The sequence below is a fragment of the Martes martes genome, assembly GCF_963455335.1.
Source record: "Martes martes genome assembly, chromosome: 3".
Classification (NCBI taxonomy): domain Eukaryota; kingdom Metazoa; phylum Chordata; class Mammalia; order Carnivora; family Mustelidae; genus Martes; species Martes martes.
The window spans coordinates 156,173,071-156,315,352 of record NC_137890.1 but is presented as its reverse complement, the minus strand read 5'-3'; the positions used below and the strand labels follow the sequence as shown (position 1 = coordinate 156,315,352).

Sequence of the window (142,282 nt, the reverse complement as noted above, 5' to 3'; positions counted from 1 at the left end):
GTCATTTACTTAGCCCAGTACTGCTTCTTTCCTACTCATCTCCTTTGTACTGTTTTTGACAATCATATTAGATTTCTGTTACAAACCCAACTGTCTGTCCTATCTATTTATTTAGACACACACACCAATTTTATATTTATATACACATACACTCTACAAACACCACACATTTGTTTCTATGCATTTGCTTTGTATTTTTATTGGATTTGGATTACTTTCTGGGGTCACTTATTTTCAACCTGAAGAACGTCCCATTAATATTTCTTGTAAGGGAGGTCTGCTAGCAACAGATTCTCTGAATTTATCTGGGAATGTCTATATTTCACCTTTATTTTTGAAAGAGTTTTAGTGTATATAGAATTCCTTGTTGATAATTTCATTCTGTGAAGACTTTGGGTATCTTATCCCACTGCTCTCTGGCTTCCATTGTTCTGGATGAGAAGTCAGCTGTTAATTTTATGCTGATTCCCTTGTAAGTGACAATTTGTTTTTCTTCTTTCTGCTTTCAAGATTTTCTCTTTTTTGACTTTCAGCTTTTTTAAGATTTTTATTTATTTATTTGACAGACAGAGATCACAAGTAGGCAGAGAGGCAGGTGGTGGGGGGCGGCGGGGGGGCGGCGCGGGGGCGGCACGGGGTGGGCAGTGTCCTGGCTGAGCAAAGAGCCTGATGCAGGGCTTGATCCCAGAACCCTGGGATCATGACCTGAGCTGAAGGCAGAGGCTTTAACCCACTGAGCCACCCAGGTGCCCCGACTTTCAGCATTTTTATCATGATAATGTATGTTTTGGATCTCTGTGTTTATCATGTCATAGGCTTCCTGGATGTGTAGATTAATGTTTTTAAGTAAATATCAACCATGGTTTCTTCATATATTTTTTCTGTTCCTTTCTCTCCTCCTGGTATTTGCATTGTACACCTACTGGCACACTCAGTGGTATTTCTCTTCATTATTTCTCTCTGTTTCTTAGATTGTGTAATTTGTGTTGATAATGCGAGTTTCACTAATTTCTTTCTTTGGCCAGTTCAGATATACTTTGAGCTCCTCTAGTGATTTTTCGTCTTAGTTATTGGGCTTTTAAACTCCAGGATTTCCTTCTGGTCTAAAAATAATCTCTATTTCTTTATTGATATTCTTCATTTGATGTGACATTGTCATCATGCCTTCCTTTACTTCTACTTCCTTTAGTAATCATGGTTGTATTTAGTTCTCTGAACATATTTATAATCTTAGACATTTTGTTAAATCTGACACCTGGTCACTCTCATAGGTGGTTGCCAGCTTTTTTCCTGGTGTATAATCCATTCTTTGTTGTTACTTTACATGTCTCCTAATATTTTGTTGGAAACTAGAATTTTTTGATAACACATGGTAGTTACTGGTCATGCATGCCCCATCGTTATTTGTCTTGTGACTGATTGGATTAGTTTAGGAAAGTCCCAGTGTCTCCCTACCTCCCTTACAGGGAGCCCTCTGCCACTGCTTGCTGCTTGGCTGCAAGGCGCATCATTGGGTTTGCCCACAATCACTCTCAGATCACTGTTTTTGGCAGGACTGTCTTTGATCATCTTTTTTTACGTGTTGCTATTAACTTCCACTAGTTGCTATCTGAATTGCTCTACTGTTCTCAGAAGTGCCCTGGAGCACAGATTGCTTCACAGACTGATCCAGTCAAATTCAGGCTTCTTTGAAGATATGATTCCTGAAGTCTGTTTTTGAGATTGGTTCTGACCCTAGAACTTCTTTCAGCTCTTTCCTTGGTTCTCTGAGACCAAGTAATCTCCTAATTGCTTTTCACCCAGGCTGCACTGCTTTTAAAAGTGCCCTTTGGCTTGGACTCCTCATTGTCCATATGCTGTCACAGATAAAGTCAGTTCCTTTAGGAACCATAGTCCAATCTGTTTCCCTCACCTCCACCCCAAGGCAAAAACCTCTGAGTCACAGCTCTGGCAATGGCAACAGTGTTGTGCTTTTCTCAGTGGCACTCCTGCTTAGAAATTGAGCCCTCGAGGGAGGAGCAGTAGCCTCAGATTTTCTTGGCTTGCCTCTCCTGGTGGCATGGTGACCTTTTAAGCTAGGGCAGTGACACCCAAGGCCCTAGTAGTCCCAGTAGTACAGTGCTCAGGGTAGTTTTCACCCCACAAGTTGGAGGCTAGGCATAAGAAGGGATCCCTCACTTCTCAGCAGTACTTGCCTGGAACTTAACCTTTGCAGCAGGTGGCTGTAGCCAGGATGGGAAATGCTGGTGTTGTGCTCTTTGCGGGAAGCCAGCCCACTGACTGGTAGCTGACAGGGAGAGGGAGGCCTCTGTTCTTAGCTACGCTCTTCTGGAGTGAAGTTTTGGTTTGGTTGAATTGGGAGTTGAGAGTAGATCTTGGTACAAGTACCACAGACTCTCAGTTCTTACAGAGTTTTAGCAGGTTTTCTTAAAGAAAATTTCTGCATTTGCTATATTCCCTTCTGTTCATTTCCAGAGGCTTTAAATAATTTTTTGAAAAATAATTTTCACCAGTTTCTCTGGGGAGAGGGACATACAGAGCACCTCGTGCTGTCATATTAGTATAACAGTTGTTTTTCAAAATAAAAAATAGTGCTGAAAAGTAAGGTAACAATATGACGGCAGAAAAAAATAGTAAATGTTCTTAAATCACTGAAGGATATTAGGCATTCAGGGGATACAGAATGTGCCAAACTCCCTATTTGTTTCTGACTTGGGAGTGAGTTGTTCTGAAAAGTATGATTGATAAACTGCAGTTCTCTGGGCAGTACAGGATGTTGGTTGAATTGGAAAATGTCCTGAGGCAGTATTTACGGAATGATGGGATATTATTTTCTATGTACAAATAAGACTTAAGGAAAATGATAGCTATCTGCAGACATTTGTCTGTCACGTGAGGAAAACAGATTTGTTCTGCATTATTCCAAAGAGCAGTCCTGTGAGTCATGAGCATAGAGTACAGTGAAGTATATTTTGGCATAGTAGTGGGAAAGATCTCTGAGGTGCCTGAAAGAGGAAGGAGTCATTTTCAGGGGAGAAAGGTGCATCTCTTCCTGCTGCTGACTGAGGTTCTGAAGAAGACTGGGGGTTGTTTCCTGGGGTAGTCTAAGGTAAGACATCTACTGAGTATTTAGACAACATTGGGAGCTCCTGGCTGAATGTCTGCCTCAGAATTAAAAAGTGTACAAATTCTCTGGCCTCACCTTTGGATCTTCTGATTCACTGAGCGAGGGGCCAACACACATATGTTTTTACAGGTCCTCCCAGGTGATGCTTCCAGGTTTGAGATCTGCTGCCTTATTTGATCTTGACAGTGCCTTCCAGTGTGTCATTTCCTGTGGATAATATGAATTCATTTATGCTCGACTTTGCCTACCTAGTCCCCAGTCTTTCTCTCTCAGCTTCCCTTCTCACCTCTCCCCCATTACAGCAGGGGTGCATTTTGAGAGAAATGCGCCTACTGCTTATTGTATTAGCCCCCAGGTGTTAAGGATTGATGATGTTCTGTAGTGCTGAAGATAATATCAGTAGTCATTTGGTAGTATCAGTGACAGTTTAAACTGTTTGTGCCCTTATCCAGTCCACTCTAGGTTTAGAGATTTCAGCTTTAGAGCCATTCTTCTTTGGGCTTCTTTGGCATTTTGTTCGATCCATGTTCGAACATGGATCCATGTTTGTTTTTTTTTTTATTAAACATATTTCAAGTTGTGTTAGATTTGGGTTTGTTATTTTTGTAAGGGCCACAGGATGCTTCAGAAATAAAGTGTATCTTTTTCTGGCCTGAAAGACTAAGAGATTCCATTAGACTAATCAGGCATTTGAGAACATAAAAGTATTCAGGACCCAAATATTTATACTTTATTTTAGTCAGTAATTTTAAAGGGTAGAAAAAAAATAGAATTTATTGATTAAAAACAGTTTAGTCCTCATGACTAGAAGCTACAGCCTGGTGAACTCTTTTTCATAAAAGACTGATTAAGAACTATGCCTGGCATCTTCCATTAACTCCCCACCTTGACTTTGCCTTCAGAAATCTTATCCTTCAACCTTTCACTAGAAAGAAGCATATCATGTCCTTTATTGCCTCCTTGGATTAAGAATTTAATGATTCTTCTGTTTACTTCTTTCTCTTTATGTCTGTATATTGCTGTATATGTCAGTGCTGGATGAAACAAATTTATAATTCCAAAATGGTAGATCAAATAAAAGTTAAAAGTGTATTGTGTATATATATATATATTTTTTAAAATATTTATTTGACAGAGAGAGAGAGATCACAAGTAGGCAGAGAGGCAGGCAGAGAGAGAGGGGGAAGCAGGATCCCTGCTGAGCAGAGAGCCCGATGCGGGGCTTGATCCCAGGACCCTGAGTTCATGACCTGAGCGGAAGACAGAGGCTTATTAACCCACTGAGCCACCCAGGTGCCCCATATTGTGTATATTTTAAGTTCTAAAATAGTCTTAGGTTTGGGAGAGTGACCAAAAAATCATTTATTTATTCATTTATTTTTTTTAAAAGATTTATTTATTTATTTGAGAGAGAGAGGTTGAACACAAGTGAGGGGAGGGGCAGAGGGAGAATGCAGACTCCCTGCTGGGCAGAGAGCCCAATGCGGGACTCTATCCCAGGACCCTGGGATTGTGACCTGAGCTGAAGGCAGGTGCTTAACCAACTGAGCCACCTAGGTGCCCTAAAAATTTTATTTTATTTAAGATTTTATTTATTTACTTGAGAGACAGTGAGAGCATGAGTGGGTAGGAGGAGCAGAGGGAGAGGGACAAGCAGGCTCCCTGTGAGCAGGGAGCCTGATACGGGGCTTGATCCCGGGACTCTGGGATCATGACCTGGGCCAAAGGCAGACGCTTAACCAACTGAGCCACCCAGGTGCCTCTAGTGACAAAAAAGTTTTAAAAACAAACTGGGAGAATTCTAAAATGCAAAGGATTGCAGGAGGAAATTTGAATGTTGTCAGCGGAGTTGAAGGAAACATGAATGTTCTGCCTGTACATAAATGTGCAGTATTACCTCTGTTTCCTGAGCACATTTCCTCACAAGCTCTTCTGCCTTCCTTTTTTGTTAGCTTCCCTCTTCTTCCACATGGGGCCAGCAGTCCAATACAACCGCATGTCAATCTCAGGCAACGCTGTCATTGGCTGAAATCCAAAAACTAGAAGAGGAACGAGAACGGCAGCTTCGAGAAGAGGTAAATTTTAAAAATAAAAGTGGTCTCGTTAAACAGTCTTCCAGAATGGTTGGTGTACATTATGGGTGTACACCATAAAGATCATGGTTATCGTCAGAATTGCTGTGTATCTGAATTGGATGTTCATTATTAAACTCTTTAGCGTATAATAGGAATAACATTAAGATAAGGTAACATGAATGTTCATTTACCTTAAACATTTTGTTGTAGCTCTTGAGGAAGTAGCTCATAAGTAAAAGTATTATGGGTTTTTCAGAATTTTGGTTTTTATGCAGATATCCTTCTTATAAATTTGATTTTTAGAATGCCAAATACATTTTTTTTCCTTTAAGGATATTGGGTTTTCTGACCAGCTTAAATATGACGGAAATAAAGTCTCTCTGCTTGTAAGTCTATATCCTGTAGCTTATCATTAGGGTAAGAAGGATATAAAAGAGTGGAATAAAGAGGGGAAAAGGAAGAATACAGTTCTTGACAGAAAAGAAATAAGTAAAATGGTTTGGTTCAGCATGCCAGTAAGGTATCATATTAATTCATCTGTCCATGTATCCATCACATACTTGCTGACACCTGCTCAATTACAGTCAGAGGATATGGCTGAGTCTAAGACAGATGAAGTTCTCTGCTTTTATAAAGTGTGCCCTCGGGTTGAGGGGAGATGGATAAAAATTGCTGGTAGTGATTGATTGTCTAGCTTTAGGTAGTGTGATCTGGGAAGGTCTCTTGAAAAGATTTCATGAGGTAGCAGAGTCTTGCAGAAAGTGTGTTATGTGGCTGTGAGTTGAGGCAGAGCAGTCAGTTTGTTAGAGAATGCAAGTTGTCATTTTTGGATCTGGGTGGTGTGGTTCACTGTAGGTCATGGTTACACAAACAGAAGGGGGAGTTGTCTGTACATATTCACCGTGTGGTATGCTGGACCTTACTGGTGGGTGATACTGTTTCTTCACCTTAATCACCTTATTTCCCACCCTCTAAAAAGATCGCTTTCTCTGAAATCATTTCTTTTCTAAAAGATTATCAACAAGTAGATGCAGAGCAGGGTATATCTGCTCTCTTCAAGACTAAAAATTGTTCCAATATTTCTGGTGTCCACTGTTTGAAAAACATACTAGTGGTCATGAGTTGGAATCCCAGGTCTTGTCTGGTTCATGTTTGTCAGAAGTGAATGATCACCTCAGGGTGCCTGGGTGGCTCAGTCAATTGTGTGCCTTTAGCTTAGGTCATGATCCCAGAGTACTGGGATAGAGCCCTGTGCAGGGCTTCCCTGCTCAGCGGGGAGTCTGCTTCTCCTTCTGCCTGCTGCTCCCCCTGCTGGTGCTCGCTCTTGAGCGTGTGCTCGCTCTCGAGCGTGCGCGCTCCCTCTCTCTCTCTCTCTAATAAATAAATAAAATCTTTTTTGAAAAGTGAATGATCACCTCATTTATATTTTCATTAGATTCTCTTTGAACTTTTAGGTTTTTCCTATACTCTTCAAAAGGTAGAAAATGCTACTCAGCAGATATTTCTCATGTAGGGAAACCTAAAATAATTGTGTTTCATTCTTTTCCTGGAAGTACCGTTTCCATGACTGCCTAACCTGTTCAAGTCTGGATGGTCTTAGTTTGCTGCACAGCTGTTCTGTTTTCTCAAATTACTGCCATATGCATGATGCTCTCCTGGATTGATTTTTATTTTTTTCATGCTTTCTCCTATTTTTAATCTCTGTCATTTTCCTTTTTTTTTCTTTTTACCTTTTTTGCTGGAAGCATTTCCTCAATCTTATGTTTTAATTTTTCTATTGAACTGTAATGTATGTGATCTTATTTGAAATTTCTCTGAGTCTTTAGTTTGTTAGTGTTTCTTTATTCACCTCTTTTTCATTGAATTCACATCTTACCTCTCTAAAATTACTAATTTTTTAAAAAAGATTTTATTTGTTTATTTGACAGAGATCACAGGTAGGCAGAGAGACAGGCAGAGAAAGGGGGAAGCAGGCTCCCCACTGAGCAGAGAGCCCGGTGCAGGGCTCAATCCCAGGACCCTGAGATCATGACCTGTGCCAAAGGCAGAGGCTTAACCCACTGAGCCACCCAGGCGCCCCTGCTTACTAATATTTTTTTTTGAAAGCTAGTCACCATTTTCCCTCCTCTTGTTTCTTTTTCCAGTGAATTTCATTTTTTAATTTGGTCTTTGGCTTTCATCTTAGAAGTTCAGGTCAAATGTTTGTTGATCCTGGGCTGTTTGTTCATATATAGGATTAGAGGTTCTGTATATACAACACCTTGGTGGGCTTCGCTATAATGGTCTCTGGCAGGGCTGTTGCCTTGGGGAGTCCTAGCATCTTCTCACATCTGTAGGTGTATTCTTCTGTGCTGGGGGGTCATCTTCCCCACAGAATGGGGAATTCTGAGCTCAGTCTCTCTAAAGAGGAATGTTTGAGTTTTCTGCTAGGGAGAGGTAGAGATAGCTGCCCAACTGCATCGGGTTGCAGAGGCAGTCTGGGGTCTTCCTGCTACTTTTAGACTTTCGGGCAGTTTGTCCTCTATTACCCATACTTCTAATTATGGAATTTTCTAGATGAATTGGCTTCTTTCTGAGCTTCCTTTACTTAGGTTTCAACTTACTGGTATCTGTTGGGAATCAATATTTGTCTGCTTTTCAGCTTTTAGGATCTTTTCTATTCCTTTTGTCCTTATGGGTGTATCCTTTTTAACAGTATATATATATATATATTTTTTTCCTGTCATTTTGGTAGGGCTTTAGGAAATTCATATGTATTTCATTTCTATGCCTAACCGAAAGTCCTACTTAATTTTTAAAAAGTAATTCTGTGTTTGATCTTTTTAGTTTCCTTTTAGTACCTCTGGCAGTTGACATCCTTATTTACAGCAAAGTGGCTAACCCTGCAGAGTGTTTTAATTTTGTGTAGCTCTTATGTATTTGCATTCCATTTACTATACCAGACAGGAGTAATTAATGCTTTTGAAAACCAGAATCTTAAGCTAGCTCCTGTTGTTGTGCAACAGCAAAGGCGCCAGCAGAGGGAACTGATGAAAGCTCTCCAGCAGCAGCAGCAGCAGCAACAGCAGAAGCTCTCTGGCTGGGGGAATGTCAGCAAACCTGCAGGTACTGCGAAGTCTCTCCTGGAGATCCAGCAGGAAGAAGCTAGGCAGATGCAGAAGCAGCAGCAGCAGCAGCACCAGCAACCAAACAGAGCCCGGAATAATACGGTGGGTCCATCTTCCTAAGCACTCACTATATGGATTGGTATAAGAAGTTCTCTTTTCTGACTTTGGTGGACTCTCTTTTTCTCTTTTCAGTATTGTTAACTGAGTCATTTGTCTCTTTAACAGCATTCCAACCTGCACACCAGCATTGGGAATTCTGTTTGGGGCTCTATAAATACTGGTCCCCCTAACCAGTGGGCATCTGACCTAGTCAGTAGTATCTGGAGTAATGCTGACACTAAAAATTCCAACATGGGATTCTGGGATGATGCAGTGAAAGAGGTGGGACCTAGGAATTCTACAAATAAAAATAAAAACAACGCCAGTCTCAGGTAGGGCTCAAATGATCAAACCTATGCTGCTTGGAGGGTTGGGGGACGGGGCATGTGGGGAGTGGGATATTGGGTGGGAGGAAAAGATAGTTATTTAGTTTTTGCTTATTTTCATCTGTGTCTAAGCATGGGAGGTTGTAGTTTGGTGATTGTTTTCTTCCCCATGGAAACATCTGTGCTATTACTAGGGGCTCTTTGTACTGCTGGGCACTTAGTCCATTGTCTGTCACATGGTAACCACTTAATAAATATTAGGAATAGTATATTTTTGTTGTTTTTGAACATTTCTCCAAGATACTCTCTAGATCTTAGCATTTTTCTTTATAAATTTATATTTTTAAGTTAGCTAGACTATAGTGAGTATTATAAACACCTCTCTAATGACCTTAAACCTATTTTTTAATGATAAATTAGTTACACTTCACCTTTGTCTTTTCTTTCTTCAGTATGCAGTGTTAATGAATGAACATGGGTTTTAATGATAAATATGTGAACTCAGTTCCCAGCACTGCCACTTATTAGCTGTGTGACCTGTGTGACCTTGGGCAAGAGGGAACCTCTTTGAGCCTCAGTTCCCTCATCTGTAAAATGAAGATAATGATGACTTCATGGGTGTAGTTGTACAGATTAAATGAATGTACACGAAATAGTTAGTGAAGTGCCTGGCACATAGTAACTACTTAATAAATGGTAGTGTTGTCAGATTGTTTCTTCTTGTTTGAGGGTCTAAAGTATTAAGAATAGGACTCAATAAACAACCGTCAGCTTACTGAGCATCTTTGCCAGGCACTGTGCTCTAGGCTTTTGCATACAGTATTTTTATTCCTTGCGATAACCCAAAGAAGTATTAGTACCATTTTACAGATGAGTAAACTGAGGCTTAGCAAAATTTAAAAACTCACCAAAGGGCACATAGGAAGAATTTAATCATTTCTCTGGCAAGAAGCCCTGTCTTCACAAATGAGAATGTATTAGCTGAGACTAGTAAGAGGGTATTGAGTTCCCCGTCCCCAATCCAAATATTTGAAGGTTTTATTTATTTATTTTTTAATTCGTTTTTGGACCCAAGCATTGGATAACTGGACAGCCATCCAGTGTTGCCAAGACGTTATCTGTTTATGGTGTTGTAGTATAATCATATAGTAACAGTTTCTGGGAATATAATATCGCCCTATTGTTTTGCTTTAGTAAATCTGTAGGTGTGTCTAACCGGCAGAATAAGAAAGTAGAAGAAGAAGAAAAGTTGCTGAAGCTCTTTCAGGGAGTAAATAAAGCCCAAGATGGATTTACCCAGTGGTGTGAACAGATGCTTCATGCCCTTAATACGGCAAATAACTTGGATGGTAAGAATTGGGGAGGGAAACCCAGCATGTGAAATGGCAGAGCAGGACCCACAAAGAGGTTGACAAATTGGAATGATGGGCCAAAACTCAGAAGGTGAAAGCTAATGGAGGTCAAATCCTATATCTACCATAAGAACTTGACCCTTCAGTAGTATTATAAGTACTACTTGTGAGAAAAGTCCTGTAATATTGTGTTCAAATAGGTTCTCAGTTGTTGCCAAAAAGTAAATGGTGTCTGGTGTCTCAGGCTATCTTAATAATGTTCAGGACAGAGGAGTTCATAGTTCCATACAGGTCATTTTATGGGGGACCTTGCCAGCCAGGCCAAGTCCAAAGAAAGGTAACTCATGGTGGAGACAGAGGTCATCCTGGACAAGAGAAGGCTGAGGTGATGTGAGATTGTTCCCATCCTGCCTTTGGGGGCGGGTGGGAATCATGTGCCAGAGCAAGTAGACTTATTTTATGCACAATGAAACTAGGACCAGTGAGTGGAAGTGAAAAGGTTTCAGCACAATTTGCAGAAAAACTTGCTAATTATTACTTGATCACAAAGAGAATTCTCTGCCTTAGATGGAAGTGAATCCCTGCCCTGACCCCAGATGTTTGAACTAGAGACCAGTAAGCTTAGTGTGGAAGATCCAGATTTCCTATAACTGATAGGCTAATTCAAATTCATCCACCTACAGTGTCTTAACTAAAACCAAGGATCTTTTCAAAATGGAATATAGTAAAGGAATAGAAGAGTTCCTTTGCAGCATTATAACAATATCATACGGTCTGAAAGAGCCAGGGGAAATATAATAAATAATAGTAAATAATGGCCAGCTACCATTCATTAAGCACCTATTGTGTGCTAGGCACTTGCCAGCAGTTAGCATATGTTACTCCAGTTCTTTAATTTTTGCGGTAACTTCATAAGATGCCTTTACAATGTAGGTGCTATTATCCCCATTTTATAAATTAGGAAACAGAGGCTCAGAATGGTTAAATAACTCATCAAGGTCACACAGCGAGCAAATTTCAGAGTCAGGATTTTAACCCATGTCTGTCTAATTCCGATACTTGTGCTTTTTCTGCTGCACCACACTGCTTGCACGTTCCACTTGATTCCTCTCTGAACATTAGCTCAGTGAAGTGAAAGTTCCCGGAGGGTGTGGCTGTATTGTTAGTATCTGTCATGGTGCCTGACACACATCATGGCACTTAATAAATATTGACTGAATTTAAGGAAAGAAAGAATGAATTTCCAGATAAGTCTTAGACAAGCAGTTGTTCTAGTCTCAATGTAACATACGGTTTTTACCAACGTAACATTTAGTGAAACTAAACATGCGTGATATATCTTTGTTTGACTCTGTGCTACTTGAGGTAATTTGGGGCATTACAATGACAGTGCTTCTCCGCACCCCCCCCCCGCCCCACAGAATAGATTAAAGAGTATTTAACACAGTAGCTGCGTACCTTCCCCATTTGCATCAGTACAGTCGGCAGTAGGTGTGACAATGTATTAAAAACTGACACTGATTCTTTGCATGTGATATTTCATTGTTACTTTTATGTCTTCTCCCCTCTCACATTGCAGTTCCTACTTTTGTTTCTTTCCTGAAAGAAGTAGAATCTCCTTATGAGGTCCATGATTATATTAGGGCCTATTTAGGAGATACCTCTGAGGCCAAGGAGTTTGCCAAGCAGTTCCTCGAGCGCCGTGCCAAACAGAAAGCCAGCCAGCGGCAGCAGCAGCAGCAGCAGCAGCAGCAGCAGCAGCAGGTACAAGGCAGTGGTTGGCGCTGTGCCCCTGTGAGTGCGTAGTAATACCTCGCAGTACTGAGCAGCCAAAGAAATGAAAATTAAAACAAAAGATACCATTTTTGTACATCAGATGACCGTAGCTTCTTAAAATGTGGGATATTTGATATTTTCAAATGGCAGGTCCAGAGACCTTTGTGAATTTCCCAGACAGCAAACATAATCATTCTCTGTTAGGCATACTAGTTGCATTTTCCTTGGTTCGTGTATGTGCCTCAGTCAGATTGCAAATTCCAACTTGTCACAGACCCATACATTTTTTTGAAAAGTTAACACCTACAAATGTTAAATCTCCAGGGCTCCGGATGCGCTGTACCCAGTATTGACCATACCATAGCATGCCAGACATGTCATATGTTGTTGATGGGCAGTGAACGGTACCATCAGGTCTCATTATTTGTGGTAGTTATGTTTTGTAAAGTCGTCGCTACAGCTGAATTAGCGAATGCTGAACTATTGGTCCAGGGAAAACACCCAGTTAGATTTCTGGAACCTGTGATGACAACATTTTTGTCAGCTGGTCAATATATTACTTTGTTTTATGCGTGTTTCTCTTTAAGATGCCTTATTTAATAATGTTGTTGATTCCTTAACATTGAACTCATGGCCGGCAGCACTAGAGCCGACCCCTGAGTGAAGCTTATCTACCACATGCATTTTCTCCCTAAGGCATGTTACAGCCTTTTTGGAACACCAGACAACACTTAATACTTGGGAACCATTTTATTTTTTAGATTTTGTTTATTTATTAGAGAGAGCTTACGCACAAGACAGAGAGAGAGCAGGGATGAGGCAGAGAGAGAAGCAGACTCCCCTCTGAGCAGGGAGCCCAACTCAGGGCTTGATCCCAGGACCCTGAGATCATGACCTGTGCCAAAAACAGATGCTTAACTGACTGAGCCACCCAGGTGCCCCTCTTGGGGGCCATTTTAAACAGTGACAACACCAACAAGCATAAAATGAACATCAGGACACTACGGAGGCTGAAAAATATGCTCGTTTACTGTATGAGAACTGAGACAAGAAGGCAGAATACTCCCCTGTTCCACCTCAGCTGAGAATGTGTTCCTTAGGCAACTCACATTTTTGCAGCTGGGTGTTGAGGAAAGCCATAAATGCATCACAAGTTTTGATTTTGGGGTTACATGTAAATTACAAACTAGTAAGTGAATTTGCATATATGGAATCTGCGAATAATGAGGATCAGTTGTACAAGTTTTCTGAAAGATGAAGTGGCAAGGCTCACAAAGAGCTTAAGATGATTTATATCCTTTAGTTCTATAATTCTGCTAGAGATAATTTTTGTTATATCAGTCATTTCTGGGGATATAAAAGATACAGCGAAGTACATGGCATTTAAAATCCATTTGGGAAGATGGACTAACAGGGATTAAGTGAAAGATGTCAATAGGTCTGTTTGTGATTATTTGCTGTATATCTAATTTCCTAGTGGATGGTATGGACTCTCTGTATACCAGAGAGGTTTTTTGTGTTTTTTTGTGTTTTTTTTTTAATTTTATTTATTTATTTGACAGATAGAGATCACAATCAGGCAGAGGCAGGCAGAGAGAGAGAGGAGGAAGCAGGCTCCCTGCCAAGCAGAGAGCCTGATGTGGGGCTCGGTCCCAGGATCCTGGAACCATGACCTGAGCCGAAGGCAAAGGCCTTAACCCACTGAGCCACCCAGGCGCCCCTACCAGAGAGGTTTTGACAGCTGTGTCACTGGGTTGAAAACCTGGAGCTACCAGGATGAGCCTTTTGGAGGCCCAGAGCTTAAATGTGATATCTGAATCTAAATGAAGGGAAAGGGTGGCTCAGGGGACTCTTCATGGTTTCATTATTACCAGAATCCATGGTGGGACTTCTGTTTTTAATCTCATACTTGGTAAGGTGAGGGCCAGTCAATCATTTTCTTAGAGTGGGCCACACTTGCATCCTCTGTGTAACCTCAGTTGTAACATCTTATCTCACAGGACTCTGTGTGGGGAATGAACCACAGTGCACTCCATTCAGTATTTCAGACCAATCAAAGCAACAACCAACAATCCAATTTTGAGGCTGTACAAAGTGGCAAGAAGAAGAAAAAACAGAAGATGGTCCGAGCAGATCCCAGTTTATTAGGTGAGCAAAGCCTAAATTCTCAGCTGGGTGTTAGAGGGGTGCCGGTTATAGCAGTATTATATGTGAGTCTCCTGGTGGAATGTTTTTGATAAAGGGAAATATTTCTTATACAAAATTAATTTTTAAAACCACTTAAATAAGTAATATTTACTGGGCACATCAGTGCAAGAGTGATGCTGCATATGCTATAGGGAACAAGAAAAGTAATGGCTTATATTGTGTGGTGCTTTAAACTTTGAAGAGTTGTTTCAGACATAATATGAATTTCCCTAGAAGGCCTTTCAGTTTAATTGGAAAATAATGCTAAAGGAGAAAAGGAAAAGTTGTAAAAAATTTAAATGCTGATTTGTATAGAAACTGACCATAAATCCAGTCAGGTATTCAAACAACTAATACTTGCTGATATCCATTATATATGTGTATATATACTTACGATTTTCAGAGTCACTCTACATTATGAGATCATGTTTCAGTTTACCAAAGAGTAAACCAAAGTCCTGAGGGTTTAGAACATTTTCCAAAGTTTCCAACACAGCGTTCAGCAGTGGGGCTGGGATTTCAGAGGAGGCCTGTTTTCTTTCCACTCTTCTGTTAGCCACAACTATTCTCGTCTAGCATTGAGAACCAGAGTCTTCACACAAGACAGCTTCATGGAAATGGTGACACCAGAATTGGGGCTTTGAAAGACTGGCGGGAAGGACAGACAGTGGTATTTCTGGAATAATAAACAGTCTAGGCAAAGCAGATGCAGGCTGTTTGTGTTTCTTCAAGGGCCTAACAGCCTCACAGACAATGATGAAATTAAAATGATTCTCTGTTTATGAATGTAAAGTAGAGTATTAAAAACCATGCTGTCCGGAGTAGAATGATTATATTGGCAAAGACGGCAGGTTGGGATGTTGGCCCAGGCAGGAGGCAGAGTGGTTAGGAGGCTGAAATATAGACCAGGTGAAAGATTCTGGTGGCCTGGAGAACAGGGATTTGGGCAGTAGAGATGGAGAGGAGTTAAATGGGATTCAGAAACTTAGGGGACTGAATTGGCAGGGCAAGAGGAATGGAACGGTTTGGACAGCAGGATGGGTGGTGTTTCCATTTGCTTAAAGGATGAGCCCTGGAAAATGGAACAGGCTTATGGGGTGATGATACAGAGTTGGGGTGTGTTGGGTGGGTCAGTGTGAAATGCCTATGAAACTTCAAGTGGAGATAACCTCGTGAAAGAGGAGAGAGCACAGCAAGAGGGGGATTGCCATCCTGCTCTGCCCTCAGGAGGGTCCCTGCTTTCCCTCCTGGGTTTCCTACTCTGGAGAAAACAAAATGTCAGTAATAGAAACCTAACTTTGGGGGCACCTGGATGGCTCAGTCATTAGGCATCTGCCTTCAGCTCAGGTCGTGTTCTCAGGGTCCTGGGATCAAGCCCCGCATCGGGCTCCCTGCTCGGCAGGGAGCCTGTTTCTGCCTCTCCCACTCCCCCAGCTTGTGTTCCCTCTCTCGCTGTCTGTCTGTCTGTCAAATAAATAAATCTTGAAAACAAACAAACAAAAACCTAACTTTGAAGATTGCCCTTTGGAACTGGGGCCTGGAAGCTGGCTTGGGAACAGAAAACAATCTGGTGAAATTCTGTTTTCTTCTGCCTCAGAATTGTATTTTATTTATTTGTTTGTTTGTTTATTTTGCCTGTCTCTGAAATTTATGTTAAGAGTAGATGAAACAGTCTAACATTTTATCCAGTTTTGATAGAAGTGGGTGAATATAGATTTACAAGTGTCCCTGAAATTCTGGGTGTGGGTTCTAGCCAAGAAGCCCTTGTTGCTCTTCAGCTGTGACACTGGAAGGGTAGGCTGTCACTGAAAGTGAGGTGTGAAGCTCTTTGAATTAAATATTCAGTCTGACTCCACCCCTGTTGCAGACACCAGAAAGAAAGGAACACTCTTCAGGGGGCATCTGGGTGGCTCAGTCCTTGGGCGTCTGCCTTAGGCTCAGATCATGATCCCAGCATCCTGGGATCGAGCCCCACATCGGGCTCCCTGCTCAGCTGGAAGCCTGCTTCTCCCTTTCCCACTCGCCCTGCTTGTGTTCCCTCTCTCGCTGTGTGTCTCTCTGTCAAATAAATAAATAAAATCTTAAAAAAAAAAGTAAAAAGAAAACTCTCTTCAGGGAAATGAGAGGTTATTTTAGGAATAGAGTTTAAGGAATTTATATATGTTGAAGGAGCAGAAAAAATGCATATATGGGAAAGGGCAATAAAAGTTCAGCAGTGTTGAGAAAGCTCTCTTGTGTAGGCGTGGACTTTTTTATGAAAATTTCTACTCAGCTAAATCTCTCTCTGAAAATTACTCTGATAATTACTAACTTCTTTTTTTTTTTCTTTTTAAAGATTTTATTAATTTATTTTGACAGAGATCACAAGTAGGCAGAGAGGCAGGCAAAGAGAGAGAGGGAAGCAGGCTCCCTGCTGAGCAGAAAGCCCGATGTGGGCCTCAATCCCAGGACCCTGAGATCATGACCTGAGCTGAAGGCAGAGGCTTTAACCCACTGAGCCACCCAGGTGCCCCTGATAATTACTAACTTCTGCCCCTTACCTACTCATTTCCACTTATTACTATTTTTAATTGATCTGCAGATTGAGAAAAATTAGTAAATGTCCATCAGTCACAGTTCACCGTGCACAGAATGGGACAGTTCTAATTTGATCCAAAAGCATCCATTGAGAAAGTAGTCACTGATCAAGGGAGAACTTTGCGTCTAGAACAGACCATCAGAGAGGCCCAGGCTCGTTTTAATGATCCATTGCCTCCATTGTGCTGTGTTTTCTGTAGTTTTTAGAACTATGAGGTGCCCTTGTGAACCAGTATCCGTTACTTGGATATGTTAATAGTCCACACACAATGGCATTTTCCCCAGTCATACTTTACAGTTTCTCAACCTTAAGAAATCATGCAAGTGAGTTGTAGTCAGTTCTGATTCTAACAGAATGTAGTCTTTAGAGCCAAGCAGAGTGGGCTTAAATCCTCCTTTGTATTGCTTTGGACTTTGTGGTATCCCAGAGGTTTCCCTTCTGTCAGATGTGGAGTAGATGTGCCTACCTTTCTGGGTTTTATGACAGGCCAGTGAGACTATGTCTGCTAAAAACTTAGCCCAGTAAGCAACATACTGTAGTCATGAACAAGTACCTTTTTTTCCCTTTTTTGGCCCCAGGCTGCTGGTTTTTTCCTGTCTTTCCATGATTAAAATTAAATGTGTGTGTGTGTGTGTGTGTGTGTGTGTGTGTTTAAGGTTTTATTTATTTGCAAGAGCATGAGCAGTGGGGGAGGAACAGAGGGCGAGGGAGAAGCAGATTCTGCTGAGCAGGGAGCCTGGGGCTCAGTCCCAGGATCCCGGGTTCATGACATGACCTGAGCAGAAGGCAGATTCTTAACCAATTGAGCCACCTAGGTGCCCCCTGTGTGTGTGTTTATTACATTTCTGCTTTTATCACATATAGCTCGTTTTTATCATAGCTCATCTATTCCTGAGGTACATGTGAAGTCAAAACCCTGCTTCAGAAGAGTAATAGTTAATTTCATAGGCTGTTTGGTCTTTAAGTTTTAATACTTACCTAATTAAATTGTTATTTACAAATAGGGACACTAAGCCTTTTGTTATTTTCAAGGGAAAAGGTCTTGTGGGTTGTGGCAGTGCTGTTGATGGGCAGAGCTGAGGCTGGGATTTGGAGCCCTGGCCTCTCCTCGTCTGAGGCCTTGTAAGCAGCTTGAACCACAGCTTCCTTGGTTAATAAATAGTCATGTTTATGTTTTCAAATCATGATATTTTGAGTCAAGAATATAATATAATTAAGCTATTTTTATTATGTAAGACTTTTTTTATTATTGGTACATTTAAAATGTGTCTTTGTTTGAAAACTTGAACATTAAAGAACAAAAAGGGGACAGAACACGGGTAATATTAACTGCTTTTAGATAGGAGAGCTTTGCCTGTTTACTTTTTTGATATTCAAATAGAAGTTGAAACAGTTTGAGATTTTGTTCAGCTCTTTTTCCTCATTCCAAGGAAGCCCTGTTAATACTTTTTATCAGTCTTTGATTATGGAGTTAATAGAAAAATTGCATACACGGGGCTGATGAGATTAGGTTTTCAGAACGTTAGTAGTGTTTGTGATTACTGCTCTTGCCTTCAGTGGGGATGCTAAACCTGCTTTCTCTAAACCAGATTCCATTTTGGTTTATCAGTATGGCTAACTGAAATCCTTTCCTTTTGCAAGCCTACTTACAATAGGTTGAGTTGGACAAAGTACTTTAATCTTTTTGTGCGGTCTACCCTGTGAGAAAACATCTGAGGGCTGTGAGGATCTTCCCTGAAGCCTTCTGCCCTCGAATAGCAAAAGCTTTTGGCTGAAACTTTGAAAAGGTTTTTAACCCCGGTGGGTGGGGTGGGGAGGTAGTCCCAATAGTGAGGGGGACTGAAGTAGTGTTACTCCCACTTAGATTTCACAGTCATCTGATCAGGTAGTTACAGAGTATTTGGTATGTGTTATTCCTGCCCTCGCCTGTCCCCATCTCTGTTAAGATTCACCTCCCGAATGAACTTTCCCCACTAGCCAGCCTCACTTGGCCTTAACATGCGCTCACAGCCCAGATTCTTCTCAGGAATCTCTAATGCACTAGTTTGGAATTCTTTTTTTCCCCTCTCTTCTTAAATTATACCTAACCCTAAGAAATAAATAAAAATGAAGAATCTCTCATTAAAAGAGCAGAATATTGCTCTCTGACCTTTATCCTTCCTTCCTTCTTCCTTTCTTTAGTGTATCTATGGTATGCTAAAACACAAGAGACTTCTCTTCCAGCCCAGTGTCTGGAATTGGAGCCCCATGGTTGTCTGGATGTGGTCACTCATTGCCAATTTTTCCCTGCAGGGTTTTCAGTCAATGCTTCATCGGAGCGACTCAATATGGGTGAAATCGAGACTTTGGATGACTACTGAGCACCTGCCAGTGGACTGGCCTTCCTTCTCCTCTCTGCTGACCATGGATTCTCCACCTTTGGACACAACACTTACTCACCATTTACTCTTTATCACTCTGCAACAAATCACAGAACCGATCATCTCAGGCTTTTTCTTCTAGCCCTTTGTGTCCAAGATTCTTTAAACTGTTTTTGTTGGTGAGCATCTCAGACTGTAGATAAGTGGACCGGACCCTGTGTCTTGGGGGTGGCAGTTGGGATTACTCCCCAACAAGGCTGATTTTGGGCAGCACCTGTTTACTGTGCCGTGATTTCATCTACTGTGTCCCAGAAAGTATGTTGGGATCTGCCAATAGCTATTTACTTTCTTATGTCACTTTTTCCCCCTTCTATGTTGTTCTTCTTTTTAACCCCCCATATGGGTAAGGGGTCTAACTGGTGCAATCATGAAGAGAGTTAATGGTAACAGACATTGGCCAGCAACACCATGCCATGGACTGTGACTTGAGTGTCCAACAAGACAGTCAGAGCGCCCCCAGTCTGACGGCTGCATTGCCACTGCTAACTTTGGGATTGCATCAAAGAGGCCCTGAGTGGGGTGGAGTTTAGATTGGATTGGTTTGATGTTGCACACCCCTCGCCTGTTCTTTCTGAGCATCCTTTCGGAGAAAGGATTAAGGATTCATTTTTTTTCTTCATTAGATAGTGACTTCCAAGCAAGCTGACTTCTCCCCTGGCATTCTCCAACCTGATTGGACAAAGGAAACCTATGGCCTGGGAGAAGGACTTACTCTTTAATTTTTCCTTTCTTACAAAAACTGATTTTTCCCATAAATATTTTTACTTCAGAGGACTAGGACCAGTTTGTTTTGGGCCTTTCTGCTGAAAATTTGTCTCGTTTAAGAGGCAGCTAGGGTCTTTACCATATGTATGAATTTGTATAATTTCATTTTGGATAGGGATAAACTTTTGCTTCTGATAAAAGCCCGGAATTTCATCTGGTTCCTCAGAGCGTTGCGTGTGTGTCTTGCTGTGGCCCCAAAAGGTTTTGTTTAAAGTTGGAATGGCAAGTTGCTTGCCTTTTCTGAAAAGAAAATATACAAAACCTAACCATCTTTAAGACCTTCATCCATGGAAACCACTACACAGGAGAATGCAGTGGGATGGAGGGGATGGGAGAGAATGGGAGAGAGAAGCCTGGTTCTGGCTTCTGATCATGGCCTCCTAATACCCCTTCACTTGAATTATAAATGTATTCAAGCCCTATTTATAAACCAGTACTCTTCCTGCCTCCCCCAACTCCCGCAGAACATCACCTGGAATTGCCAATCACACTTTGGTCTGGAGCCATTGGACCATCCGTCCCTGTGTGAGAAGTGCTGTGGTTCGGGTGGCTCCTGGTAGAGCACCTTTTCTTTCTGTCATCATTGCCTGAAGAAGGCTGCAGTTGCTCTGAGAGCATTTTGGTTTTGGCTGATTATATTTGGTTTCTATTTTTATTCCTTTGGATCTCCATTCTCCCTATCCCTTCTTGCCTCCCTCCCTCCCAAACATGTACAATAACTATACAGAGACTGCTACAAACTTGTATATAGTTTTTGGATCAAATAGCATGAGGAGATGGGGAACCATTAAAAGTTGGGACTCCTGCTCTCCTTTGCTTTGTAAATTCAAAAGTGGGGGGTGGGGAAAGAGGGATAGTTAAAATGTTTACAAAACTTTAAGCTCCCTCGGAACTTTTGCCAGTGTGGAGGAAAATAAAAAAGAACTTAAATAAAACATGGTGGTATTCTGTCTGAGCACCTCTTGTAGCTTTTGTCAAGGCTGAAGTCTTGCACTAAACCGTTCTCTTGGCACCTTGAAGACGCTCCCAATACGTGAGCACCCAAGACATGGAGGCAGCCATGGCTTTTCCTGCCAGGCTATGGAACACTGGCTGGCTCTGTATTTAGGACTGTAGAAGTCAAGATAAACACAGGTAAGTTTGACCAAATGTCTTTATTCCTTTCACAGTCCCTTTCTGCTGACTCGTGGATGGTCTTCTGCCCTCACACAGACACACCCTCTGAATGTGCCTGTCAGAGCCTGCCCACACCTTCCAAACTAGACTCCACTGTGTGCTTGTTCGGGGAAAATAAAAATAAATAAAAAATTAAAGGACAAACATTTGGGGTGGGGTAGGTGGATTTGGGGTAGCAAAGTCATTTTTATCACGGAACATTCCATTTACTTAACCAGGAACTTTGCTTCTACTTGAGGAATTTCCCACTTAGTGGAAAGAAACCACTGTTCCCTAGGAATGTTCCTCTGTCTCAGTTCTGCTCTTTTTTCACACTCCCCATCTGTTCACTGACTTCCAACTACCACGTTATATCCCTTTCTATAAACTTAACTTGCAAATTATCTTAACTTTTTCTGAGTTTATATATATGTGTATATATATATATATACACACACACATATATATATATAATTTTTTTTTAAGATTTTCTTTATTTTGAGAGAAAGAAAGCATGAGAGGGGAGAAGGTCAGAGGGAGAAGTAGACTCCCTATGGAGCTGGGAGCCTGACATGGGGCTCGATCCTCAGATTCTGGGATCCTGAACTGAGCCAAAGGCAGTCGCTTAACCAACTGAGTCACCTAGGCACCCTTTTTCTGAATTTCAAAGTATTTCTTTTGTACATAGTTTGTTTTTACTTACTTTAATTTGGAGGCTTAAAAAACATACCCAGATAAGATAGTTTTATTATGGAGACTTTCCCCTAGATAGTTGGTGTTCTGGTTACTGTTGCTGCCTAACAAATTACTCCATACTTACTTAAAACAACCCCTCCATTTTGTTGGTAGTTTTATGAGTCATGATTTTGGGGAAGGGCTCATCTGGACAGTTCTCCTGTGGGGCCGCCTCTGATTGTGGTCAGATGTCAGCTGGGCTTCAATCTTGGGAAGGTTCGATAAGGTTGGCTGGCCGAGATTGATCACTTGTGACTGGCAGCTGACTCTGGCTGATTCTGGCTGTTGGCTAGGAGCTCAGTTGGGTTCATGGTCATGGGTCCTCTTCACGATATTTTCAGAGTAGGTGGGCTGCTTAGGTGGCAGTTGGCTCCCCACCAGAGGAGAACCAAGCAGAGTTTGCATCACCATCTGTGACCTGAACTCAGAGGTTACATAGTGTCACTTCTGTGGTACTTTTATTCTGTCATAAGATGAGTCTATGCATATACATCAAGGAACTTTAACTCTTCATTGGCTCTAAATTGAGGGATTTTTTAAAATTTCAGGATAGTAGTACCTCTGGCTTTATCTTAGTTATTTCTCTCCTAGGCAATCATTTTATCAATATGTAATAAGTGTGTCCTTTCATAAATACTTTTTTTCAAATTGATCAGGTAAAGAATTTGAAATCTATTTTATACAAAATGCCCTCTGCATTATTAATAAAAATAAAAAGTCTGTAGGACTTACAGAAATGCCACTGTGAAATGAAGCTATTCCTCTCTTGTGCTTCCAGTCTGGGAAGTAGAATTTCCTCACAAGAGCATCAGGCATGCACATTCCAAACAGTTAAGTTATAACAGTTAAGTTATAACCAACATTCCAGATGGAAGTTGGGCTCCTAGTTGATAGGTTTCATGGAGCAAAAAGAAACAGCCTGGCTCTGGAGATGGATTTGGCCCTGCTTGAGTGCAGGCAATTCCTAATGAGGAAGCTGTGCTGCTTGCTGGGACAGTAGGGAGCCTGGGAACCTTGAGGCAATCAGATTGTTGCTCTGTAGCCTAAAATCTATCACTGCACCCATTTCGTTGCTGGGAAACTGATGACAGCATGAGGGTGAAATTCAGAATAGCTTCAATACTCAGTTCAGTCCACCTGGTCTTAAGCAGAGCCATTGTTTGTTTCCTAAAGATTGTTTACTTGTCCCCCCAAGTGTAGGAGTGGTGGACTAGTGTCCCTTGACCAGAAATTATTTTTCCCTTTGAATTTCTCTTTTAGCATGAGAAGTGGTCCTGAAAATTGTCAGTGGGTCAGTATTAGGTTTGGCTGCATATAAGACAAAAAGCAGAGTGACTTAAACAGACGGTTTATTTCTCAAGTAAAGTTCGGAGGCTGGCATGTTGTTCAGGGACGTGGGGTTTTTTTGTTTTTTGTTTTTTTTTTAAACCATCCTGATTGTGGCTTTCATACTCAAGGACATTCATGGTCCAAGCTGACTGCTAGATCACCAGTCATCAAGTCCTGTATTCCAGGCAGGAGGAAGGACTGGGGTTGGGCAAAAGGAGCGCTCCTTCCGGCTTACTCAAATCTCTATAAGGGGCTTTTTTGGGAGCCCCACCCAACATCTTAAGTCTTAATTGGAACATAAATACGTAATTATTGCAATAAAGACTGAAAATTTCAGGATTTTAGTTGACTGCTTTACCACCCCAAATACCACTGGGGTTCTGTTTGTAAGAACTGAGGAGAACTCTACTCTTCTGCTTTGAAGTTGCAAGGGTTTGGGATAGTTTGTGCATGCTGACCATGGGAAAAGAATCTTAGCAACTACCCCAATTTGGCCTGAGGACTGAGGATCTCAGCCTTTTCCAATGAGGAGGCTCAGAACAGGTTCTGTTTCCATTGTGCAGAGCTGGGAACCCAGAGCAGTTTCCAAAGGCCCAGCCTTGCTGTGTCTGGCATCTCCCAGTTTGTTTGTTTAAGGTGCTGTGTGGAGTGAACCTGCAAGTGGTTTTGTGAATGGAGTTCCTGGGGTCAAGCTGTCAGATTTGAATGCTGGTCCTACCACCTACCTTGGACAAGCATTTTTTTCCTCATCTGTGAAATGGAAACTGTCAAGTGTTGTGATCAATAACTTAAAACACAAGTGCAGACTTTAGTGCCCAGTGCATAAATGCTTGATAAACACAATTTGTAGGCCATTGTGCCAGGGAGAAGGGCGTTTTGGGGTTCATGTAGGTGCAATAGAGTGTTAATAGGGGTAAAGTTTCTGTTGGACACCTTGAAATTAGTGCAAAGAAGTAGCCCTTAGGCAGTGTGGGTTCTGGGAGGCTGTGTGTTAGTTAGCGCCAGCTAACTCCTGTGGAACTTGGAGTCAAAATCAGCCCTTGACCTCCATGACCCAGAATTTCTAATTTGGAGTGGGACCCAGCACTGGACATTATTTTGAAGTACTGAGTAGGCAGTCTGAGTGGGGAACATCGCCTGCCTGATGATCTGTGAGGTTTCATTCAGCTCTCACCCCCAGAGTGTGTGAATGAGACCTGCACATGCATCTGCACGTCCTTGCAGCACGCTGCTGACTGGGGTGTCTTCAGATTCAGCACTTGGGTTCCAGCGTGGCATCTGGATGATGCCTGATAATCATCCTTCGCAGTTTCACCAAAGCCGGCTGAAGCTGAAATACAAGTATGGTGAGCCACGGTCACTTACCTGACTCTTTGGTAACATGGAATTAAGCCGTAAGTGGGTCAGGGTTCCGGTCAACACTCAGTCAAATGAAAAAAAAAAAATTGGTGTTGAAGAGGTTGATAGCAAAATAGGGAAAGTTAAGGTTACTGAAGGATCAACCAGTAATTGCAGGGAAACCATATCCAGTGATCCCATCATTCTGTCCATTTCTAAGTGAACCTAATGTTTCTCCAGTTCACTTGAATCTCATCTGGATACTGTGTGTGTGTGTGTGTGTGTGTGTGTGTGTGTGTGTGTGAATACGAATATGGAAAAATAGAAAAACTGGTTTATATCTACAAATACATGTATATAAAAGAAACAAGGAGACGGGTCTCTGGCTGGCTCAGTTGAGGAGCATGCAACTCTTGATCTCGGGGTTGTGAATTTGAACTCCATGTCAGATGTAGAGAAAACGAATATAAAATCTTGAGAAGAGGGTAATACCACCTGAAATAAGCTGTGAATAGAATAGAATATACATAACTACAGTTCTTGTTCTGTACCACCTCCCAAGGCTATGGGTGATACTTGTACTTCTTTCCTTACTACTTGTTCCATGTTCTTTTGCCCCATACCAGCCCCTCAGGTGGTGGGGTCACCTGAACCATCATTCCTGAGGGGTCTGAGTCCTTAATAGTCCTGAGGTTATTGTAACTTTTGTCTTTAATTAGCTTTCCCCTGCCAAGTGCAGTTTTGTTTTTTTTTTAAATGAAAGTTTTCAAGCACACAGAGAAGTAGACTAGTATCTTAGAAGTGTCTGGGAAGTCTCTGGATCTAAGTGCCAGCAGATTCTGTGCCTAGTGAGGGCCCTCTTCCTGGTTTGGAGACAGCTGTCTTCTCGCTGTGTCCTTGGATGGCAGAGAGATCTCCTGTCTCTTTTTCTTTTTATCCACCTTTTGATTTTATTTACAAAGAATTTATTTTGGGGGCGCCTGGGTGGCTCAGTGAGTTAAAGCCTCTGCCTTCGGCTCAGGTCATGATCCCAGGGTCCTGGGATCGAGCCCCACATTGGGCTCTCTGCTCAGCAGGGAGCCTGCTTCCCCCTCTCTCTCTGCCTGCCTCTCTGCCTACTTGTGATCTCTGCCTGTCAAAATAAATGAAAAATTTTTAAAAGAAGAATTTATTTTTTATTAAGATTTTAATTTTAATTCCAGTATAGTTAACATGTAGTGTTATAGTAGTTTCAGGGGTACAATATAGTGATTCAACAGTTCTATACATTTAGTGTTCAGAGTGAGTGTACTCTTAATCTCCTTCACCTATTTCATCCATCCTCCCACCCACCTCCCCTCTGGTAACCATCAGTTTGTTCTTTAGTTAAGAGCCTGTTTCTTAGTTTGTCTCTCTTTTTTTCTTTTTCTCATTTGTTTTTTCTTTGTTTTGTTTCTTAAATTCTACTGTGAGTGAAATCATATAGTATTTGTCTTTCTCTGACTTCACTTAACATTATACTCTGGTTCCATCCACATTGTTGCAAATGGCAAGATTTCATTTTTCATGGCTGAATAATACTCCATTGTGTTTTTGTTTTTGTTTTTGTTTTTTTTAAGATTTTATGTATTTATTTGACAGATCACAAGTAGGCAGAGAGGCAGACAGGGGGCGGGGGGACAGGCTCCCTGCTGAGTAGAGATCTGGATGCAGGGCTCCATCCCAGGATCCTGAGATCATGACCTGAGCCGAAGGCTTAACCTACTGAGCCACCCAGGCACCCCCATTGTATATATATTTACCACATCTGTATCCATTCATGTATTGACGGATGCTTGGGTTGCTTTCATAATTTGACTATTGTAGATAATGCTACTGTAAACAGATGTGCACATATCCCTTTAAATTAGTGCTTTGTATTCTTTGGATAAATACCCAGCGATCACTGGGTCATAGGATAGTTCCAGTTTTAATTTTTGGAGGGCTCCATCCTGTTCTCTGCAGTGGCTGCACCAGTTTGCATCCCCACCAACAATGCAAGAGGGTTCCTTTTTCTAATTGCATCCTTACCAACACCTGTTGTTTCTTGTATTCTCATTCTAGTCCTTCTGACAGGTATGAGGTGGTGTATCATTGTGGTTTTGATTTGCAGTTCCTTGATGAGTGATTTTGAGTATCTTTTCATGTGTCTGTTGGCTCTCGTCTTGTTTGGAGAAATGTCCGTTCACGTCTTCTGCTCATTTGTTGAGTTGTATCAGTTCTTTATACATTTTGGATACTAATCCTTTATTATCTTTTGCTCTTTTAAAAATCATCTTTCTTTCCCTTTGTCAGGGCCCCACCCCCATTACCTAATCTAACCCTAATCACCTCCCAAAGGCCCCATTTCCAAGCACCATCATTAGAGGATGAGTGCTTCAACATATGAACTTTGGGGGACACAAATAGTTAAAGCAACTAGTGTAACAAACTTCTACCTAATATAACCTAGCTTCAACAGTTTACCAATTTTTATTTTATCTTTTTTTCTTAGACTTTTTTTTTTTTTTTTTTTTTTTTTTTTTTTAGGGAGGGTGGGGAAAGGGAGAGAGAGAATCTTAAGCCCAGTGTGGACCCTGATGTGGGGCTTGATCACACAACCCTGAGAACATGACCTGAGCAAAAATCAAGAGGGAAGACAAGTGGGGGGTGGATGGAGAGAAGGACCAGCTGAGCAGGGAGCCTGATGTGGGCCTCGATCCTAGGACCTTGGGATCATGACCTGAACTAAAGAGCACAAGCAGGGGGAGCAGCAGGCAGAAGGAGAGAGAGAAGCAGCAGCCTCCTTGCTGAGCAGAGAGCCCGATAATTCAGGGCTCAGTCCCAGGACCCCAGAATCATGAGCTGAGCCAAAGGCAGCTGCTTAACCAACTGAGCCACCCAGGCACTCCCCCACTTTCTTTAGACTATTTTAAGAGAAGTCCTAGATACGTCACTCACATATTTTAATGTGCATGGTAACAGATAAGGATGTCTTTTTTTTTTTTTTTTTAAATTTTATTTGGGTTAGCTTTACATCCAGCATGGGGCTCAAACTCAAAACTCCAAGATCAAGAGATGCATGCTCTTCTGACTAAGCCAGCCAGGCACCTTGATAAGGATGCCTTTTAGATGAAATCGTCACATTAACAGTGTTGATTAATAATATCTAAACCCAGTCCATACATGATTTTCTAAGATTATCTTAAAGGTGTCTTTTTACAAAAGTTTGAATCAAAATCCAAATGAGCTCATGGATTGCATTTGGTGCAATCTAGTTCCTCCTCAAAAACAAAGTTGAAAAAACTGGATTATTTATCCATGGATCATCCCGTATTTTGGATTCAGCAAGGAGCATCCTTTTTTTTTTTTTTTAAGATTTTATTTATTTATTTGACAGAGATCAGAAGTAGGCAGAGAGGCAGGCAGAGAGAGAGAGGAAGGGAAGCAGGCTCCCCGCCGAGCAGAGAGCCCGATGCGGGGCTCAATCCCAGGACCCCGGGACCATGACCTGAGCCGAAGGCAGAGGCCTTAACCCACTGAGCCACCCAGGTGCCCCAAAGAGCATCTTTATAGTGTCAGTTTGTTCATCTCTCTCACATTTTCCATAAATTAGGAGTCAGAGCTAGAGGCTTGACTACATTCAGATTCTCCCCTCCCCATCCAGGAAGACTTAACTATGGGCATGGTGTGCGTCCTGTCGCATCCCATCCGCAGGCAGGATTGGCTGGCTGGCCCGTTTTGACTCACCCATTAATACCGCTCTGTTGACCATTCATGTGGCAGTTTTAACATTCCTCGGTGGTCACTGTCTACGTCCTATTATTGCATTTGTCATTGAAAAGGAATGACTTTGGGGGGAAGAGGGGACTTTATTTTGAATAATTCAAGACTTAGAACTTGCAAGAATGGTAGAAAGAACTCCAACATGACTTTCACTCCTACCTGCTAACATCTTGCCATATCTGCTTTATCAATTTTTCTGGGTAATCAGTTTTTCTCAATAATGACTCTCCGTAACTGTATTTTTTTTTTAATGAACCAATTGGAAGCAAGCTGCAAACATTATATTCTTTACCCCTAAACATTTCAGGGTGTGTTTCCTTGAAATAAGGACATTTTCTTATATAACCACAGTGTAATTATTAAAATTAGGAAATAAATGATAGAATAATATCTAGGTTTCATTCATATTTCACCAGTTGTTCCGCTAATATCATTTATAAGAAGGAAACCAAAAGGTGCAGGATGCCATCAATGATCACTTTTTGTATTTGATTGTCATGTTCTTGATTCTCCTCTCACCTGGAACAGTTCCTCTGTCTGTCTTTGTCTTTCGTATCTTGACAATGGTGCAGGACGGTGGTTTTGTAGAATGCCCTCAATTTGGGGTGGTCTGGTGTTTTCTCAGGATTTGGTTGAGATTATGCAATTGGGCAGGTATAATACAGAAGTGATGTTCTGTCCTTGATGTATCATATCATTGATGATGTTGGTTTGAACCATTACTGGTGATGTTAATTTTAATCCCTTGGGAGCGCCTGGGTGGCTCAGTCATTAAGCGTCTGCCTTCGGCTCAGGTCATAATCCTAGGGTCCTGGGATCGAGCCCTGCATTGGGGTCCCTGCTTGGCGGGAAGCCTGCTTCTGCCTCTCCCACTCCCCCTGCTTGTGTTCCTTCTCTCACTGTGTGTGTGTGTGTCTCTCTCTGTCAAATAAATAAATAAAATCTTTAAAAAAAAAATTAATCCCTTGACTGAGGTTTGTCTGCCAGTGTCTCCACCGTAATGATTCTTTTTTTATGGGAGATCCTTTGAGACTTTGTAAACATCTAATTCCTTATCAAAATTTTTAAAAAGATTTTATTTATTTGTTTGAAAGAGAGAGGGCATGAGTAGGGAGGAGGGGTAGAGGGAGAGGGCGAGGTTAGAAGCAGGCTCCCAACTGAGCAGGGAGCCCAATATGGGGCTCAATCCCAGGACCCTGGGATAATGACCTGAGCTGAAGACAGATGCTCAACCGACGGAGGCCCCCCAGGCACCCCTCCTCACCAGACTTTTATCCACTAGTTGTAGCAGCAGTTGATTCTTGCTTGAACAATTAATGCTTGCTGAACTTTCTTTTTGTATTTATCCGCACTCTAAGGAAGCACTTTCCACATACACATGCATGTGCACACACTGTATGTTACAACCTGATAACATCTTTTGTGCGTGCGCATGTTGTTCATTTGGTGCCCTCCACGTTGGCTTTGTGTCCTTTTGCTATGCCCCCATCATTTTGTTAGCACTTCCTTACTTAGGCATGAGATGTTCTAGGCTCTTCCTCTACTTTTCCTTTCCCAGATTTGGAATTAGCCATTTCTCTAAGGAGTCTGCTGCTCTTGCAAGGGAGGCCGAAGGACTTGTGAGTGGAAGAGTCTCAGATTGTTTGAGCCTGTCTACCCAACTATCTCCGTTCCAAATCTCAGCATTTCACTCCTTTCCAGTCAGTGCCATAGGTTTCACCTAAGAGAATGGGCACAGCTGTGAATTCAAGCCTGTGTTTCTGCAACTCGCACAAACTTGAAGCCTGGTTTGCAGCCAGTTATGCCCTGTAGCCACAGGAAATAAGATATTTCTTTAAGACTGACACAGAACAGCTCTAGTTTTCTGATCCTGATGTGACTTTCAAAGTGAAAGCCTGAACTTGTTTTCTGCGAGCACCCAAATGCAGTAAAAAGTAGCCGGTCCATTGCACTGTCCTGTTGATCATCATCACCACTGTAAGCATCAAGTGCCTATCTACTTGCTCTTTTAAGCCTTGTCTTCAACAGACATTTCATGCAAAAACAACCCAATAGTCTTAACACACAGCATGCCATACGTTACCAGATCAGATTTTCTGCTCGCAGTGAGGTCTTCCCTGCAATTCAAACTCCAACATGGTAGTGAGCCAAAACTCAGAAACACATCTTCAAGGGCCTGTTTCTCAGGACCATCCCAGGTGCAAAGCTCTGTATGGGTCAGGGTTTGACTTGGAAACAGTTTGCTCGAGGTATTTCAGACAGAAGAGATTTAGTGCAAGGATCTGTTTTAGGATGTCTGAAGGACTGAAGGAACAAAGAAGGGAAGTTTGCACATAAATTGACAACCATACCTAGGCAATTGACGTCAGCCAGGGCTGGAGAAAGATTCCCCAGAGGCTGTAGCGCTGTCGACTGAGGCTCCTGGCAAGGACACAGAGTCTGGACTTTCAACTCGATGTGGCTGCACGTGAAGCCACCACCCCCTGACCCTGAGTCCCTGGTGCTCTTAGCTGTCAGAAAGGGTCACTTCTCCCCTTCCCCCTTGCATCTCACAAAAGTGCCTCCCATTGGCAGATACTAACAGGAAGTCAGCTAGGAAGGAAGTTTCAAGTGTCACGTGGGGATGCGACTATCTTCTGTTGCTACATTACGTTGCAGAGCACAGAAAGTTGAGGGTGGGAGACTGGGAACAAAAAACCAACACAAATGAATAAACACATGAGAAGATGCTCCCTGTTAACTCTATCCCAGAAACCCCAGGTGACTGAAACCAAATACTGCGTTCCTGTTGCGTGCTAGGCACAGTGGTGCTAGGTGCACTAGCACCTAGAAGTGCACTGGTGAACAAAACACAGCCATGCCGTCCTGGGATTTACAGTCACAGGGTGGGGAGAGAAAACCGATGAACGCTTCATTTAGTGGTACCATTACCCATATCTGACAAAGGATGTTTATCTTGGATACACACATCAAACAAAAATAAAGATAAAGAGATAGACCCCTCTAAAAAATGGGCAAAGAAAATTGAGCAGACCATTCAAAAAAGAGGATATTCCTTTGGTCACAAAACATGAAACGCTGCTCAACTGTGTTAGTCATGGAAATGCAACCACAGTAAGACACTGTTACAGACCTCTCAGGATGCACAGAAAACAAAAGACTAGCAATGACTGGTGTGGGAGAGGATGTAGGGCAACCGGAACACTCACACTGCTCTCAGAGTAGGAACTGGAACGAACCCTTGGGAAGACGGCTCAGCAGCATCTCCAGAAGCTACCATCTGCCTCCCCCCTGACCTCGCAATTCTGTCGTCGAATTTATAACCAAGAGAAGCTAGCGGGTCTGTTCACCAAACAACACACTCAAGAATATTCACAGGAGCTGGATTCATAGAAGTTCTAGAAATAACGCCAACAGACACAGATAAATGGCAAAATGGACAGCAGAATGGTTGAATGTGATGTATTCATGTCACAATATTATTCAGCAATAAAAACAAATGAGCTGCCACGTGCAGCAACATGGACGAAATCTCCTGGAATGTGGAACAGCAACAAAAGCCAGAAGCAGGAGTTCATATCCCATGATTCCGTTTCTTTGAAGTTCGGGAGTAGACCAAACTCCTCCACAGTGACGGAAGACAGAATCGTGCTTTGGAGGTACTGATGGGGGGTGGGGGACAGGAAGGATCCTGCTGGTGTGCTGGAAATGTCCCATATTGATTTGGGTGACGTTTACCCTGGTGTACACATGCATAAAATCTCCTCAAGCTATAAACCTAAGATTTGTGCTTTTCATGGTATAGATGTTATTCCTCAGAAAATTCACCTAAATAAATAAATAAATAAATGTGGACGAAATGAGAGTTTTATGTAAACGTAAGTGCTGAGAAGAAATTAAGTGATGTGTTGGATAGATGGGAGGCTGACTGATCAGAGCTGAGACCTGAATGGTGATAAGGAGATAGCCACATAATGAGCTGAGGGACTCCTTTCTGGGAGATGGGACAGCAAGTGCAAAGGCCCTGTGACAGGTCCCTGTCTGGTGTGTTGGAGAAACCTAGTCAAGACCAACGGACTGGAACACTGTGAGCAGGGCCAAGGCAAGCCTTTAAGGTGGCTTTTCTAAGAACAGGGGGAAAACACGAAGGGTGTGAGGTAAGGGATGCTGGCAGTACTTTCTGAGAGATTAGACAAGAGTAAGGGAGAGAGAAACTTTTGATGACATTTAATTATGTGGCCAGGACATCTAGAAGGTCGGCAGCTGGGGTTCCAATGACTGAGCAGGACTGGGGAGGCACTGGAGTCAAGGTCAGTTTGGACACATTAAAGTGGACATACTTTTTAGATACTCATGGTGCTGCTGGGGAGGCTGTGGGTGGTAGGGCTGAAGTTCTGCCCCAGACCCGGGCTGGACATAGAAGCCAGGAGCACACAGGTGGTGTTTCGAGTCTCAGGCACCCAGGAGAACAGACAGCAAGAAGAAACAGGGCGTCTAATGACATGAGATTTTCTGGAAAGAGACTAGAGCTGCCAAGGGTTTGGATGGAAACTGCTTTAGAAGAGCTTCTGTTGTTAAGAAGGTCTTGTCGAGTGCTGTCTCCCCACCAGGCATCAGGAGCCCAAAAGTGAGCGGACTGTGCAGTGTTGACCACCTGGGTTTCAGTCTCTCAAGCCAAAGCCATAGGCACTAAACTGCAGATCCCTGGACCCACCCGTGACCCTCTGGAACAGAGTGCTGGAGGTATCTGTCTTTTCCAAGTTCCCTGGGTGAATGTTTTTGCACACGGAAGTTTGAGAATCTTACTTCCAGTGGCTGAGGAGTGTGTGTGTGTGTGGGGGGGGGTGACAGAGAGAGAGAGAGGGAGAGAGAGGGAGGACTGGGGGGAGGGAAAGAGGGAAAGAGAGCAATTTCCTCTTTCTTTCCCTCTGGGAGGGTGGGGCTACTTGAGTTCAGGAAAGCAGTCCGTTCTGTAAGCTCTGCTGTGTGTGTGTGCATGTGTGTGTGTGTGTGCGTGCTTATGTGTGGGGGGCGGGCACGGTGTCCCAGGAGGACAGAGTTTGCATTGATGAAAACCCTTCCCAGCCCTTTGATACCTCTTTCTCGCCGCTGTGAAGTTAAGGAGCTCAGTCCTCGGTGTGTCCCGCTCTCCGGCCGCGCTCCCTCACAGGCCAGGATGGCATTCTGTCTGGTTCTGCGCATGGCCCTGCTGCTGCTCTCCGGGGTCCTGGCCCCAGCAGTGCTCACAGGTAAGGGTGCTCCCTTGACTCTGCTGCCACCAGCCGCCCAGGGCCAAGAAGCACTGTGGGCCAGATTCTCCATTGCCCACTGGGCAGAAGCCCTTCCCGAGAGATAGGCCGCCATTTGGGGTGATTCTACAGAAGGCTTCTGTGAGATCGGATTCCAGGAGCTGAGTCAATGTCCTGGGAATTGCTAGCCATGGACACGATGGCCCCGGAAGCAGGGGGGTGATTTAGGGAGCAAGGCCAGGGACTTCAGCAGACTGGGGGACATGGGGATTACCCCAGCATGCTAAAATCTGAAGGCTTCCAGATCTGGGAGTCAGGACAGGGCACCAGGCACAGGACAAGCAGCTGAGGGACTAGAGACCCTGGCTCCTAGGCAGAAAACCCCAGAACCCTGCTGGTTCACTTTTCAACCCTGCAAACCATTCTTCTGATGGCTTTCTGAAACATCCTTCCAGAGTGAGGACCCAAGTACTATTCCCAGCCCTGGGAAATTTTCAGAAAGAACATAGAGCCTGAGACTCCTTAGCAAAACCGTGCTGAGGACACTGGTCTTAGGCTCAGTACCGAGGTTGAAATGGCCGGGTCTGGGGTGTGGTGAGAAGGAAGGTCCCAGTAGACTCAGGGTGCTGGCTCCCTGGACCTCAGCCCCAGTCCTGGGCATGGCTTTAGGGCCCTCTGCTGGGAGGGGCTGGCCCAGGCCAGCTTCAAAGCCTGAGAGAGAAAAAGCACAGACAGGTCCTGGATGGTCTTTCTTCGGAAGAAAGCAGTCTCTGTTGACCGTGAGGTGGGCCAAAGGAGAAATATTTCAGGCCACTGTGTGTATGTGTGTGTGGGGGGGGTGGGGAGGGTTCTGGGCTGGAGAAAGGAGTGGGTGGGGAGAGCCCTGGAGACCTTCTCTGCGGCATGGGCTTTGGGGGAATGTCCATGCATCCACAGGGGTGGCACCTGGCTGCCGGCCACCTAAGTAAGCATGGCCCTGGGGAGAATTGCTGGGGGGTGAGAAGCCTGGGGGGACAGCCACACACTCAGACACACACACCAGCAAGAAATGATGGTGAGTAGTCTGTGGGTGCCCAGGCCTCTAGATGCCCTAGGAAGAAGCCCGGCTTTGCTTCCAGCTCTGTCTCCCAACCGTTCCTCGGCCTCTCGGTACCTCTCCTCATCTATAGCATGGGCATAACCGCAGGCAGCAGCTCTGCCTCCCGTGCGGGGGACGGTAGGCCTGCCCAGTTCAGACACTCAAGCTTTCAGGATGGGCCAGGCACCATGTAGCACTCAGGAAGTGTTGGGGAATGTGAATCAATGCCCCCAGCTCCCCCTGCTGGGTGCAGTGTGGCCTTGGGGCAGAACCGCCTCTTCGAATAGGCTGGGAAAGTGCCAGCCTCCCTTTATGTGGGAGATGTGCCGGCTGGGCAAGACAGGGGCCCGGTGTGACACCCCAGGAACTGGGAAAATGACCTGAGTATCAGGTGGCATCTTCCATGGACTAGATCTTAGGACTGCGGTCCTTGCAGATCTCCCACACCCCACCCCACACCCCACTCCACCCCTGCCTGGTGGTCAAACTGGGTAGAGGCGAAGATGTTGGCGCCGGCCTGTCCAGGTTCTGGGGCCACCAGGGGAGCTCCTGTCCAGTTTCTTGTTCCCTGAGTAGCCCAGCTCTTCCAGCCCAGGATGCTGGCCGGAGGCCCTGGATCAGACTGTGCATACACAGCCTGGGTGGGTGGGCTTTGTCCGCTGCCACAGGAATGTTTGGGGACGTGTTTGGCATCTGTAGGACCTCACCTGGCCTCACCTCCCTCCACGTGTCCTACCAGGAACAGGCGGGCCCGCTCCACCCCGCAGTCTTTGGGGTTTGGGCTGGCTGTCGTTCTTCCTGCCAGTCTGGGAGGGAGGATGTTTGGGAGGCTCTTAGCCACCCCACTCTGGGCTGGAAGCTCCGAGCAGGTGTGTACAAGGCCTAGCAGGCCCCTGCCTTTGCTCGGTGGGCAGGGGTCCTGTACAGGCGGGCAGGGAAGGACTGGCCCCGTGGCTGAGGTCCAGACCCAGCCTGCTGCCCTCCCTGGTGGCTGCCCGTACAGCTACTGGAGTAGGGGGAGCAGGCCAGGCTGAGCAGGCAGGAGGCCAGGGAAGGGATGAAAAGGCCCTTCATGGCGGGCACAAAGGCTGTCTGTGAGCACGGGTGCCTGGCCTCAGGGCCCTGCGGTCAGAGCGAGTGTTAAACAAACCTATTTACTGAAAGGCAGGGCGGCTGGAGGTGGTGGGGCTGGGGGAGAGTCCACCATGCCCGGGCCTGTGGCAGTGTCACGAGGCCCCCTACTTCTCTGGGTTCCCTTGGTCAGAGTCGCAGGACATTGCTAACTCTGGTCCTTGGCGTTTAGGTCTATCACAGGCCCCCCTCAGTCCTACCTGCCTCTCTGTCCTCACCTAACATCCCCCTCGGGGCTCCCAACTCAGCTTCCATGGCCGTGGGCTCCGTCCTCCATGACTTTGCTTGTGCCAGTCCCGCTGCCTGGCTTTCTCTCCCTCATCTTCATGCCTCTTCAGATGGGCCCTCCTGCTGGCAAGCCCCCTCCCAAGATGGATTTGGGGGGAAGGTGGATTATTGCCTTTAAACTTTGTTTTCCCCTTTTATTGCAGCAAATTGAGAAAATACAGAGACATGTAGATGAGGATGAGCACGTGTTTGGGCCTCTTCCTGGTCCCTGTGCCTCCTTCGCTGGAAGGGGGGCGGCTGACTCCAGGCTGCAGTTCTGGGCTGCAGAAGCTGCAGGGAGCTGGCAGGCCTTTGGGGCCCCGGCTTCTTGAGTGCCGATGAGCCTCTGGGGTCTCCCATGATGGCCAGTGATAGCAAATGCAGAGCACACAGACCCAGCCGGCCCGAGTCCAGCTGGGGAGGCCCTGGGGCCAAGGCAGCAGCTCAGGACAGCAGGACGGCATGGTTAGCTACTTGTGTGAGCTCAGAGAGACGCGATCCAATGCCCATTTCACAGGGTAGGAAGTGCAGTCCGGGAGGGGGGATTGAAGTCAGTCTGCTGGGGTCCCAGGGTGACAGCACGACAGAGCCAGGCTTGGGACCCAGCCTTTTTGATCTGGAGCCCTGTGGTTTCAGCCTCTCAAGCTTTAGGGCCTGGGTGAGTGTTGCAGGGGTAGGAGCAGGGATGAGGCAGCCTGAGCCAATGTGTCTGGCAGGGAAGATCCAGGCTTCTGTGGGGAGCAGCCAAGTAAGGCTGGCTCTTTGGGGGGTGGAAAGGAAGAAGACCTGGGTGTGCCCCCAACCACCCTGCTCAGAGGGAGGCCCCCTCTCCCCCAGAGCTGGCTCCTGAGCTCTGGCAAAGGACAGAGGTAGAGGCTTACCTGGGCGCTGCTAGCTCCAGGCCGCTGATTCCCCCGTGGCTGCGCGGGTCGCTGGGGCTGGTACCCCGCAGCCCTGTGGAGGCCTCCCTGCTGTGGGGGCCAGTGGTGTGTCCACTTAACTGGGAAGACAGGCAGTCTGTCAGACCTCAGGGCCTAGCCATGGACATACTCAGACTCTTTCTCTGGCCCAGCCCCTGGGAGCCTGAGGTGAGCGTGCCCGGGGCCTGGCACCTTCCATAGCAGCTACGAGGCTTGCAGACCCCTGCCCTCCCAGGCAGTGACGATGGAGGCCTGGCAGGGTTATCACCCCCCTCCTCACAGAGTGGTCTTCGCAGTTGGTGGGGGGCCAGGGAGGACCCAGACACCCGCATTTGGGTTCGGCCTCAGGCCCTGCGAGCAGGAAGCTTCCCTCACACCGTGTGTCAGGGGCCTTTTGTCCCTGGGAGAACTCCTTGGCAGGGCTGTTTTCTGAAAAGGGATGCCGGCTTGGGGAACCCTTGAGGACTAGGACAGCGGTTCCTGCCTGCAAGCTGAGCCTCAGAACTGATCCAGCCCAGGCCTGGGAGAGGCTGCCGCGGCAGGGCCTGGGGAGTCCTGTTCAGCTGGATTGGGAAGAGATTTTGAGTTTACCTCCAAGGGGCAAGAACAACCCAGGGAGCTCCAGCAGACTTAGAATAGCCTTTGCCACATTTGCTCTTCTTCCTGTCTCTGCCTACCCACTTGAGCTATCTGAATGCTGACCCCTGAAGAGTAAGCTGTAGACATCATGCCTTTTGTCCCCTCAATGCTTCTAAGAACAAGGATCTTTACATCACCAGTCAGTTATCTCGATGAGGACCTGGACGTTGATATGGTACTGTTATCCAAGCTGCAAATTCCTACTTCCCCACTAAACCCCATAGCCCCCCCTCCCCAGCCAGGAGTACATGCTGCATTCAACCTCCTGGGTCTCTAATCTGGAACAGTCCCTCAGCCTTCCTTTGTCTTTCTTGACCTGGATGTTTTTGAAAGCAGTTATTTTAAGACTGACCCTGAATTTGGGTTTCGCTGATGTTTCCTTGTGATTTGCCCCAGGTGGGCACTGTTAGCAGGAGAGACCCAAAAGTCCCTTTGTGTCCTCCCAGCACAGCCCCTCTCTGGAAGCTGGTGAGTTTGCAAGCAGCTTGACTCGGGCTTGTCTGTGCCAGAGGGAGCTCTCAGGGGTGAAGCCTGCGGAGAGAAAGGTGCCCCAGGGACCTGCAGGCAGGCTGGCTGGGGCTTCAGGAATCACACAACTTCCCTGGTGGTTTCTGGGGGAGTGTATCCTGCTACTTCATCGTCTAGGGACTTCCGAGTCCCAGCAGCGCTCCTCCTAGGGCCCCCCTAAGCCTTGGTTTTCTCAAAGAGAGTTCCTAGCAGCTGGAGTCAACGAGATGGTGTCGTGATGCCTGCGGAGCCCTTTCTAGGGATTGCGTGGAGGCTGAGCATCCTCGAATCACAATTCAGATTAGACGCTGGGGAGCTCTGACCCTGCTAAAGCCAATGGCCAGTACTAGGGGGTGGTGGGAGCCTGGAGACTGTCTGTCATTCTGGTCTTGAACTTTAACTGGGGTGCTGGGGCCTCCTCTCTGGGAAGGATGGATGGGTCTGGGGTTGGTGTAGTGCTGTGGAGCCCCTCAGACCAGGATCCTTGGTAGGGAAGGGAGTGAAACTGACATGGGCTGATATGGTAGAGGTGGGGATATGGGGCTGGGGTTTTCACACAGGCCTCTCAGTGTCAGCCTGTCCTGTTCCCTGAGGCCCCTGGATACTCCAAACCTTGCCAACTCCCAACCCATGAGCAGAGAGAGGCCTCTGCACAAAAGCTGCACCAGGACTGATGGGGTGATTGAGCCCTAGCCTCTGTGGGGGTGGGGGGGCATCGTCCCTTTCTTGGGGCTTCCCTTACACTGACCACACACCTCTGGCCGTCCCTCTGGCCCTGTCCTGTCTGGAGACAACAATATGCTGGCATCACAGTTTCTTAGGATACAGAGTCCCCTTGGGGTTTAAGCCTCCAAACATGGGGTACGTGTGGGCACTAGACCCCATGTCCTGTGGGCTGTGTGGCTCTGCCCAGGTCAGGGCAAAGGAGGGGAAGTAAAGGAGGGGTCTGCCTCTCCTCCCCACCTCCTGCAGCAGCAGCCCCCTCATGGGGCTCTGGGTAGGCAGGAACCCCAGTTCCTGAAGGGAGAGTTGCCTCACCCTCCTGGCCTCTTCTCCAGGATGAAGGCTGCCCTGCCCTGCCTTGCCGGGGCCTCTCTCAAGGGTCAGTCACCTCACCCAGGCCTACAGAGCCCAGCAGGTCAGATGAGGGTCCGCGGGCTGTGCTGGGAGGGGTGAGTGACCCGCTCAGGCCTTCGCTCGGGGCGGGTGCTCACCGCTGTTTACTAGGGGAACCTGTTGGGCCCCTCCCCCTCTCCCTTACTCGCCCCAAGCCCCCATCAGTCTGTCTTCACTGGGCTCAGAAGCAGCCTGGCCCCAGCAGAGGTCCTGGAGCCCCGGTGAAACGAAACGGTTGGTGCAGCGCTGACCCCAGAGTTCCGCGCACAGCGCCACCTCCGCAGTCTGTTCCCCGTGGGGGCCTCGTCCCTGTCGGCCCTGCCGCCTGCTCCCCAGCGCCTGTCCTTGGCCTTGCAGCCGAGGGTCCGCAGGAGCCCGCGCCCACCCTGTGGAACGAGCCCGCCGAGCTGCCGTCGGGAGAGGGCCCCGTGGAGAGCACCAGCCCCGCCCGGGAGCCCGCGGCCACCGGGCCCCCGGCCCCCACCGCCGCGCCGGGCCCCGAGGACAGCACGGCGCGGGAGCCGCTGGACCCAGGCAGCGGTAGGCGCGGCCGGCCGGGCTGGGGAGGGGGGCCGCGGGGCGGGCGCGGGCGGCGGGGGCTGACCGGTCCTCCGTCCTCCGCAGGCTCGCTGGGGCCCGGCGCCATCGCCGCCATCGTCATCGCCGCCCTGCTGGCCACCTGCGTGGTGCTGGCGCTCGTCGTCGTCGCGCTGAGAAAGTTTTCCGCCTCCTGAAGCGAATAAAGGGGCCGCGCCCCCGTCGCACGGCGCGACTAGGCTGCAACCCCGATGGCGCCCCCGTGTCTCGAGTGTGTCCGCGCGTGCGTGTGGGGGCGAGCGGGGCGGGCGACAACTCGCAACACGTGCGCGCGGGGACCCGGCTCGGCTGCCCGCGCCCCTGGCTCCCGCCGCCCCGGCCCCGCTCCTGTCCCCGAAGTGCCCCGCCAGCGCTCGGGCACAGACTGACGCGCGGCCCGGAGCTCAGGGCAGGTGGGCAGGGCAGGGATCCCAAGCATAGCCTGCGTTGTTGGGAGGGTGGGGGCGTCTTCTGACCTGGTCATCAGGTCATCTGCGGCTCTGAGCGCCAGACCTGTCCCTCCGGCGCCCCTGGGAGCCCCAGGAGCAACCGGACCACAGTCCCAGGCAGCCTCCCTCCAACTCCCTGTTTGGCCCTGGCTCTCCTTTCTTGGTCACATCCTTGGTTTTGCACACTTCCCGGGAAGCCTGGCTTTTGTGATTGAGAGAAGGGATTTAAAATAGTGGCTAAGCTGCCCAGGGCTTGGCAGGAAGGAAGCCTGAACTGGAAGAAAAGAAGATGGACCGGAGGCTTGAAGGAGGGACCGTCCGCACACTCCTTGATGGTTTGATACCTTGGGCCGAGGTGTAGGTGTTGGTGGAGGGAAGCTGTTCCTCCTCTACTTTCACTATTTCTAGCAACGCTTTTGGCCTCCTTCGCTTCCCTGAGCTCCTAACCACTCCTGCTCCAGCTAAGACCACTTTTTCCCTCCTGGATACTCCAGATGAGCGCTCGCCCAAAACACATGGGTGAAGTTTCCATTTGTGAAAGACTGTTCTAAAACTGACCGGTTCTCATCAAGCTGTTTAAATTACTTCATTCCACATAACCTCTGGTAACCAAAGCCCTAGTTAAAGCAGATGATCCAAATCAGAGCATGCTCTTTACCAGCCTCAAAAGATAAGCTAGACAAGGGCCAGGACCAATGGTCACCCTCTCCCCTTTGTCCCAGGTTTTCCCTGAGAGCAGCATAGGGCTCAAAACTGGCCCCTCTCCCCCTGCCCCCACTGCTGGGGGGGGGGCACGAACAACAGCCCCTCACTGTTAAACCAGAGTGTTGCACATGTATGCATGTTCCAGAAATCCATCCAATTCTCACAGGCTCTCAGTCTCAAGAATGCCAGGAACCATGTTGTGGCCTGTGGGAAGATGCTACAAAGTCCCACTTGACCCAAATCCTGGGCTTCTAAGGGAGGGCCTGTTCTGGCGTGGAGGAAGGAGTGTCCTGGCAGAAAGAGTGTGGCCCCAGGCATGCAGGGCTGGGCAGGGTCAGATTCCAGGCCCTCCACACTCCAGGACAGAATCAAGGATGGCGATGGACCACCTGTGAGGGTTACCTGGGCTGGGCGAGGAACCGCGGCCTTTGAGTAACTTGCTGGCACCAAAGTGGGACGAAGTGCCCAAAGTGGGAAGTGACTGGTCAGTGTTAGATCCCCTTTGGGTGTTAGATCCCCTTTGGGATCACCAGCCACTGGTACCTCAGCCACCCTGTGCTCTTCCAAACCTGCATTCTCACTTCCACTGCAGCAGAAGGGCACCCCCGACTCCCTCAAATAGCATCTTTGGTTTCTGAAATCCTTCCACAAATCGAGGCCCAAATCTTCCACCCTGAGGTCCTGACCCTGGTTGCTTCTTCCTGTCCTAGAAGCCACCTCAACCTCCTCCTTCAGGACATGCTAATCCATTGGCCTTGAAAGGAGTTCTTTCCCTGCCCAGAACCGAACACCTCATTCCTGTGTGCAGCAGAGCAATAAAGAACAGCGCGTCACCTCCATTATTTTATACATGATGCTTCTTTTAATGCAGCCAGAAATGATATTTGCTTTTCTCGGAACCAAAATCGATACAGGATGCAGTGACCAATTCATTCCTCACAACACCTGGGCTCCTGAAGGGGCCAGAAGACACAAGTTACATCAGCTTGTCAGGGAGCCAAAGGTTGCATGGGCCCTCGGCCAAGCTCTGGTAGGCCTGCCATGATGCGGGGCCTGGCCGTGCAGCCAGAGGCTGGCAGAGGCTTGGGGAGGGGAGGACAGAGGCATTTGGTCTCTCAGTCCTTTGGATCGGAGACCACGGGCTGCTCATCAAGCTCAGGCAAGGGTGGTCCGTCTGCTCCCCTGGTGGCTTCTAATGGCTTCCAGGGTCGAGAAGGACATGTGCAGGGGGTCATGACAATCCTTCCAGCCTGCCCTCGGCCAGGGACCCCCCGGGGTTGGGGGCCTCTCCCAGTGCCTGGGAAGGCCCCTGGAGCATGCCGGTCCACATCCACCCCCTCCAGGAGACAAGAGGGAGAGGTAGCAGAATACTGTTTAAAATACGCTTTCTCGTTTATAAATGCAGCAGAGGAAAGACGTGGCACCCTTTCTCCAGTTTGCAAGCGAGGGGGCCAAGACAGGCGAGCACTCAGCCCGCAGCAGCGAGAGTGGTGGGGGGGCTCCTGCATGAGGCACCTGCCTGCCCCCGGAGCCCCTCCGCCATCCGTCGGGATTTGCCTGCCCGGCGCTGCTCCGGCCCGCCTGCGTCCTCCTGCCAGGCTAGTGACCTGGCCGGGGGTCATTGCCGGTTTCGGCTACCCAGCTTCCTGCGATCCTTATTCTGGCTGCGCTGTGGGTCATCCATCTTGTGGACTCGGAAACATTCTTTGAGGTTCTGAGACCGGATCTTGGGATTCAAGATCTCCTCAGTCATGGAGCTGGGGAACCAGCCTCTCTCCTGGTCATGCAGACGCTCGCCAAAGATCCACCCTGTGCAGGGACGGGTCGGGGAGGGTCAGGCTGTGGGGGTGAGGGCTGAGTCTCCTTCCCGGCCGGGACTCCCTTCCGTTTGGGCAGCAGCAGCGAGGGAGATGCAGGAGCCCTTTCTGAGAGCAACTGCTCGACGGCTGCCGCTGGAGACCCTTGGATTGGGTTTTCTCCCCAGAAGCCGGGAAATCACTGCCCTGACCTCCTCCGGGGGAACGCGGTCCTGGGATGCCACGGTGTGTCTCAAATGTACTGACTCTGGATCCCATTCCTGAGCCCTCAGCAACTGTCTGCTGCTCAGCATGAAGCCAGGAGACCCCAAGGCCACCACCATCACCCTTGTCAGGCAGCCTATCTCTGAGCCTCAGCCCTGTGACTTCTGCTTCTGCACATGGGGCTCAGACTACCCCCCATCCCTCGGACTGGTGCAGAGTCTGGGGCACCAGTGGGGCGGGGAGGGGGTGCGTGTGAGGGAGGTGTGCGGGCACCAGGCCTCACCGTCTTCGGTCTTCTCCAGGATGTTCAGGATGTCGGCCAGCTCCAGTGTCAGTTCATCCGGCTGCTGGGCCACATACGGGTGCACGCACTGCACCTGGGGGCAGTCTGAAGGCAGGAGGGAGGGAGGCGGCTCGTTCCTGTAGCCATGCCCCCCGTCCCACTCCGTACCCAGCAGACCCTGGACACCCCCCTCCCCAGGTTAACAGGGCAGGCACGCCTAACAGAGCAGTGCAAACTCCCCCAGCAACTGGAGGGGGTCTGTCCGGGCGAGAGCAGGACTTGGCTCCAGAGAAAACACCATGAAATCGGCCAGGGGCTCTCAGTCTGTGGATAAAGAGAGGAAGAGGCCGGGAGGGGGGCTTATTCTGGACTTTGGAAGGAGCTTCTTGGCCCTGGGATGTGGTGCTGGGAGTGGCTGTGGGAGGGCTGGGACTTGGAGATCAGTCAGGGCTAGACGTTTCTCTGGGAGGCAGGTGGGCCGTCACTAAGGTTTCACAGAGCTGGCAACCCCAAATCACACTGGCGTTTGCTTTCTGGGCCCAGATTCCTCTTGGTTTCCCTGTGGGACCTGTCACCTAAGATCCGTGACTTATTGCATTATCAACCATCCACGTGTCTGTGAAGTCGGTTACACTGATGTCCTCCCTTGGGGTCGGTGCACAGGCCCCTCTGGCCATGGAAGCCACACTGGCGTCTGGAACGGTGGGCTCGCAGGCACTGGCCAGTCCCAGCAGTGCAGACAGCACCTGCCCTCACCTGCCGGGGCCTCCTCCTCCTTCAGGGCACTTACCCAGCAGCCGGGAAGTGAAGGAAACAAACTTGGTTCTCCGGTTGGGGGCCAGGGAGGTCATCCAGCGCTTCATCTCACTCCTGGGACATGGAGGAGGACACTGCTGAAACCACGGAGCAACACCCCCCCCACACCCGGCACCAGGCCAGGCCCCCCACGAGGCCACAGCAGGACGGCGGGGGGGGGTGCCCAGAATCCAGGGGAGAGGTGTGGGGAGCCCTACAGAATCTCCCTGACACGTGTGAAGGTCAGCAGGTGAGGGAGAGCCCCCCCCCAGACACCCCAGACATCCCTGACGCCACAGGCTCTTAGACACGGAACCAGGGAAGGCTGCGGTTGGTCTGGGTGGTAGGAACCGGGCCGAGATGGGGGGCCGTGCCCCGTGAGCTCCGTCCGGTGGGGACAAGTGCAGGGCAGCACACGGGGCTCACAGAACGATTTCCACCTGACCTTGGCTGTCCCTCCCAGAACCCTGGGGCTGCAGGGCAGGTGGTCCTGCTGCTCAGAGGGGTGAGAAGATGGCCCTGGGACCACCCAGTGACATGGGGTGCTGGTCAGTGAGGCCCCGAGGGTTCTACATCTCATTAGGAAAGAGAGGCCCTTCCAGAACCCGGGACCCAGAGGGAACACACGCACACACGCACACACATGCACGCACGCACGCACACCCGACGTACGGCAGCCGGGGCCACCAAGCACATGCCGAGCCCCAGAGTCTTGCTCCACCTGGAAGGAGACTCGGAGGCCCCTCCGGCGTCCGGGGCAGGGCTGGCGGCGCGGGGCACTCACTGAGAGGTTGCTTTCAGCATGTAGGTGGCCTCCCGGTCGTCCGCATTCTCCAGCAGCCGTAGGATGAACACATTGGCCAGCGTCTGGCCCTGGTCCTCCAGCTCTTCCACGCGGAGGAGGCCCCGCGGGGCCGAGTCAAACACTTGGTACTTGTCTCTGGGGACCCAGGATGACAGGGTGGGTGTGTTGGTCCCAAGGAGGCCCCAAGGTCCCGGGGAACACTCCATCCCTGGTCCTGCAGGCTCTACTGTTCTGACCACTCCTCACCTCATTCTGGAAGCCCCCCACCTGAACACTGGTCCCCCTCTCCCCAGACTGCGGCCTCCCACGGCGACCGAAGGGGTAGCACCTGTTGCTGTTGGCCCAAGCTGGAGCTGTCCCCGCCCCATCCATGGCCCCCCGGGATAAGGGGCCCCGCGGCTCACCCGGGTATCTGCCGGCAGATCACCAGCAGGTCATTGAAGAGGAAGAGGTAAATTTCCCGGAAGAGTTTCTTGGTCCGCAGGGTTCGGGATGTTTTGGGGCCTGACATCTGCTGCAGCTCACCCTGCTTCAGCAGCCAGCGGGAGTGGGAGATGATGGGCACCGACTGGGTGGGCAGGGGCATGGCATCAGGACGGCTGTGCCCCTCCAGCTGCCCCCCAGGCTCTCCCCGCCTCACTGGAGTGCTAACCCGAGGAACAGCACAGGGGTGCTGTACAGGGAGCGTGGAGGATGGAGCAGTCCTGGGCAAGTGCAGGAAGGGCAGTGTGTGTGTGTGTGTGCGCGCGCACGAGGGTGCACGCTCCCGTGTACACAGGCGTGTGTGCTGCTGTGCATTTGTCTGCTGTGTATGTGCTTGTGTCTAAGTGTGTCTATGTGCACTTGTGTCTCTACGTGTGTGTGTGTGTGTTTACATGTGGGCACCTGCAGAATCAAAGGGGGAGCCCGGTTCACAGGGGAGAAGAGAGAACTGCATGTCATGGCACAAGCAGGCCAGGTCTGGAGGCCCCCACGCCACAGCTGGGGGGAGGCTCCCAGCACCCAGTGGTCAGCCCAGCAGGTGGAGACATAGGGGGAATGCAGAAGGCTGTGTCTCCATCCTCAGCGGGTGCTCAGTTCCTAAACACAGGAGGAGCTCAGGGACCCTCAGTGGGCGTGGGGTGCTCATGTTCCCAGTCCCCAGGGACCCTTTGGGCTCACTGACGCCTGAAGCCTGACACAGAGGTGGGGGAGGTTGGTAACTGCAGTCAGATTTTCAGTGTCACCCCCACCCCGGCTCCCCAGTATAAGAATCCCTGGAATGGTCCCTGTGACATGCTTCATGTCAACTAACTGCTCAAGGTCACACAGCCAAGAAATGAGAACAGGCAGCTCCCGGGCCCTGGCACAGCGTCTCTCGGAAGATAACCACAGGCCAGTGTGATGGCACGGTCTAGGGGGGCAGGCAGGGGCAGCTGGGGGTGCCAAGGGAGATGTCCACGAAAGGTGCCACCGCACTGAGACGCAAGGGTGGCCTATCACTGAACCTGACTGAGGACACATGGCCCGGTGCAGGCTCACCTTGATCTTAAACTCCATCTTCTTCTGAATACTGATCATCTGCTCCGTGCGGCTCATTTTCCTGACACCCTCGTTGCATGCTTTCACCACCTGGCATAAGAAGGGGGACACGTGAGACCAGGGGCAGCCGGCTGTTCCCGGCCACCGCCTCTGTCCTCTCAGGCGCCGGAACGCACGCAGACACCACCTCCAGCTGAAACTGGCTGGTCCACGCCTCGTTATGGCGTTAATGATTAAAAACTGCAATAATTTTATATGCACTAAAATGGAGAGCAAAGCCAGTTTGGAAACCACAAGCCCCTTTAGCAAAGATTACAGCTGTACGAGCAGGTCTGCAAGGGCGGCGCCCCACGTCAGCAGCCACGGGTGGGATAACTGACCATCTTTACCCTCCTTCTACTTATGGGCACTCGCTCAGTATTTTTTTTTTTTTTTGGTACTGAATGTTAGTTACTTTTATAAATTAGAAAAAATCTACCTTTATTTTTATTTTATTTATTTTCTATGGATTTTACTTTAAAAAAATTTTTTTAAAGATTTCATTTATTTATTCAACAGAGAGAGACACAGCGAGAGAGGGAACACAGCAGAGGGAGTGGGAGAGGGAGAAAAAGGCCTCCCGCAGAGCAGGGAGCCCAATGTGGGGTTTGATCCCAGGACCCCGGGATCATGACCCGAGCCAAAGGCAGACACCCAACGAATGAGCCACCCGTGCCCCTGGATTTTATTTTTTAAATAGTCTCCACACCCAAACAGGGGCTCGAATCCACAACCCCGAGGTCAAGAATTGCATGCTCTACTGACTGAGCCAGCCAGGCGTCCCTAAAAATCCACCTTTAAGGAAAAGGTAAACTATGGGAAGCACAAGTATAGCTTTTATTGGATAAGAAAGAAAGGGAGGTGACAGCAGAGGAACTTAAGAAACAGAGAGCCTGGCCCCCGGCACGCAGGCCTCTCGTGGGCGCAAATGGTCACTGGGCTCACCCTCTGGGGCACAGTGGCGGCTGAGATGAACCCCCGCCTGACAGGTGTGTGAGTCCTGGTGTTGGGGAGGCAGGCGGAGGGCCCTGGAAGATGCCCCCCAGCTCCCGGGTCACTCACCCTCTCTGACCAGCCTGCCAGGTGGCCAACTGGTAAGGGACAGGAGGAGGGGCCAGCCAGAGAGGATGCCCGGCAGGCACCCATGCGAGGAGGGATATACGTGCTGAGCACGGCCCCTCGCCACGCCTCCTCCTCTGAGGTCAACTCCCAGGAGGAACCGCTTCTCCAAGGGTGAGGAATGCACATGGTGTCTTCCCTCCTGGGCGGGAAAAGCCCAGGGCTTGGCAAGACCTGTGAGTCCCCCCAGTAGACAGGAGGGGAGTGGCCTGGGGACAGGACCAGGCGTGCGGAGGAAGGGATGGGGCAGGGCTATGTCAGGGCACAAGGAGAGCCAGATCCACAGGAGGGAAGACACTGGAAGCCAGCAAGGACAAGCGTAGGGCCTGGGAGAGAGACGGCCGATGGGGGGCAGTAGAGATCACCCCGGCTGCAGCCTGGACGCTCAGCTGGGGCCACACCTATCTGTTTTGGGGACTTCAACGACATTTGTTCCCTCCCTCCCTCCTTCCTTCCTTTCTTTTTTAAAAGTTATCTTTATGCCCAACGTGGGGCTTGAACTCGTGACCCTGAGCTCAAGTCACTTGCTCTCTCCCCACCAAACTAGCCAGGCACCCCTCAAATGACCTTTTTTGATAGCAAAAGCAGATATTAAAATGAATTTGTGATTTCCAAAGACACAGTGACAGAGGAGGAAGCAGGACCACAAGGCGGGGATCCGGCCAAGGAAAATGGTTCATTGGGGACAAAAGGAGGAGGGAGACCAGCTCACCATTTCCAGTTCTTTGTGGGCATCCAAGGCTGTGCACTCCCGCTCAGACCTTTCTTCCACTCTCTTCAGAATGTTCTGAGCACAGGAAAATCTACATTAATTTGATCCCGGGTGGCCTTTCCTCCCCGCCCCGCCCCCATGCAGCAGTGGCACAATGAAGGGCCCAGTGGGGCGCAGGAGACCACACAGCAGGACCAGGCCCGAGCATTCTGACCCACGGGGGCCTCTGGCGAGGACCACAAGTCAGGCTCCAGCCAGGGGTTAACCATGAAGCCAAGCTGCAGCCCCAGATCCCTCCCCCACCCCAGGGTGTGGGAGGTGCTCAACAAGGACACCAAAGTAAAGCCATCGACCTCCTGCTGGCGGGGTGGGGGGGCCATGCTCAGGCACAACAGGGGGGACTTCCCTGCCCTGCCCCTAGGACCAGTTTGTGGCCAAGTCCCAGTGATCCTGAGACTTCATTAACTCTGGTCTTACTGAAGAAAAGGCCTTTCTTCCAACTGTTTGATTTTCTTGACTTAACAAAATGAGGCTCCCAGGGCTTTTGCCTCAGACTCGTTTCCTCAGAAGCTTCCTGAGGGCTCCAGGCTGCCATCGGCCTGCCCGCGCCCCCACGCTCCCTCAACACATTAAGATAGGTCTTGATTTTACTTCTGTTGGTTTTCATCGTATAAAAATTAAGATTTTTATATATCCATATATGCTCTTTCCCTATGATTTCTTAAATGTTCCCCCTCTATCTTCTGATTCAGTTTTCCCAAGTTAAACAAAAAAAAAATCTCATACCTAACCCTTTGTTGACCCGTGTCCTGTGACTCGGGTTTGTGCTCCCTGAGTTGTCACATGGCGCTCTCTCGGGCCATCCCGGGGGTGGGGGGAGTTGCTTCCTCCGATGCCCCCTCTTTGGTCCCAGACCCCTGGGCCCTGTCCCCTCATGCTCCCCTCAACCCTGGCTGCAACCTCTCCTCCTTACTACTGCCCACCCCACAATGTCTGACCTCTCAGCTACCCTAACTGTGGCTCTCAGGTCACCCTCTCAGCTCATCGCCCTCTGAAGCCACTCCCCCTACCAGCTGCACCAAACACCCCAGCAGCCCACAGCAGGCATGGGGTCCTCTTTCAGGAAATGTCCCTCGCCAGGCTTCCCTGGCCCCAGCCCTCCTAGGCTTCCTTCTTCCTTCTATCCATCCTTGAGCAGTGTCCCAGGGCTGGGTCTCGGGACCCATCTCTTCTTCCTTGATGATGTCTTTCCCTAAATGCCACCTTGATGCCAAGAGGCCCTGCACTGACTTCTTCCTTTAACTCTGCACTTGGAGATTCCCTGGAACCCTGACACTCACCCCCCCCCACCGCCCCCTGGCCGTCTCCCCGCCTCAGGAAGGGCTGCATCATCACTCTGCAGGTCCAGCTCTGACCCTTCCTTCCTCTTCCCTGGAGTAGCAAGTGGAAATCAATTCTGATTTCCCTCCAGGATCTCCCCCTCATCCCCTGACCCTCGCCTCCCTGCCTGTCCTCCAGGCCAGGCTGCCTTTCTCCCGTAGCTTCCTGACCCCTTCTCCCATTTGCACCCCTGCTCTCCTGCCCCTCACTCAACATAGGCAGTGTTGTGGGCACTCAGTTGGATCAGGCAACTCTCTTGTCCTGTGGAAGCATGAAGCCAGCATCTTGCCTGGTCCCTTAGGGCCTCAACTGGCCTCACAACCTCTCTGCAGTTACTCCTGTCAAATCCCCTCAGCTCATCACTGGCCTTCCCTCCTATAAGCCTCGCTGCCCCAGGGCCTTTGCATAAGCAGTTATCTGTCACTTGAATGGCTCCTCTCTGTCAGCCACATCTCAGCGCAGATGTCACTTGTCTAAGAGTCTTTCTTGACAATCCCAACTGGTGGTGGCCAGGCAGTGACCCCCCAATCATGTGCCCTCCATTTCACTGTCCTCACAGTCATGACCACTTCCTGCTTGTGTGTGCCTGTTGATCTCGTTCCCAGACTGTGGCTCACTGGGAAGAGGGGCTGACTCCCCCACTGCGTGGCACACAGCAGTAACTTCATTAGGATTTGTGGAGCAAATGGACTTCCTAGAAAGCTAACAGAGACCTGGAATGACCGAAGGAAACAGTCTGCAGTGGGAGAAGCACACGCAAGCCCGGTCCGCACGTCGGGGCGGGGGCCGGGGAGGGAGGCTGGTACCTGGACCAAGAGCTTGAGGCGTGTGATCCTCTGGAACGGCAGGATAAGGAAGGAGGACAGGGGCAGCCCCCGGCACTTGGGGTCCAGCTCCAGCTGTGCAATCAGCTCCCGAAAGGCTGCCTTCTCCTGGCTGGGGTACACAGACACAAGAGTCGGTCTCTGGCTCACGGGAGGTGCGTGTCGGAAGTACATCCACGGCCTCGGAGGAACCAGACAGCCCATGGGCATGGGACACACACTGATTTCTTTTAACGGAAGATAATGACAACAGTCGCTTCACATGCCTGGGCCGTGAAAACTTCACAGGATGTGTTCCGTGTGGGAAAGTAAGAATTCCTTGTGTGGCGAAGTCCATGACTCAGACGCAGGATTTGGTGATTTACCCAGCAGGGAACTGTGGCAAGGTGAACCCATGTATTGACAGGAACAGCAACAGGCCAGGGACAATGGCCGTGGGGACGTCCTGTCTGCAGGTGGCTCGGCAGTGGGGAGCAGGGGGATGCCCTGAGGCGGGCTCCAGGGACCCTGGGTGGCACGTCAACAGGGACCCCGGCTCTCGGCCTTCCCCTCGGGCCCAGACACCCTGTGCCTCCAGGGACGCGCTGTGTACCTGCAGCCCTGCGAGGCCAGGACCCCGTTCTCCTGTCTGTTTGTCACCTCCACTTCTGTCCTCGAACTAGCATCCTGATTCTCTCGAGTCCCAGTTTTCAACCCCCAAACCTCAAACACCAAACCCCCGAATGCTCAAGTTTGAAACCTTCCACAGTTAGCCTTGACAGCAAGGCCCAGGGGAGTGGAATGGCTGGAGGGGACGTCTCAGGGGGACCTCTGGTGCTCCCCAGTGGAGCTAAGAACACATCATAGGTTCAGGTGTCACCAAAGCGTGGCACCAAAGTGTGAGGGAGTCAAAAGAGGCAAATCGACTGGAAAAATCACCTCATCATCTGAAACCCCAGGGAAGCTGAGAAGTGGGCAGATGAGTGACAAAGTCAAGGGCGTTGCTGGAAGGCCACAAAGGCACCCCCTGCTGCCCCATCCCTGCCTTTGGCTCTAGTTCAAACCATCTTCCCAACCTCCTGGGCCACAAGGGGACCTCCCGGCCTCAAACCCTCTTTTCTAAGCCTCACAGAGCTCAGCCCAGCCATTCCAGACACCGGTCAGATGGGCGCCACGGCTGGTGGTCTTGGGGTCGACGTTTCTCCAGTGACCCTGCAGCCCCCGGAACGTGCCGGGCTTGGAAAGTAGGGGTCCCAGGGCCGTGGCTCAGTGTCCCGGTGGGAGGAGCAACAGCCTGCATGGGGGCAGGGGGGAAGGGAGGAGGGGTACACACACTCACAGCAGCTGCTTGTAGGTCCTCTCCTGGTAGGTCTGGTTGCTGACGTAGGTGATATACACCGAGAAGTGGTTGGCCGCGTAATGGTACACGATGTCGCACACGTCCGAGATGACAATGTTCTCCTCCATCCTTCGCTCCAGCTCCAGGAGAAACCTGCGGTGGGGGAGGGGGCAATGGGCAGCAGCTCGGGTGAAAGGTGCCTGCACCGGGACGCTCAGGACACATGGCTGCCCCTGGGCCTGGCTCGGGCAAGGCCACAGACACGGCAGGACGTGAGCCCCACACCGATGGCACCTTTGGTCCCAGTAGGTAGTCAGTCGTCTCCTGTTTTTAGGTGCCTAAGAGCATCAGGGGTGTTTTCAAAGAGAGAGAAAGAGGCCTTATGTTTAACAGACATACTGATGTGCCCACAGATGAGGTGACAACGAGGATTTGCCTCAGCGGGATCCCGTGGGTGGTGAGGAGGGCTGGGGACGCAGACCAACCCAGGTGCCGGGCTGGGGGGCTGGGCTCGTCGCACTGGCGTGTCTGTTTCTGCATGTTTAGAATTCTCCACAACAAAGTGTAAGTAAACACATAAAAAGACGCCCTTTCCCCAGTGGGGTGAAGTGGCAGAGGCCAACGGGTCTTTCAGCAGCGGTGCGTCTGAGCCCCTGGGGCAGGGGGCTGCCAGGAGGAGGTTGGTGTCGGAGCGGGGGAGGAGGGAGTGCCCAGGGCGCCTCGGGGACGGAGGGGCCCCTCCGGCCACACGGCGGCTTGGCATCTGAACACGCGTGGTTGGACCTGAAAGCTGAGTTTTGCTCTTTGAGCCATGGACTCCATGGCCCAGCGGAAATTGGTCGGCAGATGTTCTAACCCAACAATGAAATTGGCGCCCTTTCCTTCTTTATAAGAATCAGTGAATGGCTATTCATTCCCCCTCCGGTTAAGCTCCTCCCATTCTTCCCAGGCAAAACAGAAGGACAGTTCCAAAGCCTTCTTCACAAATCAGCACAAACACCATCTGACTGGAGGGAGGAGGTCCAGGACACGTCAAACCGGGGTTTTAGGACACTAGCTCCCACGGACGCCCCTGGACCTGGTCAGGACAACTGCCGCACACCTGTCTGACAACGGAGGACACGAGAAGCACGTGTGTGGAACGGGAAGGGATCTGGAGGCAGCAGGCCTGTTCGGGGGGGGGGGGCAACCGGCCGCCCTGATGGAGGGGGGCGGGTGGTCGGGTTTATGTATTTATTTCTATCTCACTACAGATAATTCCAAACACACAAAAGCAGAGAAGCCGGTATAACGGGCACTCGCTGCCAGCTTCGGCCGCGCCCCAGGTGAGGGGAAGTTTCTGGAAGCCAGACCCCATGAGGCCCAGAGCAGGGGGCTCACCGCTCACTGACGGCCATGACGTCCAGGACGTTGGAGAAGAGGATGTGCGCCTCCGACGGGTGTAGGATCTTCTTCAGACGCTCATTCTCCATGAAGTGAGACACGAGCAGGCTCAGGCTTTTGTAGTAGGAGGCCTCAGAAGTGACCAGCTCGAACATGGCCTGTGTTGGGAGAAACAGGCAAGAGGAGGGCCCAGGTCACCTCACAGGCCTCACCTTGCAGGGGGGCGTCCCAGTTAGGGACGCAGAGAGAGGCGGGTGTGTGGAGGAAGGGTGCTTCCACGGGCCAGCAGAGAGCCCCCCACCCCACCCCGCACTAAAGGTAGTGAGACGGTGCCCTGGGCTCCCTGTGCTGAACACTGCAGACCACCTAACTCCCGAAACACGGAGCAGGCAAAAACCCAAGAGGGCAGTCATCTACCAGCGCCCCAGCCATTGTTTGGGGAGAAGCACAGGGTCTCCCCGTGCAGAATGGGTGGGAAGATCACTAGGGAAGGACTCCCACCCTTACACGCCCCCAAGGAGGGCGGGAAGGGCCCAAGCCTCAATGTCAACCACCAATACCAGCAGGGGGTGCAACTTACATCTTTAACTTGTCTGAAAATTGAAAAAAATGAGCATCTATTATTTCTTTCATGGTCCAATTTTATAATGTAACCGATAAAGCAATGTTCATTTTAAAAAAGAAAAAGAAATCCGGAATCTAATAAGGTTTTTGGAGACACCCTTATTCCGTAGCATGACTGTTACCTGGTCGCTGAGACTTTGCCCGCGACAACATGAGGCTCTGTGCTCTCCAGCAAGGAGCTTCTCTGGAGTGAGGACTCTCCGCTCAGCTTCCCCCCGCAACCGGCTCACAAGCCAACCGAGGACCCTTCCTGAGGGTGGGGTCAGGCCCCACAATGGCTGCCCAGAAGGGACGTGTAGTGGGATGAACTGTGGACCCCCCACAAGCTGTGTCCATATCCTAAGCTCTGGCGCCTATGAATGCGAACTGATCTGGGGACAAGTTCTGTGCAGAAGGATGTCAAGGATGTCACCCTGGATCGAGAGCCTAAATCCAATGACAGGTGTCTTTATGAGAGAGGTATGAGACACAGGAGGGACGTCTGACACGGAGGCACGGGGAAGAGGCTTTGTGAACATAGGCAGAGCTGGACAGGCTGCCCTGTGAGGCCGCAGGCAGAGTGGGGGTTAAAATAAGGGACGTGTTGGGGTACCTGGGTGGCTCAGTGGGTTAAGCCTCTGCCTTCAGCTCAGGTCATGATACCAGGGTCCTGGGATCGAGCCCCGCATTGGGCTCTCTGCTCATTGGGGAGCCTGCTTCCCCCCACCCTCTGCCTGCCTCTTTGCCTATTTGTGATCTCTCTGTCAAATAAATAAATAAAAATCTAAAAAAAAAAAAAAAAAGAAGGGACGTGTTTGTAAGTTGGGTACACACAGTGGCATACACCTGCTCAACAGCAGGGACAAAGTTTGTAAGTTTGTAAGGGGTCACGCCATCACAGAGCCTGGGCCACTGCAGCAGAGAGCCCCCCAGGCACCCTGGAGTCTTCCCCTGACCGGAGCCGGGCCGTGGCCTCTCTGGAATCATCCCCGAGTTATGGTGGCCTGTATTCAGCGGACGAAGCCACAGAAGGCACATCCCCCCCCATCCCGAAGCCTCGCTGGCAGCCCTGGCGGGATGCAGGGGGCCTCTCGGCAAGAGCCACTGACATGCAACTGCGTCCCGCTGCTAAGTCTAAGTTTCCTAAGAAAATGTCGGGCGGTCGAAGCTTGTGAGTTCTAGGCAAATAGAAGTAAAAACGCCCCCAGCTGACATGGACGAGTGTTGCAGAGAGGAAACAACACCGTGTCCCACCCGCAGCCCCACAGAGGAAGGTGCGACTCTCAGGGGGACGCACGTGAGGCCCACCTGGGGTCCCACCCACAGCCCCAGGCCCACTGCGTCTAGTCTGCTGGGCTGGGGGTGGGGGGGCCGGGGCCGGGGTCCTCCAGGGGCGGGGCCTGACCTGCTGGTCACTGACACCAGCTGTGCCCACCGCCCACTCTGCCTTCTCCGCTGACAGGCCATTAGTCGCCCGTGAAGTCTGTGTTTCTCTTCATTTTATGTCACGTTATTTGCCATGTCAATATGGCTGTTTTTCCTCATTGATACCGTTTTACTCTCATTCAAGCTGCGTGGTGGCAGCGCGGGGTTGACGGGGATCTGGGCCCTGTCTGTTCTCCAGACCCCCTCGCTCACTCACTCATTCATTCATTCACTCACTCACTTGCCGGCTCTCCCATTTGCTCCCATGTTTACTGAGTGCCTGTCTAGGCCCCAGGCATTCAGGGGTGAGCACGGCCAACTCCCTGACACCATAGCGCTTGTGCCCCAGGGGGTAGGGACAGAGCAGACAGGAGTACAACTGTCCCAGTCAGGCAGTGAGGAAGGCCACGGAGCAAACGGGGAGAGGTGTGTGAGTGTGTGAGAGACTGCATATACGACTGAGGGTAAGAACGTGTATGTGTGTGTATGAGAGCATATACATATGAACGAGCGTGTGTATGAGAATAAGAATGTGCACGTGCGTGTGAACATGTGCAAGCATGTGCGTGTGTTGCTTCCCGCAGGGCACTCCTTCCTGAGAACACCACTGCTCTGCAGCCGGGCTGTTGAGGCCACCCCTTGCCCACCACCCAGCTGAGACCCTGGGCCTTGGGGAACACTCAGGTAGACCGACCCGGATTTTCCGAATCGCGGCTCATCTCTCAGTGGTGCTCTTAGTGCTCAGCTGGATTTGTATTAGGTTTGATTTCTGCCAATACTCATGCTACGCTTCCAGTTTTTCCAGCCCTGCCGCTACCAAGCCTGCTCCTACCTGGGTTCTTTCCAAGGGGGAGAGCCACTCAGCTCTGGACGCCTCGTGGGAGGGGCTGGGCTAGGTGGTTCTGCAGTTGCGGGGATGGTGGTGGGCAGCTGAGCAGCGGAACAGTCAAGGCTTCTGCCACGGAGTTAGCCAGACCTTGGCCATGAATGAGAATTGCTTTATCCAGCTAAGCCTGTTTGCAGGTGCACAAAATGGGAACAACAGTCCCCAGCGGACAGTCTGCAGCCTGGAGCCCGCCCATCTCAAAGCACCTGCTGGACGCCCAGGGTCATTACCAAGCCGGCATCAGGGCACTGCCCTCACAGGACTGAGCTTCATGGGATGGAGCTCCGGCCAGAGGGGTCAGGAGGAGTTTGTTCTAGAAGGTGACCCTGGACGTGACAGCAAGCCCATTCCCAGAGGCGCAAATGCTCATGTGGAGAAAGGATGGGGGCGCCTGGTGGGACAGTGGCGGCTGGTGGCCAGGCCATGAGAGAGGGCCACGGAGGGAACAGCAGGCTCCTGTTTGCATTTTTGAGTCTGTCCCCGTGCCCGCTGTGTGGGCCAGAACCATGCAGCCCTGTTTTCCAGAGTCCGAGAGGGCTGCTCCTGACCTCGGAATGTGTTCACCTCACTTCCCACGCTGGCCTGTGGAGAGGCAGTGTCCGGCTCCCTGCGGGGCTACCCCACCAGGCCTGGAAGGTGCCGGGTCCTATCACTCTCAGTGAATTTAGATTTTTCTCCAAAGAAAGGAAACGACAGAAAGAAATCACTGATTGGTGTCCCATCTGGGACCATCACCACTCCATGTCCCACGAGCTGGCCCAGTTTAGCTTCAGCCCGCAGCATCTCCCCCTCCCTGGGCCCGTCCAGACACGTGTGAGACTGCGGACCCCGGACCAGCACTGCACCCCTCGAACACAAGATACTCCAGAGACACACAAAGCCAGGACCCCTCGTTCATGCAGTACGGGCCACAGGGGCTACTTGGGGGGGTCGCTGGGATGCGGCAGGCCATCTCCGCACGGGGGAGGTGCGGGTGCCCAGAGTTAGGACCACCTGGCCACGCTGTTCGAGCAATGAATTTGAAGAAACAAATGAGACTCCAGCCCATTAGCAAGGCAGATAAAAGAGGAGGCAGGGACACCAAGAAAATCTGGAGGCACCCACGATCTGCTTCCGAGCCCAGAGAACACTGCTTGTTCAGAACTCAGTTTCCTGACCCACAGTTGGGGTGACTGCAGATGGTTCAGCCTGTGTCGTCCTCCATCGTCCACAGGGGTCCTCGGGGTCCGGCCAGGTGAACCCACCTCCTCCGTTCCCCATACCCAACTCCCAGGGGGCTACGGGCATTGGCCCTTCATTCTTCCACCAGCAAACCTCGGGCTGGGTGATTCTCTACCCTGGTCTTCACCTGCGCCGGCTCCTTGTAACTCAGGGTGGCCTAGGGAAGCCCCCCGCAAACCCCCCGTGGGGCGTTCTGTCCAGCTCTGGATTGTTTGCGGCTTCCCGGACCTCAGTGCTTGTGAATCACAGCTGTCTGATGCCCTCACCTTCCCTTTATCACGATGTGGTCCTGGGGCCTGAGTCACCAGGGCGAACTCTGTGGGGGTTGGTGTGGCATTGGTACAGCCAGGAAGCAAAAGCACCCCCTCCCCCACAGTCCCAGGTTACAGGGGAGGGGCGCGCCTCTTCCCAAGTCCCAGGCTCTTCCCAGGACAGGCTGTCCATGGTGGCCAGGTCTGAGCTCCCATTTGAGTGATGAAAAGAGCAAAATGGATCTTCTTAGGTAGCCTGCGTTTTCCCACCTGTTATGGACTGAACTGTGTCCCCCAAAACTTGAATGTTGAAGTTCTAGCCCCCAGTATGATGCATTTGGAGATGGGGCGGAGGAAGAAGTCATTAAGGTTTACTGTAAGGACAGGTATCCTTACAAGAAGAGACAGACCCCAGGGATGCAAGCCAAGGACGGGGGTCCCACCAGACACCAACACTGTTGGCACCCTTATCTCGGACTTCCAGCCCCAGAGCCGTGCGAAATCCCCTACTGTCCAGCGACCTGGTCTGGGGCAGTCGGTGAGGGCAGCCCAAGCCGGCCAAGGCACCACTGATTTCCCATCCAGCTCCAGAAATTCTGGCACTCTCCATCCTCCTGGCCGCCCTCACTCACCAGCTGAGCCCACCTGGACTGGAGGTTGAGGCCACAAGCCCCCTCCGGATACCGGACACACACCTCTCAGGGAGCCAGGGAAAGTCAGGCATTATTCTCAATCACCGCAGTGAGGCCCGGGACCACGGCCAAGAGAAAGGAGATGACCTCTGTGTCAATGGGGCCACTCAGACCTGACAGATGACTCCTCACCGATTTTCTGTCAAACAGCATGTGCCGCTTCCCAAAAGTCACACCAAGGGGAGAAAGTTCATTTTGCAAGAACTCGGGATCTTCCTGCTGCCCCTCCCTTGCCAAAATGAGGCAACTTTCTCTCTAAATCCAGGAAATCCTTAGCCACGCTCCTCTCTTAGTGACTGTGCTCCTGCTCAGACAGGTGGGGGCAGCCCTCACCTGGTGGACGGAGGTCTCGAGTGTCCTTGTTCTCTCCACCTTGTCTGTGCAGGATTAGCACAGACAAATGGCCTCAGGGCGCTCGTCCAACCCCCCAACAGGTGACTAAACCCTTACTCGGTCCTTAATACAGCCCTGGAAGTCTCCCAGATTGGGCACTAAGGTCAGCCGAAGGTTCTGCTCCCCAGGCTCTCTGCTCCCCACACTCGGGGCAGCCTGCATCTGTTTACAAGGACACCATTAGCTGCGTCTTATGTTCATCCTTGTTTCTGCTGGCCTGGACGGCCAATGTCCCGTCTCCTTTCCTAGGTGGTTTCCTAAAGCAGCTCATACAGAAAACTCAATGCTCCAGAGGTTTCCTGCTCACCTGCTAAGACTGCTAAGAGCTGGGGACCACCAGACACTGGGGACCCCGAGATGACCAAGACCCACCTCCTATCCCTTGGAGACCCTTCTGCCCAGGACACCTCAACTGCAGGGTAGCCCAGCACCTTGGATCACTGGTTCCACAAACATGTCCCAAGAACCACCTCCAGGACATGACTGGGTTTGATGCTGGGGACACAGAGGGACAGAGGCATGCTGTCACCAAGAATGCAGCTGGGACATGGCCAAAAACAGTTCAGCAGTGGTCCCGACAAGTGAAGTGGAAATGCAGGGGAGGGGGCCTCACCTCGTCAGCGGCGAGGGTTCTGGAAGGGGCTGAGTCAGAGAACTAGAAGAGTTAGCTAGGCAAAAGTGGGGAAACACCAATGTTTTTCAACCTGGTCCCCTGACCACAAGTGTTTGTGAAAATGCAGATCCCCAGGCCTCACCCCAAACCCACACATAACCTGTCTTTCAACAAGATGCCTAGGTCCTCACGAGGCATGGCAGGGACCGAGGACCCAGCCCCCAAACTTCCACAAGTACCTTTCTTTCTTCCTTGTCCCTCGGAGTCCTAAGTGTTAGGGCACCTGCCCGATGCCTACATTTCCTGTTAGTACGTTTGCTTTTAGCTGGAGGGTGGGAGGGGACAGAGGGAAAGTCGGGCCCTAAGGCCAGGGGCTTGGGGTGTCCTTCCTGGAGCACCAGATGGCCTCAGAGGCTGTGGGGACGCAACCCACGGACAGCTTGGTTCGGACCCCACAGTCCAGGCTGCATGCCTCACACCATGCCAGAGGGAGTGATGGGACCTTGTTCTGCCGAAGCCTCGACCTCATGCTCCAGATGCTCGGTCCCTGTGTACAGATAGCCACACTTCTCTCTCCTCAGGGGGTGTCACAGAAACCAGGGAAGAGGTGACCAGGCCCTTCCATCAGAGGCCGCACCTGCTCTTGGCTTTGGGGCCTTCAGAGGAGCGCCCCCCTCGGGGCAGATTCACGTCCATGCTCCTGGTTGGTCCCCCTCCCCTCGTAATGGCACAAGGCTGGGCTCACTTCTGTGCCTAGCACAATAATCCACATGTCACAGGCATTCAGGAGGCCAGAAATGACTCGAAAAAGGCTCTTAGTAACGAACAAGTTCCTAAGAGTGCCTCTTTCTTCCACAAATGATGATGAAGTCAGATTCCAGAGCTCATGCCTTGACCAGCCAGTCAAGGCTGCTGCACGTCTGGTCCATGTGGGACATGCAAGGGGGGACAAGGCTGAGCGAGTTCGCAGGGCCGGAGCGTCACAGGGCACGGTGACAATGACCCCACCTTGTTGCAGCAGGCCTAGAGCTCATGTATGAAATTCGAGCTTGCCGGCAGCCCTTGGGGGCCCAGTGCCGCCCACACCACCAGCAGTCCAAACCCAAACCTCTGCAAGGGCCACACACGTCACAAACACCCACTGTTACGTTTCCTCCAGATGACCTGGTTTAGTAAGATGATTTATGAAGAAATTTACACTTAGGGATGCCTGGGTGGCTCAGTCAGTTAAGCAACTGCCTTTGGCTCAAGTCATAATCCCAGGGTCCTGGGACTGAGCCCCACATTGGGCTCCCTGCTCTGTGGGAAGCCTGCTTCTCCCTCTGCCTCCCCCTGCTTGTGTTCCCTCTCTCTCTCTCAAATAAATAAGTAAAATCTTAAAAAAAATAAAAATTTACATGAAAGTGGGTTAAAATTTAAAACTTGAAACTATGTTCAGCCTCACTCACGGGTAAGAGAAATGCAAATTAAAACCACAAGATATCACTCATGATCTAGCTCATTGCTCAAGACAAAATGATCGGCTAACATACAATGGTGGTGCTGAGCCCACACCCTCAAACCGAAGTGTGAAGACGGTATCTTCACCAGATTTAGAAGAGCAGGTAACTTTTAACTCCACAGTTCCACTGGCAATTCCCATGGAACTCCACCGTGTGGGTTTCAGTCTTAAATAACGCTGCACGCAATGTCCTTGATCCACAACATTTAAAAAAAAATTTTTTTTTTAATTTATATAGAGAGAGAGATCACAAGCAGGGGGAGAGGCAGAGGAGGTGAAGCAGGCTCCCCGCTGAGCAGAGAGCCTGATGCGGGGGTGGATCCCAGGACCCTGAGATCATGACCTGAGCCGTAGGCAGAGATTTAACTGACTGAGCCACCCAGGCACCCTGATCCACAATATTTCTAATTGCAAATGCCCATCAATGGGGGGTTGGTTAAATAAATTATGGAACATCAAAGACAAGAGAGATCTATAAAGCTAACAAAAAAAAAAAGAAAAAGAAAAAAAAAAAGAATGGGCGTCCATTTGGGCTGGTGCAGAAAGATTTTCAAAATGTTCTACCAAGTTAAAAAAGAAAGCAGGGGGCAGAACAATCTAATAGCAGGTTCACTGTTTGTGTGACATGCAGACGCTGGCCCCGGGGTGTCAGGCGCAGAGGAGACTTTTTCACTGTAAACCCATTTACTCTTTTTTTGCACTTTATATCAGGTACATAAATCATTTATCCAAAGGATTCTTTTTAAAATTAAATTAAAGCCTCTGCCTTCAGCTCAGGTCATGATCCCTGCGTCCTGGGATCAAGCCCCGCATCGCATCAGGCTCTCTGCTCAGCATGGAGTCTGCTTCTCCCTCTCTCTCTGCCTGCCTTTCTGCCTACTTGTGATCTCTATCAAATAAATAAATAAATAATCTTAAAAAAAAAATGACAAATGCTAACATCTCTTTGTTAGAAGAAGTTACAGGTGTCTGTCATAGGACAGGAGCTGTCTGGCGTTCTGTGCGATGGCTCCTGTCTGTATTAAATCACAGGCAGAGTCCCTGCCCCTCCAACCAGAGACTCATTTGCGGAATGGTTAAGCTTTATCCTAAAGAGACAAGGACGTGGTTCCAAGCAGGCTGGTGAGCTAAATAACAATCATGATTGAATTTCTTGATAGAAGTACACCATATGGGGGCGCCTGGGTGGCTCAGTGGGTTAAAGCCTCTGCCATTGGCTCAGGTCATGATGCCAGCCAGGGTCCTGGGATTGAGCCCCAAATTGAACCCGGCATTGAGCCCCGCATCGGGCTCTCTGCTCAGCAGGGAGCCTGCTTCTTCCTCTCTCTCTGCCTGCTTTTCTGCCTACTTGTGATCTCTGTCAAATAAATAAATAAAATCTTAAAAAAAAAAAAAAAAGAAGTACATCATATGAAGGCACCTGGATGGCTCAGTCCTTAAGGGTCTGCCTTAGGCTCAGGTCACAATCCCAGGACCCTGGGATCGGGCTGCATCAGGCTCCCTGCTGAGCAGGGAGCCTGCTTCTTCTCCCACTCCCTCGCTTGTGTTCCCTCTCTCTCTGTGTCTCTCCCTGTCAAGTAAATAAATAAAAATCTTCAAAAAAATAAAAAAATTTAAAAAGTACATCATATTAAAAACCCAAAATTTTCTTCTAAAATGGATAGTTTTCTTAAAAAAAAAAAATACTGGGGCTCCTTGGTGGCTCAGTGGGTTAAGCCTCTACCTTGGGCTCAGGTCATGATATCAGGGTCCTGGGATCGAGCCCCGCATCGGCCTCTCTGCTCAGAAGGGAGCCTGCTCCCCGCGCCCCCCCACCCCGCCAGCTCTGCCTGCCTCTCTGCCTACTTGTGACCACTGTAAAATAAATAAATAAAATCTTAAAAAAAAGAAAAAGTACCTTAAAATTTGAAGTTGTGAAAACGGATTGAAAAACAAATAAACAAAAAAAACCTGTCCCGTTCTGGGGGCTGAGCAGACTCAGACAGTAGGAGATCCTGACAGATTCCCTAGCTGGCCTGCACCAGATAACCACAGGGTCCCTGGCAGTACAAAGCTGGAGGTCCTGTCTGGGCATGTCAGGGCCGTCCTGCGGCAGGTAAGGACCAGCCTGTGCAGGCTGCCCCACAGGAGTGTCTGCGTGACCCTGTCTCCTTGGAGATGCTCAAACTAGCCTTTCCTGCTCACTGTTTTCCAGCACACCCAGCTCACCAGGATCAGGGACCAGAGAGCAAGTCTGTCTGTTCTATCCTGTTTGCCTCGACAGGTTCCAGGCGCTCGCTGGGGACGCAAGCCACGCCAGCCACAGGAGTGATCACTCCTGGGGCCTGCTGGGGACAGCCCCCGCAGGTTTTCCATTATCTCTCAGGACCCCGGCATTAGCTGGTGAGAATCAAGTACTATATGATGCTTCTTCCAGGGAGATGCCTGACTCCTCCCCCAGTCCTGGTCCCTCCTCTTTGCTTTTCAGTCTCTTTTCAGGATTATTCTGTGGTCCACCGCTTTGGTGGGGGGGAGGCCCTGCCCTCCCCCCCCCCCCCCTGCCCCAGCCTCGCTGAACGCCCTACTCCCTCTGCCACCACTTCCCGCCCAACCTTGTCATTTGAATGTATGTCTGGTTATTTCTCAAACTGTTGTGTTCTCAGACAGTAACTCCAACACCATTCCAAATAGGGGGGTGGGAGCCAAGAGCTTCAGAGTAAGTTTAAAAAACAAAAATGAAACCAAGAAGATCCTACCCGACATCTAAGACAACACGTTCCGATATTAGCTACCTAATTTTTACTTAGAAAAGGAGGGAAACATACAATTTTATTCTTCAATCCTGATTCTTCAATGACTGACTAAGACTTGGGCCTACCAAAAGGCCATCATTTGGGGGTATTTTCCTTGTGTGAACAGTAGTTCACTGCAACCTGCTGCTTTTGTAGCTAAGGAGAAAGAGATGTTCCAACAACAGATTGAGCTTGGGGAACAAGTTGCCTAACTTGCTTTGATAAATGAGATCTAATGCAAAAGTCAGATTTTTTGGAACAAAAAAATCTGAAGATCTCACTGTTGTGTCCCTTGCCAAATATTAACAAAATAGACACTCACATTAAGCTTTTAGCAAAATAAACATGAAAATCAGACCAAGGGCACCTGGGTGGCTCAGTGGGTTAAATGTCCGACTCCTGGTTTTAGTTCAGGTCATGATCTCAGGGTCCTGGGGTCCAGCCCTGTGACCAGGTCTGCACTCTGCAGAGAGTCTGTTTGAGATGCTCTCCCTCCCATTCTGCTCCTCTCCCCACCCCACCCCCACCCAGCTCACCTGGGTGTTGGGGGTGGGGAGTGTGCCTATGTGTGCTCTCTCTCTCTCTCTCGCATAAATAAATAAAATCTTAAAAAAAAAAGTGAGACCATAAAGACTTAAAGCAAGACACACGGAAGCCTGTGTGTCCTTGTGACTTGTTATTACATATGACTCTATTTATTGTTAGGTAACCCTAGTTATTGAAATTTCTCTATCAGATCCATTGGAAATGACAAAAACGTAATTTATTACATCTATTTCCCATGCCAATTCTACTACAGATGGAATGTTCTAGACTGCCTTTAAAAAAAAAAGATTTTTTAAATTTATTTTAGAGAGAGGGAGTAAGCACAAGCAGAGGGAGGGGCAGAGGAGGAGGGAGAGGGACAAAGTAGACTGTGTAGCCCAGAGCCCACCACCATAGAGCTCAGCCTACTACCAACCCAGAGATCATGACCTGAGCGGAAACCAAGAGTCAGAAGCCCAACCAATCCCCCATCCAGGTGCCCCTCTAGCCTGCCTTTTAAAAACTCAATGTGTTGTACATATTCACCCCGTTTATTCTTTGAAAACATGTTTGTTACATGTTTTGCCTTTCTACACTGTCCTACTAAATAATTCCCCTATCATTGTACATTTCAGGTTCTTCCTGCCATTTTCCCCCTGATTTCTGCTGGAATGAACATCCTAATAAATAAGTATTTGTGCGCTTTTCTGATTATTTTTCAAAATAAATTTCTAGGAATAGTAACACTAGACAGTGGGCAAACATACCCTCGTAAGGGTTTGGTATGAATTCTGCTGTTTTTTCCCTATCAGCTGTTTGAGAATACTCGTTGAAAAATCCCCCAACACCACGTTTTAAATATATTTACATTTAAAATTCTCTGCCACCTGAAATGCTTGTACCTCAATGTTGTTTTAATTTGGACCTCTTTGATTAAACCAGAGAGTTTGATTTCCCCCTCCTCTTTTAAAATTTAATCACTGGCCACTTGCAGTTCTCCTGAGAATTGTTTTGTCCATTTTTCTTCGGGATACTTATCTTTTCTTGTCGATAGAGCTCACTAATTGATCAAGACCTGGGTTTGCTGATACCTGCTAAAACAACTAAGTTTTGCAAGTTTATCTTAGAATCAGCCATTTCCCCGAAATGCCTAATAAAGATCCAATACGTCTGACTGCCTCCAGATTTTTAAGTAGGCAGCCATCACTGGAAGGTAAGGATGTTTCTGACTGCCCTTCTTTACAGTTATCTCTTATTTCTTTCCTTGTTTTGTTGGACTGGCTAGAACTTCTAGACCAACATCAGCATTTAGCAAGCTTCCCTGCTTGCCTTTACTGTCACCAACAATTCTTCATGAAATGTGATCTTGAGATATAGACCTAAGACACTCCTTATAAATTTCAGAAAGTATCCTGAGTTTTGTTTAGATGGAAATAAATGTGCTACTTCCCTTTTCAAGGTCTTTGAGAAGGAGAAGCTCAGGGTGTTCTTCTCCTCTGGCCTATTGATATGATAAATTTTGGCCCCAAACTTTATACCGTCTTTGCATTCATGCATAGGTGCTCAAAGCATGTTATTCTTTTTTTTTTCCTTCTTTTTAAAAAAGATTTTATTTATTTATTGGAGAGAGAGAGAGAGAGAGAGGACGAGTGTGGGGGAGGAGGAGAAAGGGCAGAGGGAGAAGCAGACTCCATGCTGAGCAGGAAGCCCAACACAGGGCTTGATCCCACGATGCTGGGATCATGACCCGAGCTGAAGGCAGACACTTAACTGCTTAACCGCCCGAGCTTCTCAATGTACATTATTCTTCTAATGTACCTGCAGATTTGATTTTCTTGTGTTTTATGTAAATTTTTGCCTTACGTCTCAGTGAGACAGATCTAGGTTTTATTTTGGGGGATGTGTGGGAAAGATTGCTTACTCGATTAGGTTGAACAGAATGAGGACCGTCAACCTGTTTCTTTTCCTTCCCCCTCCCCTTTTATAATGTTTTAGTTTTTAAATTAAAATGCAGTAAAACTGACTTTTGGATGCACAGCTCTATGAATTTTAACACAGGTATAGATCCTTATAATCACACTGTCACCAGGACACATGACGTAGGTCTATCACTCTAAAAAAGTCCCCCGTGCTATCCTGTTCCAGGCACACCTTCCCCACCCTCCTCCCTGGTGACCCTGGATCTGGTCTCTGTCACTGTAACTTTGTCTTGTTCAGAAGATACTACAGATGCGAACACATAGTGTGTAACCTTTCTGCTTTCTTTCGCTCAGCAACATGCCTTTGAAATTGACCTTAGCTGCGTACATCCATAGATCTTCTTTCTAGTACTAAGTCTCGGGCCATTGTACGGACCTTCTAGTGTCTGGTTACCTGTCTATTAAAGGATATTTGGGTTGTTCCCAGTTTGGGGCTATGATGAATACAGCTACTATAAACATTCTTGTCCAGGTTTCTGTATAAATTTTTATTTCTATGGGATAGCGGTTCTCCACCAGGAACTACTTTTGCTCCCCAGGGGACAGCCGGCTAGGTCTAGAGACATTTTCGGCTGTCACAACTGGGGATAGGGTTCTACTGGCATCTATTAGCAGGAATGTTGCTAAACCTCTTACAATGCACAGGAGACCCCCTACCCCTCCTGTGACAAAGAATGATCCTGTCCCAGATGTTATTAATGTTGTTCTTGAGACGCTGCGCTAGGTTCTTTAAGAAGGGATGATCCCTGCTCTAGATATTTCTTGACCAACATAGTAGCCACCTGCGGCTCCTGAAACAGAAGTTAGTTTAAATTACATAGAATTAAACGTTCAGTTCCTCAGCTGCACCAACCATATTCCAAACGCTCGACAGTCACATGTGGCTGGTGACTTTGGGGGACGCAGATACAGAACATGCCCAATGTCGCTCAAGACTACTCTAAGGGACAAGGGACTCCTCTGTGCTTTGACCGCTTGGCACAACTCAGCCATCTGGGTACAACATCTCTTTTGTAGATCTTTCTGGTTACCTGGTATATATTTTAGTGTTTAGAACATTTTTAGTTTTGAGTCAATTTTTGGTAGCTTCTATTTTCTTAGGAAGGCATGCATCTCATCACCACTTTACGTGGTGTCTTTTGATCTCTACCCTAACTGCTTTCCTTAGGACTGTGTGTGTGTATTTCCCCCCTTGAATGTCTCAGAGGGGACCTCTGAGTTCAGTTAATTTTGTACTTATTCCTTATTTAATAATTAAAGCACGTAAGTCAGTCTGTCCTGCTCTTTATCTTCTTAACTCATTTATCTTCACGACCCTGGGATGCAGGTACTAGGATTATCCCAGTTTTACAGATAAGGAAACAAAAGCACAGAGAGGTTAAGTAACTCGCCCAAGGTCACACAGCTAAGAAGTAGCAGAACTGGCGTTCAAACCCTTGCTACATCACTTCTCCTATACTATTGGAGTAAAGAAAACATTTTAAACATATTGAAAGAATGTAATAGCCAGAATTTATAAAAAGCTGCCATCCATCAAGAAGAGAAATATAAACAACCCAATAGAAAAAGGGCAAATAATAAGAACAGGCAATTCATAGACAAAGAAGTGGAAACAGCCAATATACATATGAAAAGAAACCCAATTTACAAGTCATTAAGGACCTGCAGGATAAAATGAGATAGGATATTTCATCCAACAGTTGGGCAGATGGGAGTAACCGTGAAATCAACTAACTGGGCTGGGAGGCTTTGTTGTCGTATGAAATTTGTCCTGCCTTTCTGAATGGCAACTTGGCAGTGTCCACCACCACGCATTTATTTATTTTTTAAAGATTTATTTATTTATCTGAGAGAGAGGGAGAACACAGGCAGGACCGGAAGGGACAAAGGGAGAGAATCTCAAGTTGACTACACACTGAGCTTGGAGCCCTAAGTGGGGCTCAATCTCACGATCCTAAGATCATGATCTTAGCTCAACCGACTGCACCCCCCAGGGGCCCCGTCCACCATTTAAACTGCACTTTCCTCTGGACCAGTCAGTTGCCCGTGGGCACACCGAAGTTGTCCCTAATCAGGCTCCCCACGTGGCCACTGGCTGAGTCAAGGGCACGGTTTCCCTGCAAAGCCGTGCGGGATCCGCCGAGCACCCTGGGCAGCGGCTACCCTCCAGGCAGCACCGGCACACGCTTCTCTCCCCACCTGGGAGCTGCCTGTGTGGTCCTTGCTCTTACTCGAGCCCCTGCACTCAGGGTCCACTAGTTCTCATGAAAACCAGGCTGAAGGCTCTACGGGGCTACAAACAAAAATCAAAATCAAAGGGCTGTTGAGCAGAACAAGTGTAAATACAGGGGGAAGCCTCGTAAAGATCTATAAGGATTTTGTATCTTAGAGTCTTCCTAAATGTCTGAACCCCAAAACCAGATGGTGCATTATGACTATCCTTTCTCAGGAGAGAGAAGTCGGACTTGGCGAGTCCTCTGGTCAGAAGCCAGGAGCTAAGAAAAGGCCAGCAGCACATGTTTGCACTGCATTTTTAATTTTTAATTTAATTTAATTTACTGCACTGCATTTAAATAATGAAAACCTATTACTGAGTAGCTTTATTTTAAAACATTTAAAAATAAAGCGATACTTTTATCAATGTAAAGGATACCTTTAATAACACAAAACGACCCGTTCCCTTCCTTAACTTATCCTAGATCCCCCCCCCCCAATATAATGGGTCTAGATTTCCAATCAGTTGGAAGATTTCTATCTTTCCATGGAGGATTCAAGCAGTTTACACTCATTACAACTGATACATTGGCTATTGACTCTGCCACCTTATTTTATGAGATTTTTCAGGGGCTTTTTTACTGTTTGCTTTATTACAAAAGCCCTGCTCTCTCTGCTCTTAGCCTTGTGTATGTCACAGAAGGCATATACCATGTTTCAAGCTTAGGGTTTACCTCTAAGCTTTCCAAAGGACTTAAAAATGTCTCTAATTATCAAGGTAAAAAAGAAGTATTCCCCCCCAAACTAGTCTTTTTTCCTTGTTCTGGGGACCAAAAAAAAGGGGGGGGGCCTGTGATGGTAATACTGTGTGAAGGAAGCCAAATACAAAACGGTATTGTCTAATTCCTCTCACAGGAAAGTCAAGGTTAGGGGCGGCTATCCTGTCAGCAGCTGGGGGTGCCCCAAGGCAGCGGGGATGGACAACTGCACGGGGACTTCTGAATCCATGCGTTCTGGCACCTTCCACAACTGCACGGGGACTTCTAAATCCATGTGTTCTGGCACCTTCCACACAGTTGCTTTTCTCAGTTTGGCTCCCCCTGCCTCCTTGGAGATGTGCCCCACGTGCGTCTTTCCGCTTGGGGGCAAGTGGCTTCTTTGTGTCTCCTCCAGGGTTTTTGTACAAAACTAGGAGAAGCCACATTGGGAACAGGTGACTACACGTTATTCACTCAGATGTTTCATGAGAAACTCCTGATGCAGCCATTTACAAATCCCTGCTCCTGAGTCCCAGGGAAGTCAAAGTAGCCTCGGATCCCTCCTGATCCTCCCAGACAGGATACAGGCAGCTCTGCACAAATCCAGCCCCCCCACTCCACCACCCCCAAGCCTTCCCCAGCAACCAGCACGTGCACCCTGGTCAGCAGTAGCTTCAGTCCTGGTCATGAGCAGTGGGAGCCGGTTACTCTGACTTAAATACAGGAGAGGAGCAAGTGTACCTATAGATGGCAGTGCTGGAGGTATGGGGGCAGAGGGATGTTAAAGGAAGGCAGGACACCTGGGGCTAGAAGTTCAAGGACAGCTCTTAAGGGGTGTGTGAGTATGGGGGACAGGACACGGATGAGGACATGGCACTGAACCAAATCTCTTCATTCCCCCCCTACCTCCGCTTTTGGAATTTCACGGGGAACACGCATGTGCACAGTCACCATTCCTCCCCACCGTTCTCTCCCCTTCCCCTGGATCGGCAGCGCTCCCGCCACTCTAGACCCAAGCAAACTATGCCCCATGGGAATGCGCACACAGATTTCTGAGCTCCCCCTTGCCATTACTGTAACCTTCTCGTGGATCATTCCTCCCGCTAGCAATAAACCGTTGGGCAACCCAGTGCTCTTGCCTCAGCCTAGCTGATGGGTAGGGTCCACCGGGACCATCGAGAGAAGAGGGAAGTTCGGCACCATTTCTCTAGGTCCCCGCGCCCAGGTTTTACGGGCCTCCGGAAGAAAGCACTGAATGTGAACCTCGGGGGACCGACTTCCTTCACAGGCTCCATGAGCCGAGCCGGCGTCACGGAGGGCCCCAGGCTCGCGTGTGCCCGCTGCAAACACTAGCAACTGGGCTGAGCTCCCTTACAAGGTAACGAGCTATTTTTTGTCGCCTGTAAAATAATGTGAATTTCCCTGCGCGTTCTGGAAGGCTAAACCTTGCCAGGAATTCTGGTGAGCCAGCGGGGGGAGCCTCCCCTCCTAGAGGCAGCCTCACCTCCATTGGTTGGAACACCTGTCCGTTCTGAAGGGAGCTCCCACCCGGGGCGACCCTTTACCTCCTGCAGTTTGATCTCCTCGGGCTGGAGGATTTCCAGCACCCCGCTGCTCTGGATCTCCGGGAGATCCTGCCAGAGGTTAAATCGTGAGTGGGGGTTACTGAGCAGGCAGATCTGGGGCAGAGCCTTCCTCTCGGGTGGGCTTGCTGGCTCGTCCTCCTCCTCCTCCTCCTCGTCCTCATCCTCCTCTGGAGTCTCCTCGCTGGCTGGGGAGTCATGAGCGTTGGTGTGTATCTCTGCGTCCAGCTGCCTCCTGGTTTCAATTTCTTGGAGTGTCGATTTATCTCGGTATTCCTGATACAGGAGCCCTGAAATCAGATAGAGTTGTGATGAAGAAAAGGGAAAGATTTCAGGGGAAGATCTTTCCCACTCTCTAGGTCAAGATTCGGTCCTCATCGCCAGCAGGTGCTGCGCCTCTGAGAATGGAAAGCCAACACCTCGCCTGGCCCAGTGAACTGCCACTGTCTTCATTTCTTGGGAATGATCAGCAGATGGAAGCTCTTTCCAACAAATAGAGAAATCCCTGAACGCATCCAGAATCCGGTCACACAAATATACGCTTTCCCCACACATTCTTGGCAAACTTGTTAGCAAGAGTCTAGAACCTGATGTGTTAATAACCAGTGTGCACAGTTGATGGAAATGTCCTGATTATGTTTCGACATCCCAACGGGATGCTTTCCCTAGCCTTAAATGCTTCAATATTAAAATTCGAGTATGTTCATTTGTGAAATGGGAGTAGTTGTAAATTCTCATTTTGAACGAAAAACCAATAGTTCATCAGCCTTATGATCCAAAAGGAAAACATTCCTTTTTTGCTTTTACAGTTTCAAACTTACTTTCCTGACCAAATGTACTTAAAATAAATGCGTTCTAAGTCTCCAAGGAGACTTGGGGGTACATATGAATCAGCACAAATGTAGCATCTCCGGAGGGAAAACCCATTTCAGACATCCTGGTTTTGGGGTGGAGGGACTGTCTTTTCACAACAGAGAAGCCTCAGGGGCAAGTGGGGGGATCCAGGCCTAGGCAGTGGGGGGAGGGGAGTGGGGGCCAGGTGGGAAGGAGGTCAAGCCCCTAAGGTCTTATCTGACTGCCATGCCACCGAGATCTCGGTCTATCCCACGGGCAAGACGGAGGCCCGGAGAGACCTCAGACAAGCAGTTCTGGTCTCCATCTTTGGGTGGGTGTAGATAGGAAGAGAGATCCTGTGTTAATTCCCTAGGGGGTAATGATGGAGGGCTGAACTGCATGTGGGGGCTGGGGGGGATGTGGAGGGATAGAGCCATGCGCCTGGTTCAGGGAACACGGTTATGGTAGAAGTCGGGTCCCGGGGACTGCCTGGTGCTGGGGGGTGGGGGGAGCGGAGAGATCCAGGTGCTCCCAAGGTGCCCCCAGCTGGAGAGGTCCAGCAGACAACTAGCTAAACATACTGGTTTGGACAGCAGTTGGGGCCCCTGGACATGTCTGTCTAAAAAAACAAAGATAATTTTCCCAGGAAAATTCTAATTGGGATAAATGTACCCTTTGTAAAGCATGTTCGCTTACAATGCAGTCCAAACGTCAGCAACCCAACCGTTCCTTTCTTACCTCCTTGTTGAATATATCTAAACAGGAGACAAAGGGAGAATAGAAAAACAGACTAGCTTTGATGTCCTGAATGTGGCCAGATCAACTGTATTCATGAACGGGAGCCCCTAAATCCGTCCTGGGGCGCTCATTAGTGGGCTTCCTGTGCTCCATAAGCCAAATTATAAAGCCTTTATGGTAAGCACAGCATTTCCTTTAAAAAATTAAGATCCCGTGATTTTGCAATGTTTCAGTCCAGCAGAATACAACATTGAAGGTAATCTGTTAAGTGCAATAATCCAGACTGAAGATCTATAAAGACAGAGGTTTAATACGACACAACTGTTGAGCTGATCGTGAACCAACTGTTCTCCTGTGATTCTGATCCTCGGTGTTTACAGTGGTTTAAAGAAACCAAGTTTCCCTTCATCGACTTGGATTCACTTTACAGTGTGAATGAGCCTCTCCCCAGCAGGTATGTAAATATTTGTTCAATTGAACCCGTTTTAAAAATGCAGCTTCAGGGCGCCTGGATGGCTCAGTGGGGAGAGCATCTGCCTCTTGATCTCAGGGTCGCATGTTCAAGCCCCACCTTGGGTGTGAAGCCTGCTTTAGGAAAAGATGCTGTTTCTAAACTTCACCAAAGTGTCTAATTTGGCATCTTTTTGACGGTTCAAAATACGTCTTTTTCTTTTTTTTTAAGAATTTATTTACTTATTTGACACAGAGAGATCACAAGTAGGCAAAGAGGCAGGCAGAGAGGGGGGAAGCAGGCTCCCTGCTGAGCAGAGAGCCCCATGCGGGACTCAATCCCAAGACCCTGAGAGCCGAAGGCAGAGGCCCAATGACTGAGCCACCCGGGCACTCCTCAAAAATATGTCTTATACATGCTATCGTGGGCATATATCATGGGTAAATACTATCTCCTCGCATCTCAGTGTGATCCATATGGTGACAAGAGACAAAAATATCAGCATTGTGGGTTGCTGGCTTGAAAATATTAATTCTGAAATCACACTGTGGCAGACACTGTTGGCTGCCTCTCCTCTGTCCCCTCACACCCTGTGTTCCCAGCTTGCAGGGGAGGGGTTTTCTCTGGGCACTGACCCATTTGGTGCTCAGGGACGTGGGTGAACAATGACTGATCAAAAGCTACTGCGACACTGTATCGTACACTGGAAGCTAACATTACATTGTACGGTAGCCACATGGAATTAAAATAAAAATACACAAAAAATAAACAAAAACTTTCTCCAAAGAGAAAACAGAAAATGAAAAACAAAACAAACGAACAAGAAAGAAACTGTTCTTTAGAGATCTCCCCATTGTCTCAGTAGCATAATGGCTTAGCCTTAGGACTCCCCTGACAAGAGAAAAATCACAGAAATTAGGCTCAAGGCTTAGAAAATAAATGTTCACATCCAATATAAATTTCCCTTAACATCTGGCCTCCTCTGCCCTATAAGATTTACAGAGAGCACTCAGCCCTAATCTCTAGGTTCAAAGTGTACAGGTTGCTCATGTATATGCTGAAAGCCAGGAAATAAATTTAACAAAAGTACTTGGAAAAAAACAACAACATACCATGATACTTCCCTCCCTCTTGCCAATGGTGTGTTAAGACATGAGCATGATAAAACCTGACCAAGGAGAGTAAGGGGACATTTTACGTCTTTGAGAAGGGCTTCTCAGGGTGCCTGCATGGCTCAGTCGGTTAAGCATCTGACTCTTAGCTCAGGTCTTGATCTCAGGGCTGTAAGTTCAAGCCCCACTTTGGGCTCCACGCTGGGTGTGGAGAGAGAGAAGGGCTTCCCAAAAATATGTCCCTCCTCAGTAGACACTTGAAGAAAAACTTTTCTTTTTTGCATTTACATGTGGCTGCTTGGGGATGCGATGCCTGGAGCTGTGGCAGCCATTTCGTGACATGAAGCACAAATGTGGAGAATGGTGGGGGGAAAGGAACTGGGTCACTGCTTGGCTGAATGAACCAATTCCAGAATTTTCTACCTCTAAATGAGAAAAAAAAAATACTGCCATTGATTACAGTCAATTTTTGCTGGATATTCTGTTACTTTTAGCCAAAGATTCCCAATACCAGTAATTTTAGAATTTTCTTAAAACCCTATACTTCTTTCTGAAGTATTTAGAATATGAATTTAAATACCAGTTTTCCTGGCATGACTACAAAGAGTTATCTGACACACTGTGTAACCATTTTCCATAGCCTGTTTATTTTTATTAGTCTTGAAATTCAGACTAATAGTGTAGCTCTACCCGAGGAACTACATGTTAGCTGATTAAAGTTCTGTACTCATTGTTCTCTTAATATGTTTTTCTACCTTATATTTCGTACGTTCGGCAAGCACAACTTTATATGAAAATGAACTTGACTGGTAAAGTCTTGCACCTGGTATAGTACCTTCACGCAGATACACAAGATCGAGTTCCCATCTTTCCTACTTAAATGTTTTGTACCGGGCTGGCTGCAATGCCCTGCAAAAGAGGGTAAGTTCCCCAGCAACTCTGGCCAAAGCCCCCAGAGTCATTCAAAAATCTCACTTTCTAAGGAGAATCATTTTTTTCTTTGAATCCCTCAAATGCAAGCTCGTAAAGGGCGGGGGAGTCATTTATTTTTTAGTGAGCACCTTCTATGTGCCAAGCAGTTATTAGGTCAGAGACAATAAGAGCGTGCATGTGCATGTGAAACCCACAGCTGGGGCTCAGGGCCTGTGGTCTGTAATGACAGTTGTGCACTGTCCCATCCCCGCCTCCGTGGGAGGCCCTGCACACTCGAACACGGGGGTATGCAAACACGCCCGTACGCGTTTTCTGCTTTCTTCCCTGCTTCGTTCTACTGTGGTTGTAGGAATTGGTCCTTTCCGGATAACCTGACAAAAAATTCACTTCCTTCCTAGAGCTAAAGCAGGGAGGGCTGTTGTAGGACTCTGGCACCGGCCCCAAGTCCGTGACAAGGGAAGTGAGAAGGTGCGGACAGCTCTGGGCTGTCATCCGTCTATCACAGCTACCCAGCAACTACTCTGGGTTGAGCCCAGGAGCCTGGAAGAGATATTCACCAATCACACCAGCAGATACTGGAAGGGGGCAGTGGGAGAAAAGACTCAGAAGGTCAGTCTCTACGCTTGGCCACATGGGGGACATGACGGCTGGCATGAGTGTGGGTTGGAGCCCCGAGTCCTTAACTACCAGCTTCACTCCTGTGCTTGGAGCCTAACAAGACCAGCCGCCTCCAGGAGCCCTGTCTCCGCACGCCCAACGCAGAGGGGAGCCTCCCTCTCTGTGAAGGGAGGCAGGGAGCTCTCCACCCACACTCCACGGCCTTCCCAGTTACGACACGACGTGAGCCACACAAGATCCCTTTCAAGAGGTTGGAAGTCAAGGTTTTCAGCATCTGCCAAGGCAGAAGTGGCTTTCCTCCCCACAAAGGACGGTGCACCAGACAGGTGGGACAGAAAGGTTTTGAGGAGTCTCTGTCTTCAGTTCAGCCCCTCTCCATTCCCCCAGCAAATAGAGGGCAAATCTGCCACCATCACCACCGCCAGCCAGCCTGATGCCAATGAAATTCCTGGAGTCAGCACTATGATGTGTGCTCAGCCTGCTCGGCTGTGCAAGGGGCTCAGCTCCCCTTGGGGTTCAGTTCGGAAAAACCCTTCCAGGAAAGAACAGGCTGGCCCCAGAAGTCTCCCGAAGGCCGGATCCCCTGGGGCAACAGAAGCTCCACTTCCACTCAAGACACTTCCATCCATCTGAACGTCTAGGGTAGAGGACAACAGTGATGTATTCAGGGAAGGGAATTTCCAAACCCAGAATTTTAATTCAATGAATATACCATCGACTGCTCTGACAACACTGAAGAACAAAAAGATTTTCTAAGCAGCCAGTACCATTTCCCAAAGAATGGAACCCGGGTTACCCATTCGCAGCCACCTCTGGTGACTGTGATGGGAACGAGCTGGATGTCATCATTAGCAATTTTTGATTTTTAAATCCAAGTGCTCATCAGGTTCTTGGGACACCTTCTCGATCCGCTTTCTGCGTTCACACTGTCCTTTGGCCGCAGCTGGGCGGAAGGGATGCACCCACAGGCTGGGCCCCACACCTCAGGCCCCGTTCCTGGAAGAGCAGGTGAAACTAAGCTTGCCGTCCTAACCTAGGGGCCTCTTGGGCACCCGCCTCCTCTCTGCTTTACCCTTCCTTCCCCTGTGCCAAGTCCCCCAGGCCTAGGCCTCTTCCTGAGCCTGCGTCTCTGCACAAGCCATTCTCAGACTTTGCTGTCTCTCCAGGTCTTCCCCAGGCCCCTCCCGGGAGGGCTCAGGCAGCACCCCCTCCTGCAAGGTCCAGCAGCACCTCACCCCTGGCCTTTTTGGCAAAAACTCCAAGGGGACAGAGGACGCTTCCCTAGGAAACGGCTGGGCAGGTAGACCTCGCAGAGCAGGACAGAAACCCATCTGCTGAAGTCCAGCCATGCAGCACTAGTGAAATGTGACGGTTTTGCCTATAGAACCATTTACAGCCAAATATGTCAAAAACCGTCCTCAGCCACATCAGCTACCTTTGCTCACGGAAATGCAAGGACATCCCGGGAGCAGGGGGCCCCTCAGAGTCCACCAGGAACCCGCATTTCCCCAGTGAGGGCCTGGGCTGCCAGGAACACACACCTATTTGTTCGATGAGGTTTCTCCAGGAGTCGGCGGGAATGGGATGGATCGTCTGCAGGGCCTCGGTGAGCGTGGTGGGGCTGTCGGCGAGCGCCGGGCACTCCTCGGGTGTGGCCCCATTTCCCGGGGTGGAGGACGACTCGCTGCCAGAAAGAAGGCGGGGCACGGCTGGTTATTTTTAAGCAACGACGCACCTTGGCCAGCTCGCGAGTGGCGTCCGCACAAGGGCCCCCGGCCAACTGGACCCTACCCGGGACGGTCCAGGCCGAGCGGCCGCCTCCCCTCCTGGCCAGGCGGGCACCACAGGCCCCTTCTGTCACCGCACCAGGGCGCAACCGGGTGATTCATTCCCACACCAGCCCGCCCCAAACCTTCATGTTTTCAGAGCTCGCGAGCAGGCGTCGGAAACTTGGCGCGCCCTGCCCGCTCCCCGGCGCCGACCGGCCGCCCCGACGGGTCCGGCGGTCGGGATCCCAGCCGGCGCTGCTCAGCCCGCGCCGTTCGCTGTCACACGACCCCGCGGCCCCCGACACCCTGCGGGCTCCGATCCTCCCGTCCCAGGGCCACGCGGCGCAGGGAGGGGGCGCCGAGAGGGACGCGCGCGCCCAGAGCGCCTTGGGAGAGCCCGGGGGCAGGGAGCCCGGCGTCGGCTGCCGGAGCCGGGGCGCACCCCCGGCCCCCGGGCACCGAAGCTGCACGATCCGCGCCCCGGTGGGAGTGGGGGGCGGTGGGGCCCGCGGAGACGGGGGCGGGCGCTAGGCCGCGGGGGTCGGCGTCCCCCGCCGTGTGGGGGGGGGGGACGCAGAGGCGCTTGGGGGCTGCGCGCGGGGCCGCGACGGCCGCTCGTCCTCACCTGCCCGGCAGGTGTCCCGACGCCGAGTCGCGCGCGTCGCTCTCCGAGGTGGAGCTGTCGTGGTCCACAGCGCAGGCGGCACTGAAAGCTGCGGCCAGCAGCTCCATGGGGGCCGGCGGCCGGGAGGGCGCTGGGGCCGGGTCGCGGGCCGTGCCGGGGGCTCGGAGCCGGGCCGGGGGTGACGAGTGGGCTCCAGAACCGGGTCGCACCGCGCGCCGCTCGAGCCGGAGCTGCCGCCGCCGCCGCCGCCGCCGCCGCTGCCGAGCGCTCCCGCAGGCGGGCGGACCGGCGGGCGCGCGCCTGGAGGCTCCGGGTTGCCACGGCAACCGGGGGAGGCGGGAAGGGTGCGCGCGCGGCGGGGGCGAGGCGGGGCGGCGGCGGGGCGGGGGAGCCCGGACTGGGCGCGACCTGGGCCCCGCGGGTGCCGACTGCACACCGGACCTCCCTCCCCAGCCGCGGCCGTGCCCGGCCTTGGGAGAGGAGCAGGCAGGATGGGTGGCGGCCGGCGACCTGCGCCTTCACCTCCCGCCCCCTCCTCGTCCTCTGGCGCCACCCACCCACCAGCTCCCACCGCGAACTTGGAAGGTACGGGCCACGTGACCCCTGCCCCACGCAGCCTCGAACCTCCGACCGGCCCACGCAGCGCATCCTCTGCTGCCCCCACAGGCACCGGCCTGGGGATCCCGGCTCGGTGGAATGCGTCCTCACTAGAGGTGCCGCTGTCTGAGGGCGCCCGAGGTAGAGACTGGGGTCTTTGAGAGACCCTGCACTCCTGCCCCTGACAGAAACTATGGAGAGGGGGCCCGCTGGGGGCCTCTTCCCTGCAGGTCTGGTCGCCCTCGGAGACCCTGAGGGCCTGGTGGCCGGAGCTGGGTCTGGAGGAGCGAGAAGAGGAGAGACAAAATGCCCCCAAACGTCCACCCGGTTTCCCTGCCTGGTCACATTGACCCTTGCCGTCTGCACCTTCGAGTTAGCTAGTTCAGTCCACTTCTGGATACGCAAAACCAGCAAAAAGGGGTAACTGGGGTCGAGTGGAATGTGAGTGATCCGGTGTGACGGGGAAATCTAGAGGGATTTTCATCCAGCAGGACGACTGGCCTAGTCCTCGGTGTCCTTGTCTGAAGCCAGCCTGCCTGCTGCCCCAGATGGGCTCTCGGGGACAGCGGCCACCTTTGGTAGGCCTGGGCAAGTTCCTGAGGATGCAGGGGGCGTGGGAGCGGAGTGCCTAGCAAAATGGAAAATCCTCCTCTAAACGGTGCTGAGCACCTTCCATCCACCGGGCATTTAAATTAAATTAAATTCTTCCTTTTGGGATGCAAATACTCCTGGAGGGAGGGGCTTTAGTTACTGGGTGGTAGGTTGGCTCTTTTGGGTTCCTTAGCCAGCCATCTTGAACACCGAGTTTGTGGTAAAAGGGAGAGTTTGGGGCGGGAGGAAAGAAAGCAGCTGGAGGAGAGAGGCTTGTTGCCTGGAAGGGAACGCTCCTCCCCAGACACTAGTAGGGGAACCCGGGTGGACCCTCCCCCAGTTCTGACTCTGGGAAAAGGGGCTCAGGTTGAATCCCAATCCCTAAAGTAGTCGCTTCGCCCTTGGTCCCCTCCAGGGGCCACAATGGACAGGTCTGATGTCTTGCTCCTAAGACCTCAGATTATTTGCATGACAACCACCTGATCATTTTCCAAGCCCAACTCCTTCCTTCCTTGACTCATTCCACAGATCTCAGACAACCCTTTCCTGAACTCCACATTTTCATCTGCTCTCTGGCCATATTTGCTGGGAGGTGTCCTACACATTCCACTAGGGCATGCACATGTCCCCCGCTGCCCCCAGCAGCCAAGCAGGAAACCAGGCAGAAACCCAGAGCTGGCCTCAACCTTCTTCCTGTCATCCCACACCTCAGGGCCTCACTGGGCCCCCTGGATCCTTAAAGTCCTTCAAAGAAGTACCCTCCACCCCCACCCCTTGCATTTGGACCTCTCCCCAGTCCATCCTTTTCTCTGCGCCTTTTCTAAATTATGGGTCTGTGTTGGTTCCTTTCCTGCTTAATAACCTGCATGGCAGTCCCATCACCACCGGCCGCTGGCACTGTACCAGGCTCTTCACCGGCAGGCCACTCCTTTTCTGTTTCCTCCGGGCTACTGCCTTTGTGGGCTCCTCTGGGGCTTTAGCTTCACCATTTACTTTCCCCTGATCTGGGCTTTGCTGTTCCCTCTGCTAGATCTCAGCTCCTCTGGTCAAGTCCTCATTCCCGCAGGACAGGTTGTAGGTCAGGGCGTGGTGGGGTGGGGGGTAGCGTCCCCATCAGCCCCTTCCCCTGAATAACCAGCATTATCTGGCACCGTAATTCTCTGTGAACAGGGCCATTCTTACAATAAGCCATGGGCCCCTCCAGGGTGGGCTCATCTTTCATCAGGGCCCAAGGATGAGCACTGTGTGGACAGTCTCTAGGACCTACCTCTTTGGATGGTTTCCCCAGCCCTTAAATTTGATGTAACACTAAGTTGGAAGCTGTTACTTTCACACTTTGCTTCACCAAGGGGAGAAGATTTTGTGTGTGTGTGTGTGTATTAATCAGAAAATACTCAAGTGAAATTACATATATTAAGATGAGCATAATAAAACCTTCCAATTGAAAAAGAAGCTAAAAATATCCTTCTAATTATAAAATCGGTTTAGAAAGTCACTGATTTCTGAAGGCCTATAACTTTAAGCTAAATCCTGCACATTCTCTCTCCTGTCAGATTTAATGCTTATTGGGCTATTACTAAAAATCTCCGCTTAACCAACATTTGTTCAGGATCATTCACAAAACAGATAGATCAATATTTCAAATATTTATACCTGATTAGCCCATGGTAGGTGTCCCATTCGATTTGCTAAGACATTAATGGTATATTTTGAAAAATATTCAGTTATTTTATATTATGTGGCCTAAACATTCTTTATTGCTTCCTTTGGGTTATAATAGGTAAATATTGGAAATATTGGAAACAAAGGGGATTCTTATTTACGTAGCAATCTCTGCTTTGAGGAGCCCTCATTTAGATTTACAAAGTGGTACTTTATTCTGAGGAAGAATAAGGACAACCAGAGGAAATTTAGAAATAATCTCATCCAACACTTTCGTTTTACAGAAAAAGCTGCTGAACCGGAGGGTTACAGTGACAAGCCCAAGATCACCCAGCTGGGTAATGGCAGAGTTTTAAAGTGTATGCTGGTAAGTAGGCTATATTGTGTGGGACAAAGGAACTGCAAATTTCTATTCACTTATGCTGAGTGTTTTTTAGGGTCACGTGGTCCATCACAGGGCTCTCAAATGTTAAGACACATTTGTATTTTTAAATCTAGGAAGACATCAACTTGGTTTTTTGTTTTGTTTTGTTTTTTTTTTGGTAATAAAAGGATAATCCTTACGTATACATTAGAAACTCTAAGATAGCCTTACATGTACATTAGAAACAGGGGCTTGATAGCTTTTAATGAAATTACCTGTATCTTCTAAAACCATAAAGACAGTAGCTTATTTTTGTCCCTCTCCGAAGACTTTTTAGTTGCTTTGAAAATCAGCACTTTTAAACCATGTATGTAGGTCCAACAAGGGACTACAGCCTCAAGGTTAACTAAACCCCCGAAATTCAGGGAGAGAGTTAGGAAAAGGACAAGATGTACCTCTCTCACTCCAGGACAGCTCCAAGAAACCAGGAAATCCATACCTGATGGATAGAAATATTTCTCGGCAAGGAAACTTCCAGAAGTAGATTATTCTGTTGGGCGACTGGAAGTATTTTACTGGTGAGGTGGAGGTGGAGTTCTCACCTTCCTTTTGATCATAAAGATAAATCGCAAATGTGGGGTTGTAAATGTTAAGGAAATAAGTTAAAAGCAATCAGGTTAGCTCTCTGGAGTGAAGAATTAACCTTACCCAAAGAGAGGTTTAGACTTTGCCATGGGCTCCTGGGAGGTGATCTCTGCGCCAGTGGAATGGGTTATCTGATAAGAGTGTCTCTATTTTTCTGGAGACCTGGGACCAGATAAGCAGGGCTATGGGCCAGGTGACAATAGCTCAACCTCCAGGGGGCCTGAAGACTGGCGACCAACTTGGTCTACGTGACTGAGCCCCAAGGAAAGCTCTGAACACCAAGACTCAGGCAAGCTTTCCTGGCTGTCACACATTGCCGCCAGGGGATGTGAGCTCTAGTCACAGCTCTGCTGGAGGAAGACAACTGGAATTCCAAGTAGAACTTTTCTGGATGTTTCTATCCTTTTCTGCCCATGCATCTCTTCCCTTGGCTAATTGAAATCCATAGCCTCTCGCGGACGACACTGTAACTGTACGTATTTCAGCTCTCAGTGAGTTCTGAGTCCTTCCACCGAATTTAGGGGTGGGTTTGGGGACCCTCAAACTCTGCATCTGGTGTCAGAAGTGAGGACTTGTAAGCTGTCCCCAAATGTCACCAGGCTCTACTCGGATTGAGAGGCCAATGGCCATGTTCCCTAAACAGCCTTCCTCTCCATGATGCCTTGTTCTCTCCCTCATGGCGGCCAGGTTAGTTTTCCTCAGACTTATCTGAGATTTGAGTCGGGGGAGCTAGGAAGATGTCACTTATCTTCACATCCTCAGCATCCAGCACCTCCAGGAGGCATCAGGGAATGGTTAATGAAGGAGTAACTGTGGGGAGGTTGGTGGATATACATTGGTATATCCTTGGTTCCAGGCCTTCTTCTAGAGTCATTGAGTGTAATGTTGGCATTCCCTTGGGGTTACATCTTGTCCTTCTTCGGCCAATGAAGATATTTCTCTAACTGACCTCTTTGGGAACTAGTGGGCTTCTGGGGTTGCTGCCTCAAGCTTGGGGGAGGTTGTGGGGACCTGCTTTGGTGAGTCAAAAAAAAGCAAAAACAAAAAAAACCCTACTTAGGCTGGATTTACTGTTTTGGTAAAGTGACGAGTATGTTTCGTGTTTTGTGTTGTGTGTTTGTTCTTCTTTTTCTTTGCTATGGTTGCCATGGTGGACAGTTGTTACCGTGTTGGTTAAATAGGGAAAAGCTCAGAGGGACGAAAAGGTGCGTATGAATGCTGGGCTGGTTTAAGGAGCTAGGCCAACGTAGGCTTACTAGCCGCAGAATGCTATTGCTGGGCTCAGTTACGTTTTCAGAGTCCAAAATAGGTGGCCAAGCTTTGTTCCACGTCCAGGTGTGGGAGACAGCCTAGGTCCTGTTGCCTGGCTCAGGAAATGTTGGAATTTCCAAAGCATTCTGATGGTTGATATGTCCTTATATTGTCCTTAAAAGGCTAGGACAGATGCTGGCCCTGTCTTCAATGATGAGATGCAGACAATCGTACGGCCTTGATAGAAATGTATTTCTCAAAGCTGGCTCCCTAAAATAACTCATGGAGAAGAAGCTGTAACACTTGTGTCTTTATCTGGAACTGTGGGAAATGAGAGAAGACCCGCGCTGTGAATTTCTTTGGAATATTCTTAACCAAGGAGGCTGGGACGTATAGGGTCCAGGAATTTGGGCTCTGGGTGATGTCATGGACTTTTGACCAATAGGAACATCCTGAATAAGGGGGAATCTAAGGAAAAATACTGTTATTTTCAAGGTAAGTGGAGGCTGAAATTTAGTGTAAGTAGGGAGCTGCCCCAGTACTCGTAATTTACATTTTAGGCTGTGGCCATGGGGGTCTATACACGCTTCGTTGAAACTCAAAATGTAAAGGGATGACTAATCCACCTCCTTCCACTTCAGTTTATTCATTTTAAATTACCTTATAAACTATATAGTTAGATCTAATTTAGTCCTATATATGGTGAGTATAGCATACTATACAAATAGGAATTATTATTAGTGTTATTAGCACTTAGGAAGCCTACATTTAGCACTAAGATACATTCACTGCTGTAATGGAGAATTTATAGCCTTAACCATTAACCAAATGTAACAAAATCGTGTAGGTACAAAATGAGAAAGAAAAATGTCCATTCATAAACAAAGTAGCCTTGAAGGAATGACATGTAGTTAACAAAATTAATAATGAGAAATTGTTCACAGACCGTTTCTTGAAAATTGCACATAACAGGGTTTCAGAGAAGTATTTTCCATAACAAGAAATAAGGAGCACGGCAACTTTTCATTTTCTGCTGAAATCAGTCATCTCACCCTTAACATGCAGGAGAGAGAATGTTCTTTGTTGTCTCCAGGAGTAAGCATAAGGATTTAGAGTCTCATGAAAAGGCCAATATGTGTTTGGCGGGGATCGATCACTTTGCAAAAGCTGTTTAAGGGATGAGAACAAGATATCCTATCGGACCAACTGCACGTTCCTCCACTGCCCATCGTCATGCTCACAGATAGCCCTATCCCCCCTGAAATTCAAAGGTTTTGACTACTTTTGATATTTCATTCTTTTTTTTATAAATTAATTTTTATTTTTTATTTATTAGAGAGGAGAGGGAGCACAAGTAGGCAGAGCAGCAGGCAGAGGGAGAGGGAGAGGGAGAAGCAGGCTCTTTGCTGAGCAGGGAGCCTGATGTAGGGCTTGATCCCAGGACCCTGGGATCATGACCTGAGTCGAAGGCAGCCGCTTAACCGACTGAGCCACCCAGGCGCCCCTACTTTTGATATTTCTGTTTTGAGGACTCTAATAAGGGAACTGATGACCACAGTGTACAAATTAGATCCAAACAAGAGGATGCTAGCATAAAGAGAAAGCAGATATTCCCAAAACCTATCTGATTCACAGCAATCAAATCGTTTTAAAAATGAACAGCCAGTGTTAGCCGAGGCTTGGAAACTGTCGTTTAATTCTGGGGGTGGGAGTGTGAATGGGTACAACCTTTCTGGAGGGCAACTTGGCAGCCCGGATCATAACCCTGCAAATGTTCATACTCTTTGGCGAAGAGATTCTATTTCTAGGAATATATCCTAATGAGCTATAAAAATCTGTGTGGGAAAAATGGCTATGAGAATGTTTATTGTCGTGTTATTTTAATTTTTAATTTTTTAAAAGATTTTATTTATTTATCTGTCAGAGAGAGCACAAGCAGGGAGAGCAGCAGGCGGAGGGAGAAGCAGGCTCCCTGCTGAGCAAGGAGCCTGAAGCGGGCTGGATCCCAGAACCCTGGGATGACAACCTGAGCCAAAGGACGACACTCAACCAACTGAGCCACCCAGGCATCCCTGTCATGTTACTTTTAATAGTGACACATTTTTAGCAACCTAAATGTCCAATGATAGAAGACTGACTATTTAAATTAGGACCTATCTCTAAAATGGAGTATCATGAAAAACGATTTAGAAAATATTTAACAATCTGGAAAGATGCCCGCAATATATTGAATGGAAAAGCAGATTCCCAAATTGGATGGTAGTGTGATCTTATTTTGTTTGTAAGTAGACTTCTGGACATGGAATTTTAGGCTTCCATAGACATTTGAAAAAGGATTGGGAGAATGATCGCAAAATCATTTCACAGCCCTTGTAGTTGGTTGGATTCTCAGGGAATTTTCCTGTTTTTCTATTCTCGTGCTTGAAATTATTTCTACAATAAATGTGTCACTTATGTAACAAGGGGAAAAAAAGTTACTTTCAAAAACAACATCAATCCCTTAATGTGCATAAATTTAGAGCACGGGTTTGAAGCTTTCACATAACTCTGGGGAATCCTGATGAACTTGAAAAAGAGGTCCAAGCCGTTGTGTATTCTCTAGATTTCCATGGTGGGGGGTGGGGGGAAACACCTCAATTCATTACATAGATCTTGTAAAAAGCTCTTCGGTTTCCAAGGAATCATGAATTCAGATTTTACAGTAGATCACCTCCTGCCATCTCTAAAACTAAAGCACTTACCTGAGAGTCTAATCCACCTGGTTATAAAAATAGTCCCTTACCCAGAAATTTCCCTCCCCTTCTATAATCCCACATGTACGACTTCTAACCAGGATGCTTTTCTGCCTTTTCAGTTGAAGTCATAAAGAAGTCATCAAAGAAATCACTGCTTCCCATCAAAGACAGGTCTCCCTAACGCCCCAAGCCTTTCCCTTCCCCTGCTTTGTGGCTACATCTCACCTGTGCTAGTTCAAATGCCACCTCCTCCATGAAGCCCTCCCCCTCATCCCATCCCATAGCCGGCTGTATCCCCTCACTCTTAGGATCTCCTATAGCACTTCACCAGAGCTTCTCTTAAAGCTTGATTACTTTCTTAAAGATTCTCTGTCCTATGGGGCCGTGCAAGGAGACAAGAGTCAGCCTGATCGATGTCACCTCTCTTGCTGTGTGGGCAGAGACCTTGTATACATCCTGGAGGCCCTGGATGTATTTGCTGAATGGAGCTGGAGTTGGGGGAGGCTGGAAAGCACACAGACAGGCTTTGTGATCATCCCAGTGCATCTGAGTAAGTTACAGTCTTAGAAACATCTCATGGACCCATGTCCTTTACCCACTAACTGCAGACCTTCCCTTACTACTCCCTAGAAAGTTAAGTGCACTTTGAGTGGGAGGACCATTAAGACCTGGGGGGGGGACATCAGTTTAGCAACAAAGAAATGAAATTTCCCTTTTGTTTCTTTCCCTGTTTACTGTTTACCCTGCCCCCCCCCCCCCCCCCCCCCGCCCAGAGCTGACCGGCTGATGCTTCTTTTCTTAATTTTAATACCATGTCTCATTTTTTCCGTGCAGTGAAGGTTGCATGCTAAATTATTGTTGTTGCTAAAATGTTGTTCAGGCCTTGGAGTGGCTTTTATTTGTCCCGGAGTCAGCAGGGTCTCTCGCCTGTTGCTCTGTTAGGCTCAGGTTAAAAAGACTGTCTTTAGGGTGCCTGGGTGGTTCAGTTGGTTAAGTGACTGCTTTCAGCTCAGGTCATGATCCTGGAGTCCCAGGATCAAGTCCTGCACTGGGCTCCCTGCTCAGCGGGGAGCCTGCTTCTCCCTCTCTCTCTGCTCCTTCTCATGCTCTCTCTCTCTCTCTCAAATAAATACAATCCTTAAAAAAAGAAAAGACAGTCTTTAATAGTCTCTCTTTTCTTAACCACGAAGGTCTTTTGCAGGGGTCTCAGAGGAGGGTCGTAGGCTCGCCAGAAAGACATTTTTCCATTTGAAATTAGCATTCGTTCTTAAAAAATAAAGACTCTAACCTGTCATCAGTTGAATGTTTTCTCTTAAAAGTGATGGATTCTTACCAGGAGCGAGGAAAGCCTCCTTGACACGGTGAGTCAGAGAAATGACAGAACAGAGTGGAAAAATTCCTTCCCCTTGAGAACACCTTCAAATACAAGATGTCCCTTCCTTAACCCAAGGCTCTCCTTTTCAGCACTCTCCCTCCTGTGACTCTCCATCCATGGCGCACTTGTCTTAAAGACAGGGCACTCTGAGTTTTCTGAATTGAAATCCACTGTTATTATCAAACTGAAGATCTTCAGGGGAAACAGGCATTCACATACGTTGCTGATGAGAGAACAAAATTGTCCAACCTCATGGGGAAGGGAATTTGCCCGGAACTTACAGAAGCACACATGGGCAGTGGACGGAATGTTTGCGGTCCCTCCAATTCAGAGGCTGAGATCCCAACCCTAAAGTGTTGCCCTTTGGAGGTGGGGCCTTTGGGAGGTGATTAGGTCATAAGAATGGGGTCCTCGAAAATGGGATCGGTGTCTTTATAAAAGAAACCCAGAGAGATCGCTTGTTTTGGGTTTGGATTTCCCGGTTTCCAGAACCATGGAAACAAAAGGTTCTTTGGTCTTCTGTCACAGCAGCCTGATGGTGCCGAGACAATTTGCCCTTTGCTCTAGCAATCACATTTCTAAGAATTTACCTTGAACTATGAAGCAAGATAAGCACAAGGTCATTCACTGTGTTTTTGTGTGTGGTTTTTTTTTTTTTTTTTTGTATAGAAAAATATTGGAAAGAACCTACACACCCAGAAGACTGGGTAAATGTGTTATGAGGAAGACACACAGCAGAGTACTATGCAGCTGGAGACACGATTGTAGGGAGGCATTCCGGACCAGACAGTGGGTGATTTCCATTACACAGGTACATGCACAATTTTCTTTTTCTCATCTCAAGTGAGAAGTGCAAGAAGGAAAACAGAGAAACTGGTAAAGTTGGTTACTTCCTGAGGTGGGGCAGAGGGTAAGACTTTTCTGGGCGTACCTTTTTATCCAGTTTTGACTTATAAACCTTGTAGATGCCTTACATATTCAATGAATAAAGAGAAATCTGCAAGTCTGGGGAAAAACCAGACTCTGGAATTGAAAATAAACCGACATGGATGAACCTAAGTAATTATCAGATGGATGACATACCCACACAGAAAAAAAAATTAATTCAAGGAATTTTTGAATTTCATCTTCTATACCATTACTGAGATCTATCTATTCTGGGACTAAAAAAAGCAAAGAAATTCTAAACTTTACTCAGTAGGCGGTGTGGGTTGAATTGTGTCCCCTGAAAAGATGTGCGGAAGTCCCAGCCTCTGATATGAAGGGGACGTGACTTGCGAAGAGGGTCTTTGCAGATGTAATGAAGTTAAGATGATGTCATACTAGATTAGGGTGGGCCCTAATCCAATAACGGGTGTTTTAGTAAGGAGAGAGAAATTTGGACACAGATGCAGAAACACACAGACAGGAGAACACTGTATGAATGCATTGGTGGAGATCAGAATGATGCATATATTAAGATAAGGAAAGTCAAGGGTTGCCAGTAGCCCACAGACCCTAGAAAAGAGGCATACAAACCCTCCCCTAAAGCTCTCTGAGGGAGCATGGCCTTGCCATTGCTTTGATTTTGGACTTCTGGTCTCCAGAACGGGGAGAGAGAACAAATGTCTATTGTTTGAAGTTGCTCCCTTTGTTGTTGGTGATGGCGCAGAGTCCTTGTGAAATTCTGTAATTGTGGAAAAGAAAAATATCCTACAGTGTACTGATGTTGTCAGCCAGGGTCCGCACTTTTAACAAAGGGAGATGCCAATACAGAATGGGGCGAGTAAAGAGGAAGGCTGTGTGTTGGATTGGAATGGAAGGCTTCCATGTGAGCACCCATGCACACACAGATTTCCTAACTGTTGGTCCTGCGAAGGCCTCTCAGAGGCATTGATCGGCCAGTAGTAGTGAGCACACAGAGTCCCCAGATGTTGGTTTCTAAGTACTGTTCCGCACTAACAGGAACCAGACCTCTTTGGAGAAGTAGCTGACTGCAGGTCTAGGCTATAGAAAAGTATAAGAAAGTATATAAGGTATTTTGCTGTGCCAGAAAGGAAGGAAATGCTCAAAGAGGGAACGGATATATCTAAAGAGACATAGTAGCCAACTTAAAGGGGCTCCTACTGGTTACATTTGTGACAGTCTGAGCATCAAGAGGAATAAGGACAGTAATGGATTAAAGCACACTGAACTAAAACAAAACAAAAAACAGACCGAAAACAAACCCATCATGAATCCATACTGATACTCAAAAACCGAGCAAAACGAATCAAAAAAACAAAGGAAGAGTCTTCTTCATAGAAGAATATCACCTAAGGTAAGCAGAAGGAACACTAGAACATTCCCATTTTGCAATTCCAAGGTAATGGTTCATTCAGGAAGGATCATTAACGGAGGTAAAAAGCCAGGTTATTAGAAAGAGGATGTTTACACAGTTTCACAGGTAACTTAACAGTTGCCAAAGGAAAAAATGGTACTTTTCCTTCAGAACAATCTGGCAGCTCCCAAATTAACTAAACGATCAAACTCAGCGTCAGGAAGAGTGGGCCAGCTGACATTAGTGCCTCCCGATGTGATGCAGTTGGAAACGCGCACCACCTGGATGGCATTCTTGCTAAAAATGGTTCAGCTGAATCCAATGAAGCGTCTAGCCCCGACTTCGCCTTGAAAGAACATGCAGGCGGAAAAGGAACAAGTTAAAACACCGCAAAAGGAGGCAATCACCCAAATCCGCAGTGGGGGCCGTGCTGCCATCAACAAGGCTGGATTCGGCCAAGGTCAGTCAGAAACACAAAGTGGGGAGATGTTTTAGATGACAGGAGTCTGAAGAGAGCAAAGCGACAAGGCAACTTCTTGGAACTTAGTGAAATCTTGGTTCACAGATCCCAGCCGTGAAAGCCATTTTGGGGGACCATCAGGAGAAATGAGAACAGAGATTGGATTTTAGACAGATTACGGAGCGATTGTGAATTTTCTTAGCTGTGATTATGGCATTCCGATGACGTAGAGGAACAGCCTTATTCTTAGAAGCTGTACTCCAGGCTTTTAAAATGTGAAGTATTATGATGCCTGCAGTTTGCTTTCATATGGTTTTAGTAGAAATGGAGGAGGGAGAGAGAAAGCACAGGTGTGCAGGTTGTTAGGTTTTTTTGAGTCTAGGCTGAGGATATATAGAAATTCGTTGTACTAGTCTTTCATTTACTCTTGGATGTTCAAATTTTTTCTTTATAAAAAGTTGGAGAAAAGGAAAAACATTTAGAGAAACAGCACATTTGGTTTAGAGAAACATGGGAATGATCAAGTTTAAATGTAGTCCAATGTGAGGTGTAGAATATTGAGTTTGGGATGGTACAAGGGCCAAGGGAAGGAAGTGGCATTTGCGGTCACCTTGGCAAACTCGGGAGCTCTGGGGTGTGGGGACCCACTGGAATGTGAGCCCCACAAAGGCAGAGTTTTTGGTCCCTTGTGTTCACTGCTAGACCCCCAGTTCCTAGAGCAAAGCTGGATCATGGTAAAGGCCCAAAAAACACCCACCTGCTGGAAATGAAATGTAAATAGCTCAGAGAGAAACATCTTTGTCTGATTTCTGAGGATTTTTTCAGGATAGACTCTAGGTCAAAGATTAAAGCATTTTTAGTGCCTTTCACATATATTGTGAAATTCCAAATGGTTATATTGGTTTACACCCAACTAGTGTCTCCCTCTGCATTCTTTCTAATAGTCAGTATTAGAATTTTAAGCAATTTGACAATCTGATATGTGAAAAACAGTGTATTGTTCTAGTTTCCATTTCTTTCTTTCCTAAAGGTTTTTTTTTTTTTTTGTATTGTGATTGTTTTGCATTGTTCTTTTGTGAATAATCTTTTCATGCCTTTTGCTTGTTTGCATTTGAGGATGTGTATGTTTTCCTAACTGATTTAAATACAGTGTGCCATGGAGTTTATATGAACTTAAAAAAAAATGGCCCATTTTGTGGGAAAGCTCAAAGAATCAGTGAAAGCCGATGGAGGCTGAGTGAAGGGCTGTGGAGTCGGCCCTGCAGCCCCCCTCCCCAGCCCCCCTGGGAATCCCCGCTCTACTCTCCCACTGAAGATGAGAGCCTCGGGGACAGAGAGGAGCCTCACAGGGTCTTCTAGGCCAGCCCCTGCCTTCAGGCCGGCAAGACAGTTATATCATGATTTTATAAAAAGACACAGAATAGACAACCAAGGGGGTGCCACCCCCCTCAGGACCTGTGGCCCAGGGTAGGGCTCAGGGGAGGCTCCTCAGTCCCGAACTGTTGCTGAGACTACCCCCCCTCCCCTTCACTGTCCCCCTACCTCTGTCTGAGGCACTTTGATCTGAAACTGTCACCAGCAGAACCAGACTTGCCTTGTCTGTCGGTTCATTCTTTTTCTCACTAACATATGATCGATTTCACCACATGCTTCTGAAAAAAATGCAAGGAAGAATAGCTGACAAATTTGTGTCAACTGCCAACTGTTCAGTAATTTATTTATTCCACAAGTGACTGTTGAGCAGCTACTAACTACAAAGCCCTAAAGACAGTCAGGCCTCAGCACCCGCTGTGACACCCAGCACGTGCGTGGCTGGCTATTACCTACTTTAATGACCGCTGTGTGAAATCCCAAAACATCACACAATAAAATACTGAGAATGTGATCACCCTTCCAGGACACATGATTTCATCTTTATGGTCTCCAAAGGATTTATTTCATTGTCTTTCACAGAATAGAGGCCTTGTATAATTTTTGAAAAAATTGTTGGGTAGGGGCACCTGGGTGGCCCAGTGGGTTAAAGCCTCTGCCTTTGGCTCAGATTGTGATCTCAAGGTCCTAGGATCGAGCCCCACATCGGACTCTCTGCTCAGTGGGAGCCTGCTTCCTCCTTTCTCTCTGCCTCCTTCCCCCTCTCTCTGCCTGCCTTTCTGCCTACTTGTGATCACTGTCTGTCAAATAAATAAATAAAATCTTTTAAAAAATTGCTGGGTAAATGATGTATTTAAAGCTGTAAACTGATAGTTTCTTGGTTTAAAAGTTAATGATTATGGGCATGGAAGAATGTCTGTTAGAGTCTGATCACTTTAAGGGGAAAGTTCAGTAAGAGGTGACGTCTTTAATTTTCTTTTTTTGAGGAGGCTAGGTTTTAACAAGGGGTATCTCAGGTCAGGTTTCCTGGAGGCAAAGACTGGTGCAGATGATTCTTTAAGGAAGAGCTCCCCGGGGAGAGTGTGCAGGACCAGGTAGGCAAACCAGGGAGAAGATAGTGCCAAGCAAGGATGTGCCTTCAGGCAGAGCCCGGGTGCAGCTGCCCCACAGGGGCTCTGAATCATAAACTGCCCCTTGGTTTGTCTCCACTGTGACAAGGAAGCTGGAGTTTTATGTTATGGCAGCAGTCATTGCCTAAGAGCTGTGTGTTTGTGTGTGGGGGGGGGCAGGTAAACCATCAGGCATAGGGAACAGGAGAAAGTCAGGTGGGCTTAGAAGGACTGGATCCCAAGCATTTTGCCCAGCATCTGATGTGTTTATGTAGAATTTATCTCCCATCCCAGTTTATAGAATGTTCCCAGTGAAGTAGTTATCTATTGCTGTGTAACAAACAGCCCCAAGACTTCGCAGCTTACAACAATGTTTATTCTCTCATGTGGCTTCTGAGTTTCAGAAAGCCCAGGGCTCGGACTCAGGGTCTCTTATGAGGCTGCAGTCCACCTGTTGGCCAGGCCGGGAGGCTCCCCTTCCAAGCTCATTCACATGCTGTTGGTAGGAAGCCTCTGTTTCTTGCCCCATGGGCTTCCCTGGGCTGCCTGATGAGTGTCCTCACAACATGGAGTGAGCCATCCCCGAGAGGGAGAGACTGATGCTCACTGCCCTCTGTGACCTTGGCTTCGATTCACAACCATTATGTCCACCTGTCAGTTAGAAATGGTCATTCAGCGGGAGGGTGTGAATACTGGGTGCTGGGGTTGGGGGCTATCTTGGAGGCAGGCTCCTGCACGCTCCTTCAGCTTTTTGCCAGAAAAATTCCGAGGACAACCATTGCTGCCACTCCATTTCATGCATTTGACACTCGCCAGAGCAGAAACTTCCAAGTGGATGGAGACTCGAGGTCCTTGCTGCCTCCCCCAGGGGCCAGCTGTGCAGGATGTCCACACGTGTGTCAGCCCAGCTACTTCCTGTGACCCTCGTCAGGTGGAGCAGGGTCTGTACAAGGAGCCACCTGGGATTTGTTCTTCTGCCTTGACCCCCACCCCCACATCCAGCCATCTCTTCTCTTTTGTCCGCACATGGAGTCTTAGCTCTCTGACCCCAGTCGGGGGGTGACGGGCCTTCTCTTGTCAGACACGTGACTTTGCAACCTGGGAAGTTCAGACTCCTGGCATGATAATTAAACTTGGCCCAAATCGAGCTTGCTTTTATTCCCAGTGCAGAGTCAAGATCTTAATTTGGAGGTTTTATAGTTGCCTGACAGGCAGTGTCAGGATTGAGGAGACCCACAGCGCCAATTACCCTTGTGGGAGAGAAGAAAGGCAGCAGATGCTGTAACGCTCCTGTTCGGGGCGCGTGCGTGTACCCACAGGGTGCCGAAGGCCACATTCCTCGCTCTTTGCTCTCTCTGTAGCCCGCAACCCCCCCTCCCATCTGATTCCCTGTGTGCAGTGGGAATCCCAGCAAATCACTTCTGGACAGAACAAGCCATCTCTCCCATGGATTCTCATGCTGTGTGAAGGACGGCATGCTCTGTGGTATTGCTCTAGTCCATGTAACAGGAAATTTTGAGCACCAGTTTTTTCTTTTTTTTTAAGCGCCAGTTTTTTGTTTTTTTTTAACAGCATCGCTTAAAGTGAGCCTGAGGCATGATTGGAAGAAGTGTCCATGGAGGTTTTGCTGCCAGAGTAGAAGGGTGGAAGGAACACACCCCAGAAGGGCTCTGCTGGAGACAGCATAGGGCTCAAGCCGAGGACAGGGATCTGGGCTGTGTGCGTGCTCTGTGTGGTGATTAAAGCAGACCTTGAACAATAAAGCTGAGTTGATGTTCCGAAAACCGGAAATAGGAATGTGAAGTCCAAGGACAACACACAGGAATCGTGCTGTGTCCGAGTTGCCGAGGGACCTCGAGCTTTCCAAACTCCCACAGGCGTTTATTTACCAAGTACCTACTTTGTCACCAGCACTGTTTTAAGTGTTATCTGTACGTTTTCCTATGTATTTCGCACAATGCTGTGGACGTGGGTCATACTTCTAAATTTCGGAAACGTTTTAAAAATCAGTGGCATTCAGTGTGTTGTCTGGAACGCCGCTTTCTCCATCAGTAGGTATAAGTCCTAGGATTTTTGGAAGATGATCTGTCAGAGCATCTAGTACCTTTTAATGGAGCTATTGATTGCTTTCACAGTGATCACTATGTTTTTCTAATTGTAAATTACATGAAATAGTGTAATTTGCCAGATCACGTTTCAGGAGTTTTTGTTTTCTTACTTTGGCATCTTTTTGTTGGAAAGTCTCAGAAACATGATGAATTGCTTTAATCAGTTTATCTTTGAAGAGGGATTAGTGTATTTGCCTTTTGATATTGATAATTTAAATTTGAGACAGCTACTCCTATAAAACCAACATGCTTAAAATGAATGAACAAACAAATGAATGAATAAGTAAGTCCAGAGGAGGGCTGACATAGACCCTTTCATGAAAATTAGGAAATGGGACAAAATTCTCAGTATCCCTGCCCTCTGCTGGGGATGATCTGACCCAGCGCCAGCATCTTCCCTAAAGAGCAGTTCTGAGTTCGCTCCAGGACATAAGTGGTCAAGGCCACAGTCTCCTCTATGGAGACTAAGGGGATTGGGGCCTGGAAGCCTTTCCAGGCAAGAATGCATCAGAACTACACAACTAAGGCCCAACAATGGGCTCCTAGACCATGGGTTTTAGGATGTTGGGGCTTTCTGGAAAGCTGCCAGGGAAAATGGTTGCTAAATGTTCCCCTGACTCACTAAATAAGGAGTTTTCTGATAGAAATCAGCACTCAGAACAGTGAAAGTGCTCAATAAATATTCATTAAATGAATGTATAAATGAATGGGTTCCTGCACTTTGCATGGGTGAAACGTCTACCAAAATGAATGATTTTTGTTTTAGAGCAGCTAACCACAAAAGCAATTCATTCTTCCTATTAATATATGGATAACAGAACAGATCATCTATGATGGCAACTATGTTCATTTGTGGTCAGGACTTCTGTGTACAGTAGCTCAGGCTGTGCACTGCGCAACTCCAGCCTACCTTTTACAGAGATGGCAGTGGGAATGGTGCTCTCTCCAAGTGGGCCCTGGAATAACATCCACAACTTCAAAAGGGGTACCTCATTCTGTATTCTCTGACCGGGGAGGCATGAATCCAAGTCATTCATTCATTTATTTTTTAACTGTCTTAGGCCTGGGGATATGGCAGTGAACAAAGGTATCAGGCCAGCTTTCGAGCTAGTCATCATCTAAAAGACTAGACAAATAAGTTGTGGGGAATTTATAAATTAGGACCTATAATGGGGATATTAAATGGTGCTATGAGAGCTCAAGAGAGGAGTTTCTAATACAGCCTAAAGCAGGAAGTGTGAGGGAGGGTGTGGTGGATCAGAAGAAGCTGAGACCTGAAGGATGAAAAGAACTATCCAGGCAACATTGCAGAGAGTAAGGGGGAGGGGCTGGAGTGCAGCAGGTACAAATCATTGAGATATAATAACAGGTAATATATGTGTTGGGTAGCAATCATTGTTCTTGGCACTTTATAGGTATTAACTTTATAGGTATTAACCTGTAATGAGTTAAGCTTATTATCCCCAGTATAAAGATGAGTAAACTGAGGGAAAGCAAGACTAAGTAATTGCCTTGTAAATGATGGAGATAGAGTCGAGCCTGGGTGTCTAGATGTAGAACCTGGGGATCTTTATTTTCCCTTAAGATATTTAAATTATTTTCTTTTTTATACTTTGAAAGAATCTCAGAAGTTATAAGCCCAGTGGACCCTTGAACAACATGGGATTGAACCCATGTAGGTCTGCTTGTCTGTGGATATCTTTTATTACAATATAACAATGTGAATGTATTTTCTCTTCCTTATGATTTTCTTAGTAACATATTCTTTTTTCTAGCCTATTTGGTTGTAAGAATACAGCAGTTAGTATGTATACAAAATATGTGATAATCAACTATGTTATTGATAAGACATCCAGCCAACGGTAGGCTATTTGTAGTTAATTTGGGGGGAGTCAAAAGTTAGATGCGAATTTTTGACTGCATGGGGGTTGGTGTCCCTAACTCCTGTCTTTTTCCAGGGCCAACAGCACAGTACAAAGAACTTTTTTTGTACTTTTGGACCATTGGAGAGTCTGTTGCTGACCTAGTGTGTCATTGTCCTTAAATGCTTCTTAGTGTGTGTTTTCCACAACCAAAGACTAGTTCCTCTGTAACCAAAATGTAAACAACCAAATCAGGAAGTCAGCTTGGATACATTATTGGCAACTGATGTTCAGATTCCATTCACATTTTGCCTGTTGTCCCAATAATGTCCTTTATGGCAAGAAGATCCAATCTAGTATTAGTCATTGCATTTTGGTGTCTGCCCTCCTTGGGTTCCATCAGTCTGGAAGTCTTGGCTCAGTTTTTGTAACCCTGACACAAAGATTTCAGGTCAGTTATTTTGTAGAATGTTTTCTTGATTTGGATTTCTCTGACATTTTCTGTGATTAGACTCAGGTTTTGCATTTTGGGCAGCTTACCTTGTTTAGTTTGGTAGCTTCTGAATCTTACAAAAACAAAATCACATTGTCTGTATTCTTCTATGACCTTCTATGACCTGTCCCAGGTTCAGAGGGAGTTGGTCACCTGCTTGTATGCATTTGGTCTGTCCTTGATTTTTCTCTTTGATGGTCAAGGTGACTGAGGTGTGGGGAGAGGAAGGATGGATTTACCCAGCACCACATGCTGGTATGAGGGTGACCCAGGACTCAAATTCTGCTCTGAGTTTTTCTGATCTTACCTGTATGGGGACCCTTTTGGGCCTCTGAAGGTTAGAAAGGTCGGGTTTTGAAACTCAGAGAAACAGCTTCCTGGTACTGATCCGCGCCACCCCCACCCCTGCATCCTCCCTAGAGCCAGCCCGTAATGTGAAACATTTTAAATTAAGAATTCAAAAGAATTAGAGGAAAATCCACAACCAATAAGATACAGGATCATGACTAACAAAAGAAACGGAATAATTAACATTTATGCATGAAGGATAGATTGAACCAATAAAATAATTTAAGAACCAAAATTAGGTTGCTGAAAAGTTGAGGTTATAATCAGTCAAGCAAACAAAAGGGCATATGAAGGATTATAGTTAAAATGAAATTGGAAATAAAACAAGTTAAAGCTAACAAACCTGCAGAGACTTAGGGATTTAAATAGTAATATAAAAACAAAATGAAGGGGAAAAAAAGGATTTGGCGTTGAAGCAGATCCAGAAGCCTTGAATTTGAATAGTGGTAATAATTATAAAAGTAAAATGTCAAAGGAAAACATTTCAAGGTGATTAAAATAGGGGGAAATTAGAAGGAATATAAAAGGGAAAAGTAAGGAAGTTTAAAAATGAAAAAAATGATAGCTAAGATAAACCAGAATAACCAAAATAAAGCAAATGGGCAATTTAAGGAGGAGGGGGTCTGCAGCTTAAAACACTGAAGATGTAATTATGAGTGGGTAAAACCCATGCTCCAAGCACAGCCCAAAGGCCATTATTATTATTGTTATTATTATTTTAAATGTTAAAGGAATCAGCAAGTCCAAAAGGCTGCCCACTTGACCCCTTAAGAACTGAGCTCCTTACTGGATCCTGAGCCTGTCCGTCACCTCTGGGCGGGGCGGAAGGAGAGAGGTCGGGGCCACGCCCACATCTAGCCCCGCCCCCACTACTTGCCGCGCAACACACACCCGCAAGGTCTTGTGGGGAGGTGGAGGAACACGCCCCTTCAACTGCCCAACGGAGGAAAAAAGTTTAGAACAGCTGAGAATAAGAAATAGCTGTCAGAAGTCTATGAAATTAGCTGCATAAACTGTGAAACATAAGCCACAGTTATATTTGTTCTGAGACAGCGTAAAAATAGAAACAATTTCAGAGATAGAAAATTCAAATTTCTTCTGTCGCCCCATCCAAGTGGCCTGAGATCCTTCAAAGGCTCCTCTGTCCTTTGTTTATGCACCACAGACCGGGTGCGCCACCCTGGGGCCAGTGCCCAGGTTGGGGAAAGCCAGAGAGGAAATTAATTACGAAGTTCTATTTGCATTTTCTTAGTGCTGAGGGCGCTGGGCCTCCTCTCTTACTGGGGGAGGTGGGAAGGTGGGTTATTTCCAAAAGGCAGCTGGGCAGGCAAACCCCTCTGTGCTGTGCAAGAGCCTTAGTCTGCCCACCCCTGGGCCCCTGCTGCACCCGTCTGCACAGATGTGTCTTCAAGCTCTGGTTAGAAACCTCTGCCCAGGACATCTGCATTCATTCGTTCGTTCATCAGTCTCATCAGTCCTCTGCAAATACTGAGTGCTTCTGGTGTGTCAGAGAAGGGCTAGGTACTCAGGAGGGAACAAAACTTGGCATCTCCTGCCAGCAAGGACCCTGCAGTTAATGACCCCCAGGCCACCGTGACCAGCAGTGAGTGCTGATGATTCTGCCCCACCTTCTGGAAGACAGGACGTTGGTAGAGGGTGGGGTGGGGCTGAAGGGTCTCTTTACTTCAGCTCCTGCCTTTTTATTTTTTAAAAAAATAAGCTTTCAAAAAATGAACATAATAAATATTAAACTTTTTATTATGGGAAATTTCAAACACATACTAAAGTAGACAGAAAGTAGAATGACCTCCTTCAAGTGGGGCTCCCTGCTCTATGGGGGCATCTGCTTCTCCCTCTCCCTCTGCCCCTTCTCCTGTGCTCTCTCAGTCACTCTCTCTCTCAAATAAATAAATGAAATCTTTAAAAAAGATCCAGAAAAAAAAAAAACCTCAATACCATTAACACACCTTTAAAAATTAACAGTACTTTCTTAGCATCACCAAATAACTGATCCATGTTCAAATTCGCATGATTGTTTTTGAAACTTTCCTTCCCAGAGTGTTTGTTTGAAACTGGATTCCAATGAGGTCTGTTGCAGCTGGTTAATATCCCTTTCTTGTTTTCTCCTTGCACTTTGTTGAGAACTGGGTCATTTGTCCCATTTTCCTGTTTGGATTTTGCTGAATGTATGTGTACTGTGTTCTTGTACCTGTTTCTGTCTTTTCTGTGTTTCTCGTAGTTCGGTAGATCTAGAAGCTGTTTACAGTGAGGCTGCCTCTCTTCAGCGCCTGTATTGCCCCAAATGACTGACTAATGGCAATCCTCGAAAATAGTTTCCTTGTATAAAGGAAACAGCCCCAAACCTGCAGTGACTCAATATTTATGTCTTGCACTTACAGATTTTGTAAGGACTCTGAGACTCTCCTAGTAACAACCCAAACTAGCATTTATGAACATCCGACAAACTGCCCCCAGGATTATGGTACGTGGGACTTATACATTTCCCTGGAAACAGGTACAGTACCCGATATGGAAGTCGTTCCTTGCCCTAAATCAGCATTCAAAGACTCACAGGGCCATGCCTGAGTCTTTGGGGTCAACGAAGGGTTTCATGGCAATGGCTATTCTGGAGAAGGATCCAGGATTGATAGTCACAATATTTAATGGTCAGGAGGGTCTGGCTGAACCAGCTGGAGCAGAGTTGTTTAACCAGTGAGGCTACCCCTGTCTGCTCCCTGAGTGTCAGCCCTTGGGTGATTCTAATGTTTAATGCATGTTGACCATCCATGGAATAAAGAACCCTGCAATTCCCCAGCACTGCCAGGAAAAGCAAAGGTCTTTTCAGCTGGACGAATATTTTACACATCAGCCTGCTCAGCTCATGCAGAAAAATTGTCCAACATGAAATTTTATAATGTAGTTTTTTTTTTAAGATGTATCCACATCCTTTTTTTTTTTTTTAAGATTTTATTTATTTATTCTTGACAGGTAAAGAGACAGAGAGGCAAAGGCTGAGGGCGTGGATGCCGATGTGGGACTTGATCCCAGGACTCTGGAATCATGACCTGAGCAAAAGGGCAGATGTTTAACCGACTGAGCCACCCAGGCGTCCCTAATGTAGTTTAATTTTATGCAGAAATGTCCATTTATAAAAGCCCATGTTTGAGTTTCATTCTTTCTTTCATATATATACATATTTATCAATTTGGGGGTTTTGGGGGGAAAGATTTTATTTATTTATTTATTTATTTGAGTGGCAGGCAGCGGGAGAGGGAGAAGCAGGCTCCCCGCTGAGCAAGGAGTCCTCTGCAGGACTCCATCCCAGGACCCTGGGATCATGACCTGAGCCAAAGGTAGATGCTTAACAGACTGAGCCACCCAGGTGCCCCTCAATTTGTTTTTTTATGATATGGAATGATTTCTGGGACTAGAACCCTGACTTACGATACTGCATCTATAGTAAAGACCCAATGTGCAACACCTTGACTTGAGACAACTCCAAAGGGACCCATCTGACAACGGACTGGGGTAGGAGGCTCCCTGTACCTCCGGGCTCTGCCTCCTGTGAGCAGCTTAACAGGAACACTCTCCTTCTCACAGCCAAGTTTACTCTAGGAACACCTTCATCTTGGGCAGCCTGGGGAGTTATCATGGGGTGTGGAGCTGGAGCCCCTGGATTCATGGTCTAGTTGTCTCACTAGCTGTGCAACCTCAAGCAACCTAGTTACCAACTTTTGCCGAGTCTTAGTTTTCTTGTCTGTGAAATAGGGATAACCATAAGAGAATTTAAAGAGATAGCACACGTTAAGGCCCTTAACAGTTATAGTTCCCTTTTTGTACCCCTCTGTATAGCGCATCTGTCTGTGGTAATTGTACTTCCCTCTTGTCCAGCAGCACTGTGCCACCCCTGTTGCTGGCATATGGAAGAAGATTTTGCAGAACACCCTTGGGTGTGTTATGGACAATTCTAGAATCTCTGGGGGTGGACATTGACTACTAAGAAGAGGATTACAAACTCCAAAGCAGCACCACTCAAGCTGCCTGTAAACTGGAGGACTGGTTCCTGGGTTGTTCTGAGTTTGGGGGGACCTCAGTGTTTTAATCTATTCCAGTGCCTACAGCTTCTACTTGCATTCTGCTGCTTTTTACCTTACATGTGTCCCCTTTGGCATTGTCTTGTGCGGGAGACCCAGACTCTACCATACTAGATATGTTTTTGAGTGCCTGGCTATCCATCACACACATCTTACAGATAACCTGAAACATGACTCCCACCAATGAAGTGGGAATGGCCCCTCGAATCCTACCTTCTATTCTTTTAACCACTTGGCCCAGAGATAAACACCTGGCCAACCAGATTCTTTTCTTTAGAAATTCTTTCTCTGTTAGAGACCCAAAAGGAAGTATCCATTTGCTGTGGAAAACCAACCTGAAGGGTCATTCTATCTATAGCTGCCATTTTGGGTTATGCACAAGCTGAAAAGCAGAGAGAAGAAGCTGCTCTGAGGAGAGAGCAGGAGAATAGAACAGTCCATAGAGAGAAGTAGAGAGGAGTAGAGCCCACAACTTTCAAGGAAATGAGAAAGTGGCTCTGGTTCCCGATGGTTTTTCCATCTCTGTCAAGCTGGGCTTCATCTCTTTTATTTGAATTCTTTGGGATTTCAGCATCCTTACAATATCCCTCTTTCACTAGAACAAGTTGAAGTAGGCTTCTGATCTTTGCAGTCAAAGTGTTCTTGACCAGGAACTAAAACGAGGATATCTACTCACAGCACTTCTATTCAACCCTGTAATGGAAGTCTTTGCCAGTGCAATAAGGCAAGAAAAAAACAAGTAGAAGGCATGAAGATTGGGGAAAAAAGAACTGAAACTATCATTACTCACAGATGGCAGGATTGTGTGCATAGAAAAAATCAAAGAAATATACAAATAATTAGAACTAATAAGTGAATGTATCAAGGTCATAGGATACTAGGTGGCCATGCAAAAATTAATTGTGTTTAAACATACTACCAATAGACCATTGAAAAGTGAACTTACAAAATACTGGCATTTAAAATAGGATAAAAAGCATGAAATACCTAGGCACAAATGTAATTAAAATGTATGTAAATCCTCTGTACTAAAAACTACAGATCATTGCTAGGTTAATTTAAGGAATATCTAAATAAAAAGAAGGTTAGGACATGTTCATAGATTGAACAATTTATTTTTTTTTAAATGTCCAAGCTTCTTTTTTTTTTTTAATTTTATTTATTTATTTGACACAGAGAGAGAGAGCACATGTATGGGGAGCAGCAGAGAGAGAGGGAGAAGCAGGCTCTCTGCTGAGCAGGGAGCCTGATGTGGGGCTCGATCCCTGGGATTATGACCTGAGTCAAAGGCAGATGCTTAACTAGCTGAGCCGCCCAGGTGCCCCTACATTGAGTAATTTAATGTGTTAATATTAAGCTGTCAGTGATATCCAGATTTACCTATAGAGATGATGAAATCTTAACCCAAATCCTAGCAGACATTTTTTTGGAGTAGAAATTGACAAACTGATTCTAAAATTTATATGGAAATGTGAGGGACTTAAAATAGCCAAGACAATCTTTAAAAAGAACAAAGTAGGAGAGCTTGCATTACCAGATTTTAAGACTTAGCATAGAGCTACAGTATTTAAGTCAATGTGATATTGGCATAAGGAAAGACACTTAGATCAATGAAACAGGATAAAAGTCCCACATGTCTGCAGTCAGTGGATTGGGGGGGGGGGGAAGCACCAAGGCAATTCACTGGGGGAAGAGAAGATCTTTTAATAAATGATGATAGAAAAAATGATAAATGATGATAGAGCAACTTGTATGTGTATCGACCCTAGACCTAAATGGGAAAGCTAAAAATGTAAAGTTCTTATAAGAAAAACATAGGAGAATATCTTTAGGACTTTGAAGTAGTCAGGTATTTCTTAGCTAGGATGGAAAAGGAAGAACAAAGAAAATGATAAATTAGTCTTCATCAAAATAAACATTTCTGATCATTAAAAGACAGGAAGATTAAAAAAGAAGCCACACTGGTAGGAGATAGTTGCAATAGATATATTTGATCATGGACTTGTAGTCAAGATATGTAAAGAACTCCTACAAGTTAAAAAAATGTTAAAAATAGGGAAAAGACTTGAACAGGAACTTCACAAGAGAAGAAACATGAAGGACCAATAAATGTATGAAAAGGTGCTCAATGTCATTAGTCATCAAGGAAGTACAAATGAAAACCACAGCGAGAAACCACAGTATGTTAGAACAGAGGCAGCTACAAAGATTGACATTTCCCAACACTGGCCAGGACCTGGAGTGACTGGCACTTTGATATCTTGCTGGTAGGAGTGTGGAATAATACAACTGTTTTTGAGAAATTATTTGGCCCTTCCTGATACTGTCAGGCATATACCTATCATAAGACTCAGCCCTTCCACTCCTGGGTACACACTTGGAGAAAGAACGGGACACATCCACGGAAAGACTGTCTAAGAACGCTCATAGTGACTTTATTTATAATGGTTGAAAACTGGAAACAGTCCAAATATCCAACAGAAAGATAAACAAATTGTAGTACTTTTCCTAGCAATAAAAAGAGCAATCTGATATACATATATCAGAAATATTATGTTCAGAAAAATCAGTCAGACACCGCAGTGCACATTGTGGGATTGATCCCACTTTACACATAGTTCAAGAACCAGCAACACTAAGGTAATGATGACAGAAGCAGAGGATGGTGATGTCTGAGAGGGTTTGTACTGACTGAAAAAAGCCTCTGGGGCAATGGAAATGTTTTGTTTCTTCATCTGGTTGATAGTGTTAAAAAGAAAACGACAGGCCCAAGATGGCGTCACTTAAGGTAAAGCCCCAAGTCAGTAAACCAGTTCTCAACACCTCACCTAAGTACCATTTCAACAGCCCAGGAAAATAAACTATACTCGGTCAGTCAGGAATGTTCGGATCAGCACGGATAAGGTGATCTGTCACAGGGGCCCTTTTGGAAGATGAGGTCCTCCATCAACTAAAACCCTTGTGTCCCCAAATAAGGTGACCTCCTCTGAAATCAACATTTTTTTTTTCCTGTTTATGATATTATGTTGCCTTGGAAAACCTTTTCCCTTTGGGTCTCCCTTTGGAGCTCCCCTCTACCTGCTGGATGGGGTGCTAACAATTCACGAAAGGATGAATAAAACCAGTTAGATCTTTAAAATTACTCAGTTAAAATTTTTGTTGCATAACAATGCTCAGGTGGGTGTATATAGAGATACAGATTTATTGCTGTGGACTGAACTGTGCCCCCCCCCAATTAACATGTCGGAGCCCCAACACCCATGCAATGGTATTTGCAGGTAGGACCTTCGGAAGATAATGGGTTTGGTTAGATGAGATTGTGAGGGTCGGGCCCCTGGGAGGAGGAAGAGGTGGGTGCTTGCTCTCTCTCTCCGTCTAAGGATAACTGAGAAGGAGGCTGTCTGCAAGCCAGGCAGGGAGCCCTCTCAGTGCCTGACCATTCTGGCGTCCCGATCACCGATGTCCAGTTTCCAGAATGAGGAGAAAATAAAGGTCTGCTGCTTGAGCACCCAGACTGTGGTATTTGTTATGGCCGCTGAGCTGACTAATACATTTGTCCTGCCCAAAATGTGTACATTTGTCATGTAAAATCTCCTTCAGTGAGTCCTTTCAAATGACCTTGATGAAAACTGACCATAGGGACAATGACAAAAAGAGGGAGAGGTTCTTTGGGCCCTGTGTGAGAGGAACACTCTATGTCGTCCTCAGCTGCTCCCAGTCTTTGTACCATGGAGGGTTCTTTCCTTTCCTTTTCTGTCTCTGTTCTGTTCTGTTCCATTTGGATCATGGAGCCTGCTTTTCCACACACAAATCTAGCAGACAGAATTATTTTCCCTACTTAGAGCAAAAGGGGAATTTCCAACAGGAGCGGAGGGCTACGGGCCCTGGGAGAGTGACGACAGAAACTTAGCAAGAGATGCTAGGACTCAACCGTGGCCCTCTGAATGAGGGACACGGCCCCTGAAGGTAGGGATACAGGATGGGGGCGGAGCAGGGATTGCATTTCTTTTTTTTTTTTTTTTTTTTTTTTTAAGATTTTATTTATTTATTTGACAGAGAGAGAGAGAGAGAGAGAGCACAAGCAGGCAGAAAGGCAGGCAGAGGCCTAGAGAGAAGCAGGCTCCCCTCTGAGCAAGGAGCCCGACGCGGGGCTCGATCCCAGGACCCTGAGACCATGACCTGAGCCGAAGGCAGCGGCTTAACCCACTGAGCCACCCAGGTGCCCCGCAGGGATTGCATTTCTTTACACAAATAGAGGTCTGAGCCTCCGAATGCCGAGGTGCTAATGATATGAAGCGTGAGCAGGGGAAGAGAGAGAATGGATGTTCCACATGCATGGGACACACTAATGGTACCCCTGATGTGTCATGTCAAATACACCCTGATGTACCGTGGCTCCTGTGTTCCCCAGAGAAATTAATATTTTGGTTTTTACCTTTAAAAGCAATAGCTTGAAGCCCTGGGAGCCTGACAGGCCATTGGGAGGAGGTTTTTTTCCTCTAGAAAACTTGTCCATAACAGGTGTGTTGCGACTTACCCCGCCATGGAAATCCAGTTCAGAAGACGTAATAGAAACAATGATCACAATGGGGATCCTGAGACTGACCTAAAGAGGTTTTCTAGAACCTCTGTCCTTGCTAGGCCACGAGACCAAAGTTAAGCCCGGGGCTGGCTGGCCTGGGGAGGGTGCAGACAGGAAGGGGCTCCAGACGTCCTCTCCTCTCTCCACCTGCACCTGCCTGTAGCTGACGCGAGCTGCCTGGGCCATGCGTGGATCTCAGGATCTCAGGCAGACCACACACAGCACTTTTCTGGTGACTCTTAGTTACAAACAGACAGTCTCTTTTGCTAGGTATTTAGAAAAGCACTCCAAGCTTGCTGCAGAGTACCAGTACCCCTCTTCTCCCAGCGCAGGCCTGCCACAGCTGGGAATCCTCTACCTACCCCCTGCTCCATATCTCCTGCCCCCTGAGCTGTTTGGGCCCCAGAGTGGGGCACCTATGGGGGTCTCTGACCAGAGTTCTGTGGCATGTGCAAAGCTCTCAAACCACTTTATGTCTCCCCAAGTTTCTCAGCCACTTTCTGCCAAGGTCCACCTGGCCCCTAGCAGGAAGCCGTCTTGGGTGGTTCATAGCCGGTTCCCTTCCTTGAGGTCCCCACTTGTCTCCAAGAGAACACGTGCCTCTGCCTTGCCTTTGATGTGGTTGCCCCTCACCCCCCGACTCAGCCCTTACCCCTCCCCTCCCATGAGGCTGTCAGCCAATTCATATCTAGATGTTTTCAGGAGCAAGCCAGGTTCTGGTCCGCGTGTCCCCCAGATTTCAGAGATTTCCAAGTGGATCTCTTGACCCCCTCCCCACTGGGATGAAGATGGGGGATATGACATTAATTTCAGATGTCAACTTGGTTGGGCCATGATGCCCTGACATGTGGTAAAATATTATTCTGGCTGTTTCTGTGAAGATGTTTTTTGAGACTATTTAATTGAAGGACTTTGAATACACTTTATCCTGTGGGTGGGCCTCATCCAAACAGTTGAAGGTCTTGCTAGAGCAAAGTCTAAGCTCACCGAGCAGAACAGAATTGTGCAGCAATTCCCTGAGTGTCCAGCCACAAGCCCATCCAGAGGATTCTACACTCACCAAGCCACCACAGTTGTGAACCCGTTCCTTACAATGAGCTCCCCACACCTGTTCCATGTCCTGCTGGTTTTGTCTTTCTGGGGAACCCCCCTGGGAAAGAGTGGGCAGCTCACAGGTGGCCAGTCCCCATCCCCTTACCCTCTTTTTTATATGGAAACATTTGTGTACTGGTTAGGAAATGACCACCGTCCTGAGTCCTTTCCCTGCTCCCAGGGCCCTTCCTCTGCCTCTCTAGGACCCTTGGTAGAGTGTTGGGTCCTGCTTGTCAAATATTTGTCCTGTCACTCCTGCTAAGAGTGACTGCTAAGGCTGACCTCTCACCCACTGTCTCTTGGAGCCCCCAGTGTAGGTGGGCAGATATTTACAGTGGTGATTTTGGGCTCTTAAGCCAGAACAGAGGTGACAGGAAGCAGCTGACTTTAATATATAATTCCATGTGAGTGAACGAGGGCCTTGTTTATTTGTATATATAAATTCATTTTATTATTATTAAATTATATTATATTATATATTTAAATTATTAAATTCTATATGTAAGTATATCAGATGTATAAAAATTATATATATAAATATATAAAATCAATGGCCGATGGTCAAAGTAGTATCAGGAAGTAACAGGCTGCCTGTCACCTGGGTCTGGGATGAGATACCTAGCCTGTACTTTCCCCATACAAATACAGGAATGCTATTTCCCTGCAACCATCCAGGGATTTTTAGAAAGTATGAAGTTTCTAGGAACTTAAGGAAATAAGGAGAGACGGGTGTCCGGATTTTGCCACAGCGAGACTTCCTCATAGTGTGGCTTACAAACCAGCAAAATATTAAAACTCCCTTGGGTCAGAGATTGCTGTTGCCTCCCCGTATCCATTCTCCTTTATTTCTTAGTATGGCACCCATTCACCAGGGGGCGGAAACAGACCTGGTTTGAAAGAGACCTACATTTCCCAGCTTCTCTTGCAAGTGCAGGTGGCCACATGACTCAGTCAGTTTGGGCCAATGAGATATAAGCCCCAGTTATTGAGTGGGCTTCAGGAAGCTCCTTAAAAAGAGAGCAGAATAGGCTGGTATGTGCCCCCACCACCCTCTGCTTTCCTCCTTCCCACTACCTGAACGGTGGCCGTGATGGCCGGAGCTCTGGCAATCACCTTGACAACTGGGTAGAAGGAGACTGCGTTCCTGGAAGTAGGAAGGAGCTACTGTCGCAACACCCCAAGGTTCTTTCACTTGAGACCCAGATAGATCTTCGGTCTCATTAAGCTGTGTCATTTGGGTTTTTTGGTTACAAGCAGCTAAATTTCGTCCTAGCTGATACAATACCCAAATGTCTAACAACAGTAGCATGATTAATGAATTATAATTCAATCATACCATATAGATTACTTTATAGCCATTGAACGATTGTGTAGAAAAATATTTGGTGACATACAGAAGTGTTTGTGTGACATACTATTAAGTGTGAAGACAGGATATATAGTAAGATCCCATTTGATGAAGAGAAAATGGGCATAAACCATACAGGGAAAAAAACTCTGCAATGGTTACATTAAAACCTTTCTGGCAGTGGTGCAAGACAGAGATTTTCCTTTTCTACTTCTTGAAATCTATAATATCTACAATTTCCTAGTTTTGTGATGAAAGAGTAGCAATGGGTTATTTATTTTAGAAAGGAGATGGTGGGGTTTTGCTTTTGTTTGTTTGTTTGTTTCCAATATGGGCAACAAAAAGCGACTTTTTAAAAGAACCATGAGGCACGCTTGCAGCCCCGTCAAAACTTTGCCGCAGTGATCCCTGCCGCTTCTGGTGGTGAACTGCCCCTCCTGCCCATTTGCTTTCTCTTACCTTGTTCTCTTGGCTCCTGGGTGTGGCTGTATTGGGATTTTCCACCGAGACCTTCTGTTCTGGGGGGAATTCAAGGTCAGGGGCTCATTTACAGACTGTCCATTTTCCAGTGAATCTGTGACATTTAAGAAAGGCAGAGAGTTAGAAAATGTGCATCTCCCCCCTTTCAGCCAGTTCTCTTGGTGACAAGGACAGCAGCAAGTTCCCCCAGGGGGGAAGGGAGAGGAATGAAGAGGGGTGCTCTTCCTGTCATGCCCTCTCAAGGGGAATTTGCCACGACTTGCATGAATTTGGTGACCTGGGATGCCATCTCTACAAAAATTATGATTACGATGCAAGAAACTTCACTTGCTTACACACACACACACACACACACAGAGTAGGAAAAGAATATTAGAAATGAGATTGCAACTTGGATAAAAAACTGGTCAATGTCTTAGAGGCCAATAAAAGCAGAACTACCAGTGTTATTGTTCCTACTGGACTAAAATCATTTGCAATTTATCGAAATTTTAACATCTAACTTGACAATGTCTGAGTCCTACACACTGTTAAATAATAAGCCAAGCTCCCTCCCCTGGGACGTCAATCCGAGTTGTAGTGTGACTTTGAAAAAGCAGCCCTTTGAAAAGGCAGAGAGAAGTCAGAGCGTAAATCTTCTTTTGTTTGGGAGCGGGCCAAGGAAGCCCTATGCCAGCTGATCTGTTTTGTCTGCCCCTTCAGGGACAGAGCTGGGGGAGAGTTTTCTCCTTGGACTCTGGAGCAGGAAGCTTGGGGCTGTCGAGGGAGTTACCTCCAGGGAAGTGAAACAGGGAGCCACTTTAAAAATAAAACTCTGAGTCTGTTGAAAATATTTATGGTCTGGACATCAATGGCATCTTTGAGGATGGCAAGAAGTGAAGTGACCCTTGTTCTAGTCTACACTGGCATCGGCATTGTTGGCTTGGCTTGGGAAGCCACGCACTCTTTCCCCCTTGGCTCAGTTTCCCTCTCCAGGCTCATCTCCAACTAGTCCCACACCTGCCTTTGCTCAGGCTCAAAAAGACCCCAGACCCCTGACCCCTGGGCAGCTGTATCTCCTTTTCCTTCTGCTTGCAATGCTCTAACCCTGAGAGATTCAATAGAGCCTTGCTAGCCACGTGCGGCTTAGGCCGCCCTTGAAATTCGGCTGGTGGAACTCAGGAAGTGAATTCCTCATTTCTTTTTAACTTACATTAATTTAAATTTAAATGTAAAAACCAATACTCAGTTTAGTTCCCGGAAGACTTTTAAGGCTATATGGAGCAGTCTGGGCATGCAAATCTGCTTTTCTGACTGCACATTTTATGAATCCTAAATCCAGATCAAATATTTCCAACAAAAATATTCCACAGCTTTCAAAGACATCCTGCAAAAAAAAATTGCAAAATGTCTCATGACTAACTTTTTATATCAATTATTGACTATATGATGGTACGATCATATTTTGGAGGCATTGTGCTCAATAACACATGTTGTTAGAATGAATTTTACCCATTTCTTTTTACCTTTGTTAATGTGGCCGCTGGGAAATTTGAAACAACATATGTGGCTTGCACTATATTTCTGTTAGAGAGAGCCTCCCTAACCCCCTTCTCCATCTGCATGGGCTTTGGACTAGAAGTGACTCAATCTCTCATTGTTTCAGTTGTTGTTGTTTTTGTTTTTAATCTGTAAAATGGGTATAGTAAGAATACACATAACACTGAATACCTCTAAGCGCTCAGCCAAGTTAGCTCCTGTTCTCTCTCTGGCCATGTCCCCCTCAAGATGCCACTAGAGCTTCATCTCCTTTGGGGAATCTTTCCCAACCACACCTGAAGGGTCTTGTTCTTCGCCTTTATCTTTCCTGTAAACTTCGAGGCATTGCTGGCCGTCGATGACATCATTACAATATTGCTGGGTCCCTCAAGGGCAGAGACTCCAACTTTCTCTGTGTCGGATTGTGTTTCTCACTTTTCATTTCATAAGATTTTCGAACATACCCAAAAGTTGAGAGGGTCTTGGGACGGACATTCCCCCAGCTTCCACGAGTATAGCATTTCCATCGTATTTCTCCTGCTCTTAATTTGGTCCTTGATGCGTAATTTTGGTAGTGTTTGTAGGTAGCAAACACCCACAGATTGCCACCCCTCCCATCAAGCAGGGGTAGTCTTGACCTCTGGGAGCCCTGCTGCCATAGGAACAAGTCTGAGCCAGCCTGCTGGAGGTTGAGCAGAGACTAACCCACTTTGGCCAACCAGCTCACTAGCCCCCAGTGAGCCCAGCGAGACTTCCTTGATCTTCCAAGCCCACAGGAGCCACCAGCGGACTGCAGAGGTGAGTCAAAGCGGTCCAGACAGAACAACCACCCAATCAACCCCCAGAATCACAAGAAAGAATAAATATTATAGTTTTATCTTTATATATTGAGGGTGATTTCCTATGTGGCAAAAGGTTCCCCGATACAGAGTTCAGTGAATGTCTTGAATGAGTTCCTGGGTTCATGCCACATCCAGCAAATGGAGGATTACCAGGTGCCATACCCCAGGGGCTAAGGAACTAGCACCTAGTCCACACCCCCAGCGTGCTGCCCACTCAGGCATGTGGGCAAGTCACAGAGAAAGGAATTTGCAGCTCTGACAGCCCCCGACCAATTGTAAAAGTTTCTGAACCATATTCTGCTCAAGGAATATACTTTAAGCAGATAAGATGTACTAGGGACTCATTGAAGATATTAGGGGACCCAGCTGCAAAGCTCTTATTGCCAAGGTGTTCATCTCAGCTATTTCCAGTGCAGCAGAAACTCTGCCCATCCCAGCAACCATGAGAGAGAACAAAGATAGGACCTCAGCACTCAGGAAACTCATGTTCCCAGATATCCCCAAATGTGGACAGCTCCAAGCCTTCCTGCTAGAAGGCATGGACGTCTGGGGGTGTTTTGTTGAGTCCTGGAACAAGATGTTTCTTTTAAATAGAAGCCAGTCTTACTGTACAGTCTGGGTCAACACTTTCTCCTGAAGTGCCCACGCCGTCATATTGCGGGAATGGAATCCATTAGATAACAGCTTCAAAGTGTTTCTTTTACTAGACCTGTCCTTGATAGTCTTCAAGGCCTTTTACTCTTCTTTTATTTAGTTGGGGCCCTTCAGTCCTGATGACTCCACCTGGCTAGCAGGGGACAGCGGAGCGGTGCCAGCTGTCCCTGGTACTCACCTGCCTGGTGGGGGGTATTTTGTTCAGGAGTGTCTCTGGCTTGGCCTTTGCTTTTGCGTTTCACAGTGCGGTTGAAGACGGAGTTTCTCTGAATTGGGATGTAGCGGCCAGGTTCTCTGTCTCGTGTCCCTCGGTTGGCGTGGCATGATTTCTCATCTTCTGAGAGTAACTCGGGTCTCCCCTTGTCCCACGCATCGTCAGTTTCCTGGGAACCGCTCACCAATTCCTTCCAGGGCTTTTCCAAACCTTCAGATCCCCTGGTCTCCATGGAAATCGGTCCAGTTGTTTCTCAGCAGAGTGACTGGAGATGGGTAACCTCTCCAGCTTCACCAGCCTGAGTGATTTGGAATAGAAAGAGAACAATTTTCTGTTAGGGTCATCAGGCTAAATGTGCCATTCAGAGTCTGGTCTTCCACTCCCATTGAGATCTGATGACATTTGGAAGAGTCTGCACATCTGGGCGACCGCATCTTTCTCAATGGAAATTACAGTTTAACCACTGCAATTTGGATGCATTCATGTATCATTTTATAATTGAAGTTTGTTTATTCTATTCATAGGACACACTTTTGGGGGAAATGCTTAAAGTGGCTTGTATAACCAGCTTTCAAGTAAACATCTTCTGAGTCATTCAAGAGAAGGAGTAGCAAAAACAGTGAAGAGAATGCCGGGAAACCAAAGTAAAGAAAGGGAAGATGTACAGACATACCCAAAAGTAAAGTCTTGGGGAGACTCAAAGGGGCTAGCAGTGAGGGACAGTCATACAACAGTAAATTCAGAAGTGGGAAGACTTGAATCCTCTGGGGACATACCTCTCACCACCTACTGGTGGCTAGGTTGAGTTGGTAGATTTGTGGCCTCTCTGATAGGGTGATGTTTTACAGGAGCTGTAGGAACGAGCCCTCCCCGACCCCACCAGCTGGGGTAACAGAATGGTTGCCTCCCTCTGGGGTGACCATAGTGGATAGCATCGGAACCCAGGCACTCTTCACAGGAAAAGGGGTGTAATCGAATTATACCAGGACTGTCCAGGCAAACCCCATTTCCTTCCCAACAAGAGCCTTCCAGTGTAGGGGCTTTTGGAGTAGTGAGGGACAGGACGGACCCTCGAGTAGAGTGTAAGCTGGGTGGGATGGCGTGCTAGACTGGAGAGCCATGCTAGGCTCTCTGTGGCTTCCCATCCATCTGAGGGTTCAGAACCTGGGCTCCCATGGACTCTATGTAAGGGGTACATACATTGTATGCAGAGGCTGTATCTATGTGAATATATCTTTCTTGATTACAGGTGCAGAACTTCCATTATGTTTTCAAAGAGTTTAGAGACTTAGGGAAGATTTTCTTTTCTGGTTCTGTTTTCTTCTGTAAAAAAAATGTGAAGAATGATGCTGGACTTGAGGCATCCCTCCCCCTTTCCCACCACACCCCTCTGCTTATAGCAGGTGCCCTAGCGACCCCAGGTGCTGCCCTCACGTTCTCATGGGTGAGTTCCCAACCCCCTCTTCTTCTCCTCACCCCCGTCCAAAAACATTTCAGGGCAGTTGGGCAGGTGACCTTAGAACATTCAGGAAGGGTGGCTTCCCTTGCTCCAGGCAGAGTTATCTTTGTTTATCTAAGGCAGGAATTTGGACTTTCTGGTCAGGGAGATTTGAGAACTGAGAACTGCTCTGGTTCCTGGAACTGGCTACCTAATGACACAGAAGCAGAAAGTTTGTCCTGAGGTGTTGCTTCCTTTCCTACCTGCCTGCAGGTCTGGTGGTAGTCCATTGATGACCCTGCCTATAAATAATCAGCCAAGCAGAAACAAGTGTTAAAGTATTAGAGGTCAGGGAGCACTAAGACAAGGGCCTGCCCTGGGGCAGCAGGGCCCAGCTTGTGAGGAACTGAGGAGCTCCTTCAGCACCATGGCCAGCTCTGGGACCCCAGCAAGCCCTGGTAGTCTCAGCGTCCATGTCCTGCTCCATAAATGCTGGGGTGTGCCCTGTGGGATCTACTGGAGAGGCCATCTCCTCCTGGCTAATGCTTTGCTTCAGAGAGTAAAGCTGTGATTTCAGGAGGCCAGGGAAGGTCACATAGAGGCCAAGAAGTCACATTTGGGGGGAATCCCTCACAGGACTACCTGGCAGGGCAAAGTTTATTATAAACGTGGCAAGAAATGCATAGCTTGCAGGCAGGAGGGGCCGTTTCCATTCATACCAAATTGAACCCAGTCAGCAAGGGGATGAGAACCAGAGAGAGAATGAGAGGTTTCTATCCCAGCCAGATGGAGGGGGGACCCTCTGCCCAGCACTCTGGTTGGGAATGGGGAGGGAAGACCTGGGAGGGTCAAGGTCAAGGTCATCATAAATGTACTCTCTGGGGCCTGGGGCACAGAGGGGGTAGATTAAGACCACAGGCAAGGATAGATTTCAGCTTTGGGGTTCAGAGCTGGCCAAAGGCAGAGCAGCTGCTCTGGGAGGCCGTGAGTTCCCTGTCACTGACAGTGTCCAGGCAGAGTCTTGATTTTAAGAACCAGTGACTACCTACCTACCAACATCCCCTTCTCTCCTGTTTCGCTTGCCTTTGTGCCTCCAAAGGGTATATCTTTGATCTGGGGGCAGAGGGCAGGTGGGCACAGGGTCCCGTGGGTGCAGGGTGGGGCGGGGAAGTCAGGAGTTAATTGTGTGTTGGGACCAGTCTGCGGAGGCCTGTGAGCTGGGTCAGAGAGTCCCAGCTGCATCCTTGATGACAGTGAGTGAGGAGGTAGCAGGATCCCAGAAGCTCTGGGAGGGCCACTGGGCTGGGGGCCCCAAGGCCAGAGGGCAGGTATCACCCAGGTGTGGCAGGTAGGGGCTGGGGCAGGGAAGATGTGCAAGCGGAATGACAGGATCAGCGACACACGGTGGTTTGGGGTGGAGCAGGGAGGGGCCGTCCCCATCACAGGCCACAGGCCAGGGGGACAGTCAGGCCATTGCCTGTCATTGCCTGCCAGGTAGTCTGCTCCGGGTTGGAACAGGCTGATTTGAGGATGTGCACTTGAAGCACCTCCCAGGAGGAGTGTGTGCAGCTGGACATCTTTGACCGAAGCTGACTCTTAGGAACAGGGCATCTCCCTGCTCTGACCAAGGGCATCTTGAAGGCCTCCGTGTTGTGGCCCTGGACACAGACTGGGTTTTGGCTTTGAAGGTGATTATTATTATCATCACCATGGATTATTTTAGGTTGCTTTTTTAAAAATTGAGGTACAATTTACATAGAGTATGATTTGCTCTTGTTGCCGTGTTGTTCTGAGTTTTGGCAAACGCAGTTTGACGTAACCACCACCCTAATCAACATACAGGCCACTCCAGCACCCCCAAAGTTCCCTGTGCCCCACTGTCGTCAGCCCCTCCCACACCATCTGCTGACCACCACTCTGTACACGTTCCTTGTTTGCCTTTTCTGGGCCATCCTACAGATGGGACGACACAACATCTGGTTCCCTTTGGTTGGTGGGATCCACTTGACATTCAGCCTGGTTGGGTGAGTGCTGATCGCCAGCATTGACTGCGCATTGTTGTGAGATCACGGAAGCCTGCGTAATGTATGGTGAAGGGCATTCAGCTGGGAGGCAGGGGACTTGGGTTTGAATATCCACTTTCTGCTACCTGTAATCACCTACTCACGCTGGGCAAGTATGGGCCTCAGTGTCTCATGCAGAAAATATGGCGGTAGGTGGGTGTTCATGGGGTGCTTAGCTAGCTCTCAAAATCTGAGATCTAGGGCAGTGGGAAGAGACCCTCAGAGGGAAGCTCGTGGCCTGATGAGAGCCCTGAGGTTTCTCTCAAACCATCCCTATCATTTTCTTTACATGAAGGTTCTCTGAAACCCTGAGAAAATTCATTCCAACTTTAAGACAGCACGCACACACACACAATTTGTGAAACTCTCTGAACAACAACTCTAATTCCACCTCAATTATTGCCTATTTTTGGCAACTGTGCTCTACATCTGAAATATTTTATAATCACTTGAATTCTTCTATATCCATTAACTGTTGGAGAGTCCGGCAGCTCTCCTCCCATCTCCTCATGTTTTTCTTAAACTCTTCAGTAGCATGAAGCCCACGTGTCTCCATTCCACGTGGCTTTGGGGTAGAAAGGCACGGGGCACGTGTGCGGTTGGAAGCTGTGTTTGCACGCCATCCGTCCACTCACTCAGTGAGCACCGCCAGGGTGCTCTCCACGCCTGGCCCCTGTGGGTGTGGCGGATGACTCTCTGCCACGTCTGCCCCCAGTTCTCCCTCCAGAAGCTTCTGGCGCTCTCTCTGGTGCTGGGCAGGAAGGCCACTGGCTGTTTGGAACAATAGACGAATGGATGAATGGTTCCCCGAGGTCCATGTGATAATCACCACTATTTTCTAGATAAAGAAGCTGCAAGTCAGAGAGCCCTGGCAGCTTGCCTGGGATCACACAGCTGGTCAATGGTTTGGGAGGCTCACACCCTACCTGTTGGATTTTTTGGTTGGGGAAAACCTGAGATCCCTGTAATGTGGTTGAAAGATGCCGTTGTAAAGATTGGTTGAAGGCTGGCAAGGATGAATCAGAGGCAGGGGGGAGTGGATCTAGGCTGTTCTCTGTGCTAGCTCTGTGGCTTCAGGCCTATGAGCCAAGGATGACTATTAAAGCTTCTGACTTTTGGCTGAGGCCCAGGGGACCTCCCTGCATGAGTCAGCGGCCTGGGAGGTCAGGGCACATGGGAGAAGGTGGTGGGGAGGGGAGGGGGAAGCTGGCTGCAAGCCCAGCTGTGGCGAATCAAGCCTGCTGCTGGGGGTCAGGGGCTGATGGCGGGGTGGACATGGGGAGGTGTATCCACTAGACCAGGGCTTTTCAGATGTGCGTGCAAGGAGTCACCTGGGGCTCTTGTGAAGACACAGATTCTGACTGGAGACATCCAGGGTGAGGCCGGGGATGCCAACCCTGTGAGTCTGTGGACCAGCCTTGAGCAAGAGCCTTACGGAGCAGGACCACAGCACCTTTAGCAGTTGTGGGAACAGGAGCCTCCCAGGACCTCAGCCCCAGGCTGCCCCTTGCTTTGGCCAGGGTGGGTCATGTCTGCTGCTGGTCTGAGACAGTCGTGATGGAGAGCAAAGCTGGGGCAGGCAGGAGGAGGGGGTGTCAGGAGACAGGCAAGGGGGGCTGAAGCAAGTGCTGGAGGGAAGAATCTCCCAGGGCATGTAGTGAATCTATGTGAGCCATCTGGGCACCTGCTCTGAAACAGACCCCTGAGGGCACCAGGGACAGCCTATAAGACCAGGCCTGGCCTTCACACGGCTAATAGGGGCCACAGGAGGAAGTCAGTACTGCAGAGCAGAGAGGCAAATGATGGACAGGGAGGACGGTGGAGGGTATGTGCAGGGAAGGGTTGGGGTGAGCAGCAGATCATGGGAAGCCCTGGGTGGGGAAGCTTCACTCCCTGGTCAGTCAGAACCTCCCAGAGGGAAGTTTAAGGTCACTGGCCAGAGCTGGGGGCAGAGCATGGGTTATCCAGCGAAAGGCCCTAACGACTCCAGACAGGAACCCTTGGGGAGGATTTGCCACAGACCACAATGAAGTCTCCACCTTGTCTTCGGGGAGGAGCCCAGCACACTGGTGGCCGCGGGGGTGTGTCAGCTGTCCAGACAGGGGGCAGGAGGATGTGGCCTCAAGGGAACAATGAAGGAGCCTTAGCTGTGACCTGACGACAGGAAGGGCTTGGATGCTGTCACAGGGCGCAGGTGGCCCTCTGTGAGAAGGTGGGCCCCCGAGGAGGGAGGCAGGCCTGGCCTATCCCAGGTCACCCACATCATTTCAGCTGTCATTCCTGGTCCTACAACCGGTCCCTTAGACTCCCAGGTACCTGGCGGTGTTTGCCTTGATCGATAAACGCTCCCTAAGCCCCACCCCAACCCCCCACAAAGTGGGAAACCTGGAGAGGAAGGTTTTAGGTAGTAGAGGGGAAACAAGGACGTTTATGGTTTGGCAGAAAAGCCCCAGCAAGGGAAGAACCTTGTAAAGCTGCTCTAGAAGATGCTGCGTGGTCGGCATGGTCTGAGGACCTGTGCTCCCCAGAGAAAATGTAGAAAAAGCAGATGAACACAAGGAAGACAGCTGTGGCCCTGCCCTGAACATTTTTGTGTTCTCAGTGGGAACAAAGGACAAAGGAGAGGAAAGGAATGGAACAGCTGAACGGGAGAGAAGGATCCTAGCATGTTTTAAAGTGGAAGTTCAGAAATTGGGGAGTGAGTGGTACGAAGGGCGGTATCAGAAAGGTGGCAGGAGAAGGAGAATTCAGGGCAAGGCACAGGTGCCAGCTGGCTCGGCACATGGTGAAGCCCTGGTGCCTCGTGGCCACGAGGGGCAGCACTAGCTCTATGACATGGCTCGGAGTGGGAGTTTCCTGGGGAAGGAAGGGGTCTGTGGTCCCAGACCATGGCTGAATAGGAAATATAACTGTATAAAAGTAACTGGGCGGGGGGGGCAAGGAGGCAACTGAGGGGGGAGGGGGGTAGAGGGAGAGGAGCAGAAGTAACTGAGGGGGAGATAGAAGTGACTGAGGAGGGCGGGGATAGAAGTTATTGAGGGGGGAGGGGTAGAAACAACTGAGGGGGGGACAGAAACAACTAAGGGGGAGGGGTAGAAGCAACTGACAGGGAGCGGGTAGAAGTAACAGGGGGGATAGAAGTAACTGAGGGAGGAGGGAGATAGAAGTAACTGAGGAGGAAACCAAAACAGTCTGGTACTGGCACAAAGACACACACATAGATCAATGAAACAGAATAGAGATTCCAAAAACAAACCCATGCTTTTATGGTAATTAATCCTTGACAAAGGAGGCAAGAATACATATGGGGAAAAGACAGTCTCTTCAACAAATGGTGCTGGGAAAACTGGACAGCTATGTGCAAAAGAATGAAACTGGACCACTTCCTTTCACCGTACACAAAAATAAACTCAAAATGGATTAAGGATCTAACTATGAGACCTGAAACCCTAAAACTCCTAGAAGAAAACATAGGCAGTAATTTCTTTGATATTGGCCATAGGAACATTTTTCTAGATTTGTCTCTTGAGGCAAGGGGAATAAAAGAAAAAATAAACAATTGGGACTACACCAAAATAAAAAGCTTTTGCACAGCAAAGTAAAATGTCAACAAAAGGTCAAGACAATCTACTGAATGAGAGAAGATACTTGCAAATGATATACCTGAGAAGGGTTAGTATCCAAAATACGTAAAGAACTTATACACAGCTCAACACCAAAAAAAGCAAATAATCTGATTAGCATGGGCAGAAGACAAACAGACATTGCTCCAAAGAAGACATCTGGATGACCAACAGATACATGAAAAGATGTTCAACATGGCTTATCATCAGGGAAATGCAAATCAAAACCACAGTGTGATATCCCCTCACACCTGTCAGAAGAGCGAGAAACAAGCGTTGGCGACGACATGGAGGAAAAGGCACCCTCGTGCCCCGCTGGCGGGAATGCGCACTGGGACAGCCCCTGTGGAGAACAATGGAGGGTCCTTAAAAAGTTGAAACTAGAACTACCCTCTGGTCCAGTAATTCCGTGACTGGGTATTTACCCGAAGAAAATGAGAACACTACTTTGAAAAGAGATAAGCACTTCTGTTTAGTGCCGCGTGATGTACGTCGGGTGTTCTCTCTGAGAGGAAGGCCAGCGAGCAAGGCCCTGAGGCTGACAGGAGGCAGAACTTCCAAACTGGACTTGTTGGCTTGCTTTTGGCTCAAGAGGGAGAAAAGGAAAGATGAACCCTGGTTATCCGCTAGGGCTGTTGAACTGATACAGTGGGAAAGGAAGCAGGACTGTGAGGGAGAAGCGGGGCCTGAGGTCAGAGACCAGGGGCGCATTTGGCCAGAGGCTGGGTTTGAACACGGTCCGATGCAGCAGGGTCTGAAGCTGCCAGAACCTGGAAGGTGAGCTCCTCGTCCCAGTAACGGCTCCCTGAGCATCAACCGACACTAAGTTTCTAATCCGAGCCACATCTCTTCAGGGGCCAGAACATGGCGAGACAGGGAACGTTCTCTAAGGCGCACAGCTGCTGAGTGCCAGCCGGGCCCTGAGTCCTCTGGATCCACCCTCAGAGGTACAGCCTGGTGACCTGGGACGCTCACGGGGAAGACAGAGAGGGGGTAGACACAGTGACAGAATTCACACGCAAGACGGAGTCGACCGTGGTAGATCGAGTGTGAACAGCACCCCTTTCCTGAGGAGGCAACAGAAATGAGTGAAATTCATTGTCAAGCTGGGAACTAGACAGTGGTATAGCCGGCTTCAGCTTGTTCCTTTCTCACAGGAAAGTATAATGCCAGAGAGTGTGGGATACAACTATCTATCCATCTGTCTACGCACCTGTGATCCATCCGTCTGTCTGTCTGTCTGTCTATCTACATAATCCGCAACATGAAGAAAGCCCATAAAAGGAGAAGAAAGGCCAGAAGGACAAACCGGACATTTCTGTGGGCCGAAAACCAGTTCATGACAAGCACCAGGCAGGACCACAAGTGGAGCCCAGATGGCGGAGGCCACAGCACGACTGAGCTCTGGCAGTGGGGGTGACAGAGGACAGGGAGGTCGTCTGCAAGGACCCCAGATGAAGGAGGCGGCAGGTGATGACAGGCATGAGGGAGGGCGGAAAAACCTCAGATATGGCAAATTTAAAAGCAATAAATAAAGCTTGGACTTTAGATTGCGGGAAAAGTTGTGGGTGATGGAATTTTTAAAGCGGCTCTTCAAGGAACCAGAGGGCTCCAAGAACAAGAGTAAGTGTTCAGTCATTGAGAGGGGCTCCCCATTTCTGCAGGCGGCAGGTGTTCGGTGTGAGCAGGCAGCAAGGAATCAGGATGTGAGAGTCAGGGAGAGTGGGTGGGGAGGATTGAGAAGGCACCCGGGTTCCCCCAGCCTGGCCCCACTTGCTGGAGGGGCGGGGAGCTTGCTGGGGTCACAGAATTTACACAGCTGGGGGTCAGTCAGCAACCCCAAGGGATTACTGAGGGAGGTGTACCCCCTCCCTGCACCCCGCCTGGATAAAAGAAGAGGAGGAAGTGAGGAGGGGCTTGGATTTTAGGGGTGCTATGTTCTGGGCAAAGAGGGCAGTGGCTCCCAGGGAGCCTTGGAGAAGCCCTGGGTTCCTGCAAAGATGGGAGGCTCCAAGCCAGGAGTCACAGTGATGTGGAACCCAGAGGCCCACTCCCAAGTCTCCCGGGAGAGAGTTCTGAGAGCAGAGGCTTGCGGAGCCCCGTCCATGTTGTTGCTGCCCTCCCCCGTGCTTCCTGAGGCTCAGGGATACAAACATGGTACCAGCTCTGGCTTCAGGTGGGAGGATTTCTGAAGGCAGGGGCCTGCTGGGGGACCTCGTGCTGTGGGGCTTGAAGAGACTGTGGCCTGGTGTGCCCTAGAAGATGAGGCACGCCCACCTTATCTTTGCTCTCTGTGGCCTTCAGAGCAGCCCTTGCAAAGAAGACTCTAGAATTCCCTGAGGTTCCCTGGGGCTCAGAGGTTAACAAGTGTTAGGGGTAGGGGGCTGCCCCGGTGGCCATGTAGTCAAGCCACGGGCCTCCCAACCTGGAGAAAGGGTTGGGAGCCTGTACTTACCTCTAGGAGTAGAGGGAGCTGTGGTGCCCTCTCTAGGAGGGGTAGTCTGGGGCGGGGTTTAGAGGGAAAGGAGAGAGGTAGAGACGAACGCTAGCCTGGGACAACCTTAAACACCCATCAGAGAAGGTATCCAAGTGAGGCAGGCTGAGCCAGAGGGATGCCTCCTACCGTGGACACAGAGCCAGCCATGGAAGGACGTCTCAGCTTGCCGACCCCTGCTCCCACCCCCACTCAGAGGAAGGGGAGGAGAGGGAGGCTTCTCCAGGCCAAGCCTCCCACCCCATCCCCCCAAATATTCTGTCCTGCACTGGAGGAAGAGGAGAGGAACTTTGATTAGTGTGAGGTTGGACTTGGGAAGATTTAAACCTGACAAATGGGCAAAGGCTAAGAACAGTTCACAGAAAATGAAATACAGATCACTCTCAGACACCTGCGAAAGGTGTTCAACCTCATGTCTCAGGAGAGGAAAGGAAATCCAAACCACACTGGGATCCTTTTTTTTTTTTTTTTTTTTACTTATTACGTTGGTAAAAAATCAAAAGTTTGGTAAGTGATCGGTGAAGCGAAGAGGCGAGCCCCCCATCGTTGCTGGCAGTGTCTATCAAAGTAAAACGCAAACGTGCTCTAGCTCAGCTGTCCCACCCGCAGGAATTCGGCCTGCAGATGTGCTTGCAGGTGTCTGAGAACAAGAGGTTGAAGACACCACAGTGTCTCTCCATCAGGAATGGGTCATACCAACTAGAAACTCCCAAACATTTGGGGCCCCTGGGTGGCTCAGTCTGTTGGGCATCCAGCTGTTGCTTGCGGCTCAGGTCATGATCTCAGGATCATGAGATCGAGCCCCTCTTTGGGCTGGGCACTGAGCATGGAGCCCGCTTGGGAGTCTCTCTCTCCTTCTCCCTCTGCCACCTCCCCACTAGCACGCATGGGTGTGTGTTCTCTCCCCCTTAAAAAAAATGTCCTAAACATTTCCATCAGTGGAAAAAGATCCAGTGGCAAAAGCAAGAAAAAGTTCTAAATTCTGACCAAGAAAGGATCTTGGGGTAGCTCAAGAAAACAAAAAGAAGGTCAGAAGAGTATGCATTGAGTTTTCATCAGGGTAAAAGGGGGGAACAGATTCAAATTTATTTGGACGTGCCTAAAAACTTCTGGAAGAAACTATGAGAAATGAGTTAGAGGAGGGGCCCGGGACAGGTGGAGAATGGGACTGGGAGGGAAGGAGACTCTAGTGTACCTACCTTTCCATATTTAATTTTTAAAAACTATGTCAATGTATTCGCCTATTCAGAAATTAAATAGATAAATCTTTTGAGAAAAAAATGAGTAGGGTAGATCTTAAATGTAGAAACAAATCACTCTTAAAAATGAAGAAGGCAGAGAAGTTATGGGATTTGCCTAAGTGACTTCCAAGAGCCCTGCTATACGGCAGGGTAGTGAGTTTGGAGAGAGGTTACCCTGATGCGGAAGAAAAAGCTGTTTATGTTTATACTTTCAAAACAATCCAGATTTTCCACCCAGTAAATTAAGTACAAAAGAAGAATGAATTGTTAAGTGAGATGTTTTAATTCTCTAATTAAAATGCTCTTGAAAAAAATGCTCTTAGTGATTTAGAAGCAATCTCATAATCAGTAAGGAATCTTAATACAATATAGCACATCAGTAGGTTTGTGACAAAATTAAATACCAATCTCCAGGAAAGACCTTTAAAAGTGAGATGAGAAGGAAAACTTATCATGGTAAAGAGTACTGTGCACATCAAAAATAGAGTGATGCTGGAAAATCAGGCAGAATCCTGTTCTCATCATTTTAACATGTTTTGTGGGTGTTGGCCAATATGAGACTTAAAACAAACGGTATCAGAAAGGAAAACTAAATAATCATAATTTGCAGGTGAACTGATTTGTGTGCCTAGAAAACCCAAAAGAACCAATTGGAACTGTTGGAATTACAGAGAATTCAGCGTAGGACCAGAACAAGATAGATTCACCACATGTCAACAATAGTAAGAAAATAGAGAGATTTCAATCATGGGAGTAACAAAACCAGAAAACAAAGGATATAAATGTGAACAACTTATGTGAAAGAAAAACTTGAGCAATGAAAGGAGACTCACATCTTTAGTGAACCATGGGTTTTTCTTGGATTGGAAAATTAAAACTATGTCAGTTCCCATCAAGTTAATATATAGTTTTAGTGACATCCCAATTAAAAAATCCTATCAATCGCTTCTCGGCCTTTTGGCTAAGATCAAGTGTAAAAAATCCTATCAAAAAATTCATCTGAATGTTTTGGTAAAATGATTATGAGGTTCATCTGTAGGATAGATAGGGAAGATTATCTCAAACTTTTTGAGTAATATATGTAAGGAAGAGTCTACTTTTCCTAAATATCATGAAATACTGCAATAATACAAGGAATGTGGTACTACTCCAAGGCAGTCAATCTGTGAGATAGAATGGCCAGCCCAGAAATGGATTCTTATCTATAAAAATGTTATGTTCTGGAAGAGGCATCACGAACATAAAAAAATGGAGGGGTAACAAAACCAGACAAAAACATCACAAGAAAACTGTATGCTAATATCTCTTATTAATATAGATGAAAAAGACCTTAACAAAATACTAGGAAACTGATCTACATTTTTATCTTTTATTTCTTTATTTTTTAAATTTATTTATTTGACACAGAGAGAGATCACAAGTAGGCGGAGAGGCAGGCAGAGAGAGAGAGGAGGAAGCAGGCTCCCCGCTGAGCAGAGAGCCCGGTGCAGGGCTCTATCCCAGGACCCTGAGATCATGACCTGAGCCGAAGGCAGAGGCTTTAACCCACTGAGCCACCCAGGCTCAGTGTATAAATCTATAAACAGAATTATACACCATGACCAGGTAGATTTTTCTCAGGAATGCAAGGTTGGTTTAACATTCAAAAGTCAATTCATATGGGGTGCCTGGGTGGCTCAGTCAGTTAAGTGTCCAACTCTTGATTTCAGCTCAGGTCATGATCTCAGGATCATGGGATTGAGCTCCGAGTCAGGCTCTGGGCTGCGAGGAGTCTGCTTGGAATTCTCTCTCTCCCTCTCCCTATGCCCCTCCCCACCCATCACTTCCTTGCGTGCATGTGTTCTCTCTCTCTAAAAAAAAATTAATATAATGCACTATACCAATGAAATAAAGAAGAAAATTATGTGATCATCTCAATAGACATTTGACTTTAACAGGTGGCAAAATTCAACACTCCTTCATGATAAAAGTATTCAACAAGCCAGGTGTAGAAGAAAACTTCTCAAACTAAATAAAAGACAACTATGAAAACTCCACAGCTAATATCGTACTTAATTATGAAAGACTGGATATTTTCCTATAAAATCAGGAAGAAGGATGCCTACTTTCACTAGTACTATTCAACATTGTAATGGAGGTTCTAGCCAGGGCAATTAATAAAGAAAAAGAAATAAAAGATTGGAAAGGAAGGAGTTAAACTCTATTTGCAGATGACATGATCTCATATTTAGAAAATCCTAGGGAATCCCCTAAAAAACTGTTGGAAATAAACAAGTTCAGTAAGGCTTCAGGATATCAGATCAATGTACAAAAATCAATTGTATTTCTACATGGTAGGAATGAGCATAGGAGAAGTGAAATTAAGAAGAGAATTCCATTTATAATGTCAAAAAATAGGGATATAATTTTAACCAAAAAAAGCACAAAACTTATATTCCGAAAACTATAAAATAGTATTGAAAGAAATTTAAGAAGATCTAAATAAATGGAAAGACGTTCCATTTTCGTGGATCAGAAGAGTTAATATTGTTAAGATGGTGTTACTTCTCAAATTGATCTACATACTGAACACCATCCAAATCAAGATCCCAGCTGGCATCTTTGCAGAAATTAATAAACATCATAAAATTCATATGGAAATTCTAGGGACCCATGCCAAAACAACCCCAAAAAGAATAAAGTTAGACTCACATCTCCTGATTGCAAAACTCACTATAAAGCCACAGTAATCAAGACTGACACAAGGTCAGACATATAGGTCAATGGGATAGAACTGAGAATCTGTAAATCAACCCATACATCTATGGTCAATTGATTTTTGACAATAGGTCCCAAGGGTGCCAAGGCTATTAAGATAAGAATAGTCTTTTCAACAAATGGTACTGGGGCAACTGAATATTCACATGTGAAAGAATGCATTTGGATCTCTACCTCACACCATACACAAAAATTAACTCAACATGGATCAAAGACCTAACTCTAAGAGCTAAAACTATAAAACTCATAGCAAGAAAACATAGGTGTAAATGTTCTTGACATCAGACTAGAAGATGGTTTTTTAGATGACACCAAAATACAGAAAAGGATCTGAGTAGACATTTCTCTGAAGAAGTTATACAAATGGCACATGAAGATGTGCTCAACACCACTACTAATTAAAACAACAGTAAGATTTGGTTTGATATCCACTAGGATGGTGGTAAGAATAAAGACAGATAATAACAAGCATTAGTAAAGACAGAGAAATTGGGACCCTCCTACACTGCTGATGGGAATGTAAAATGGTTCCGGCGTTTTTTAAAAGATTTTGTTTATTTATTTGAGAGGGAGTGAGAGCAAGAGAGATCACAGAGGGAGAGGGAGAAGCAGTGAGTGGAGAGCCCAATGTGGGCTTGATCCCAGGATCCCGAGATCATGACCAAAGGCAGACCTTAACCGACTGAGCCACCCAGGCACCCGGTGCAGGCATTTTGGAAAACAGTGTGGCAGTTCCTGAAAAGGCTAAACATGGAATTACCATATGACCTAGCAATTCCATTCCTGAGTGTATTCCCAAGAGAGATGCAAACATATGTCCTCACAAAAAGTTGTACACAAATGTTCCCAGCAACATTAGTCATAACTGGCAAAAGGTGGAAACAATCCAAATATCTACCAACTGATGAATGGATAAATAAAACATGGTATATCCATACAATGGAATGTTATTCAGCCCTAGAAAGAAATTAAATACTGACACATGCTCTAACATGAATGAACCATGAGATCATTGTGCTAAGTGAAAAAAGCCAGTCATGAAAGACCACATACTGTCTGAGTTCATGCATAAGAACTATCCAGAACAGGCAAGTGCATAGAGGTGGGAAAAAGATCAGTGGTTTCCTAAGGCTGGAAGGATTGAAGAATGGGGGTGAGGAACAGCTAGGATTTCTTTGGGGGGAAATGATGCAAATGTTCTAAAATTGGTTGGGGTAATGGTTGCACAACTCTGTGAGTATATCGAGAACCATTGAATTGCATACTCTAAAAAAGGTGAATTGTGTGCAAGGCGAATTACATCTCAATAAAATTGTTATTAAAAAAAGGAGGGGAGGGGCGCCTGGGTGGCTCAGTGGGTTAAGCCTCTGCCTTCAGCTCGGGTCATGGTCTTGGGGTCCTGGGATCGAGCCCCACATCGGGCTCTCTGCTCAGCAGGGAGCCTGCTTCCCCCTCTCTCTCTGCCTGCCTCTGCCTACTTGTGATCTCTCTCTGTCAAATAAATAAATAAATAAAATAAAATAAAATAAAATAAAATTAAATTAAATTAAAAAAGGAGGGGACATCAATAAAAGTTTGGAATGTTGGTAAGCAGCTTGGGAAGAATATTTGCTTTCAGAGCCTCAGAATAAATTCCCTCAATAAACAACAAAAGAATTAAAGCATTAAATATTTTCTTCAAACTATAGAACACTAAAAAAAAAACCTTATGTATGGTTTTATTACTTTTTCCTGCCCTTAAAAAATGTGTTTTGGAAAATGTTGTATTTCGATGAACTAGGCATATATGCCCCACTTTAATATTTGCATAATATTCTCTAATACATCACTTATATTTCCTTTATTTTATTATTATTTAATTTGTTTTCACCATTTTCTTTTAACGTTTAAGTTAGTCTCTTTTTTGGTTACAGAAAGAGACATTCAGGTTACTTGAAGAAAAAGATACACAAGGCCAAAACTGGGCCAAGGTGTTGTGGGGATCTGCCCCTCCACCTCTGTCAGGGGTCAGAAAACAGAACATTTTGAAAAGGAATTCCATGGTTTAAAAGGTGTCCCTGCCTTTTTTGTTCTTTCTGGTGTCCTCTTTTAAAATTCCCATGACAAGACTTTTGCTATGGATGTGGTCAAATTATGCCTGAGCTTCCTAGTAGCCAATGTGAAAAGGGGACATGTGTCAGTGACTCATTCTACTGCAATCAGGGATAAAAACTGACCAAATGCTCAGGAGAATTTGCACCAGGACTAGGACTAGCTAAGTGCTTTCTCTTGAGGGCTTTTATGGAAGAAGGAGCTTTAGTGTGGTGATTTTTAAACTTTCAAGAGCTTGTTAAATATATGAATTCCTGGGCTCCATGCCCAGATTTTGGACTGAGTAAGGCTGAAGTGGATCCCAGGAACTTGCATGGTAGAGAGAGCTCTATGTGACACATGGACTCCAGTCTATCTAATCCAGCAGGGTGGCCTTTCTCCGGACCCACAAAGCTCGTTCGTGTGCACACATACAAATACACATGCGTGAACAGATTTCTTAAGCCTCGTCCTCCGTGCCTCCTTCAATGTAGGCTGATGGCATCACATAAAAACACAACCAAACACCAGTCATTCTGCAGGGTGATACAGTGCAGGCAGAAGCCTGATCTAGGAAGGTCCTAGAGGGGTTTTGGAAGGAGACATGGCCTGTCCATTTTCTTCTCAGTGGAGAGTTTGGTGAAGTTTTGGTGGGATCATCTTGAGATGGAGCTCCATAGTTGTGGCTGGTCTGTGTTGCCTGTTAGCTGCTATCCACTCGGAGTAAACTGGGGGTTGGGGAGAGTGGATGTACTTAAGGAAAATGAGCCACAGTCTCCCTCCAGGCGGGCCAAGATGTTCCTCATTGGGAATGTTGTTATGAATCTTCTCTAGCCCAGAGGAAGGTAGGCAAGTGGAGCCACAAGGCTCCATTCTGTGGTGTCAAGGCCTTGAAACCTCTGGCCTGGAAAATTCCTTGGCAGGTGAGGTGCAGTTCTTCCTTAGGCTCCCTGCCCATCCCCAACACTGGAGTCAAACATCCACAGAATGTCTTCTCCTTGCACAACATGACTTCCTGGTACCCTTTGTGAAAGACCCACCAAGGTAATTGGAAGAGGTGGCTTGTTCTCTGGAAACATTCTCTCTAAACCCGAGACAAGGTGGGAGCAGTAGCATTTACCAAAAATGGCAGCATCCGTTGGGATATGTTCTTTCTGGTTTTAATTAGCCTGCCTGTCCTGACGTCTGTTGAATTCATAAAAGTTGAATTCATAAAACCTTTTTGGCCAAGGATCCAAGAATACCCAACTTTATACTCCCCAGAGCCAAGAGACAGACCTTCCGGCTATCCCCAAGTGATTCCAACCAAGTGGTAAGCTAGACAGTGAGGAGGAAGGTGGCATTTCTATTTTGCCCTTGAATAGAGTTAAAACAAAAATTTTAATATAAGTATAATAGAATGCAGTTAGTGCCCATATCTTAAGCATACAGATTGCCAGATGTTTACACCTTGTGTGACCAGTGCCCAGATCCAGAAGGAGAAGGTCACGGCGGCTCTGGAGAGTCTCTCCGCCCCTTCCCGTGCCCTGCCCCTGAGGGTCACCTCTGACCTCACAGCATGGGTGACTCTTGGCCTATTTTGGGGCTTTGTGGAGTAGTTCAGAATGTTCTCTTCGGTGTCTGACTTCTTCCCGTGACATTGGCTTGTGAGAGCCATCTACACTGTTCCATGTTGTTCTACGTGGTCACTGGAGAGTTTGTTCTCACGGCTGTGAAGCACTGGTTCTCGCCCGGGAGTGGGCCTCGGGGAGTTAAAGCACAGATTGCTGGGTCCCACCCTTAAAGTGTCTGTGGCAGGAGGGTCGGGGGCAGCGCAAGAATTTGTATTTCTAGCAGGTTCTCAGCTGCTGCTGCTGCTCCTGGTGGTCTGGAGAGCAAGCCTTGAGAACCACCTCTTTGGCCCATTCCCTCTCCTCTGGAAAAGGAGTCTGGGCTCGTCATTATTGTGGCTTCCAGAAATCCGCTGAGGGGCAACACTGACCTGTTGGCGGGGTGGGAGGAATGGGGCAGTGTGGAGGCCTGAACCGGTTTCCAGGACCAGGGTGGAACCCAGGCCAGTGTCCTGAGCTGACGCCGGCCTCCATGGTTAGTCAGTGGCCAGGGTCGGAGAGGAGTTAGCTTCTCTGCTGTCCTGCTCCTGACAGGGGCTGCTGCAATTTGAGTCCTTGTGGCCTGGCCAGGGATTTCTGGCTCCCTCAGGAGTGGACAGGAGATGGTGGGGATTTCCAGAACACACACTGGTCAGACACTGGTGTCCAGCGTGCAGCTGCACACGGCACCAGGGGGTTCACTTTTCTCCCCCTTCTTTCCAATGTCTGACAACCTTCTGGCTTCAGACTCATGCAGGAGAGACCCCCCCAGCACCCCACATCTGTGTTGCCCCCCAGCCCCCGACCCGCTGGTCTTTCAGCCTGGGTCCTGCACCGGGCCTTCCCGCTCCCTCTCTCGGGGCCTCATCTGCTTCCAGGGTCTAACAGGTTGCCCTTCTTGGCCGTGCCCTCCTCAGAGAAACTCAGTCACTTGCCTGAGATCATACAGCTGGTAAGCAGCTGAGGCAGAATTCGAACCCAGGTCTCATAGGCCTCAGGGCCCTGCCCTGCTGCTGAGAGAAGAGGAAAGTCTTCAGTGGACACAGGGGAAGGCCAAGCACCTCCTTACAAAGCAGTGAGCAGAGATCAGACAGAGCACATAGCAGGGGACAAAACCAGTAGCAAGGCCAGACCAGCCCTGTTTCCTCTGGGGGCTGATCCTGTTCAGCAAGCCCCCACCCCCGCCCCCCTTCATGGGATCCCTGGGGCAGTTAGGGGAAAGGGGGTCAACCAGGGGCAGGGGTCCTCCCTCAAGTGGCTGTGGCCCTCGGTTACCCTGGTGAGAACAATGGCTAGGCCCAGGCATATTAGTGAGAGGGGATGGGTGGCCTCCTAGCAGCTCACTTCCCGGGCAGCCCGACAAATGCTTCACTGAAGTCCAAGTCAGGCTGAAGCCATGGGACCCTGGAGCAGAGGGGACGACAGGGTGTGCTCTCCCAGCCTGGCCTGTCAGAGCTCTTGGGATATGTCTCCGTGGGCCCTGGGCACAGCCTGGGTCCTCAGCCTCCCATCTGCAGAGAGGAGGGCCATACTCAGCTGACTCAGGGTTGAACTGGTCGGTCGTGGCCTCGGTGGCCTCCTTTTATTCACTCGCGGAGGGTGGCTCTGTCTGACTCTCAGCGGGGCCCAGGGTCCAGAGACAGACATACCCCTTTGCTTGGAGTCCCAGCAGAGCAAGCAAAGTCCATTTCTGACATCTCCCATCATCCCAGCCACGAGAGCCTCTCTTTCCCTCTGAATCATCTCTCGTTTGTGCAGTGCAAAGGCAAGAATTGAATGAGATCAGGGTGCCTGGCATCACTTGAGCACGTCCGGAGAGATCGTCCCTACTCATCTTACTCTCTGCAAGTCAGTAAACGACCCACTTGTTTAAATTGTTTCTACCTTTGATTTTTTATTTTAAAAAATTTTATTTATTTCTGTATTTATTTGAGAGAGAGAGAGAGAGGGAAAGAGAGAGTGTGAGTGGAGGAGGAGCAGAGGGACAGGGACAAGCAGGCTCCCCACTGAGCAAGGGTCCCGTTCCACAACCCTGAGATCATGACCTGAACCCAAATCAAGAGTCAAAGACTTAACTGACTGACCCATCCAGGTGCCCGTTTTTACTCTTTAATGTAAAAAGAATCCAAGGTTGTAAAGTGTGTATAATGCTCAATATGAAAAAGTAGGCATAAGGTTTGAAACAGACCTGTACCCCTGGGGCTAATAATACATTACATGTTAATAAAAAAATAATAATAAGGTTTGAAACAAAGGAATCAAGGGTTATCAGAGAGCCTTGGCTCTATCCTAGTGAGCGAAATCTATGCCTTGTCCTCGGGGACTAGCTGGTGGCAGTTCCTGAGCGCCCTGTCCCCTCTGGGCACATTGGTGACAGCCATCACTCTCAGCTGGATGGGGGAGGAGAGGGCTCAACCTACTTTCTCCAAATGAAGCCCAAGGTTCTGAGTTTCTGTCATTCAGAGAACTTTTACCGAATTAATGAAAGCTGCCCTCTTTCAGGTTTTGCAAACCCAGGCACCAGAGAGGCTGGGAGCGGTAGGAGGGAGTGTGAGCTGGGGACAAGGACCACTCCTTCTGGGTGAGTGGCCTCAGCTGGCCACCGCCCTTGGCAAGCTCCCGCCTGCCTGAGGGCCAAGGTCTGCTGAACCCAGCCAGAGGGAGGCCAGCCAGGGCAGCCCAGCTCCCAGTCCCAGAGCAGAACAGACACTACCCAAAAGCCGGCACGTCGTTTCCAGAGCCAAATAGGGATATTTATACACAGGAAGTTGCACACTCAACACTGGGTCTTTGTGGAGTTCTAGCTGTGGGGCCATTTGCTGTCGGAGTTGCTGTGAACTCATCTATCAAGCCCACATTCTAGAGCGTTTATAAAAAGGCCTGCTAAAAATGACAAGACCAGTGCTGGTGTCTTAGTCAGCTCAGGCTGCCTTCACAAAATACCACAGAGCGGGTGGCTTCAACCACCGAGATTTATTTTCCCACAGTTCTGGAGGCTGGAGGTGTGAGATCAGGGGGCAGCATGGTGGTGTTCTGGTGAGGGCCCTCTTCCTGGCCCACAGACAGCCACCTTCCACGTGTGTCCTCGCACGGCCTTTCCTGGGGTGTGCACAGGAGAGCGAGCAGGAGGGGGGAAGAGGGAGGGCGAGAGAGGTTTTCCTCTTCTCACAAGGTCACTAATCCCATCATGAGGACCCCAACCTCTTGACCTCATCTGCCCTTACTCCCCTCCCAGAGGCCCCATCTCCAAATGCCTTTACATTGGGGGTTTGACCTTTTACATATGAATTTAGGGGGGAACATGAATATTGCGTTCATAACAACCGGTGAAGGAATGAAAAGGTTCTTGCACTGGTGGTTGGGAATGTTCCAATCCCAACCCGATTTCTCAAAATGGCTCTGGGGAACCAGTCCTTTTTTTTTTTTTTTTTTTTTAAGATTTTATTTATTTATTTGACAGGCAGAGATCACAAGTAGGCAGAGAGGCAGGCAGAGAGAGAGAGGAAGGGAAGCAGGCTCCCTGCTGAGCAGAGAGCCAGATGCAGGACTCGATCCCAGGACCCTGAGATCATGACCTGAGCCGAAGGCAGAGGCTTAACCCACTGAGCCAGCCAGGCGCCCGGAACCAGTCCTTTTACCGGAAAGCAGCCATCCTTCCCTCCAGTTCCGGACACCCCTGCTAGGGACTTTGCTCCATCCTCAGCCTTGGAAGAGGAGGACCTGAAAGGCCCCTAGCCCCAATCCTGTGGCCACAGCTGGCTGGAAGAGAGTGGACCTTTGACCCAGGAGGATTCAAGCTGGAGGCTGGGCTGAGCCAACCAGATTCACTCTCTCAGAGATGACTGAGGTGAGGACCAGGCCAGTTAGAAGGGGGATCAGGACTGGATGGCTGTGGAGGGAGGAGAGATGTAGCTTTCCCGTCTCATTTCTGGTTCTCAGTCCTCTTCAGGATGTGTGTTGGTTTTGCCCTTCAGTTCCTTGTATTTTTCCAATAACATTTCTTTTTTTTTTTTTTTTTTAAGATTTTTATCCATTTACTTGACAGACAGAGATCACAAGCAGGCAGAGAGGCAGGCAGAGAGAGAGGAGGAAGCAGGCTCCCCGCTGAGCAGAGAGCCCGATGCGGGGCTCGATCCCAGGACCCCAGGACCACGACCCAAGCCAAAGGCAGAGGCCTTAACCCACTGAGCCAGCCAGGCACCCCCCAATAACATTTCTTAAAACGTTTTTCTTATTCTAGCTTGAAGGGGTTCCTGGGCATCACTTCTCAGTGGTCCAATGCTGGCATCCCTTATTTGTGGTGTCTCTAGGCTGTCACCTCTCTGGGTTAGGACTTGAGACTGACCTGGTCAGTTCTGTCCTCGTGTTCTGGGGGGCTTCTGTCCACCCACACGTTGAGCACAGATGCATCTGTTCTGTGCTAGGCCCCCGGGCCCCCACGGAGCAGACAGGAGGGAATTCCCTGATGTGGCTCCTCATCCCAAACATGACTCCTCTGGCTTCTCTTATCCTTCTGGAAACTTCTCAAATTTGTGCAGTGTTAGAAGCATTCCAAGTGCCTCTGCATGCCTCCTGGTGAGATCCTGTGATCTCGCCAGGGGCCTGTGGGTGGAAGGGAGGTGACCCAGGCCCTGAGGAAGGTTTACCAAGGAGGTTAGGTAAACTGGGGTTTATTGAGGCATGCGGCACAGTCAAGCTCAAGACCCGTAGTGCGTGCCCAGCAGAGAGGGGACTAGAACAGCCAAGGAGAACAGAATGCTGGAGGACTATGGAAGATGGTAGAGCTGTGAGCTAATGGGCAGAAAGGCTAGGATTTCTGTGTTGCTTTTGGTGAGTGAGTTATTCAAAAGGAATATTTTTTTCCTTTTTTTACTTTTTTAAAAAAAGATTTTATTTATTTGAGAGAGAGAAAGAGAGAGAATGCTTGTAAGCAGGGGGAGGGGCATAGGGAGAGGGAGAGAGAACCTCAAGCAGACTCCACACTGAGCACAGAGCCAGACATGGGGCTCGATCCCACGACCCTGAGATCATGACCTGAGCTGAAATCAAGACACTTAACAAACTGAACCACCCAGGTGCCACAAGAGGGAGATTTTTTTCTTAAAAAGACAGCAATAATGGCAGAGAGGTTTAGGGGTATTGGTTTCTTTCAAATACCTCCCACCTAAAGTATCCAGAAGATTGGGATGAATCTGGAGAGCGCCCTGTTCTCCGTCCAGCGGCATGGGATTTGGACTGTGTCTGTGAACTGATTTTTTAAAAAAGATTTTATTTATTTATTTGACAGAAAGAGATCACAAATAGGCAGAGAGGCAGGCAGAGGGAGAGAGAGAAAGCAGAAGAGTGAAAGCAGGCTCCCCGCTGAGCAGAGAGCCCAATGCGGGGCTCGATCCCAGGACCCTGAGATCACGACCTGAGCCGAAGGCAGAGGCTTAACCCACTGAGCCACCCAGGTGCCCCTGTGAACTGATTTTTGGAAGCACATCAAACATCAAAAAATTAATAGTTACATAGTTTATGGACTTCAGAAAAATTCCAATTAGCCCACCAAACCTGCGATTTCATAGGTATTAATGCTTAGGGTGAAAATAAGTGGAGAATTTAATGTAATGCCAATTAATATCACCAGTGGTACATGGAAATGTCAAAAATTGTACATGTACACCGTCAGTGATCGACATTCCAGAAACGCTGAGTTGAAATTACCTGGGTGAACCAGATAATTCATTTCTCTTCCGCACTCAGGCTTTCTTCCCTCTCTATGTGCCAGGGGTTCCCAGACCGTGCCTCACTTTGAGCAGCAGCCATATCTGGCGGCTTTTAAGAAACGCGGAACCTTGGGCTCTCCCCCAGAGCCACTCAGCCAGCAGCCCTGGGCAGCTTGGGGTGGAGACAGTGTCCTGTGACCAGCCCTCCAAGTCTGACAAATCCAGCTCAGCCTTCCGAGCCTGAACCCCGGGGAGGCTCCTGGAACCATGTGCAGGAGGGTGGGCACATTTCTGGGGGAACGGTGCCATCCACAGCTTGTATCAGCCCCTAAGAGGGTGAAGGTCACTGCTCTCTGAGGCTCTTGCCACCCTTCTTCTCTGCCACTTGTCGCTGCGTTCATGAATCCGTGGGCTTTAACCATAAATAACCCAAACCTTGCCGGGCCATCGGCGGGGCATATCTAGTACATACGAAATGGCTGGTGGGTATCTGGGACCTTCCTGTACCGATGAGACCCTCGAGGACCCCCAAATCACAGCAGCACTGGCCTCTGTCTCCTCAGAGCCTACATCTCTGCGTATTTCTGACCTTTCCCGAGTCTGGGCTCTCTGCCCAGCTCGGCTTCTCCTTTCATTTCTCCTGACAGCTGTGGCTTCTGGCTTAGAGTGACCCTTGGGTCTGTGCCGGTGTCCCACCTGGTGCCACCCCCCTGCTCCCTGGAGGGCTGGGCCCACTCAGTCCACAATGAAGTCCACAGAGACTTCTGTTCATGCACTGACCCCTTCCTCTATCCAGCAAATACCAAGAACCTGCATGCCCTTGGCCCTGGGGTGATTGACAAGTGGGTCTGACGGTCACAGCACCTGCCTATGTGACAAGCTGAGATGTCGTTGGGCAGCAGCTGGCCAGCCCCCCACTCCAAGACCCACCTGGTGGGGTTCTCGGATCCTGCAGAGCCTGGTGCTCACCATAGATGCTCAAATCACAAGGTCAGGCCAGGGGCTGCTCTCTAACTTGGCCACTGCTTTGTGTCCACCCCGCCAATGCAATCACCAGGGTCCTTTTAAGAGGGAGGCAGGAGGGTCAGAGAGATCCGCAGGTGCTACCGTTGCTGGCTTTGAAGATGGCAGAGGAGGCCACAAGGCAAGGAATGTGGGTGGCCCCTGGAAGCTGGAGAAGGCAAGGAAACATTCTCCCCTGGGGACTCTAGAAGAAAAGTGGCCCCAGCTAACACCTTAGCAGAGTGAGACCCATTTTGGACTCGTCTTCCAGAACTGGGAGATGAGGCATCTGTGCGGTTTGAAGTCACTAAGCACATGCTCATTGGTTAGAGCAGCGACAAGAAGCTAATACACTCCCCTTACAGACGGAGCCCTGCGTCTGGTTCACCCTTCGTTGATTTCCTCAGGTTCTTTCCATGCCAGCAGGGATCAGACTCGGTTTTAGTTTTGCCAGAAAAAAAAATGCCTTCACTTATCAAGAAATATTCACCGGAGGGATATAATCATTGTGTCCAATATGCAGACGCCTTGGGCGGGTGTGCAGCGTCCCCGGGCCTGGATGGCACCGTGCAGGGAAGGGGTTTCCCCAAAACTGGCCGGGCTCAGAGCGCTTGGAGCCAGTTGGATGAATTGTTCCGTGGACGCCCATTCTCTGTACATTTGAGGCTTCTGTGTACATGTTCATGCTTAGTGCTCAACTTTCGATGCGAGCTGCTAAATTCTCTATTGCTTAAAGTCAGCATTTATGGGGCCTCTGGGTGGCTCAGTGGGTTAAGCCTCTGCCTTTGGCTCAGGTCATGATCTCAGGGTCCTGGGATTGAGCCCCACATCGGGCTCTCTGCTCAGCGGGAAGCCTGCTTCCCCCTCTCTCTCTGCCTGCTGCTCTGCCTACTTGTGATTTCTCTCTGTGTGTCAAATAAATAAATAAAAACTTAAAAAAAAAAGTCAGCATTTATACTGGAAAGTAGCATCTTTTTTTTTTTTTCCTCTCTCTAGTCCTGTTGAGATAATAATGGTGAAAGCCAAGCCCTTTATATTCATCATTTCATGGAACACTCAGGGCAATCCTAACGATCGTTACTGTCCTCGTTTGTATGATGGAGGACGTAGGGGTTCAGAGAGATTAGCTGACTCAGCTCAGGCCACACAGCAGCTCGCGGTGGAGGCAGCCTAGGCCTGGCAGAGAGCATGATCTCTAGACTCGTCCTCACCACCTTGAATTTAAGACATTCTGACTGAAAACCAACAGCCTCTCCTGAGAAAACATCCTTAGAAGATCACAGAGAATTCAAAGAGAGAGAAAGAGTAGACAGTAACTGAGCCTGGGGCCCGCAGTTAGAAGATGTGATATTTCTCCAGTGAAGACACAAATCAGCTGTAATAATATTTTCTCAAACATGACGTAGGCGGGTCTTGTCTATCTTAGATTGAGCATCAAGATGGCTTCATCGTGACCCCAAGCTAGAATCTCTCCATGTCTCACCCTCGACTTGGAACCCAAGTTCGCAGACTACGAGTGACTTTGATCTTGACTCTGAACGGGTTCCAAAGAGGCCAGAACCCCGTGGAAAGCACGTTCCCGGGAACGGCTCTCATATCTCAGGCACCAAGAAAAATTGTCTGTGTGCCAGATGCTTTTTCACTCCAGAAACAGAAAACCTTACAATCGTTTTAAAGTTCAAAGCTGACTTCCTAAAAAGGAACTTAGAGAAAAGAAGGCTTTCCTCCAGCATTCAAGAACCCACCGAGGAATGTTTTTTCACTCAGATGAGAGCAAAAAAGATATATATATCTTTATAGATAGATATACTCATTTTCATGAGTGGATTTAGGTCTATAGAGCATCATGGAAAATAAAGCTCATTATGTCAGGGTTTTATAAAGTTAAAGTAGTTGGAAGTTTTTTGTCCCATTAGTGGGATTTCATGGGAATCTGTTTGGGCTCATGGATGCCGAGTGAATCAGCTGTGAGTGAGAAATTGGTTTTTCCTAATCTTCCTATTTGGACAGCGATATGGGGGACAGAGGGAACGAGGGGCCTTGGGAAAGGGGCAGAAGTTTCTCTGTCTCATCACATCTTACCACAGGTAGCCCAGGGCAGGCGTGCAGCAAACACTGATTGGCTAGACGAGGTGCAAAGGAGTCAACACGTCAGGAACTCAGCCCTGTGATGGACTGAAACCCTGACACAAGAAGGTCGGATGAACTTGTACTTGGGATTGAGCAGTGCTTCCCGAGTCAACGCCAGGGACAAACCCTTGCCGCTTCCAGACAAGACCTGGTGGTCAAGGTCCTCAGGCCAGCTTTCCTTCCTCCCTTCTCCCTGCTGGTCCCTGCCCCAGAGGCTCCCAAGCGTCTTTGAGCTTTGGAAGGCATCATCCAAGCTGCTTGTTCTCTGGAGAGCCTGTTCTAGAGGGTTGGTCTTTGGAAGAAACATACTCATTAAATAATAATGAGTCAGCGCCCCATTTTTAAACTCATCAAAGAGCTGGATAGTAAATGGGCGGAGCTTCTAGCCGTGGGAGCCACTGGTGCTGGGGCATGAACCTGCAGCCCCAAGTGAAGGTAACCGGGGCAAAGCCAGCTAGTGCTGGAGTGCACGAGTGTGGGGTGAGTTCCCGAGAGGTGGGTTGTCCATACAGACCCCCACTGGGATCTCCAGGAGGCTTTGGGGTCTAGGCATCAGGGCTGCAGGCCACCTCCCTCTCCCTTCCTTCTGCTCCAGCAAACCCATCCCATCAGCAGCCTTTATACGGGCCTCATGCTTCGCCTGGTCCATGCCTCTGCCTCTTCCGTGCCCTGCGGGGCTCCCACCCCACTTGAGGATGCGCTCTCTGCCAAAGTGTGCTCTTCAAAGGACTTGGATCATTCAAATAGGGTAAGCGTGAAAATACTACCTTATTTTCAAGTTAGAGAGCCTTACTTTATAATACGTAAAGCCGTACCCATTAGTTCATCTCCTCTTGTAAACAATTAAGTGATGTAAAACCACTTAATGATGCTCAGCTTAAAGGCCACTTCCTCCACGCAGGCCTCCTTGATACCCCTTTGATGATCCCCGCCCCCCTCTTCATTCGAACACGTGATTTTTCCCCCATCCCAGAGGCAAGGCCAGTGGAGGTAGAAAGATTGCGAGATGGCCTGACTTAGGTTCCCAGATACCCAGGTTCTCATTTTGCTACCTGAGCTCTTCTCCCAAAGAAACCTACTAAGGAATGTTCCAGGCACACACCCCCTCTTTACTGCTCAGTCTTTTGCCCTGACCCAGTGGAGTCTCCCAGGGACACTCAAGCAAGGACTGCTGCCAGCCAGGGAAAGGGGTGCAGACTGCCAGTCTTCCTATGGCTGTTTCCTCTGCATCCAAAAGACCACAGCTCCAAACATGGGGGAAGGTGAACCCAAGGGGAGGAGAAAGATAATTCCTCCTGAGGCCCAGGCTGCTCTGCCTCCGCAGCTCCCTGAGACGCCCCGGGGGAGCTCTGGAAAGCAGTGGATGGGAGGCTCAGAGATAGAATGCTGTGGCTCAGCCCGCCAAAATGCCTCTTGGTCCCACGGTCCATAACCATCCTTGGATCGAGGAGGGGATTATGTGCCCCCCCCCCACCATGGAGGTGGAGAAAGGGCCCTGAGGTAGGCGATATTTGGAGTTGAGCTGGTAGGCTCTCAGTGGGCTGTTAGAACTCGCCTCCTCTGAGCCTCTGGGCTGGTCTGTCCACTGGTGGAAGGCCCCTGGGCTGCATCCCTGAGGCCAGAGGGGCCTCCCACAGGAGAGGAGGAGTTCTTTAAGCAATTGTCTCCCTCCATCTGTGGCCCCTGCCTCCCACTGCCTTGCTGTCACTGTGCCTCTCCTGTGGGGGTCTCTCTAAGGGAGGGATTGGCAAGACCTGACACTTTGGACTCCAGGGAGTGGTGGGGTTGAGAGTGGGGTTGGGGAGATTATCTGTTGTCTGATTTCCCAGAAAGCTTAAGACGGCCACAGAGATGCTGATTCCTACTGGTACCAGGCTGTGTGAGGCCAAGGGCACCGGAAAAGGTGCAGGAGTGAACACGGAAGAGAAACTGAGTAGGAGAGAGGACAGAGGTGACGGGCTTGGGACACTCCCACCAACGGTCTTACTGCCTTAACCTGAGCATTTTTCCAAAAGGCAAAACCAGGTGGGTCATCGGCAGAACATGACAGAATGGTCACAAATCCAGGAGTCCCAAGTCCTGCTTCTGCTTTGCCAGTGACTGTGTGAACACTCCAAGTTTTAAATCAAGATAGAAAAGAAGAGCCTGCCCACCACATCCAAGAGCAGCACGTCCCCCATGTGTGAGTCACACCAGGCTTTGGCATGATGCCAGGCGGGTGTACTCATCTGGAAGGTTCCGAGGGGGCAGGCCTTTTGTGCTTTTGAGATGGGACGCTGAGCCTCAGGGACAGTGGGAAGGGGCAGCTCTGCAGTGGCCTGTTCCTCTAGGGCTGAGACATCCGGGCCCCCGGTGTGCTTCCTGACACAGAGATTGGGACCATGACACACAGTGATCACAGTTTGTTTGGCATGTCACAGTTTACACACACAGTTTTCATTATGGCTTGAGCCATGGGCAGGTGACCTATGTGGTCACCGAGTACTCCACATGCAGAAGGGCCCCTCCCTTGGTTTAACACTCTGCTGTTCCATTCTTAATACTTCTGAAATTCTACTTTCTTAAAATTCTTAACCAATTTCAAACAAAGGGCCTCACATGTTTAGTTTGCACGGGGCCCTGCCAATGACATAGCCAGTCCTGGGTGCTATCTCACTTGTCCCTATCGTTATGACAGGAGAAGGGCCTGGACGGGATCATCACGCCACTTCACAGATGGGGAAACTGAGTCCTGGCAGGGAATGGTGAAGCCACGACTAGACTCCGGTCTCCACAGTGAAATTCTCTCCTGGGACTCTTTCTCAATGAGTGGATTGCATGGTGGCCTCCTTCCCCACCACACACCTGCCTGGAGTCTTTCCAATCCGGCTGCAACCCCCGTTTCATCTCTTATTTCATCCTGTTTCATTAAGAATACCCAAACTGCTCACCTGCCAGTGAGGTCCTCCTGGGGGTTGGGGCCCCCCCAGACGATGACTCTTCTCCTGTCCTGTGTCCCGTCCGGGGTCCCCCTGAGCAGGTTGCCGTGTCCCCAGCAGGATCTGCGCGCCCTCCACTCTGTCCCAGGGAGCCTCCAGCCAGCGCTTTGTCCTCTCCTAGAAAAGGCTCCCGGGGAAGCTTTCCTGACCTTCAGACCCGTCTCAGCCCAGAGCTGGCCCCATGCCCATGATAATCACTTCCTGCCTGGGTGTTTACCTTCCAGGGCCCCGTGGGCCAGCCCAGGAGGAAGCTGCACACACCTGACCCAGAGGCCATGCAGGAGTGAAGGAGCCACCCACAGTCAAGGCCAGAAACAGCTGTTACCAAGCCCTGGGGCAAGGTAGCCCCAATGTTCCCTGGGCACATCTGACCCCTCGCCTCTCAGCACCAGCCAGGCAGCTGCACAGCACCTGATTCTGAGACTTGGAAACGGGCTTGAGCTCCTCTAGGGCTGCATTCACTCCTCACACCTTGCCATCATGCCTCAACTTGGTCACTTGCAGGTGTGGGACCCCGGCTGCTTTGTGAGGGAGTCTGCTCTGTTACTATGATCATTATTATTGTTAACAGCCACCTTCTATTTGGTGGCAGGTACTGGGCTAAGTACTTTATCTAAGCACTTTATGCAATCCTGTGTAATCTCTATGAGCAGAGGATTATACCCATTTTAAGAATACAGGAACAGAGGCTCAGAGAAGTTGCCCGTCTTGCCCAAGGTCACACAGCTAGTGTATTGGGGATCCAGGATTCAAACTAGACCAATGTGTATGAGAACCTGGGTTTTTAACCACTACCACTATTTGCCAAGTTTAATTACCAGAATGTTCCCATTTTTATAAACTCAAATTGGCCATTGTATTGGCTCTCTCTCTTGCTGGCCACAAATTAAGACCAGACGTGGTAACTTGAAAGAGCGTGCATTTACCATCTCACAGTTTCTGTGGGTCAGGAATCGGGGCATGGCTTCGATGGGTTCTCTGTTCAGGGTCTCACATGGGCTGTAATCCAGGGTCTCTTTCCATGTTTATGAGGTTGTTGACATCATTCAGTTCCTTGTGGGCTGTTGGACTGAGGGCCTTACCCCCTCTCTGACTGTTGGCCACCACATGGGCCTCTCTACTGTGACACCTTGTCACCAGGAGGATGGAAGTCATCGTCTTTTGCAGTCTATTCACAAAAGTAACAGCCCATCACTTTTGTTCCTTCAACTTGCTAGGAGAAAGTCATCAGGTATGGCCTACACTCAAAGCTAGGGGATTACATAAAGGCATGAATACCAGGAGGTAGGGATTGCTGAGGGCCATCTCTGAAGAACTATATACCACAGCCACCTGATTGCCACAAAACACTGGTTTCAGTTTTGCCTCTGAAAGCCAGGTGGAAGTAGTCTTTTATTCATCTGTCATCCATCCATCCAACCAACCAACCATCCATCCATCCATCCATCCAACCAACCAACCAACCAACCATCCTTCCTATCATCCATCGAAACATCCCTTCATTCATTTAACAAATGTTTGAGCAGGACATTATAAGCCAGACCCCATATTAGGCTCAGAAGATACCGAAATAAATACAGTTATTCCCACTTGCCCTCCTTGTCCCCCATC

At 48.3% G+C, this 142,282-nt stretch overlaps 3 protein-coding genes across 6 annotated transcripts in view; 2 read left to right on the top strand and 1 right to left on the bottom strand.

Annotated features, from left to right (window-relative positions):
- The window catches only part of GIGYF2 (GRB10 interacting GYF protein 2), a 145,952-nt gene extending 125,183 nt beyond the window's left edge, over window positions 1-20,769 (top strand). For all 3 annotated transcript variants that reach the window (XM_080797888.1, XM_080797890.1, XM_080797889.1), the window contains 7 exons: window positions 5,080-5,202; window positions 8,208-8,411; window positions 8,535-8,740; window positions 9,929-10,083; window positions 11,666-11,850; window positions 13,863-14,010; window positions 18,920-20,769. In XM_080797888.1, coding sequence (XP_080654014.1) covers window positions 5,080-5,202; window positions 8,208-8,411; window positions 8,535-8,740; window positions 9,929-10,083; window positions 11,666-11,850; window positions 13,863-14,010; window positions 18,920-18,987 — 1,089 coding nt within the window. In that variant the 3' untranslated portion in view covers window positions 18,988-20,769. The remainder of the gene's footprint in view (window positions 1-5,079; window positions 5,203-8,207; window positions 8,412-8,534; window positions 8,741-9,928; window positions 10,084-11,665; window positions 11,851-13,862; window positions 14,011-18,919) is intronic.
- A 12,532-nt stretch (window positions 20,770-33,301) lies between these two features.
- Window positions 33,302-39,793, top strand: SNORC (secondary ossification center associated regulator of chondrocyte maturation; the record flags this gene model as incomplete). The annotated part of the gene is made up of 3 exons (XM_080799368.1): window positions 33,302-33,401; window positions 39,417-39,599; window positions 39,684-39,793. The coding sequence occupies exons 1-3, from the start codon at window positions 33,329-33,331 to the stop codon at window positions 39,791-39,793; spliced, it is 366 nt and encodes a 121-aa protein (XP_080655494.1). The 5' UTR covers window positions 33,302-33,328.
- Window positions 39,794-41,628: 1,835 nt separating this feature from the next.
- On the bottom strand, window positions 41,629-140,835 carry NGEF (neuronal guanine nucleotide exchange factor). 2 transcript variants are annotated; one of them, XM_080798716.1, is made up of 15 exons: window positions 140,624-140,835; window positions 111,543-111,876; window positions 108,330-108,444; window positions 76,632-76,774; window positions 70,387-70,694; window positions 52,987-53,147; window positions 51,607-51,759; window positions 50,271-50,400; window positions 48,085-48,159; window positions 46,215-46,304; window positions 45,098-45,261; window positions 44,673-44,828; window positions 43,884-43,963; window positions 43,094-43,198; window positions 41,629-42,598 (listed from the first exon to the last, which is right to left on the bottom strand). In XM_080798716.1, exons 2-15 carry the CDS (start codon window positions 111,808-111,810, stop codon window positions 42,408-42,410), a joined length of 2,139 nt encoding a protein of 712 aa, XP_080654842.1. In that variant the 5' UTR covers window positions 111,811-111,876; window positions 140,624-140,835; the 3' UTR covers window positions 41,629-42,407. The 2 variants fall into 2 exon arrangements, with proteins under 2 accessions (XP_080654842.1, XP_080654843.1); XM_080798717.1 differs by lacking the exons at window positions 108,330-108,444; window positions 111,543-111,876; window positions 140,624-140,835 and adding an exon at window positions 77,485-77,823.
- Between the last annotated feature and the right edge of the window lie 1,447 nt (window positions 140,836-142,282).

What these genes read in the sequence shown, in the direction of transcription:
- NGEF (XM_080798716.1), bottom strand. Translation starts at nt 111,810, where the DNA reads ATGGAGACCAGGGGATCTGAAGGTTTGGAAAAGCCCTGGAAGGAATTG. An exon ending in AGGACCTACAAGCAGCTGCT is followed by an intron (nt 50,401 to 51,606) that starts GTGAGTGTGTGT and finishes TGTGTACCCCAG; the next exon opens with CCAGGAGAAGGCAGCCTTTC. An exon ending in CCCACAAAGAACTGGAAATG is followed by an intron (nt 46,305 to 48,084) that starts GTGAGCTGGTCT and finishes TTCTTATGCCAG; the next exon opens with GTGGTGAAAGCATGCAACGA.